The 121,896-nt window shown below is 44.3% G+C and overlaps 4 protein-coding genes across 14 annotated transcripts; 1 reads left to right on the top strand and 3 right to left on the bottom strand.

The window, feature by feature from the left end:
- Positions 1–606: 606 nt before the first annotated feature.
- PRPH2 (peripherin 2) lies at positions 607–10,152 on the bottom strand (the record flags this gene model as incomplete). The annotated part of the gene is made up of 3 exons (XM_080615853.1): positions 607–843; positions 6,401–6,647; positions 9,572–10,152. 3 exons carry the CDS (start codon positions 10,150–10,152, stop codon positions 607–609), a joined length of 1,065 nt encoding a protein of 354 aa, XP_080471979.1.
- A 7,838-nt stretch (positions 10,153–17,990) lies between these two features.
- TBCC (tubulin folding cofactor C) lies at positions 17,991–22,113 on the bottom strand. The gene has a single exon (XM_080615663.1). The coding sequence runs from the start codon at positions 20,901–20,903 to the stop codon at positions 19,575–19,577; it is 1,329 nt and encodes a 442-aa protein (XP_080471789.1). The 5' UTR covers positions 20,904–22,113; the 3' UTR covers positions 17,991–19,574.
- BICRAL (BICRA like chromatin remodeling complex associated protein) lies at positions 20,737–76,687 on the top strand. 8 transcript variants are annotated; one of them, XR_013956614.1, is made up of 17 exons: positions 44,955–45,061; positions 48,646–48,769; positions 49,495–49,705; positions 53,767–53,815; positions 56,786–56,834; positions 56,925–56,993; positions 60,391–62,091; positions 63,640–63,739; positions 65,187–65,284; positions 67,022–67,083; positions 67,208–67,353; positions 67,506–67,600; positions 69,081–69,183; positions 69,974–70,431; positions 72,840–74,458; positions 75,020–75,230; positions 76,544–76,685. XR_013956614.1 is itself a non-coding variant. In XM_080615659.1 (14 exons), exons 4-14 carry the CDS (start codon positions 53,772–53,774, stop codon positions 70,774–70,776), a joined length of 3,270 nt encoding a protein of 1,089 aa, XP_080471785.1. In that variant the 5' UTR covers positions 38,542–38,638; positions 48,646–48,769; positions 49,495–49,705; positions 53,767–53,771; the 3' UTR covers positions 70,777–71,999. The 8 variants fall into 8 exon arrangements, 6 of the variants coding, with proteins under 6 accessions (XP_080471787.1, XP_080471784.1, XP_080471786.1 ...); XR_013956613.1 differs by having other exon boundaries at positions 72,840–75,230; positions 76,544–76,687; XM_080615659.1 differs by lacking the exons at positions 44,955–45,061; positions 72,840–74,458; positions 75,020–75,230; positions 76,544–76,685 and adding an exon at positions 38,542–38,638 and having other exon boundaries at positions 69,974–71,999.
- On the bottom strand, positions 29,746–37,498 carry LOC308219985 (uncharacterized protein; the record flags this gene model as incomplete). Of its 4 annotated transcripts, XM_080615664.1 has the most annotated exons (3): positions 29,746–32,718; positions 36,626–36,722; positions 37,146–37,298. In XM_080615664.1, 3 exons carry the CDS (start codon positions 37,296–37,298, stop codon positions 32,585–32,587), a joined length of 384 nt encoding a protein of 127 aa, XP_080471790.1. In that variant the 3' UTR covers positions 29,746–32,584. The 4 variants fall into 4 exon arrangements, 1 of the variants encoding a protein (XP_080471790.1); XR_013956615.1 differs by lacking the exons at positions 36,626–36,722; positions 37,146–37,298 and adding an exon at positions 37,356–37,498; XR_013956616.1 differs by lacking the exon at positions 37,146–37,298 and adding an exon at positions 37,356–37,480 and having other exon boundaries at positions 29,746–36,722.
- Positions 76,688–121,896: the final 45,209 nt, after the last annotated feature.

Raw genomic sequence — 121,896 nt, 5'->3', positions numbered from 1 at the left:
TAAGTTACAGTTTTTGCTTAGGACATGAAATCTCAGCGGAAGTTTGCATTTTGTTCTATGTACATCTTAAGAACACAGCAGGAAAAAATACCATGGCTTAGCACATTAACAAAAATTACATGAGATGAGAGGTTTGACAAAATACCTGTATCCTAAGTTATATACAGCTCTGGAAACCCTCTTTCCTTTGACTTCTAACACGGTACTCCCCAGACACCCAATCTGTCTGCTTTCTAAACTGAAGCACATAAAATACACTGATACACCAGCTTGAGCAAAGAAAAGACGAACTTTTCCAGTTCCACTTGTGATTTCAGAATCAGATGGGATGGGTCACTGTGGGGGTTTTAAACTAGCTGTCCCTGATGAGGAACACGTGAATCTTGCAAGTCCTAGTGGGGTCATTCCCCCAGTTAGATATGAAGATGGTGTATTCACACGGGGGATAAATGTGTTATCCCGAGGTGCACTATGGTGTATACTCCCATGTACAAAAAGCATGTGTAGAACTGTGTATTCTGATGGTTGATGCGTAGCTTGTAATGTAGGTATGCACAATTCTCAGTTTGTTTATCCTCTGATAACAAGTCCACCTCGGAGAGGAGCTCAACTGACCGTTGTGATGGCCGGTGTCTTCCCACCTTCCTCGCCTTCGGCCCCTTCTCCTTCTGCTTCCACCTGGTTGAACTTACCAAGCTTTTTCAAGCTCTCCAGCGCGGATTTCAGAGTGTCCTTCAGGCTGTTCTCCAGGATCCACCCTTCGCTTTCGCATTCAGGGTCTTCAGGGTTTGGGATGCTTTCCAGAGAGGTGTGCAGGAGGCGCAAGCCAGCCATCACGGACATCTGAGCCATGGGAAAACAGAGAGCGTCAGGCAAGCCTTCGTACCTCGGTCTGCATCTTCACTGTCCTCTGCTATCAACAGCCCTGGCTGGTGGGTGAACAGAATGCCAAAGGCACCCGGTACAGCTCAAGGGCTGCGGGGATGCTCCTTGTGAGAGCAGATCCCAAGCAGCTTCCCCTTTGAGGTGGCCAGGAGGGGTGAGGAGGAGCTGGCAGGGGGAAAGGGGAGGGTGGGGGTCTGCAATCAGTGGGCACCATGGAGAGGGTGGCACTTGGTAAGCAATGAGTGGATGCTCCAACTTAGGAAGGAACGGGGTGCTGGCTGCTGCGTGGCTTTGGGTGGCCATGGCACAGGGGCGTCCCATGTACCCCATGCCAGGGCCAGCACCTCCTGGGAGGTGTCAATGAGCCCTCTGCTCCTGTACAGGTGTCTCATATGTGACTGTTCATACGTGACTGTTCATATGTGACTGTTCATATGTGTCTGTTCATATGTGACTGTTCATACGTGTCTGTTCATACGTGACTGTTCATACGTGACTGTTCATACGTGTCTGTTCATATGTGTCTGTTCATATGTGACTGTTCATATGTGTCTGTTCATATGTGTCTGTTCATATGTGTCTGTTCATATGTGTCTGTTCATATGTGACTGTTCATATGTGTCTGTTCATATGTGTCTGTTCATATGTGACTGTTCATATGTTCACATGAAAGCTCTTCATATGTGCTCATACGTGAGCTGTTCATATGTGCAGCAGCCTCCTGGAGCGCCTGACACCATCTGCTTGCTTTTAACTCTCCGTATTTTTACCTTGACCTCAATACATCTGGCAAGTATATTAATGTGATCAGGGAGATATTAATGAATCAGCACATGTGCAGAAGAGAGCAGCATCAGGACCTGAGCAATTTGGTTTTAGATAGGGATGTGCAAATAAGGAAACTGAGGCAGCAGTGACCTGAGCTCTCACTGGCTCCATCTCAAATGAATCTCCACTTCTGATGCAGGATTGATCAGTCCCAGCAGCCCTAACTGAGACTATTCCTACTGTTTGAAGCTGGTGCAACACCCCAAACCTGCCTCCAGAGAGAAGGAATGTTCTTAGCCAGGCTCCTGCCTTCTAACACCATTCAGAATAATCTGGCTCCCACTGTTGTTGTACTTGGGAAGAAAAGGCATTGATCTGTGAAACAGCAATAAGGAAAAGGCAGTGCCCAGAAGAGGCAGCTCGATGAGGTGGTGAGGATGGGGCAGCAGTGAGGCTGGTTTAGTCCTTCAGGTGATGGGTAAAGCTGAGATTCGTCTGAGTCTGCTCCCAAGGAACAAGGGATGGAACAAGAGGAAACGGCCTCAAACGGCCTCATTCTATGATTGAGAGCACTTGTTGTTAATGACCTCATGGGGTGACTTGTTTAGTAAGGGAAGTACCACGCCTCTCTTATCCTATCCGAATTCCCAAGGAAGTGATTCCCTCTGGTGCTGTTAAACTCTAATAGAGGTTGCCATCCCTGCGTGTTGCTTACACAGCCGAGGCCTGCAGAGAGCTGCCCTGGACCTGCAAGGACCTGCTCTTTGTTGAGTTTTTGCCCTAGAGCTGGAGGGAGCTTGGAAGCTGCCATTCAGGATCACAGCACTGATCTGAGGCTGGCGCTCAGCCACGTAGTGGGCCACTGGCAAAATTCCTATGTGGCTTTTGGATTCATGGGCCTCCTCACGGATGCACTTCCATGGACCATTCATTATCCTGTCGGCCCTGGTCCTCCTGCTTGCGTATGACCAGTGCCTCCAGACTCTTGGGAGACTGAAGCTACCATTGCTTACTCTCAGATTTTGGGATGTTCGTGTTTCTTTGCCTTTACTCAGGACCAGAAAGGGAAAAGCATTGGTCAAAGACACAAGCTTCATCAAGTACTCCCATAGGCAAAGGCAAATTTTCATCCCGTTTAACATAGGAATGCACGATTCACACCACCTTGGTCCTCAAAGAAGTTTCTCTTGGCCCTGAGTCTGCAAATAGTCTCATTTTGCTGTGGGTCTTATGATGACTTAAATCAGCTCAAACCCTGTTCTATGAAAGTCACAGGAAGTGACAAATCTCATCACTCCAGTCTTGGGATTTAAAGCCTTTGACATCTTCCTTTCCATCTGCATCCCAGTTTTGCTGCTCTCTGCGATGGGTCTAATATCTTCCATATCAATGGCAGTTGCAAGCAAATATTTATAGGCTTGGACTCAACATTTGACCTCCACATTGCTCTCCACTTGTGCCGCCTCATTGCAGGTCAGCAGGAGCATTGCTGGTGACCGACTCACTAAGTCCCACTGTTTGACAGCAAAATCAGCCGCACTGCCAGGCTCCCTGGCTGGCTCTAAGGCACTGAGTATGGTTGTGCTTTATGAAAGGAAGGTGCTTTTGGGTCCCTGGGATGAGATTCCCTAAAAGCAGTGCAAAATGTCTGGAGTCTCATCACCTCCACTGACCAGGGCCTCGTTCTCTTCTGGATGAGAAGAGTCCAGGAGGCTGGAGACACCTATTAGTAACTCAGTCTGTCTCTTATATGATAGCACAGAGCCTTGGACCATCACTGCTGCTGAAGTCCTGAATGAACAACCCCATGCTGGGGGTGCCAGGCTGGAGGCAGCTTGGTAGTAAAGGGCCTTGAGGTCCTGATGGACACCAAGTTGAACACGGGCCAGCAAATGTACCCCTGAGGCAAGGAAATGGAATGGTGTCCTGGTCTGCATGGACAACGCACTGCCAGCAGGTTGAGGGGGGTAAGCCTTCCCTCTGCTCAGCACGGGTAGTGCTGGAGCAGTGTCCAGTGCTGGGTTTCCATGGACAAGAGAGATGTGGGGTGTAATGGGGGCTTCCAGCAAGGGGCCGCTGGGATGACGAAGGAGCTGGAGTGCATCTCCTGTGTGATCAGGCTGAGGGAGCTGGGAACGTTCAGCCTGGAGAAGGGAAGCTCCATGGGGACCTCGCCAATGTGTACAAATGCCTGAAGGGAGGATGCAGGCAAGACGGAGCCTTGTGCCCAGTGGCAGGACCAGAGGCCGTGGGCATGAACTGAAACACGGGAGGCTCTGTGGGAACACCAGGAGGGTGCCTGAGCACTGGCACAGGTTGCCTAGAAAAGTGTTGGAATCTCCCTCCTTGGGGATGCTCAAAAGCCATCCGGATATGGCCCTGGGCAAGCGGCTCGAGGTGGCCCTGCTTGAGCAGAAGGTTGTGGGCAAGATGATCTCCAGAGACCCTCTCAACCTCAACCGGTAGCCCTGTGCTTAATCACAACGCGCAGAGAAGGCTTGGGATGAGGGTCCCAAACCAGCCCAGTCTCACCGGGTGATGCTTTTCCCTGGCCAATAGACAAACCATCAGGAAAACTCTCGTCACTTCACAGCAGCTTTAGGATGGCAGCAAGAACAAGGTTTCTCCATGGGCAGGCTGGGCTGGGGCATCCCCCTGCCCCACAGCAGGCACAGCCCCTCCAGTTCTGGCCTGGAGGGTCCCTCTGGGCTGGTGGGGGGGGTTATTGGGAGTTCACCCCTATCAACACATCAGATTCACCCTCCAGTGCATGATGCACCTCCTGCTTGTGCCCCATCGCCCTCCTGGAGCTCAGTGCTGGGCTCCCCTGTGGCACCCATGTGGGATGGATCTCAGGGTCCTGGCCATTGCAGCAGCTGTAATTGACCGACAGCCCCGTGTTTATAGAGGTGAAGGACCTGGAGCACCTCGGGGACCAGCCTCTGCCTCCCCTCACTTGGGAAAAGCTCCATTGAGGGCACCCTTGAGCCCCCAATCTCCTCTTTGCTGGCTGAGGCAGGTCAAGAAGACATCGAGGCGCGCTCCGCTTGACCTTCTGCAGCGAAGCCCATCTGTTTACCAGGGTTTAGCCTGAGGCGGCTTAGCTAGAGCAGGGGTGATCTTTTTTTGTCACCCTCATGACCGGTTGTCACTCATGGGAAGCCTCCAGCTCCTGCTGGTACAGGCAGCGTGTGGGTGATAACAGATTGCCAGGAACGACAGCTGACTGCGTGGTTGGGCTCCGTTTGCAAACAGAGGTTTTGATGCTTCCAAATAGGTTTATTCTTCCTCGCACCTGATAGAGAAACACTAAACCTTCCCTGAGGGCCCTGCACCCGTTTGGCACATCAGGTTTCAAGTGAGGGCTAAAGCAATGTCTGCTCCCTGCTTTGGTTCCTCCCTTCAAAGGTTGGCTAAAAAGCAGAGGGAGTTCGAGACCCAAATCTAGACCCTTCATGGTGGAATATCAGCAGGGAATATCAGACATCAATATTCCAGAGGGCCCATCAATCCCAGGACTGGGATAGTTCTTTAAAGCTTTGCCCCAGGAGGCCTGGAAAATATCTCACCTTCTATTTCAAAAGAGATGAATAAAGACAAAAGAAGATCTCATTTCTCATAGTGCCACAGGTTGGGAAACCTCCTGGGTGCACTGTGGAGCATGGGGAATACAGTACTGCAGGTTTATTGTTCATGTTCATGTTAATGTTAACATTAGTGTATCATGGCCGTGACTGTCCCGTGAGCCAGCAGAGCTGTGTTACAGGGCTTCCTGCTCACTGTTTGTTGCAATATTAGCATTTCTGTGCATTTTCCCCCTGAGTTTTTGCATTCCTTTTGATTTCCACACACACCTGAAATTCCCCTCTCTTCAACACCTTTTCATTTGAACCTCGGCTAAGACACGAGCTCCTCTTTCTTTCCCAACTGGAATAATGGCACTGCAAGGAGGTTCTGCATCTATTGCCATGCAGAGGAGTTATGTTTAAAACCACACAATGTAAAGTAAGTTTTCTTTTCAGTTCATGGATTATTTGGGTGTTTCTTTCCTGAAAAGCATCTTTACTCCTGGCAGGTTGTAGCTCAGTGCTTCTATCAACACACAGCGCAGGGGCAGGACATGTTTTCCTCCCATGGAATGAACGCATTTGGGTTCTGGTGCCCACAGAACCTGCACCGGGCAGTACTGGCACCTCTTTACAGATACAATAAAACTAATCCATCTGCTTCACCTAAACCACTTCTTGTGACTGGAAACAGCGATGGAGCTCATGAAGGACCTTCAACCAAATGCTGCCCTGAAGCTGGGCACCACGCATGGCCCTGAGGCTTGTTTTCATCAGCACATAAACCCCTTAACTGCACTTTCTGTCCCACAAATCACTGCCATCTTGTCCTGATGCTCTGTGCCACTCGTGGTGACACATGTAAAATGAATGCATCTGCTCAGCCCAGCCCTCGCTGCTTAGCACCCTGCACTGGGCAGAAAACTGGTCCCTTTCCCTTTATGCTGTAGGATGCTCAAGGTTCTGGCCCCTCGCTGAAGTGGGGTCTGTAACCTCAAACCCACCCCATGCTTTCCAGCTGTGCCTTTGGCCATTCAGGCCTTCTGCAGTTGTTCACTATGGGATGCTCTCTCAGCCCCCCAACAGCGGCAGATGACGTCAAAGAGACCTAATCTGTAACCCCAAATGCTCCGGAGCCCCTCCAGAGCTGGTGCTGCAGCCAAGCAGGGTGGTGGGGTTACCTCGAAGAGCCAGACGAGGAGGACGACGGCGCCCATGGAGCTCATCATGCTGCTGTAGTAGTGCAAGAGGGCTTCCCGGCAGCCGCGGCGCCAGAGGTTGAGCTCCTCCGTTTGGTAGTCGTAGCTGTAGTGAGCGGAGTTGTTGGTGACCTGGTACTGGATGCAGGGTCTCGGCGAGCTGGGGTTGCAGCAGCTGAAAGGGACACCATCCACCAGGTACCTTCCGTCCACGTTGCTTTTGATCCGACTACGGGCAAGGGCAGAAGGGAGCGTGAACACACACACATCTAAAGCCAGACCGGGGCAAACGTGCACAAGAAAGGAAAGCAAAAGCAATGCGGATTTTCCACCGTGCCGTTTCTCCACAGTCCCTGTCCAAGTAGCACTGTTTGTCTCAGGTTTATTTTCCTCTCTGAAGTCCTTTCTGATGTCAAGGCTGCGCTGGGTCTGTAATGAACTCTGAGTGATGGAAACGCGCCCTCTCGGGTTGCTTTAAGGAAATGATGTTTTAAGGGTTCAAACTTAAACAGGGGAAGTTTAGATTGGATCTAAGGAAGAAATTCTTTACTGAGAGGGTGGTGAGGCACTGGAATGGGTTGCCCAGGGAGGTTGTGAATGCTCCATCCTTGGCGGTGTTCAAGGCCAGGTTGGACAGAGCCTTGGGTGGCATGGTTTAGTGTGAGGTGTCCCTGCCCATGGCAGGGGGGTTGGAACTGGATGATCTTAAGGTCCTTTCCAACCCGAACTATTCTGTGATTCTATTCTATGATTCTAAATGGCAGAGAATTTCCAGGAGGGGCAGTCAGAAAAGAGTGATCACAGCATAGAGTGGAAGGGAGCTGCTCGAGGTGACCTGAGCTTGGAAAAGGACCTACAGCAGCTTTAGGGCCCACCATATCCAGCTAGACCACTGATCCAGCAAACCTAATAGCTTCTCTCTGATAATAGCTCCAGAAAGGGGCTATGCATTTATTCTTGGCTTAAATACTGGCTACATTAGCAAGGTAGCCAGTATTTAAAACATGAAACATGCTTCTAAAGTCCTTGGAGTAGCTTCCCAACTATTGTTGACTTGAGACTGCGGCTGTTCTCCATAAACAACCATTTAGTCTGGTGCTTTAGGAGATGTTTAGATGAGAGCTACTTAGAAGGCAATTAGTTCCACTGGCACTGCAAAATAGACCATAGTAACAGGACTGCAACTCTAACAAATACCATTTTGCTTAGAAAATGACAGAATGGAGAGCCCCACTGACCTAGGAAGGTGAAAAGAGAATCTGAGTCACTTGTAGCTTTCTTTATGGGCATTTTAAAGCTGTGTCATAGAGACAGAGGTGATGGCAACGGCCTGGTGAAGCAACATTCCACTTTACAGCCATGACCTAAATATATCTAAACTCCAAATGCAGCTGAGGTTCTATCTCTGGATTTAAAGTATACTCTGAGTTGGGTCTAATTCGCATGGATGTGTCAATTCTCCACCACTTTCAGACAGATCGGGTCAGGTCTTTGCTCTACAAATAACACAACAATCATATTGCAGGGGATGGACTTTCCCTGGAATTAAGGAGATCTTTGCTATTGGCTTCAAAGGGGCCCGAGTATCCTACCAGGAATGTGAGCAGAGACCATGCACCACTGTGTAGCTCAAACCTTGACTTAACATCCATTTGTGGATTTTTAATGCCCTATTTCCTGCCTCAGTAGTACAAAGAAATTGCTGTGAGTCTCAGTCCCAAACAAGCCATCAGTTATTAAGGACGCTATAACCTTGTTTTCCCTCTGTGCTTTGCCCTTCCACTGCTGCTGGATTAAGTTACAGCCCTCAAATCTCCATATAATGCTGGCAAGGTGTTTTCAAGCAGTTATTTATACCCACAGGCATACCTTTGCAATGCAAATACTTCCTTATTAAACAGCAAATGTATTTGTTATGACTCCCCAGTGCCATAGGTTAGGTCTGGAACAGTTTTCACTCTAAAGTCCTGACTCCGGATGCAAAACCAACCAGACCACCCAAGCGAAAACAATATGCAGAGAGACACACAGCGAAATAGCATTTACACAGTCAGAGAGGGATCCCAAGAGAGACACAACATTTCTTCGGCCACTTTTAACATAGGCAGTACATTTAAAACGCAGATTGCTTCCAGCTCATGAGGCCCTTTGTGCAACCACATGGTATGAACGTTAGCGAATGATGGTCCCAAAGATCTTTGAATAAAGACCTCTTCCTCCAGTGCTGAATTCGCTAAAAGGTTGGGGGTATTTCTGCTCAATGCTCCTTTTTTCATTGCAAAAGTTCATCTGTTCTCATGCTTATTTTTTCCCTGCGCTTACTGCACCTAACCTGATTTGGAGATTACTGCCTCTTTGGGCACTGACATCAGAGCCATTAAGGTGTTTCTGCTCAACAATCTGTTCTGGTTTGCATAGAGGAAGCTAGTTTTCATGTCAGGTTTCACAAAAATAGGCACAAGGATACCCATAGAACATGGCTTTATAAAGGAGAGAACTTAAAACGCATTTGGCTCCAAGGGATGCTGCGTAAAGGTAGAACATCAACGGGTGTTGATGGTCAATCTCTTCACAGCAATCCATTGAGGGAATAGAAAAAGAAAACTCTACACCTTAAAGATTCAAAACACAGGAGTTATTGGCAAGGCATTACTGGTTCTATTGGTTTCCATGAGACTGATGGATTGCCAACATCTCAGTGGAGTTTTAAAAGTCGTATCAACAGAATATAGCCAGGAAAGCCTATTTTTAGAAACTTAATAAATTGCATTGAAATCTGCTTTAGGCTTAGAGAAGTTCTGACGCTTCCCGGTTGATGTGGGGAGTACGTATGTGTGGCTCAATGGAATGGCTTTATAAAGAGGTAAAAGACAGTAACAAATATGATTTTTAAGCCCATTTACATCACACTGAGAGCGAGAATTGCATTTTGGTGCTTTATGTTTTATGTCCTGGGGCAATCCGGTTGGACTTAATGCTCTTGAAGGTCTTTTCCAACCTAGTTGATTCTATGGTTCCATGAATTTGCAGGGGAGGAAGCAATCTCACCATTTTACACAAGACCCCTCCAGTCACTGCCCATTGGTACATTTCTTTAGCGTAGTATTTGTTCAACAACGCTACCAAAGGCACAAACCCCACTGAGTCACTTACTCTTTCACTTCTTTGGAGCTGAAGTCCAGGTATCTGTTGCTGATCCACTGGATTTCGAACCAGTCTTTGAAGCCATTGTTCCCACAGCACTTGAACTCAATTTGGAGCATGTCGATGGTCTTCTTCATGAAGCATCTTCCCGGGGTGTCCGTGTCCCGGTAGAACTTCATGCCGTTCTTGAGCCCCTGGGCCAGGGTGCTCTCCAGGGAGCCCCGCATGAGAAAGCAAATCAGAGCAACGAAGAAAATGAGGATGTTAAAGACGAAACAGAGAGCCAGGTAAGGTCTCAGCAAAGGCTTCCACTTGGCAAATTTAGCGGGATCCAGAGAGTCGTAACAGATTTTGCCAGCAAACCCATTGAAGGCGCAGGATAATATACCCATCAATATCAAAGAATTGGGCACAAAGTGGCTTTCAGAATTGTCCATCACTTCGCTTCGCTTCCGGAGCTCGATTTTGAGGAACAATCCCATGCTAAACACAAGGATCCCAGCAAACACCGAAAACCAGTTCATGAGCCATAGTCCCTGGGCTAATTTTACCCTTTTCTTCTGGTTGAATTTGACTTTTAGCAGTGCCATCTTTGTAATGGGAGACGTTGGAAGGTTTCACAGCCTGGACCCCTCTTCTCAGCGGAAGCTAATTGAGGAAAAACCATTCAGGCATTGGAAGAGACCCTGACCAGCTCAGCGGGAAGCAAACCACTGCATGGTCCTTCCATCCTGGGCTCCCCACGTTGGGGATTCAAGCAAGTAAAATACGCAAAGATCCCAATGAACAATTTCACATTAGTGAGAAAAACCAGGCAATCGGCACCTCCAGCTCTTGGTGGTGGTTCCTTCCAAGCAAAGGAGAAACTGTCCCAAGGTTTCAGATGATTTGCTCTGGATCTGCAAGACGTCACTCTAATGCCTTTAATCATTTGATCCAATTTGGAGAGATGTCTGTCAACAGATGAGTGGAAATAATCCCTCATTTTACTATTTAGTAGATTTGTGCTTCCTTATGATACGCTGCTGGGCACAATATGAAAACCCAGAGACATAAAAAGATCTTCTCAAAAGAAAAATCCTTTGAGGAAAAAGGAAGAGGACTTGACATTAAAAAAACAAAGGGTGTTTGAATATAGAAATACACTTCCCCTTCATGAAGCTGATCTATTCATATCTACAGTCAAAACCACCTTTTCAGCCCTTATCTTTCTGTGTTGATTGACTTGAGATGCCATCCCGTGGCTTATGTGTTCTGGAAGTAGATAAGCGTGTAGTTGACAGTGACCTAAAAACCCTAAGCTTGGCATTTTCTACTTATTCCCATGGCTTCAGTCATCTCCAGGGCCTTCATAGGAGGGAAGGAGAAAGGAAAAGTTCAGAGAAACTCAGTCAATGGCCCCTGGGCTGGAACCTAGAGAGCCCTTTATGAAAAGGGAGCTGATGTGAGCATGTGTAACCCCTGAGCCGGGAGGGAAGCAGCGCTGCCCAAAGGGACCCGGCAGCTGCAGCCAGGAAGGAACCCGACCCAGCGGCTGGGGAGGGACCCTCCGGTCATTGTCACTATGCAGTGCAAAGGAGGAACCCCTGGGGTCTGCTTTCACACTGTAGAGGGCAGGAAAAGGGAGACGGAACCCCCTCCTTTGGTGGTGACCTTCCTCCTTATGCCACCCAGCGTTCCGGGCGAGCACGGACGCTGGGGTGTTGCTCTTTGCAGTGCTTTAGGAGCTTTGCTTTGCTCCCCGGCAGAGGCACAGAGCGGTGGGGACAGCCCTGTGCTGGCTCAGTGCAATGAGAGTTAACCTCAGGCAACCCCAGGCAGTGCACAATCACCCTGCAGGTGTGTGAGGGTGTGAGAACACACTGCAGGTGAGAAAGGAGCAGCCTCAGGAGGGGAATGGGAGGCTCTGCCCAAGCCAGGCTGGGCTGGTGCTGCTGCCCAGTACCCTGGGGACATCCTCTTGTGGCTGCTGGCACATGGAGCACCAGCCCCGAGGGGAAAGTGAAGGGACCTGCCCAGGAGGAAGGCAAGTGTGAAAAGTGATAGCGGTTAAACACTAAGGCACTGAAAGCCAGCCCGCCGGCAGTGTGCTGCGGTGTGTTACCATGGATGCTGCTCAGTTCCCATTTGAGAATCGGGAGGTCCCTCCGGTAAGGACAAAGCTGTCGAGCTGCTGCTTTTTTGTGTGCTAAGAGGGGTTTTGTGATGGAGCTTTCGTGGCTGCCCAGGGCAGGGCTGCAGGCACCGTCCCTGCAATTGTTCACACACCCTGGAGACGAGGCCTCAGTGCCATGGGACAGTGGTGGCCTTGGCAGTGCTGCGGTAAAGGTTGGACTTGAGCTTAAAGGGCTTTGCCAACCTGGCTGATTCCATGATTGCAGTGACCTGGGGGGCAGCTTGTAGCTGGGATGTTCCTAAAGCAGGCCTGGCTGCTGGCATTGCTGCTGCCTTGCAGGCAGAGAGTGCGTAAGAGGAAAGGAGGAGGGCAATGGTCCATCAGGGACTGTTCCCTCTGCTTGCCATGAAGTGGGTGAAAAGTGCTGTTTTACAGGGTTTTGTGCAATAAGCTGTAATAACATCCCTCCTGGTTTCTTGCCAAAATATCCCCTAACCATGCAGTGCATGTTACTGTATTTCACTGACTCCTCCGGGGTTCAGCTAGGAAACACGAGGTAGTTTGGAGGGTGCATTTTACCTGACAGCCTGAAGTCAGTTCTAGATAAATGAACTTAAAACTATTTCCTTTCCGATCAGTGATGACAGAGTGAAGCTTTAGTTACAGTGAAAAAGAACTTTCCATCGGGACCACAGGGATACGCAGTGAATGATGTCCTGCGGTGCAGTTAGTAGGACAAGAAATGGTAACCCTGCCCACAGCAGATGTAAGCCTGGTGCTGCTCTGGATATGGGGAAGTCTGTGTTCAGGAGCACAGATGAGTCTGAATACCTCAGTAATTTAACATTCAGATGTCCATGATGAATCTGGTGCAGCAAACCCATGTTACTGTGTGCACGAGGGTGTTTCCTGTTCAATCAGGAGTAAAATAGGGAAAGAGAACATGTAGCATAAGCTTCAGGGCTCATTGATCCATTCAAATTCACTCTTCTACTTAAGCCAAGGTAACAGGAGGGGATCTAATAAATCACTTCTCAATGCCAGTGTTTCCTGGGGGATGATCAGTGAAGGACCCCATGCTCGGGAGGGAACACCCAGGTATCAATTAGCCCTTTCAGACTTCAGGTGGCACCTTTAAAGTCGTCACAGAGAGGGATCAGCACAGCCAACCCAACCCAGATCTGGAAAGGTGTTGCTTATTGAGGTAGTTTCAACAGTCTGATAGCAGTGGGGGACATAGAGTCATGGAATGGTTTGGGTTGGATGGGACCTACAGTGACAAAACGTCCCTACCTCTCAAGTTAGCTCTCAGCATGCTGGGAAGCTTTAAGGGGGATTGGTGGCAGTAGTAAATCACACGCTCTGCTCTGAGGCTTCCTTTGAAGGTGAAGTTAACACGTTCCAAAGAGGGGAGTTAATGCTTCCCGCTTATTCCAGCCAGGTTTTGCCTGGATGTGCTTTGCCTTGCACATCTTTACCTTGGCTGGGATTCACCTTTAATCCGCAGACTTACTATAGCTTCCTACCTCAAGTAGGAAATACTGAAGCTGATCCATAGCAGAGAAACTAATTGCTGCGAGGATGCTTGAGTTAATGGTCTCCTTGGAGGCTGCCTAGTGAACACAGGTGTGTAATTAATTCATGTGCTATTCTGGAGAGAAAAGTGTTAGCATAAAATACTGAAAATACTGCTTTGAACTCACCATGAATGTGTTCCAATCCACAATATTGCTGAAATATCATCATTTTTATGGATAACAATACCGTATTGATAGTTTTCCAGAAAAGCTATACCTGCTAACCTAAATATAAGCCATAAACCTAGCACTTAATGCCATGAGAGAGGAAAAAGTTGGGTTTAATGCAGACAATTCCAGCTGGTATTTGCCATAGAGTCTGCTGCCCCGTCCTGGACCAACTGTTATTGGGAATATGCGGTATAAAAGGCAAACTCCCTTTATACAGGTATGTCCTATGTACTTATACTATGGAAGTGCTATTAGTTGGTAACAAAATAAAACCCTGGCCGCACTTTTCTTTCCTGCTGCTCTGTGATATGAAAAGTGTGGCTTTCTTGGGTTCTTTTCTGTTTCCTTTCCTCAGAAGTGGTCAGGTTTCATGGCAAGAGTGAAGATGTCTGGGTTTACCTGTGATAGGAAGTTACTGTGTAGGATAGGAGTGGGTTTTGTGCCCTGTATCTTGTGGTTTTGCTCACATTTGTAACCGTGTGCTGTGTACAGGGACGTTCCTCAGGAACAACGCGATAAGATGCTGTATCACGTTGTATAATTAAACAAGTCTTATTGATGGCTTCTTTTTTCCTCCTATGTACACCACTAAGTAGGAAGGCTGCTGTGCCTGCAGGTCTTGAGGCTGGAAACAGAGGCAAGTTGCTAAATTCACTGCCGGGGCTGTTGGGCACATGGGAAAGTTGACTTGACCCGGCTCGTGTGGCTCCTAAACTACACCATGGCACATGGGGAGACAGCATTGCATGGTTTTGCTCTGGGTAGCTCCCAGCATTTCAACCATCCTTATCCACAGTGTAACATGTTCAGAAAGCACCTTTATTTTACCCTCTTGATGGTCACTGTGAGTATTTATTTGTATATTATTATACTACTGCTATTATACTATTATGAGTACGTATGATTGTGATGCCTAGGGTGTAGTGTTCCCTGCTGAAACAAAAGGGAACAGGGAAAGTTATAAATCAATGTTTGTGCTTGTAGAAACAGGAAAGAAGTATGTTGGGAATTGAAAGAAGCTCACAAAAGGCTCACAATAGTCATTACTGCTGGAAAACAGCTCAACAGATCCTCCAGTGAGAGAAATCAGATCGTGATGTGAATGGAAATGCTGAGATTCTGCAAGTTGCACAGTTTGGGTTTTTTCTTGCTATTTGTATCTTTCCTGGCTTTTTACAACATGGGCACAAGGTCTCTTGAGCAGATCCAGCGGCTGCAGTGGGAAAGCTATGTGGAAAAATAGGCTGGAGACATGAGAGGTGGGGAGTGCCTGATGGAAAGGGGGCAGAGCTGAGGTGCGAAAGGATGATGCATAAAGGAGGTAAGGAAAGGTACTTGTCTGTAGACAGTTCTCAAATGCAACAAGTCTGCCCTCAGATAGCACCCCTATATACTGGGAGAAATCCACCTGGATAAAAGTAGGATGCATGTGAAGGGTGGGTATGCATGCACAAAAACTCCTTCCATGGGAGAACGTCTATTTGGTAACACTTGAATCAGTTCCAGTTGAAGCCACTGAGGTTTGATCCTTGTCTATGTATAGCTATTGCTTACATAGGAAGAAACTTTAAAGGACACCCCAAAAACCCCACACAAAACCCCAAACCAATGCCTAAATTTAAATAATAATAATCCAAGCCCTCAAAAATATAATGCAGACAAATGTGCATGGAACTGTGCTCTTCATGTAGTTCTTACGTGTGTTTTCACACAACTGGTATGGCTAGAGCCCACAGCAGAATCTATTTAAATGAAATAGGGAGAGAATGCAAGTAACTCCATTTTAATTCCTTGTATTCGGAGAAGCAGGGGCAGGCAGAGGGAGGAAATGCCTGGGCTCTATTTGGAACCTGTTGTGATGGATGTCTGGGTAGGATGGTGGCCTCGCTGCATGCAGCAGCAAAGCTCTCTGCTGCTTCTCTGGAGACAAGCTCTGGTCCGTGCGACCTCTCACAGCCACCGCCAGTGCCGACACTCCAAGCTCTGTGTGGTGCTGGGGAATGGGCACAGTTTTCTGCTGTAGGTTCCTTGTGTATTTTCTTGCACAGACGGACTTGCAGCACTGTGTGCAGTGCTGGTGTCCTCAGTATAAGAAGGACATGAAGCTGTTGGAGCAAGTCCAGAGGAGGCCACGAGGATGCTCAGGGGCTGCAGCACCTCCTGTATGGAGCCAGGCTGAGAACATCGGGGCTGTTCAGCCTGGAGAAGAGAAGCTGTTTGAGGAGTTACTGTCCCTGAACACGCTCATTCAATGGGCTCCTCTGAATAGTTTTCTCCCTTGCAGCATGTTTTTAGTCCTCCCTCCCTGCAGCACACTCTGGGTCTGCAGGGAAGGGGACTTTTGCAAGCTCTCCCAAGCAGGTTAGACACAAAAGAGCCCTGGCTCCTGGCCTAGAAGAGGCTGCCAGGCGTTTTCTTGGTGTCAGCATTGCTTATTGCCCTGAGGGAAGACACCCAGCTTGTGCCGCCCTCCCTTCTCCAAGCTGAGATTAGCAAAGACAAAGCAGCCCTGACCAGGCTGCACCGAGTCTCCTTGACCCAGGGGAACAGAGACAGCCGGGCTCGTCTCCTCAAACCAGCTGAGCACAAACTCCGGCCAAGCTTCCCTCTGGGTATTCCTTAGCTGCAAACTTCCGGAAGGGAATTCAGGAGCCGGCAGCTTGCTGCTGGCAGCGTAGGGTATGTCATGGCACTCTCCTTTACTGCCTCTGGAGGAGGCTTCCTTCAGCAAGAGGTTTCATCATCTAGAGACAAGATAGCACGGAATTCCTCACTTGTTGAAACCGGATGCTCTCAGTAAAACTATATAATCACTTTCATAGTTAAGATACGGTTTTTGAGCTCTTGAACAAAGAGCTTAAGGCTCACATGCAGACAGGAAGCAGTTTCTTCTGATGCCTTGTCAGTAGAGGCAAAAGGTACAATATGAAGCTACAAATCTGTGGATTAAACTTCCACTCTGTCCATGTTTAGCCTTTACTTTCCGTGGTTCCAGTGAAATAATCAGACAACTTTTATAGTCCAGACCTGCCGAAGGATCCCAAACATTTCATTTCCAAAACATTAATTTTGGAAATCATGTCAACATGAAAAGAATTCTTTTTCCATCTAGAAAAAGATGCTAAAACATTAAAGAAAGCGCTGAGATTTTAAATTATCACAGATTTACAAATCTGTAATTTAAGTTACAGATTATATATCTGTAACTACCCTGAAGAACATTTATGGATACAGAAACTTACTCCTACCATGTGTTTAAATACTTCTGTATAGATTTGATGAGTACATCATAATTCTCCATTCACCTGAGCTATCACTTCCCACTAGATCTGACTGGAAAATGGACTCTCAGATGAGTGACTGCACTTATGGGGTACCAGCTGATACTCTCTCACTCACACGGCATTTTACTTTCTTCCTACCTGCAAGGGCTTGCAGAATGCCAGGGCTGTAACACAGGTGAGTAACACATGAGCTGTCTGCACTGGTGATGTCAGGAGGGAGTGTTCAGGGTCACAGATGGCAGCCTGCCTGTGCTGATACTGATTGTGACTTCCTTTTCCATTTGGATTTTTGATGAAAGAATACTGTAGTGCTGTTGAAATAACCTGATGGAAATGCTGAGGTGAATCTCTTTATAACAGAACTTACTATGTTGCAATTGTTAGACTGCTAGAGGCTACGGACATGCTAGTAAACCTTTTCTAGTGTGTAACTTGTGTTCACATCTGTTTCAAAATAGTTTTGACTTTCTCCTAGTATGATTCTCCAATAGGAAATTAACGTGTGCGTGTGTGTTCAGAGCTATAAATCACACATAAGCATTTGCTTGACCACACTTTTTCAGGTTTGCTGCTCTCAAATAGAGTTTTCTTGTTTCATGTCATGCTTGAGACCAAGATTCAGTTACTGGTTTTGCATTACAAAAGTAATGGTAAATCTTTAAGTGCAAGTAATTGTCTGGAACATCTTTAGCAGCCTCCTCTAAGTCATGCTCCTGAAGAGTATTACCTGATGATTTTGGTTTGACAAAGTACTCTGAGGAAAGAAAGGAACTGGGATGTCAGTAACTGACCTCTGACAGCTGGCACGAAGGAAGCGTTTTTGGGCTGAAACTGAAGTCTAAATTCCCTTGTTTTGAGTCACGCTCTGTTTATTCAGGCAGTACTGCATGCTGTGACCAACAGCTAATAGTTACGTGCCAGTTGGAAGTGTATGGAACAGCACACATCTCTGATACCTGCAGCAGTCTCTCCATTTCTAGACTTGCCAGTGTCTACCAACATGGAAAGTCAACTTACATGTTCATAGCTTTTGGCTGGCAGAACAAAGGCATTTCTGTAATTCTTACAGGCTGCACAATTTGCAATCCCAGGACTAGAGGATGCCAAGGGGATTGATTTGTCACTACCAGGGTATGTGGAGAAAGATTAACCTCAAAGTTCTGATCACGTTCCTTAACAAGACATTAAAAATTACATACATGAAAGCAAGACTAAGGGTTTTATTTAAATCATTTTATGACCTTGTCAATGCAAAGAAGACTCATTAGTGAAGAGACAACTGAAGTAAGAGCAAATATATTTGAAATGCAAAATTCAATTCAGTCAAAAAGTATACATTAACAGAAGTAAATAAAAAGGTATGAAAGGATATACAAAAGTTCCCTTCTTTTTCCTCCCCCTTTAAATTAAATATGCTGAAAACTCCTTAGTTTCTCTACTCAAACCCAGGCACGTCCTCAAGCGAAGTTTCAAGTACTTCTGATGGCAGTAATGCAGTTTTGATAGTTCAGCCAGTGTTAATTTTGTTAGAGGCACGTATATGACATACATACAGCATAAATATTTTGGGGTTTTAAAACACAACTCTAAGCTGATTCTTGCAATATGTCACAAGTTAAGGAGTGGTTCTGGAAACCTAAAACTACTACGTATGCTTTAGGTGTGGAGAGTGGTCACTTCACCATCACTAACAGGGCACTGTAAAAACTCTGCATTCTATGCTGCTGCTACTTTTTTATTTAGCAGGAGTGAAGAAATGGGACTTAAGTCACATTGCACTTTATGCAAGATAGCATGCAGTGTGGGAACTGAAATATAGCACCTCAACTTCCCATTTTAGTGACTCTCTGTCTGTCAACACTGCACCTACACAGTAGCAGTGTGCTGCAAATTAATCACAGCACCAAAGCCTAATGTCTGGTAGACAGATGAAAGTACAAGGATGTCCCTGAACACCTCTTCTGAAGTTTGACTGCAGCAGAGCAGTTCACCTAGCTTCTGTAATGTTAATCAGCACTTGCTGTATACCCCTGAAAATACACTCATTTTCATCCATCCCAGGTTAAAACTGCTTACAGAAGGAGCATCCTTTCACAAACTCTTTTCAGATTGTGCAAGTTCAGTATTTATACAGCCTATTTATAATAAACCTGTAGGTTTATTAATTTCAAGCAATCAGTGTATAAGGAGAGCATGAAATGTTCATTAGGAGATTTTTCTACCTTTAGGCTTCTCTCATTTGAAATAAAAGCCTAAAGAAAACTTTCAGATTCCACCCCTATCAGCTGAACCTGGCTCATAAATACAACATAGGCTTAGGATTTATCTAAAGTCTGCTTCACTGTTCAGCTACAAAAACTCCTTTAAATTAATCTTTTGTCCCATTACTCCCCAAATGTCCCCTCCTGTGCTTCTCATAGCATACTGCTGCCTGCAACTTGAGAACCACTGAAATATGAAAAACTTGGAATTTGATCTTTTCATTCCAGTACATGTTATACCATTTGCTTCTAATTCAGGCCCTGGATGAGTGAAAGCAGCATAACAGCTTTGAGAGGCTCATTTGTTTGGGTATCAGTGCTCCCTGTTCCACCTTAATTAGGCAAAAGGTCTGCAATTAGGTACTGCAGCAGTGGGGAAATTCCATAGTGATACAGAAAGATTATAGCAGCATCTAGTGCAGGACAGTAAACTCCATTTGACTGGCATTCTTCAGCTAAAAACAAATCCAGTCACACCTTGCAATTTGCAATCTAAATACTGAATGCAATCATTTAATAGCATAATATGGGGTGAAGTCCCACAGCTTTGATTCAACGCATTTACACCAGGATTTCTTGCTCAGTACTAAGCTGCCCCTGCAGTCATTCCCAGCAACTGATTCTTTCCTGCTCAGGGATCAGGCTCCAGTTCGGTGAAGGCCTGTCTGTCGCCAGCCAGTCAAAGTCATCCACCAGGTTCCAGTTGTTTCTGTCCCTGTCCAGCCCAGACGACTCGAAATCTCTCTCAATGCCAGGGTAGCTCCAGGTGTAGGGGGCAAAGGAGACCTTGGCGCAGTCTTCGATGACGGCTCGGCTGGTCACCTGCACGTAGAAGCGGCTGCTGCGGGTGCGATGGGTGCGGAGCTGCTGGCAGGCCAGCGCCAGGAGGCAATCGCTGCAGCCGTCCACCACCACGGAGGTGGACACGGGCCCGCAGAGCACGGTGCAGCCGCGGCAGTCGCGCACCCGCAGCGTGTTGGCGTTGCCGCGGAGCCGCACCCGGCAGCCGCGCAGCTCGGACAGCAGCACATCGCGCTGCAGCAGCTCAGCGGGGCCGAGCTCCAGCTCCTCATCCTCGACGCCACTGAACCCGCACAGCGGCGGCCCGCCCGGCTCCCCTTCGGCGGGCCCGTAGCCGGGAGCGGGCGCAGCGGAGGCGGTCGGGGCCCGGGAGGGCTCAGCAGGGCGCGGCTCGCAGCTCGGAGCCGCTTCCTTCTTGACCATCCGGAAGGCGAATTTCTTCTTAGGCTGCAGCTGCTGGCGCCGCGCCGCCAGGTCGCTCTGGAGCCGCGCCACGGTCTCCTGCCCCTGCCGCACCTCGTAGGGCGCCAGGAACCGCACGCTCTCGGTCAGCAGCTTCTGCAGCCCCTGCAGACTGGCAGCCGCCTCCTCCAGCAGCCCCGCCGCCAGCAGCTCCTCCAAGGCCTCCCGCTCCCGGGTGAAGGCGGCGATGAAGAACTCGCTCTTCTCCTCTTTCACCACCTGCGCCTCCTTCTTCTGCCGCTGCCGCTCCACGCCCTGCTGCCGCTCCGCTTCCCGCCGCTGCAGCCGCTCGGGCAGCAGCACGGCGGCCGCCCTCAGCTCCTCACGAGGCGCCACAGCCTCCCTCGCCGTCTCCATCTTTCCTCCTCGCCTCTCCTCCCGGTCACTAAGCGGCTCGCCGATTGGTTGCCGGCAGCCTCGGTTGCGCCGGCGCCGCCGATTGGCGGGCAGTGCGCGGCCCGGTGGGAGGGGAGGGAGGGGTGCGCGGTGGTTTAAAGGGGCCGGCGCCCGGCTGCGGGATGGGGTGAGTGTTGGCGGCAGGTGCCGCGCTGCGCGGGGCGCGGAGCCGGGGCCCGAGTTAGCAGCCGGGATATAAATAACCCCCGCCTTCTTCCTTCCTTTCTGCGCGCGCAGCTGCCTGCTGCTTTCCATTCTCTTTCTTCGCTTCATCTCACAGGCCGCGGGGGTACCCCGGCTGCCAGCGCACCCATCCGCGCTCCTCCCGTACCGCGGCTCGCCCGGGCCGTCTCTTCTCTCTGCCGCGGGGCTCTGGGGGTGGAAGGGTGCGGGTGAAGCCGCAGCGCGCGGTGGCGCTTCCCTTTGCCTTTAGCCCGGGGCCGTGTGGTACTGGGCGGGCGCGGAGCCCCGGCTCTGGGCCCGGCGTTTCTGGGCGGCTCTGTACGTTGGTGCGGTCGCAAACCGTCCCCGCTGGTTCCTTGAGTGGAGTGGGTGCGGAGCGGGTGTTACGCGCTCGCAGGTAGCAGTGGAGGTGCTGTCGAGTGGGCTGGGTTGGTTCTTGGCTGCCTGGTTGGTTTATGGAGTGTTCGGTGCCCAAAGAGAGCTCGGTGGCTGAGGGAGAGCTGAGAGCTGTGCCTGTGGTTACTGTGCCCTAGGGAGAAGGCCGTGAGAGATTCTCACAGGCCTGCGAGCAATCATGGTGAGGAGGGCTCTCTTCACGTGGTTAGTTTTCGCAATTAGGAAACATGTTTTAAGTACAAAGTGGAAAAGTGACTGTTTATGATGTGTTTTGAGAACTGTGCTTCTATGCCACGGAATGTTGATTTTTGCAGTGAAAGTTAACACAAAGCACTCTTTTAAGACAAATAAATCCCATCCAGTTCTACAAATACCATCTCCCATCCCTTTGCATTTCAAAGTATCCTACGGTAAATTAGCATCGGACCTAAACCTATCAGTGGAAGAGAAAAGGTGGTAAACTGAAAGCAGATGCTCCAAATTTACTGTCTTCTAATTGGGTGGTAGCATTGATGGTTTTTGGTCTAATTTTCCTGTTGGGAAATACAGATTGTCATGCTACTGAAGGTTAGCATTTGAAAGTGGCCTTAGCTTGAAAGTAGCAAGTGTTTTCTGTTTCCTGAGAAATATGGTATTAGACATAACATTGTTGAGAGTTAGTAGGGAGTACCTGAATCTTCTATGTAGTAATGCCAGCACAGTTAGGATGATGAAAGGAGGACAGTGAAATACCTTTAATCCTCATAATGCACGAAGTACTCGCACTAAAACAGAGAATATTTCTTCCTTATAAAGGTTACAGGATGAAATAGAAGGGTTTTCATGGGGTTGTTGTGTAACAGCTCCTGTTGTGCAGGAGCAGGTTGGATGGGGGCAGCAGGATGGGTGATGTCCTGGTTAATGCATTACGGCTCTGAACTGTCACAATGCTGCATGGTTCATGTGGCCAGAATTTTGTTCCTGAAGATAATAGCTTTCTGAGTCTTAAAAATCAAAACCCTGGAGAAAGGGAGAATACTCAATCATGAACAAGGAAGGATATCTTGAAATATTCTCACTTAAGTGGTTGGGTTTTTTACTACCACTTTGTGTAAATGATGCATTAAGTATGTCTTAGGCATTTTTGCTAGTAAGTAATAAAATCCACTTCTGCAGCAATTGCAGTAATGTTACCTCATGTGAGAATATGGTGCTGTTAATTCACTGCAAGAAAAAAAGAAATCCTTACTTCCATGTTGTTTCCTAAGAAATAGGTTTGAGTTCTGTTTTACAAAGCAGGCTTCTTTGCCTTACACTCCCACCACTATAGGTAATAGTGTTTACCCCATACATGAGAATATGGACAGAAAAAGGCTTTTGCTGTTTTTCAGCATGCACAAATGTTACTGGCTTTGGTGGTGTCACACTGATGTGGCCTGAGAGATGAACTGCAGTGAGTAAAACGACTTTATACCTGAAAAGATTACAGTAAAACAGTAATGTACACAGCCTAAATTAAACGTTAAGTGTTTTATGCTGCAGTATAATGATAACTTTTTATTACATTTGGGCACTTAGAAAGCTTTGGAAAGTATTTTGTATTGGTTTTAAATTAATGAGGCCCAAATACACTTGTGAATAGGAGCTTTTGTGAGAGACCGGAATCTTTTCACCTTGCTAATGTGCACAAATAACCCCAGATACAAGAAGGTGAAGTGTACTGAAAAATTAAGAAGGGAGCAGCAAAATTCTGCCAACTGTCTCATCTTGATGTTCCAAAATTATTTCCTACATCTACAGTTTGAGGTTTTGGTATGATTGATATTGGTGTATATTTATCTTTCTGTGGTAATATAAATACTGATAATATTTTTCCTGTCTTTGCTGGCAGCAGCTTTTAAGGATCTTTAGCATGCTCTGTTATAAGCCATGGAGAACAGAGGATTTACAACTTCCCAAACAGTAACCACCTGAATAACATGTAAGCCTTCTAGCTCAGGTTTGGACTCATGTTGGTAAGCTGTAACAAGCAGTTTAGCTGTCTGAGGCTCTTAGATAAAAGTAAAGTTCCAATGTTTTCCTGCCTCCTGTTCTCCCCCCTCACTCCCTACTTTAGCTCCTCTCTGGTTTGAAGGGAGATAGTCATTTTACAAAGACGTTTTGCCATTGCTTGGACTGTACAGGGTCATTTGTTTTCCAGAAGCTGCAGGTTGCACTTGCTAACTTGGATCTAGTGCTGTGAAACTCCAGAGCATAAGCTCCGTTACGCGTGCTTCCATGCTTAAATCTGTATCCCACAGTGATGGCTCTCGAATGCTTTCTATCTGAAATATTTTGTACTGACTTAAACTGGCTCAACAGCATTAACTTATAACCTTTGGAAGTGAGATGTATTGCATAGTTCAGGTGAGGGGTCAAGATTCTGTCTCATTCCATCCTTATTTTAAGAAAAGTGGGGAGTAACAGCAAGCTCCACAGAGGCAACTGGCTTTCCAGCCTCATAGCAATGGATTCTTAAACCTTAGGTTCCTGAGCTTGCAAAGTCAAGAACCTCATAGTTGTGGCACTATCTTGAGATGCAGATTTGTGCTCTCTCAAGCAAAGGGAGGAAGTAGATGCAGTTATCCCTTATCATCAGTCTGTCTTCCCAGCACTGACGTTCTTAGTTCCAAAGGGTGTAATTGCATGTACCTTGCACCCTCACACACAAAATGCTGGTTTGCCTTTTAGCTGTGTTTTCAAGAAAAGCAGCAGCCCTTTGTCTTGCATAGAGCTCTTTCTTATCTGATAGATGGGATCTCTGCAGTTACACTGAGTTTCTCCAGAAGAGATTAGCACATGAACATAATTACTTCTGGCTACAAAGGAGGTACTTCAGTGGCTTGTATAACTGTCATGGCATTCTACTGCTGGTTTTAGCAAGGGCTTTTTGAACTCCTCTGGCTCTGTGATCAGGCATTAAAGATGTAAGCTGTAGCATGATCCATTTAAGATACTGTGCACTACATTTTTCATGGTGGAATGGGGCTGCAATAAAAGTGACTGTCAAGTCACTGTATTGCTGTTCTCCTGGAAAAAAAAAGATAAGTTTCTTTACCATTACGTTTGGCATACTGGTTGTTTTTTAAAAAGCTTTTGTTTGGACTAAAATGTAGTGCTTTATGTATTTGGGCATATGGAAAGGCAAGACAATGTAAAATGTGTGTGGTTTAAATCACTAATTAGAGAGTTAGAGCTACAACTGTGAAACTTACTCCGTGCATCTTAATTGCTGTGAGTAATGCAAAAGCTTTGAAATGTAATCCTTGGGAATGCTTAAGATACTAATTATATTCCAACCAGGCAAGGTGCACTTGTTAGGAAACGAGTCTGAGCTGGTCCCTTGGAGAACGTGGTATTCCCAATGCCAAAGGCGGAGAAACAAACTCATTTCTAGGAAAATGAGCTACCCTCCAAAAGCAGGGACAGACTTCAAAGCGTAACCTTTTATGAGAAGGGGCACCTCAAGACGAACAAATCAAGACACAAATACACAGAGCACAAAAGCTCAAGAGCAGAAGAGCACTTAGGTTTGGCCCAGGCCTTGTTGTAATGGGTATTTAGAATCCTAAACTTGCTAATTGACAGTTAAATTGTGAAAACCAAGTATGTAAGCTGCAGATGCTGTCTTATGTACTCTCCCTTTGAAGTAGTAATTCTATTAGTCCTGGAGCTCCTAAGAGAATTTCCCATTTTGGACTTGTGGATCTTAGTTGCAAATATATTCCATTTTTTTTTCTGAATAATTTATATAGAAATAACTTGAAGTCATTATATCCAAGTTTCCTGATTTTCTGTTAGCTCTCCTGTAGTGTATATGTTAGTTAACCAAGCTAAGAATACTAAGAAACTTACTCTGCCTTTTATTCATCTCGTGAACAAAATGTGTCAGCTCTCATTGTGAAGGAGGACTGCCTCCTCCTGTTATTAGCATTTATTCTTCAGTCTCAGTCTGAGAATAAATTCCATTCATGGCAATACACTTTCTAGTGATAATATTAAGACTTATCTTTCAGCAATTTTTATTCATATCCAAATCTTATCCAGCCAGTTTCTAGTAGGGTCCCAGAAATACCCAAGTAAAACCATTCTTTCTCAAAAGTTGGGACTTAGATGGTGCTTCATTCATAATGTCCATTTTGTCTTGTCTTGTCCTTCTACAAGTACAGCTTAGCATGTTTGTGTTATTAATGTTTTTGGCGTAACTTATTATTCCAGTGTTTCTGTTTCCCCTCTAGTGCCTCATTTCATGTTTTAGGTCTCCATTTTTTGTTTCAGTTCCTTCTGTTTTTATTTACTGTTTCTTAAATCACCCGCAGCACCTCGGTTGTATTAGGAATGGTCCTTTTGTTAGTTTCAAGGCCCACCTGCTGGTTTGAATTACTACTACTTTAAAAAACAAACACAGCAAACCCTTGTGTCCATCTGCTCATTACATACCCATGTATTTCTGTATCCTTACTTACCTGGGTCTTCTTTCCCATTCATCTATGAATATTATAGAGGCTTTTCCCAATTTCTGCCATCATTTTTAGTTTAAATTGCTTATATAAATCTTGGCGGTGTAAGTTGTTGAAGATTATCTCTCCAGACACCGCAGTAAGGTTCTATCTGCAGAGGTGTTTTTTCCCCAATACATTTCAGTGGCTTACTATCTTAAAACTATTCTAAATTGGAAGTGAGTGCTGTTCATCTTTCAAACTTAATTCTCCTTTTTAATGTACTCTAAGAATACGACTCTATTTAAATAACCTAGAGCATGAAAGAGTTATTTTTGATCTGTTTCAGTAATAATTTTGCACTGTCTTTTGTTTTGATGTGAGGCCCAGTCACCACATTTTCTCTGGTTTTACTTGTCTTCCATATGTCAGATCCACACCTCACGGAAGCACAGTTCTCCAAAACCTGTTCTTCAGATTCGTCACAGAACAGCCCTGTTGGCATTCACACAACCTCCAGTCACAGAAACCTGTCTGTCTCCTGGTACTGGTGTAAATCTCTTGTTCTGAGGCTCACTCTTTGTTACCTCTTCTTACTACCTGTATCATAACCAACCATCCCTTAAGATATGTATTGGTTAGATAGTCACGTGTTTGGTATGATGATTGATACTGGAGTCATACAGCTTTGGAAGTTACATCATGCAATCATGAGCCTGGTTTTGTAAGTAGTTTTGTGCAAGCTGAAATTTGTCATGTTTAGGAAATTCTTACTGAGAGGGTCCTGATATTGATATCTGTATCGATACTGATATAGTATCGAACTGAATTTTTCATGTGGTATGTTGCATTTATATTCCAAATTCAAGTCTGTGTCTCCCTTCATGCCACTGTATTTGAGTGCCCTACCTTTTAAGTGTTGTGACTCCTTCCTTTCTATTGCTGCTGCCTTTCAATGATGACCTATTTGTGCCTTCAAGCTTAGAGTTATTTATTCTAATCTAAATTAGTAATTTAGATTAGTGTGTGTTTGTAGCACTGTGTAGTTGGATAAATAGTGTGTCTGGTGATGAGCTGACATTTAAAACAGGTTAAGTGATGGAGAGATAAAGAAGTGCCATCCATAGAGCTGAAGCACTCAGTCTGAGGAAGCAAGGCAGCAGTAAACAGCTTTCTTTTCCATCTGATCCTCAGAGAGGGTGCAGTGAATTGAGGTTACAAAGCAACTGTTCAAGCAGAATCTTGGGATGACTGTGGAATTTATTCCTTTAATGCAAATAGGTTAATCCGTAAATTCTATTTTATGAATCTGCTGTCCTTGATCTTTTGGAGTACTAATTTATGATTGCACAAGGATTGGAATGCTTGTGATACAAACCTGGAGAAATGGGCTGAGTAATAATAAAGTCACTTGATCTGAGAGAAACCTGGAGATAGAATGAAAGAAGAGGGTGTGTAATACCCCCTTATTTTCTCTCTCTCAATACCTAAGCCTAGTTTTTACTTCTGCACAATCTTCTGTCATTTCATGGCCATGTATTTCAGCTCGCTCCAAATGTCACTTGGTGTCTTTGCACACCTATGAGAGTGGTAGTTGTTAAACAGCATGGTCACAGTTTGACAGCTGATGTCAAAATACAGCACAGTGGTTTATTGTGTGCTGGGTGCACATGATGTTCCCGGTAGCTTCACTTGAGAATTATTATGCCAATGGCTGTTTTCTAAAGGTTTCTCCTACTCCTTTTTGACATTGGTCTGGCCTTTCTTCTCATGCTTATTTCCCCTTACTCCTTCTGAAGCATCTACGGGAAAATGAATGAGGAAACAAATTAATGGGATTGAGGAAGCCAAAGAGAGACAGGAACTGAATGTGCATTGTACACAATTCAGAGAACACGACTTTGGCTGAGGACAGCAGCTCTGGGCAGGTGACCTGGGGGTAGAAGAATTTTGATGGGTTAGGGTTTTTGTGTTAATGCTGTTAGGCAGTGAAAAGAGGGGCAACCTCTGGGGGAGTGACACTCACTTCAGAAACACCATGTGATCCCCTTTAAAAAAAAGCATGAGAACCTCATAGTAAAAAGCAGTATTTCTTTATAAATGTGGTCTGGAAAATTCTGTAGTACATCAGAAAGTGGTAACACCACAACTGAAGACTGCAGCCACCCTTTTTAGTATTGAAGGTAATGTTAAGTGCGTGCTTCAGTCTGACCTATAAAGTCACATCCACCCATTTCTACCTGAGCCAGTTCTGTTTCTGAAACAATATAGCAAAGATAGAAATATATGCATATTCTGCAGAGAGTACAGTGTGTTCTGGCGTTGTTTTGTTCACTCAATGGCAATTTAAAGGGTTTTCATTCTTAAACTCACCCTTTTGTGTAGATCTGGAGAAATCTAGTGCTGTCAGGGCACTTCACTGTATTAGATGTTAGCTCTCCTTCCCTTTTTGTACTGTCCCTGCTTAGCAAGGTTATTGCCAATGCTGCTTCAAAACATCCTTCAGGGAAAGTAAGTATAAATTATGGTACAGTCATGGACAATTTAGGTAGGCTTGCTCATGTTCCTTTATAGGAAGGGAAGCTACTGAAAATCACTTGTCTTCTTTCCTCCTATTCCTCCTTGGTCTTGCTTACTTCCCATTGTGGATTTTGTAGGACTGGGAGACTAATAATAATACACTAATCAGATGTTCTGCCTCATAACCTCTGAAACAAAGTTCCTTCCTGTTAACCTAATCATAACGCTTGTGGTGGCCCTGCAGCTCACAAGTTCCTGCTTTAGCAACGTTCTCTAATTCTCAGCCAGTGATGCTGAGTAAGCTTTAATTCAGGGCAGCGTTTGGTCCCCTGAAGCATTTGCTGAAGTTAGGGACCTTTAAGTGTGGCCTTTTCCATTTTCTAATGCTACTGTTGGGAGTATTATGGGCTGTAAGAGTCATTAGGATGTGGAGCTCTTTGGCATGTGGTGTTTCTGTCCATGTTGTTGGCTAAGTCAGGTTCATACTGTATTTATGAGAAGTGAAGTTAGTATTTCAGCTGATGGGGTAGGCAGCACCATGCTTGTGTTTGCTATGTCTGGGCTGCACTAAGGATCTATTGTGCTCATGCTAAAGCCCAATCCTTCCATTTAGGGAGTGATTTGAAAGTTTATGGTGGGAATGAATACATGTAAACAACAACTGCAGGTCTTGGCAAAGGTTTGGAATCAGGCTTTTAACCTTTGTTTCCCATATAATAATGTGAGTTGGTTGATTACTTCAGTATTGTAACCGGATCCTAACTGAAAACAATGCTGAGGTGCTGACTTGTTTTAAACACAGAAAATCTGGTCCACTCCTTTAGGAAGGTCCACTTAGTACATTGCCTGTAACCGTTTGGTTGTCTTTTAAAACTCAAAACCTCAAGTGCTTTTTGAGCTGTAAAGCTAATGAAGCGTGCGCTACTACATAGAGGCTTCAAATCCTGGTCTCTAGGGAGTTTTTTGAGTTACTTTTTGCAAAAACCAGAGCAGGTTGCTGTGCAGAAGTCCTTGGGAATTACTATTACTAGAAGAAAAAGGTCTCAAAGAGATTTCTTGTTTTAAAAGCATTACTATATATATATCTACATGCTAGAAATCTCTGTTTTCAATCAAAATGTTGTTCAAGAAACTAGGCTTGTCTGAATCAGCTGAACAAAGACTGTTTTAGTTATATTTTCAATGAATATTTTGAGTTAGTTTTGTAGAACCCAAAAGCTTTGACCAAAATTCTCGTATCAACGCATTTAGATGCACTAAATTGTAGAATTGTATTAACGAACTCGCAGTGCTGTGAGCTTTGCCTCCAAGTGAGCACTTTAACCTAAACCGCTCATTTTGCAAAGGAGCATTTCAGGTTACCCCCAGCTCTTTTTAAGCAGCTGAAACTGGTGTCATCTTGTTTCCATGCAGCGGTAAGAATGTATCTAAAACCATCCAAAATACGGCAACTTGTAAAAGGGTCAGATCTGACTTTTCTTTCAAGGTGACCTTGCATTTTTGTGTCCCCCCCTGCTCCAAGCCTGTCATGGTTTATCTTATAGACGAGTGAGCCACTCTCGTTTTAAAACACAAATCTTATTGAATTGAGCAAGCGATAGCAGATAAAAAAAACAGCGCTGGGTGCTCCAGGGAGTCTCTGCTTTGACCAAGAAGCACACCAGGTCTTTGGGAGGTTGTCCTTTATCCTTCTCGGTTCGGGACTTCAGCCAATCCTGTTGTTTCTTTCGCCCGGATGTTGATGTGGCTCTTCTCCGTTGCTTCCCTTTGTTGCTGGGGATCTCATCGTCGAGAGGTTCCGAGAAGTTCCCAGAAGTTTCGAGAAGCGTCCGTTACCAGCCTAATCATTATCGCAACCTCCATCCCTTGTATGTTGCATCAAGATATAACTTCGAACTACCTAACCCCCTCTTTTCCTTCTCATAATCTTTTGTAATAATACAATTAACTCCCCCTTCATAATGCACGAAGTACAATAGTTACAAAAAAGGAATATGGTTCCACATAGTGACAGTTACAGAGAGTTTCTTAGAGTGCAGCAATATTTCCCTTTAAACCTTTTGATGAACAAACCCCACACATTACAATTTCCCCCTTTTTCTTTTTCATCATTTTTGTTCATCAAATCGTCGTAACACATCTTGGCTTAACAGCAATGAACTTTCTTTTTCTATAGCTTCATATTTAGTTCCTATCAGCATTAGGTGAGCTGCTTCAAGTCTATTTTGTGCAATTTCTAATATTTTATTAAAAATACATGGTCCAAATGTTAATCCCAATATGATCAATATTAGGGGACCTGCTATTGTTGACAGCAAGGTTGTAAGCCAGGGAGATTGACTAAACCAAGATTTATACCAACTGCGTTGTGCCTCTCGTTCGTCTTTTTTCCACGCCTTCTCGTAATTTGGTCATAGTATCCCGTACAACCCCCGTGTGATCTGCATATATACAACACTCTTCCTTAAGTGCTGCACATACCCCTCCTTGTTGTAAGTACATTAAATCTAGTCCTCTTCAGTTTTGTAATACCACTTCTGACAGCGATCTAACAGATTTTTCTAAAGCAGTTATTGATTGTTCAACTCTTACCAGGTCCTCGTCTACTGCTATCCTTAGTGCTTTAAATTCTTGGCTTTGTTGTATCAATGAGGTTACTCCTGTGCCTACTCCCACGCCCCCTAAGATTATTGAAGTGGCTGTTGTTAATGCCGTAAATGGTTCTCGTTTAGTCAGGTGGTGTTCCTGAGTAATGTATGAATCGTAAACAAAGTTTTCAGGGTGATAAAAGATTTTAGGGACTATTGTTACTTGGACACAAAAGTCTGAGGATTCATTAAAGTGTTTTAATGCCAGGCAAGGTGTAACTCCTATAGCGGAGCAAACCCACTTGGTGTTATTAGCTGGTAATAACCATTGTGCAGGTCTTTCGCGTTTTTTCGGCCCCTTCCTATCAGTATTGGCACGATAACTGCCTTTTGTGTTCTGGAATTTTTCCTATACACAAGCCTTTTCCCGTCACTTGGGTTAATGTAATTCCTGGTTTTTCTGTGTCCCCGGGTTAGTACCATTTACGCGTCTAGGTTTCCTAGTTACTCCCACAGCCTCATAAAAGGGTGGTTTCACCCCATAACACAACCAACAGTGTTCCGTAAGATTTGGATTAGTTTTGTTCAACACCAGGTAACTAGTGTGCATCAACTTTCAAAGGGGGTTATTCTCAAGGGTTTCATCAGGAGTTTGGGTGATTTGAGTAATCTTCATTTCAGGAGTTATTGTTATATTGTTTATCTTAGGAATTCTCGTTGTACTGTCCGTTGTTTCCCCGGCCAAATCATCAGTTAATACCTGGTTAGGGCCTACTGGCAGTGGATCATTTGGGACTACTTCCTTCTTTATGAGAATTAAACCGCCTTTATCTGTCCCTGGTTCCGTATACCTCACTCCCCACACTCTTCCGATTATCCATCCTACGTCTTCGGGGTTGGTGACATTTAAGAAGAGGTATTTACAGTTTCCACGTCCTCCCCACCCTTGTGGTGGTCTACACCCATATGGACCCCACTGAACTTTTAGGTATTCGTCTATACCACTACCCGGTATCCAACCAGGGGCTATGGTCTCACAACCCCAATAACTGCAGTAATATTGATTAGGGTGGTTACAATATCCCTTTCCAGGATTCGAACTAGGGCACATATAAAATCCCAGGTACTCCCAGCATCGGGATCTCGGGACAAGCTGACATAGAGTAGCATTAAAGCTTGGTCCTCCTGGTGTTATTTGGGTTGTGATAACCTGTTGATCTTCAAATCGGAGTAGGGTCCACTTAAAAGGTTGGTGGGGTTGGTAGTTCATTCCCTTAGCCCATGTTTGTGGTAGACATATTATAAGTAGTATAAGCAGTGTGTCTAGGATGTGCCGAAAAGGGTGGAATCCTTTCCATTTCCCTGTTGTTAATAGTTTTGGGTTAATTGTACTAGTATTATCCCTCCATTTAGAACCTTGGGTATATTTTCCGTAGGGGATTTTCAAGTCCCTTTGAGTATTGAGGTGGTTCTTCCAGTACTCCTGTGTAGCTCCAATGACAGGAGTCAGTTCTCTGCAGTATTTTACCTCTCTACCTTGCTTGTCGACTCGGTTGCTTCGAGCCACGAGGGATAACATCTTCTCGGTAGCAGGGGTAGTCTTCAGGAGAGGGAGTACTATTTCGGGTGTTTGCCTCCGTTTATATAGCTCCCTTACCCAGTTCCTTTTTTGGAGTAACATTTTGATATATTTATATAACCCAATGTATTCTATTACCACCGTTCTCAGCACTCCTGTAGACAACTGATTTCACACCAATCTCAAAATGTTATTGTTGTTATTACGTATCCTAGTCCCCTCTATGTCCATTTAAACCTTCTTGAGGGTGACCTTCAGGTCTCCAGGTGGGCTCACAACTTCCCAAGACTGGTCCGAGTCTCTGATGGGTCCTTTTACACGGCTTGCATGAGTCCAACCCTTCTCTGCCGTCCGGATGGCGGTTTCTGTGGTGAGTAAAACAAGATAGGGTCCTTCCCAGTGAGGGATTAATGGGGATTCCTTCCAAGTTTTAATTAATACCCTATCCCCTGGTTTTATAGAATGAATGTGCATATTTAAAGGAGGTTGTTGAAGTATCATACCTCGTTTATGTAACTCCTCTCTTCGTTTGGTTAGATGAATTAGATATGGTTTTAACATTACGTCTTCAATTATTGGATGTTCAACTGGCATTTCCATATTATAAGGCATACCATATAACATCTCAAAGGGAGAAACTCCCAAGTCGGACCTGGGTTGTGTTCTGATATTTAACAAAGCTAATGGTAGACATTTAGTCCAAGAGAGTTTTGTTTCTATCATGATTTTAGTTAACTGTTTCTTAATTTCTCCATTAATTCTTTCCACTTGCCCTGAGCTTTGGGGATGCCACGGGGTGTGGTACTCCCATTTTATGCCCAGCTGATTCATTGTTTCCTTAATTACTTTTGAAGTAAAATGTGGGCCTTTGTCTGAGTCTATAACTTCAACAATTCCATATCTTGGAATTATAAGTTCTAAAAGAATTTTTACCACAGTTCGTGTCATTGCCCGGGAGGTGGGAAATGCCTCTACAAAATGGGTTAGATGATCTATGATCACTAAGAGGTATTTGTAGTTACCAATCTTAGGCATTTCAGTAAAATCAATCTGTATCCGTGAAAAGGGTCTTACAGCTAACTCGTGACCTCCTGGAATTGTTTTTCATTGATGTTGTTTGTTTACCTTTTGACAAGTTAAACAAGATCTTACTATTTCCTTTGCTATATCATATATTCCTATACACATATACTGCAGGGTAAATTGGTCGACAAGGGCTTGGCTTCCTCAATGTGTTTTTTCATGTATTCTCATCATAATTTGGCGAGCTAAGGTCTTTGGGACAACTTGTCTCCCATCTTCTAGTTTCCATTTTCCTTGTTGTTCTTCCAGACCCATTTTAGCCAATTTTTCTTTTTCTACTTGAGTAAACTTATGTGCATCGTTTATTTTCTCAGACTCCATAGGAAAGTTCTGCATTATTTTTATGACCTCTAGAGCTGCCCGTTTTGCCTCCATGTCTGCTAAATTATTTCCTCTTATTTCGAATGTTGTTCCTTTTTGATGTCCTTTTATATGGACTACCGCAATGCTTTCAGGTTCTCTCAGGGCCTGGAGGATTTGAATTATTAGCTCTTCATGGATTAGGCCTTTTCCTTGAGAATTTATCGATCCTCTTTCCTTCCAAATTTTTCCAAAAGTATGTATTACACCATATGCATATTTGGAGTCTGTATATATCGTGCCCCGTCTATTCTTTAATAGATTCAAGGCCTGTAATACTGCATATAGCTCACATGCCTGCGTGGACCAGCTGGGGTTCAGGGTCCCGATTGCACAACGCTAAAGTTTCTCCCATCTATAATGGCATATCCTGACTTCCTTCTCCCTTCTATCATTCTTGAAGAACCATCTACAAAGAGTTTTTCGCCCCCTATTAATTATTCTTCCTCCAAATCTGGGCGTATTTTTACTTGTTCCTCTATATTATGTATACAATCATGTGATAATTCTTGAGTCGGTTCCCCATAGAAAAATTGGGCGGGGTTTTGAAGGCTCGTGCTTTCTAATTCCAATTTAGGAGAAGAAATTAGAATTCCTTCATATTTGAGGAGCCTAGTATCAGTAATCCATTTGTCGGCCTTTTGTTGTAGTATTCCCCGAATATCTCTTAGTAGTCGGGGCTTTTAGAGATAATATACCAGTGACTCTTTCTGGATCTAATTTTTTGTTCCTTTGCTGAGCCAGTGTCCCAGATATTTTACTTCCTCCTCCACAAACTGTAACTTCGATTCAGATACTTTCAATCCTTGTAAACTTAAAAAAATTAATAATCTAATACTTTTTCACTGAACATCCTCCTCTTGTGCCCCCGCTAATAACAGATCATCAACATATTGTATTAATGTCACATTACTCCCTTTTTCGTATTTTTGTAATATCTGCTCTAAGGCTTGTCCAAATAGGTTAGGGGATTCTGTGAAGCCCTGAGGGAGAACTGTCCACCTTAATTGCTGCTTCCAATGTGTCTCAGGGTCTTCCCATTCAAAAGCAAAGAAATCCCTACAGTCCTCTTGTAAAGGACAGGCCCAAAACGCATCTTTTAAATCTATTACACTATACCAACAATCTTTGGGATTTATTTTGCTCAGGATTGTATATGGATTTGCTACTACAGGGAATCTAGAAACAGTTCTTTTATTTATTTCTCTCAAGTCGTGGACCAACCTGTATTTTCCATCTGCTTTTTTCACAGGTAAGATTGGAGTATTGAAAGGGGACATACAGGGCTCCAACCGTCCCTTTTTAAGTAAACAATCTACTTCAGGTTTTAATCCCCACCGTCCCTCTTCCGAGAGAGGATATTGTTTGATCCTGACAGGTTTATCTGGGTCTCTAATTGTTATTGAAAAGGGTTTGATGTCCAATTTTCCTATTGTGTCAGGATTATGCCATACTTCCGGATTTATCTTTTCCCATTCTACTAATCGAAGGGGACATAATTTTACTTGCAGTTCCTCATTTTGAACTTCTAAACTAATTCCTAATTCTATCATTAGATCTCTTCCCAAAAGATTGTAGTCTGCCTCAGGTATGAGTAGCAGCGACCCTACCCCAATTTTAGAACTTGTTTCAAACATCACATCTTTAATTACAGGCACCCCAAAGGGTTCCCCTTTTGCCCCTATAACTTGTACAATTCCTGAAGATTTTTTACAGCCCCAAGGAAGTCTTTGAATGGTCGATCGCTCCACCCCTGAGTCCATGAGGAACTCGATTTCTTGTTGCCAGGGACCCACTTTAAGTTTTATCAAGGGCTCTTTGGTCTCTCGAGTCCCCAGCAAATAGAGCCCCTGACCCCCTCAGTCCTCCCTCCACATTTTCTCATCAGCTATACACTTCCTACATTCACGTCTCATGTGGCCTTTGCCCCCACAATAGAAACGTATCAGTTGTTCCCTCTCTCTTTCCCTGGGAGGGCCTTTAAATCCTCGATCCTGCTTATATTCAGGCTTTCTCCTGGATATTCCCCTTCCCAATTCCTTTTGTCCCTCTCTAACAGCCGCCACTAACATTCGTGTTTGTCTCCTATGACTTTCTTCTAACACTCTGGCCTGTCTCTTATTTGTTTCTTCTTCTCATCTTACATATAGCTTCTGAGCTTCTCTCAATAATTCATCAAGCCCTCTAGCCTGCCAGTCATCCAGTTTTTCCAATTTCTTTCTCGTATCTATCCATGAACTAGCTACAAATTGGGCCTTAATCAATGCTTGTCCAACAGGCGTGTTGGGGTCCACTCCTGAATACAGCTGGAAACTCTTTCGCAAGCGCTCCAGCCATTCTGTGGGAGTTTCGTCCTTTTTCTGATGTTCACTAAAAGCCTTATTGATATTCTGGCCTCTGGGGACTGAGTCTCTTATACCTTGGATTATTTTAGTCCTCAGATCTTGCATATGACCCCCCTGTGTATTTCGTTTTGGTTATTCCAATTAGGTCTCTGTAGAGGCCCTTTTGTATCAGCTGCAGGACCCTGCTGGTGTTGGTGGTCCCATATTCTCATACCAGCTTTCCTAATCATATCCCTCTCTTCGGCCGTAAACAAAATTCCCAGTATAGCCTGCAACTCTTCCCAAGTATATATATTAGGTCCTAGGAATTGATCTACTCTCTCCGCGACCCCCAAGGGATCTTCCAACAAAGTCCCCATTTCCTTCTTGAATTCCCTAGCATCTGCTGAATTTAAGGGTACTGAAACATATCCCATTTCTGGATGTGCCCCTCCCACTGATATTTCCCTTAAAGGATATAGCGGGGCTTCAGTCTGTTTCTTACTTTTGCTTCGTGTGACTGGTCCCTCGGTCTCAAGAGTATCAGGGGGTGCCTCTGGGTCCCTCGGAACGTTAGAAGGATTCTCGGGTGGAGGTGAAGGCTGAGGTGGAGGAGGAAGAGGTATATACGGTGGGGGCGACATAGGAACCTCCTCCTCTGTCCTAGTCTTTTTTCATCCCCCTTTTTCTTTGAAGGGGTATAGATTGGCCCTAGTCTCTGATCCTGTCCACAATTGGGCATATTCACTTTCTTCCAAATCAAAAGGCTCTTTCGAATTGACATATATATTCAGGGCCTGACATATCCAATTTTCAAAAGACCCATATACTGGCCAATATAGGTGATCAGTCCTAATCTGTTTACCTCCCCATACTTCCATACAATAATGTATCATTTTTGCCCTATCTTTCCCTTTCCTGGAGGGATAATCATTCTAATACTTAATCATTAAACCTAAAGGACTATCTGGAGGTATCTGAGGTAACTTTAACCTCTCCTTAGAACCTCCCATGGGATCATAAACCTTGCTCTTTTTTCTGTCCCATCTTCCGGTGTGCTTTGTTTCACGCAGTCTTTCGTATGCCCTCTCCTCGTGGCCCAGTCCCTGGAAGGAGATGGGAACCGCACTACTAAGAGGTCCACGCTCCCTTCGTCTGTACCAGGACGTCTCACTCATGCACACACCAGGATTCCAACCCCAACCGAGCGGATCTCAGTTTCGCAATATACTCACGTCCTCGTTTCTGTCCTCTTCGTTCGGGCTTCGTGCACAAAAATTAAAGGGTTGCCGGCTTCACCTTTTATCTGCTACTGAACTTTAGGTTCGTCGGTGGAGAAACTGGCGGACTGAATCACAAACAGGGGGCCACTCCTGTGAGTGCGGCTCCCCCCCCAGGATGTGAGTCCCGTCAGAATTTCTCCATCCGAGTCACGGCACTGATTTGTTATAGACGAGTGAGCCAATCTCATTTTAAAACACAAATCTTATTGAATTGAGCAAGCAATAGCAGATAAAAAAAAACAGTGCTGGGTGCTCCAGGGAGTCTCTGCTTTGCCCAAGAAGCACACCGGGTCTTTGGGAGGTTGTCCTTTATCCTTCTCGGTTCGGGACTTCAGCCAATCCTGTTGTTTCTTTCGCCCGGATGTTGATGTGGCTCTTCTCCGTTGCTTCCCTTTGTTGCTGGGGGTCTCATAGTCGAGAAGTTCCGAGAAGTTCCCAGAAGTTTCGAGAAGCGTCCGTTACCAGCCTAATCATTATCGCAACCTCCATCCCTTGTATGTTGCACCAAGATATAACTTCGAACTACCTAACCCCCTCTTTTCCTTCTCATAATCTTTTGTAATAATACAACTGACTCCCCCTTTATAATGCACGAAGTACAATAGTTACAAAAAAGGAATATGGTTCCACATAGTGACAGTTACAGAGAGTTTCTTAGAGTGTAGCAAGCAATATTTCCCTTTAAACCTTTTGATGAACAAACCTCACACATTACAGTTTACAACTTTAATATGAAGGAAATCAGCCAGGTTGTTAGAATTAATGCTTTTTTTAGTGGGGGAAAGAAAAGGAAAAAGCTGGTTATTTTCTTACTTTTCTAACCCAACCCCCCCCAATTTTTAACCGAAAGTAAACCGCTCTGCCGTGTCTACAGTGCCAGCTGTACGGCTTTCTCAAAGGGGGGGGTAAAAAAGGGAGAAAACACAAAAAAGGAGCTAAACTTTGTTAAAGGGACTGACTGTGGCGACCGCGCTGGAGCCGGGGCTCACGGTGCCGAGGCCGCGGCGGCAGTGTGTCCCGCCGGTGCGGAGCGGAGCGGAGCGGTGCCGCGCTGTGCCGTGCCGCGGTGCCGCGCCGTGGTGTGCTGTGGTGCCGCGCCGCGCTCTCCTCCCGCTCTCTTTCTCTTCCCCCCTCCCTCCCTCGCTCTCCCGCTCTCCCTCTCTCTCTCTTACACTGCCAGCCCCTGATGTGATGGCGAAGAAACCCCGTTGACAAGGCACTGCTTTTTCATGACGGTGAGTTTCCCTTTGAGTGTATTATAATTTTGTGATAAAAATTTCAAGGAAAAAAAAACCCACACAACCTCCTTCCTCCCTTCCTTCGGGGAGGGAAAAGAGAAGGGGGGGTGGGGGGGAGAGGAAAATCTATCTCCAGACAGACAGAAAAGAAAGAGGAGCAAATTAACAACCAGGAGTTGCCAAAACCAGGATATTAGGTTTCAGCCCAGAGAGCTATTGGCTCTGGGGCTATGTATATAAATATATATCCAGAGAGAGAGAGAGAGCGAGCGAGAGGGGAGACGAGGAGGAAGAAGAGGGTTATTTTGTGGGTGGCTGTTGTTTGGGCAGATGTGGCTTCACATGGAAATGAACTATATATCTATATATATTTATTCTTCCGCGAGGTTGGTGGTGGTGGCTGCTGAGGGCACGTAAAAAAAAAGTTGTTTCTTAAAATAAAGGCGGAGGGGTGTGTGTGTCTGTGTGTAGAAAGGAGAGATAAGGTTTCAGGTCCAGGCTGATAGCTGCAGAGAGGGGAGAGGTTTGGGGTGGGTTGTGTGGGTTTTTTTTCCCCCTTCTTGCTGATGCCATGCAAATTGAGGAGAGGAGGGAAGGAAAAAAAATCTCTTTTAATGACTCATTGATTGAGCCGGTTTAAAATTAGTTGTTGTTGTTGTCTTCTTTTTTTTTTCCCCCTCTCTCTATTTTCCGCCCCCTTGACGGCCATCAAGAGAGGGATGGAAAGAGGAGAGGAGGGAGTGTGTGTGTGTGTGTGTCTATGTGTGAGTGCGAGAGAGTGAGAGAGGGGGATAGAGAGAGTGTGTGAGGGAGAAAGAAAAATAATCTTTTCAAATCTCCTCCCTCTTTTTTTTCCCCCCTCGTTCCTTTGCTTTTCCTCTAAAGCTCTGTGGTCTGTGAAACACTCTTTCATCCTCCTCGTCGGGAAAATGGAGACACTCCGTCCCTCTCCCGGCCGCGCGCCTGGGAAGGATTTTTCTTGCCTTTTTCCCCTTTTTTCACTGCCGGCTCGATTTTCGCCCCTTTCCCCCGGCCGCTCGCCACCACCCTCACCTTGCCGTTTCTTTCTCACATGCCTGCCTTCTGGGGATCTATTTCTTCGCTTTTCCTCGTTTTCGGTGCCGCCGATTAAGATTTCGATGCGATTCGTTTGAGCCTTTTATTTGCCGTTTCCTCGGGATCGCTCCGTGCCGCCCGCTTCTAACCGAGCGATGGAAGCGGTGCTGCTTTTTGTGGGTGCGCGGTAGGTTTGGGGCTAATGCGCTTTTTTCCCCCTCCTTTTCGGCAATAATTTTTCCGCCTTTTTGTTTTTTCTTCGTTTTTACATATTTTTTTTTTTCCTTCTTTTGGAGATGTATTTTTATTGTAACGCCTTTTTAAACCATACCAATAAACCGTCTTTTTCTGGAGTAACCCGCTTGGCTTTGCTGTGGAGTGGATGTGAATCCTTTGTGCTGCTGGGATGATTTTCCGCACAAGAAACGTTGCTTTATAAATAGTTATTTTTATTTGGGTTTTAAACCAGGAGGTAGTTGTGGAGGGGATTTTTCCGAATTCCTCACAGTTTATCGGGTTATCTGGGGCGTTAGCGCTTTAAATTGTAATTTTTGCTATTAATTGCAAAATTCATGGCTGAAAGGGGATGTAACGTTAAGACTTGGGTAGAATTAAACGATTTATAAAGGGCACGTTTGTGTTTACCCAGACCTTGTTCTTAATCCCTGGGAGCCGGGACGGGACGCGGAGGCCTTCGCTTTTCCGCTCTGCTCCGCTCCCCGGGGCTCGGCACAACCCGGGTGAGGAGGAGCAGAGGAGCCGTGCTCCGGCCGTGCCCGGCTCGGCGGCCGCTGAGTGCGAGCGGGGGAGCAGGGGAAGATGGCGCTGTCTGGCTCCCCGCCAGCGTTTGTTGCGCAGTTTCGCTCCATCTCTCCTCCCCCACGGGCGCCATTTTAGGGTCCTTTCAGCTGTCGCCGCGCGGGGCGTTGCCGTCGCGCCCCGTTCGGGCCGTTTGTGTGTCTCGGGAGCGTTTTCTCTGTCGGGCCTTGAAAGCGTCTCCCCGAAATAACTCGCTTTTCTCCCCACTGCTTCCTTCTCTGTTTGCCGTGAGGGGTTAATGGGGGTGTGCTCTGGGGAGAGAAGGATTCCTGGCTGTGGGTTGGTTTGGGATGGGTCTGTTGGGAACGGGCCCGTCGCCCCGAATCGCTGCCTACTTATGCTTCCCCCCCATCTCTTCGGTAGTGTGGGTCTTGGTCCTGTGAAGGGTTAAACTGGCTTGGCTCAGAAAGGCCTGTGGTCCCGGCTTAAACCGTGTAAACGTCACCTGAGAGCTTGTGGTGTTTTCCTGTGGTGTATTTCATGTATGTTTCTTGACATGAGATGCGTTCAGAGTGTGGGAAGTAAAAGGACTTGAAAGAACATCATCTTCCGTGAAAAATACAGTGTCATTCAAAAAAGACAAAATGCTCGTTAAAAAATGCTGTAATGGAGCAGATAGGGCAAAGTAGTGGTGGTTACAGAGCTTCCAGTGCCCTTAGAAGTGCTTGCAAAAATAAAGGTGTAAGAACCTTTGGTGGGTGGATAAATAGCTGATTTTGTTGCTGTTACTTTCTCATTGTTTCAAGGTTTTCTCACTCGTTTATGTCATAAAAATGTCATATGCTTCATAGGAAGCAGTGCTTTTTCCAAATAATTCCAGTTTGGCAGCTCCACTGATGTGCTTTGTAAGCTTGGTTTTGGTGCTGGCTTTTAGGGAGAGTGTTGAAATCTCCTGTTTTGTGATCAAAACTGCCCCTTTTTTGTTTGGTTTCTCCGTTTGTGTGTAATCTGATCAATGCTCATGAGGCCCGAGTTTCATCTCAACAACATCTGCATTGAGGAGCAGCCAGTATGCCGCCAGACCAAGTCACGCTGCGCCCACTGAGGAGTGGGGGATGCTCGTGCGGTTCCTCCTCCTATGCTTGTGATGGATGAGAGCAGGGATTCCCCATGCCCTGTGCTCATTCCTGAAGGAAGCAGGAGGCTTTCTCAAATTCGGGATTAATTCTGAGACCCTTTAAATCCTTTGCCTGTTGGAGCTGAAGGGTTTTCAATGACTTCTTGTGAAATACACACTTTTATTGCTTGTTTGGATCCAAACTGGCTTTTCGAAAGACTTTAATGGGGACAACCTCGTTAACATTGTAGGGGGTTAAACAATACATCTGCTAAAGCTTCAATTGTTACAGATCCATTGAGTGTGGAGCAGAGTATTTGTTCACACACTTCCTAAAGCTTATTACAAGGAATTTGCTCCTTCTTGTAGTGATTGTTTTGCGTATTTGTTAACAGTAGTCTTGGGATCAAGATAGTGGTTTTTTAGTGGTGCTGTAGTTTTATACAGTAAAATTATTATGCACTAATGGCCGGCAGAACATGGATTTTTTTATTAATTCATGAAAATAATGAAGACATGACAAAAATGTGATAAACCGTACCAGTTTATGTTCTCCCAGGGCTTAATACTTGCCAAATGATTGTGTATCCTTTCTGAGCTGCTTGCATTAAAGCAAACCGTATTCTCCTCTTGAGCTGAGATATTTGATGGGTAGTATTTAAATGCACTAGATCTTTTTAGACTTAGTTCTTTGGCCATTGTCTGAGTTTAAAGGTTTCTGTGGTTGCAGCTAGTCCTTTGCATTTCGCATAGCTGGTTTGTGGTGTTGGAGTGCAGAAGCTCAAGGTGTTGATACACTAGTCTAGTTGCACTTCCATTGGTGCACCTTGTCTTATTCACTAGTATGATACTCATGTAGTTTTAAGCGTGTTCTTTGTTAATACTCTGAACACTTGCCGTGTATATTATACCTGTATTATTGAGTTGATAACACTCTTGGGATATGTGTGGCCTCCATAAAGTTTGACGACAGAGATTTAAGTCCATAGTCTACAGCTGAAGAGCTTTGCAGACTCAGATGCGTTGATCCGCTCCTTGGGCATTCATTGTACTCTTAGGTGTATTTTCAGAGTTCCCAGCAAAGTTCATCTGCAAATGTGTCTGTAATGGACAACGATTGTGCCTTTTCATGCTGTTAGGCTTGCGAGAAGTCTAATGGCTGGTGCTTTTTAGCATATGTATAAGCAGTGAGAGTGTGAAAGTGTGTCAAGCCTAAGTAACAGATGCAGTCCAGGCAGAAGAGCCTCTTTGATAATGTAGTTTATCCTGCTCAGAAAGCTGGCATCATTTCTTCCAGGAATAAGCTGCATCTGTGCTTGAAAGGTTTTGGTTTTTATGGTTATGTTTCTGGTCCAGCGTAGACATGGGAGCTGTCTACAAAACCAAGTGTGTTTTGCTTTCTTCTAGCAGAGAAAAGCAGCAAGATCATAAACTGCCCTAACACTGGTTGTGACCTGCAGCTGTTGTAGTTTGAAAGTTGCAGTATGTAGTATTGGTGAAGCCCTTGTTGCATCAACATAAATGCATAAACACCAGCCTGAACTGATGGGGTTTTTTTTCAACATCATCATGTAGATAAATGATGCTTTAAAATGTTCACTTGCCCCTGCTGTCATTGTTGGAAAAACAACTACTGGGTCTGTGCTGATTTTGCTTTGAGAATCACTGAGATTTTACACAAAATAAAAACTGACATGATTAACAGATAAGGGGTTTTTATTGCTTTCTTTTTCTTGCACTACTATTAAAATGTTCTAGAGCTACTTCTGATGTTACTTTGAGTAAGGGAATGCTTAACAAGAGGAAGAGCAAGTAAGTAAGTGAGCAAATCACTGTCAAAGCTTAATAGAATAGCCTTTCCTTCATCAAAGGTGTTAAGAAATGGCAGTGAAGAGAGGGGAGTCCAGGGAGAAAGCTTTAACTTCATTGCAAGGAACAGTAATTCGTGTAAGGCTGATCTTGTCTCAGGTGGAGCTTGAAATAGTTTTGCTGTGAACTTAATCCAAGTGCAGATTTCCAAGGTTGGATGCTGAAGGTGTCAGCTACAGAAAAAATCTTGGCTCCCAGGGAAGCAGGTGGCAGTATCTCCTTTGGCTTCAACAAGGATGAGATTGGCAGTGGGGAGGATTTTCAGCCTGGTTTTGGGGTCATTAATCCGGACTGCACTGCTGAATTAGTTACACGTGTGTCAATTCATTGTATTCAAATTCCGGTTGATTTCCCAAACATAGTAACCAAAAGGAGTATAAATCTCTGTTCAGCTTTCCTTACTGGCAGCTGTTAGCTGATACTAGCTTGGGGGAACCATAACTGTGGCAAGGTAACCTTTTTTATTGCCATTTTATTTTTAATTTAAACTAGTATGGATTAGAGTGGCAATGAAAAGGTATTAGTTGGGCATTGGTTCATAATTCATTGAGAAATGATTATAAGTTCATAAGGCAGTTATGTTCTGGGACTGCATAAGTGAGTTTTCAGGATCTTTGGAACTGATCTGCACAGGACGAGAAGCACCATAACACAGGTACTCACTAATAGGATCATCTGAAGAACTCGGATGACTCAACATTTCTTGAATTGACTCAACATTTGTTGAAGATTCTGGTGCACAAATGACATCTGCTAATATGTTACTGCATACGGTAGTTACTAGAAATACTTCAGAGCATCTAACTTCCTTCGGGCAGGCAAGTATTTCTCTCCTAAGGAGCTCTTGAGATTATGCCTCCTCCTTTTCCTCTTTTGGGATGAAACCAGGACCTGGTTTATGAATACTGAGATTCCTGAAGAATTTTGGTGTATGCAGTGGAGGTGCTTAGAAGACGGAGCCAAAGATAGGCCGTAAGCATAGCAGTGAGGATAGTCCCTGCTGGGAAAATTGACCAAGCCGTGTGAATCCCATGCGGTAGGTAAGCATCCTGACTTCCAGGCTGCCAGTTTCATTGTGTGCTTTAAAGAGTTCTGTTCCCAGGTGAAAGTCTGGTCAAAGTACAGGTGTTACCAAGAAGGGCTCTAGGTGCAGTAGGAAGAAAAATGGCATTAAGTAACTTAGAAATCTGATTCTGAATATATGTGTCTGATGGAAACTTAGAGAGCTGCGCTGTGGGTCTACCCATGCACTTGGTGTGCTTGACTGTAGCTGGATTAACCTTTCCTATTGTAGATACTGTGAACAATTCAACTGCACATTGCCATTTTTTCCTTAATATATTAAAATCTCAGTGTAGTTTTTGGGAGTTACTGAAGTTTCTGCTAACTTTCCATGTTTGCCGAACTCAAAGAATGCTTTTTCTTTAGATGGTATACTAAGAGTTGTTGGTTGTTACAACTACTACAAATACAACTAACTGTTGTAGGTTCTCTGTGCTTTAGCGTATGATTTTTATTTGCCCTTCGGTATGTGAAGCTGGTCCTCTTCGGTGTTCATCTCCTGCCAGATCTTGGAAACCATGAAGATGTGCAATGCTGCGCCTGGCAGTTCATGAGAGGTAGCACTTTGGTGTTTCTTTTCTTGCTGCTGTTTTTTGACTCCTCAATAGTTGCCATTTTTTGAGTAGTTTTTCTTAGAAAGGTTTTGCATCACTCTTCTGGATATTTGAAATTCCTTCTTTTACTCTGTTACATACAGATGGCTTTGAAATAGTGGGGATTAAATTCAGTTCCACAGGCATGTTCCGACGTTGTAAATGCATCTTCAAAAGTACTACTCATCTGTAGAATCTTGGGATGAAAACACGTTTTCATACGTACAGAAAGCTCACACTTGCATATTGCACTCTGTTATGTGTTACTAGATTGGAATCCCAAATTTCTTACTTGTTTAGCTCTTTTTTAGAGTGCAATTCCTGCTAGGTTTTGCAACAGTATAGTAGTTGCTTTTTGTGGATCTGTCTGGAAGAGAAAATATTCATATGGAGTAATCACACATTGTAGAATATGAGCATAACATGCTTTAAAAGTGAGTAGTTAAATCCTTACGTTTCACAAAGTATACTTTTAAAATGAATTTTGCTTCCTTACCCCTGTTGCCCTGAAATGACAACCCGTTGATAATTATGCCTTTGGTATTTTTTGCCTGAGTGACAATGGAGAGCGAGGTTTTAACTTGCGATCAAGTTTTTCAGTACTTGCCTCTCTTCCACTGAATACCATGTCATCATCCCACAGCACATAATTTTTGGTGATGGAAGAAGTGGAAATACCTTTTAATACTAGGTTTTTATGTTCCATCTGTGTAAAAATCAGTTTCTTGAAGGTAAAGGGCTTGAGGGGATGAGCAGCTCTAAAGTTGGTCATAAAATACATGCTTGCTTAGTTAGAAGAATCTGAAATTGACCACTTCGCGAGATACTGGATTGTTCAAAAGCAGAATGGACTTGAACACAATATATGGTAGTTAGGGTCTGAGTTTGTATTCCTTTCATACTCTTCTGTGTGACAGAGAATGCAAATGGGGTCTAATTGTTCCTGTGTAGGTGAGGTTCCTTCAATGAACCCAAGGCTGCTGCTTTTTTAGGAGCCTGAGACGTAAGTGCCAGTGTAAGGCAGTAGTTAACAGCACCGTAGCAACTGGAAGTGTGTACTGCTTAAGTTACATGTGTTATCTAATACGTGGTAGAATAGCCTTTTTTTTTTTTTTTATTCCCTTAGTTCAGAAGCACACTGAACAAAATGTTAGCACTGCGAAAATGAATGGGAGTCGTGGTGGCAATGTGTGTGAGGGAAGGAGTTCACTGGGCATTGTGCCCCTGCAGTCTGTGGAATCGCTTGACATTGCTGTGATCCTTTGGTGTAATTGAACAAGGGATGGGTGCTTGTGTTGTGTTAATATTGAGTTCTCTTACATCTGCATTGAAGAAGGATGTAAAGGATAAAAATGGCATGTTTGATGTAGCACTCTGTTCACCAAAGTTCCATTCTCTACAGTGACTCTTACAGTAACTTTCTTCCGTTTTTGTTGTTCTGATAATTACTGGTACAATGCCAGTGTCAGATATTCTGCAGTGGGGCTCCTGTTAATGTTGGGATCATAGATGAAAATTCTAGAGAATGATGTAGAGCAGCCGAGGTACAGAAGATGTGATGGCTCATATCCATTACAAAGAGTCCCAACTGACTGGATGTGTACAGTGTCTCACTGAACTCCTGAGGGTTAGTGGGCATCTCTTTGCTCATAAACAGTAGTTGCTTCAAGTGCTGTATATGCTACTGTGTGCAGGTTTGATTATCTCCCACTGTAAAGCTGTAATGGCAGCAGTCATTTCCTTGCTTTAAGGCACTGATTTCCAAAGGTCAGTGTTCACTCTCCGAAGTCATGCTGCCACTCAGGAGTTGATCCCGTGCAGTTTCATGGAAGTTACGAGTCTAGATTTTCCCAGTTTTGCAGATAAATGTACTTACTTGTGGCTTCCCAAGCTTTCACATTGATCATATCACACTTCTGGGAATGATGGCTCTAAATGTTGCTTTTCTAAACTAGCTTCTTTCTTAGGCTTTTTACAGAAGGCAGAAATGATACTTCATTGTATCTGAAGTTATGTATTAAGGTTGTATGAAATTATAAATGAGAAAGGGAAGTAATTCTTTTGTGGCAAGCTTGAATAGAATTTGTATTTAAAATCCAGGATTTACAGTGGTTTTGAATACTCCAATTTTTTTTTAAGTTATAAAAATCACATTCAGTGTATGAATAGCTGGATTGTGTCTGGACAAATCTGGTTGTGATGACTGTGCAGGTGACCCTACATGTGTTGCATGATACTGTGGACTGTATAGCATAGTGGTTAAAAACGCAGGCTGGTAAGGATTGCTGGAGGTTATCTGGCCCTGCTCTAAGCGGAACTAGCTTTGAAGTCGGGTTTGTCAGCACCATTTGGTACTGACACCGTATGGTGATTCCACCCTCTTGCTTGAGCATTCTTCTTTGTGAACTTCTTTTTTCCTTCTATGTGGTTGGGATTTTCTGGGCTACATGTTCTGGCTGTTGCCTTGTGTCTTGCTTCGCGTTGATGGGAAGAGGCTCTGTTCATCTCAGTACCCGTTTTAGCTAGCGACAGACTGCAGGTAGTACCTGGGTTAGCTGCTTTTTGTCCAGCCTGAAGAAATGAGGTTTCCTCAGACTTTAAGAACTCAGTGTCATGTACTTGCAGGATTTTACTGGTACTCTTCTGAACTCTCAGGTTTTCCTGTATTTCTTTTGAGGGTGTGTCTGTGTGTGGCAAAACCAGACCCAGTATGTCAGATGGGAGCTCACCAGTGCTGAGTACATGGGAGTAATTGCTACCGTCAACCTGCTGCCTGCACAGCAGCTAACGTGAGCTGTACATATGCAACTATAGTCTGACAGCTGCTTTAAGCTGCCTGAAGCACTGCTGCTTCCCTTCTACTTAATCACCCAGTTCCCTCATTCCTACTCCCTCTATTGTGCTGGTACTAGCAGCACTCTTGTAGCCTCATGGCAGGCCAGCACCACACGAGGAAGCTAATGCCAGTTGAAACAGATAAATGTATTTTGTCAAATCAGTTTTCTGTGCCGGGTGACTGTTCAAAGCCTCAAGCTGACTCAGGGATCGTCGATGAAGGGAGCACAGCACTGCTCCCTTCTTCTTTTGTTGGTCACTGTATAGTAGTTGAGAGTGTTGTAAGGGAAGCAGAGGCTTTAAGGCCAGGTAATAACAGTCCCCCAGAGGACTGGCCTGCAGGGCTGGGATTTCCTTGTCACTGTGACTACTTTCACCTTTTCTTATATTCTGTTTGGGAGCATGTGATAAAGGGCATTCTGGCCTTTCCCCGGAAAGGACAAGCAGTGCTGCTTCCACACACACACGTGTGCTCCAAGCTGAAGTATATCCTGACTTCACCAGTGTAGTAGCAGGGGTATGAAATAAAAGGGTAGAGGCCTTGCTAATAACAAGTAACAGGGAATATTCGTGCTGGGCTGTGACTGATGAGTAAGGATTGCCCTTTGTAAAGTAATGGGATGCACCAGCGGGGCTGAGTGTGGCCTACTTAGGAGAATGTGGTTACACTGTAGGATACTATTGATGGTAACTAGATACTTGCTTTCCCTCAGCTGTTCCTAGTGTGGGCTTGTGGCAGGCCCCTGGCTGCGGGGATGGGTCCTCATGTCTGGGACAGACCTCACCAACACCTCTTCCAATGGACTGAAGGCCCTGTTAGCTGATCTGCATGCAGAAGTGAGTCAGTCTTCAAGAGTCTAGGCCAGTGGTCTCCAAGTGGTTTTGATTGCACATCCCTAGTACTAAAAGTTTTTTGGGTGTACATCCCTGCTATATGTGTATTTATTTCCCAATTACATGTGTGTACTACTGAAGTTCTGGGATTTTCTTCCCTCACCCCAATATTGGCTTGTCTTGCACGCTTTTAGACCACTGGTCTAGGCTGTGTAACTAATCCTTTAATTCCATGCACTGTTTTGAGTTGTGTATTCAAACTGTCTTGGCTTTAATATGGTTTATATCCATTTTATACATCAGTCATTGATTTGGCTGACTCTATATTAACAGTGAGGAGGACAGAATTTGTATAACCTCGGTATAGAAAACCTGAAGAGACAGTCAGCAAGAAAAGCAGCAACCTCCTCTGGCAGTTACGCTCTAGGAAATGTGTTAGGGATCATCTCTGTCAACATCTCGTGTTGCTAGAGTTTCTTTTCTAAACAGACTGAAGGAGTTGTTGCTTCTGGGTGTGTGCGGATTCGGTCTGATTGTGCACCTCTGTTGCTGTTCTGAAGTTGGCAGGACAAGTCCTCACTGAAAATTGGGATCAGTTAAAAGATTGCCCTGGTTTCGGGTGGGACACGGTTAATTTTGCTTAAGAGTATCTGGCGCAGTGCTGTGTTTTGGCTTTAGTCTGAGGTTAATGCTGATAACACACCCATGTTTCACTTGTTGCTGAGCAGAGCTTATACAGCGGCAAGGACAACCCATCTCTCACCCCACCCCAGCAGCGTGGAGGCTGAGGGTGCACTGGAAGCCGGGAGGGGACACGGTCGGAATAGGGGACCCCAGGAGTGTTCCATGCCATGTGATGTCATGCTGAGCAGTGAAGCTGGGGCAGTTGCCCGGGGAACGGCCTGCTGCTTGGAGACTGGCTGGGCATTGCAGAGAGTGGTGAGCAATGGTGTAGTGCATCACTTGTGTTATGTATTCTCTCATGATTATTACTATTTTCCCCTCCTTTTCTGTCCTCTTAAAGTGTCTTTATCTCAACCCACGAGTTTTACCTTTATTTCTTACTCCCCATTCCACTGAGGGTGGGGGAAGTGAGCGAATGGCTGTGTGATGTTCAGCTGCCTGCTGGGTTGAACCACCATGCAGTCGTGTGGTTATCACAGAATGGTTGGTGTTGGATGGGCCCTCTGGAGATCATCCACTCCAACCCCTGCCAAGGCAGGGCCGCCCAGAGCAGGGCACACAGGAACGTGTCCAGGTGGGTTTGGGATGGCTCCAGAGAGGGAGACTCCACAACCCCCCTGGGCAGCCTGTGCCAGGGCTGTGCCACCCTCACGTAAAGAAGTTCTTCCTTGTGTTGAGGTGACGCTTGGTGTGGTTCAGTTTATGGCCATTAGCTTTTTACGTAGATCTTCGGTATGTGTGGAGGGATAGGAACAGAGTTTAGTTTAAATAGGTATGTTGGTGGCTTGGCTGTGATCTTCAGTGCTCTTTCACAGGCCACATACCCCTGTGCGTGCTGTTTAGATCGCGTGTTGGTCCTGTGGTGTTTCACAACAGCACTGCCATGCAGCATCACCTTAATGTAGTGTTGCCATGGCAGTGACTTGTCTGTGCTTTGCTTGTAGTTTTCAAGGTGCAGAAGCATGTATGCTTCTACACCTTTTTCTGTTTGTGCCTCTGTGATGGCTCAGCTGTAGGAGAACTTGGTGATGGTTTTACAGAGGTGAGCTCTTTGGTAAACCAGCATTAAAAAAAAAAAAGCTGGCATAATTGCTTTTTTGTGTGTGTTTAGAATCCTGCTAGCGATGGCAAGAATGTTGCTAAAGCTGTGGGAAGATGCACTCCTGGAGGGGACTGGCTGTGATTCTTGGTGTGTGTTTTGTTTGGGTTTTATTATCTGTTGTAAATCTGGTAGGCGCTTGCAGTGTGCTGAGTAGTTTTGTCTTGTGTCATGTTTGTGAAATGGTAAGACCCAACAAATGATTTTGCTTGTAGTAAAGCCAACTGCACATTCAGCTGAAGGGCTGAGGAGTGAAGGTTATGTGGTACCATCAAGGCTGTCCCTTCTTGGTGTGTTCATGCAGTTTATTTTCTGTTGCATGCAGGTTTTATAGAGTTTAGTGAATGTACCAAATGTGTCTACTTGGAGTTGGTAGTTTTAATACCCACATGAGTAGTGATGGAGCAAAATCCTGTTTACTCACTTTGCCTAATGTTGAACCCTTATTGTCGTATAATCACAGAGAATATTTGGTTTGGTAAAGCAAAGATGTGTTAATTTTGAGTCATAATGTTAGTACTGCCATAGACACATGGGATGGGATTTTCAACAGCAGGCTTGCAGCATGAGAACGAAGATCATGTTCACTTTCTATAGAGCTGGTTTTTACTTCTGGTTAGGTTGGAGTCTGTAACCTTGCTCTGGAGGTGGGTGTGCTGCTTAGCTGTTAGAGGAGATCGCAGCTTTCTGTAAGCTGTGCTAACAGTGCAGTTAAAGCAGAGTGCTCACTGCTTAATGCTAAGCACTTACTCATTTCTTCTTACTGTCACACATTTAGATTTTGTGACATAGAATGTTGTTACTTGCTTAGCGTGAGGCTGTAAGATCGGTGCTCATGCTGGTGGCTCTATCCAGCTGTGAGCAGATGTAATACTGAATCATGGGAGAATAATTTCCTTGGGATGTTTTATCACCTCCCGAATGCTGATTTTGTTAAGATCTCAGGCAGTTCTCTGTAGCTGTGCTTTATGTTCCTGTTTTCCCAGAGAGGTCATACTGAGGGATCCTTGCAGTGATGTATGCTCCGGTTCTGCTTCACCCTTACTGTAAACTAGAGCACAGAAGGTGGAAGGAAAACAGCTGAATGAGGCTATGCAGTGTGGAGGACAGGGTACCCTCCGCTAGGCTGAAGTATAAACTAGCTTCAGAATCAGTGGAGTACAGAAAAGCTTCAGGAAAGAGGTTAGAAAATCACAGGACAGCTGAGGTGGGGAGGTCTGGACATCACCTCATCCAGCATCGTGTTCCCAGCAGGCTTAGCCAGGGCTGCTGCTTAGGGCTGTGGTCCAGCTGGGTTCTGGGTATCAACAAGGAAGAAGACTCCCTAACTTTGCTGAAAAACCTGTGCCAGTATTTGACTACTCTGAGTTAAGGAGAAAACAAACCACAGATGTTTTCTCTTCTGTTAAAATATATGTTTTGTTGTTGTTTTGATTTGTGCATCTTGTTCATTCACTGGATACCACTGAGAAGAGTTTGGCTCAATGTTCTTTACGCTCTCCTACCAGGTATTTATTATACACACAGAGAATAATTCCCCCATAGCCTGCTGTTCCCCAGGCAGAGCAGCCCTGATGCTCTCAGCCTCTTGTATAACTGATGCTCAAGTCCCTTCATTGTCTTAATCATACTGGAGATGTGTATGAGGGAGAACCTGGAGAATGGCTCTTGTAGATCTGGTCAGGGAGATTAAGTTTCTGTTTGGCAAGAAGTAAGAGATGGTACAGAATGAATTAAAGCTCAAACTATGTTAGTAAGTTTAAGGGATAAATATGATAGCAGACTGTTAAAGGGAAATTGAGGAAAAACCCAAGCATGGAATGCACAGCGGCCGATTTTATGTGATTAGAAGATACTCTGAAGATGAAATCGGATAACTAAATAGAAAACAGGGTACCAAGAGGTTTAGGAAATGCTAGCAGCAGTTGTTAATTGAACTGGTGGGTTAGATGGGATCTTTACAGAGAGAATAAGGGGGGATAAAGGGTTCCTGAGAGTTACTGACAGAGAAATCGACAGTTATTGATAAGAGAAAAGGGAGAAAGTAGAGTCTCAGATGACATTGTTAGAGTGAATGGGAGAACCAGGATATGCAAATGGACGCTTTGAAAGAACAGTGATGGAATGTGTTTGCACAGGCAGCACCTGATGGAGCATGCAGTGCATCAAAGTGTTGGTTTTCATGCTGCTGTGAGGCTAAAAATGCTCTGCACCCAGTGAATGGCTGCTTATGTTCAGCTTGGCTAATGCAGATGAAGCCCACCGTTGGTAAAAGGGTTTAAAACTCTCTACTATTAATCACAAGTTCACTTCTGAGTGTTGTTGAGAAGAAACGTCCTAGAATCAGAATCAACGAGGTTGGGAAGCACCTTGGAAAAGATCATCGAGCCCAGCTATGACCCAGCACTGCCAAGGCCACCACTGACCCATGGCATTGAGGCCTCGTCTCCACGGGGTGTGAACGCTTGCAGGGACGGTGACTGCGGCTCTGCCCTGGGCAGCCTGTTCCAATGCCTGAGCACCCTCTGGGGCAGGAATTGTTCCTCAGCTTCATCTAAACCTGCCCTGGTGCAGCTTGAGGCCGTTTCTTCTTGTCCTGGCACTTGTTCGTAGTGGTCCTGTTGTCACTAGCAATAGCTAGGAAAGGTCTGCTGGGATTAGTGCTCATTTGAATGCTTTGTAATGGCTTGGCTGTAGTTCTGGTTCTACCCTGTACCATTTAGGTCATGATGCTGACCTAAGTTTGTTCACCTTTTTGGCTGGTCAGTATTGTAGCCGTTCATTTGCAACTGTCTTTGTAGGTTCTGTAGTGTTTGATTATTCCTTCACTGGGATTAGCTGGGAGTACCTTCCTGTAGGAGTATTTTGGCTGGAGTCTTGAGATGACATTCAGTGTTGATTATTTTACTACTTTTCTTTAAGTCACAGAAGCTCTGTTTAACCAGTAGGGTTTAAGAATTTGTCTTTCTCCGGTTTAAAATCTGAAAATACCCCTCAATGGTAAAGCATTGCATGGGATTTTGTGCATCATTCCTTGAATTTGACTTTGAGATTCATCAGTGCACCTCTGCAGAAGGTTTAAGAACTTTGCCAGCAGTAGACACCTGTCAACTTAAGAAATAGTGTAATAAATACTTCATCTGAACTGGTTTTATTGCTGAAGGTGGTCTTTTGTCTGATACGTATCAAATATCCCTCCTCTCCCTTCTTGTTCTAGTTGTCATGGATGATGACGACGATGAATCCTGTCTCCTTGATCTTATTGGGTAAGTTTTCCGTAAGCAATTCTTTCAAAAAAGTTGGGAAAAGCAGAAGGTGATTCTGTCTCCGTATTGTCTCAGGAGTGGGTGTCTTGCAAATGAAATAAGCAGCTACGCTTTGTCTCCATGTGGAGATGTGTATATTGCGCAGCCTTCAATCCCAGTTCTGTATTACTAGCTGACAGTCCGCTTGCAGGCATTCTCCTGAGGAGGGGCTAGGGAATGAGCATGGAGGTTGGATTTATCAGCAGCTTGCTCAAAGAGACTTTATTAAAATCAAGGTAGGGATTTTAAGTGGTCCTGTGTGTGTTTGTTGTTTCGTTATTTCCAGAACAGATTTACTTAGAGGTTTTTAATTCCATATGGGAACCTCAAAAATGATGAGGATAGCTAAAATGTGAGCAAAATATTTGTGAATTATGTGTGACAAGTTCCCTTCCTTTGGCTAACATTGGTGTCAATATTCAAGAGCAGATAATATGCTATAATGCATTAAAAACATCAGGAGAAAATTGAACAATTCATGTATGGTACTTTATTCAGGCTCTGCCAGAAATGAGTTTGACATCAGTCTTGGAGCAGCTGCTAACAGATCATCTTGGTTTCATATAAGCATATTTTACAGTCTTAAAAGTAGTAAATAGATAGGCGTTTACCTTCCTCATGCACTTAAAGCTTCCTGCAAAACCAGAGAGAGCTTTCACTTCAGAAAACCCCAAGTATCACCACAGTGGCTGCTGTCATATGGGGGTTGCTCAGCAGATGCTGTTTGCAAAGCCTTGCCAGTTATGGCTCACAGTTCTATTCTCTGAGGTGGACTGTGCAAGATCACTGATTGTAGCTGTGTGAAAACCACATCCTGCTTGGAACATAAAGGTGATAATTGACTGCATGGGACAATGAAGTGCTCCTCCATGAACATGAATCATGAGGATCCTGGTACAAGTTCGCAGGTGGTCCAGAAAATTAAGTGCTGTCTATACAGATGAGTGTGCGAGAAATTACAGTGTTCTTCCTGCTGCTGGCAGCAGTTACTGTCTTAAGTACCTAGAGAAATGGAAACCAGCATTTTTTTTATACCTGGTCTTTGATTTTGGTAAGTGCCTTCTAAAATTCCTTCCTTACTAAAGACAGTATTTAAGGTGGAGAGATGTTCTTCAGTTTTAATTGCAGTTTTCATTATCTAAAGCCAGTGAGTGTGATTAATATTAAACAGCCTGGTTATTTTATTGATAAAGCTTGTAAGCATAGAATCATAGAATCCCAGACTGTTTTGTGTTGGAAGGGACCTTAAAGCTCATCCAGTTCCAACCCTTGCCACAGGCAGGGACACCTTCCACTAGGGCAGCTTGCTCCAAGCTGGCCTTGAATGCTGCCAGGGATGGAGCAGCCACAGCTTCTCTGGGCACCCTGTGCCAGTGCCTCGGCACCCTCACAGGGAAGAGCTTCTGCCTTAGATCTAACTTGAATCTCCCCTGGTTAAGTTTAAAGCCATGAAGCATAAGCATGATAGACCCTATATGAGATCAAGTTCTAGCTTCCTTTTTTCTTGAAGTTCAGTGTCATCTACAATGAAAATGACATTTTCATTTGCAAATACGTCTAACCACTTCTATGTTGTAAGTGTGATTGTACCAGAAAGGCGCTGCCAAGTACTGTCTTAACACATCTTTTGTAAACACATGAATGCAGCTTGTTTATAAAATAAGTAAAAGAGGAATAGAGGTGTATTTATGCTTTCAGAAGACTGGTTGTAAACCTGAAATATCTTTAACTTGTTCCATCTTTATTTCCTAGGCTCTTGAAGAGAGTAGAGAATGATTTAAACTCATACTTTATTTACATGAGACTCATAGAACTACAGAATAGTTTGGATTTGAAAGGACCTTCAAAGCTCATCTAGTTCCAACCCCCTGCAATGAGCAGGGGCATCTTCATCTAGATCAGGTTGCCCAGAACCACATCCAGCCTGGCCTGGAATGTCTCCAGGGATTGTGCATCCAGCACCTCTCTGGGCAGCCTGTGCCAGTGTTTCACCACCCTCAGTGTAAAGAAATTTTTCCTTGCATCCAGCCTGAATCTCCCCTCTTTTAGTTTAAAACCCTCACCCCTTGTCCTGCTGCAAGGTAATGAGTATCTCCTGCTTCTCAAAAATGTTTAGTGTTACTTGTTAATCAATAAGGATGTTTTAAAATAAAGAAAATCCATGTAATTTTACCCTTCATGCTGATGGACATGTTGGAAACTGCTGTATTACTGTTGTATTAAAATAATCCCATGTAACACAACCTTTCAATGTTTTTTGGTTTGGTTTGTATGTGCAGTTACGTTAATGTCTTTTTGATTGGATTTCCAAGACTCATTCCATCAGACCACATCCTAAAGCTGAGTTTTGTTCACTGATAGTGCTAAGTTAATGGAATACCCTGAAATTGTATTTCCCAATATTTAGTCAGTTATTTTTGTGGCTGATTTAAACTTGTGAACTTATGTTGACGGTGGCAGAAAACGTGTTCAAGAGTCAGGTCTGTAAATACCCTGTTGACTTAGACGCTATCTAAAAAGGCTTTATGGTTCATCTCTGTAGAAGAGAAGGTGCCTGGTTTAGTTCTCATGTTATTTGGTGGTAGTATTTTCCTTACATTTTGTGCTCTGTGCACTCATACTGGGTGTTTGAAGAGAACATGAGTAATACCCTCATAGAGGGAAGTAAAGTAGAAAGCAACTAAACTGTTGTGATGAACATAGTTTATTGCTTGAAATACAAATCAGGTCAGCATCTGACAACTGTGCTGATAGGGAAACACAGATCCTCCCATGATACAAACTTTCAGCTTTGTGTTGCAGTCAGTGCATGGTGTTTTTACCATAAACCTGATCTATCTGAATACAGTATCTTAGTTAAATTAGCCTCACTCCTAGAAAGAGCTTCCTAAAAGTGGTAACTTTTATGTTTTGTTTTTTTCTTCCTTTAAGGGACCCACAGGCACTGAATTACTTTCTCCATGGGCCTAGCAGTAAATCTGTAAGTAGCATTCCTGTGTGTTAGACATAAATAAGCTTTGGTGAGTATGTGACTTTTAACCATGATTTTTGTCTTTTGTTTTTTTACCAGAGCAGTGAAGACTTGCCTAATGCAGAATATTCTGTAGCCAACTCAAATTCAATTTTTGCCAACTCCAATGTAAGTGCTCAGGAGATAAGTAATACTTGTATTGAGATTGCAGGTTTCTGGTATGGCTTTCCTTGGCTTTTAGAAAACTGAATGAATTACATGTGGATTTTGACCTTTTTCATATGTAAATTCTGAATTCTACCATAGAACCATCTCCTGCTGTTGATGTTGAAGTATTTCATTGGGTTTTCAGTGGGGAATTAATTGAAAGATGCTGTGTTATTGGGCCCTGTCAGTCTGTAAAGCAGCTTGCTGAGCAGTGAAAATACTCGCAGGTATAACTCTGTGCAGAAGGTGAAGTTGCTGCTGACTGAAGGACAAGAAGGCATTGTCCACTCTTCCTCCTTTGCCCTAATCTCAGCCATCTCAAACTGAGCGATTGTTTACCTCCTCTAGTGATTCCAGGTTTGTTTCCTTGAGCAGTTGTCAGTCTCTGTTATAAGCCTCATGAGAGGCTTCCATAGCCATTGCCCTGTTACCGAGCTGTACTTCGTGACTGCTTCCACCTTCCTAATGTAGTAGTACAGGTTAAAAGAGCAGAGTATGGAGTCAGCACAAATAAAACTCTTCTTGGTAAGCAGGTACGTGAAGTTGCAGAGGCACTCATTTCTTGTTGAAACGAGTCTGGTGTTGTGGGTGGCTGTTGTGAATCTGGGCAGCAGTGATACAGATCAAACTTGGAAGGTCCCTGCTTCCAGCTAGTGCACATAAAATTGGTTTTGGATGTTAAACAGTCCTGGGAGCAGGGAGTGAAATGTGGGGTTCGTCATTCCAGTGGGAGAGTTTCAAACTATTAATCTTGATTGCATGTAATCCTATTTATTATTACAGTGACTGTTAGTAGTAATAGTTGTATTGTCGGTACTATCTGGAATAGTGGTAAATGGAACCCACTAAATTACACACTTGCGAAAGATTCCAGATTGGTCATTGTCACTGATTTGTCACTGTCACTTATCACTTGATGTCACTTGAAATCACTGATTTGTCATTGTCACTTGGAGACAAGTTACAGATGCAGTAGGGAGTTCTGCGCAGGAACCTGACAGCTCTAGTGAGTGATTTCTTTTTACTCTGCCTGATGGTAGCTAGGGACAGTTGAGAACCTAATCTGTAATTTTGGTTGTTCACGTGCAGACATTGGGACCTTTCAGTTCCAGTTTTAATTCCTTCTGTTAACAAAAATGTAAAAAGTCTTATTGTATTTTTTAATTACATTTCGAAAATATTTAATTTGAAGAAGTGTATCTTAACAATTTAAAATGTGAGCGAAGTTTCATTTAAAAATACATAGGATGATTCCGAAACAGATTGGGGTAAAATACTGAATAAATATGCTTGGAGAACTGAAAGCAGGGGGATGTTATTGCATGTGATGATTACAGCTTGCAGCATCTTCACACTGTTTGTATGAGGGGAAAAAGGTAATGGTCTTAAACTGACAGAGGGTGGATACAGATGAGCTCTTAGGCAGAAGCTCTTCCCTGTGAGGGTGCTGAGGCGCTGGCCCAGGGTGCCCAGAGAAGCTGTGGCTGCCCCATCCCTGGCAGTGTTCAAGACCAGGTTGGACACACGGGCCTGGAGCAACCTGCTCTAGTGGAAGGGGTCCCTGCCTGTGAGGTTGGAACTGGGTGAGCTTTAAGGTCCTTTCCAACCCAAACTGTTCTGTGAATCTATAAAACATCCATGACCTTCAAGCAGTGAAGGGCTGGAGTATGAATGTGACAGATAATTTCACATCCACATTTTGCATTTATCCTGATCTAAAAAGAAACTATATGTTTTTTACTAATCACTACATGATTTTGCAGTTTAAAAAGGTGTTCTTAGTCTAACTCAAAACTATTGCCACTAGTATTACACATCTAAATTCATTATGTCACCTGTAGAAACCTGATACTTGTGTAGAGTTTCTGGGCATAGATTTTTAGGAAAATTTCACTGAAAATAGACCAGAATAATGTGGCCTGGTTCTGATTTTCTGTAGCACAGTGTTTACAGATGTAGGTTTGGTGCCACTACAGTACTAGCTGTAGTTTCAGTGCTTATAGTTGTCTGCAGTTTTTTACTGGCATAAACTACCAAGTCTGTAGCAGTGTTTTTCTCACTGCTTTGTTCCTAAGATTTTTCTAAACAAAGAATTAGCATAATTCCTTAACTTCATGAAAAGATGACCAGTTTGCACTGCGTGACTAGAAATCATAGAATCACAGAATAGTTTGGGTTGGAAAGAACCTAAAGATCATCCATTTCCAGCCCCCTGCCACAGGCAGGGACACCTTCCACTAGAGCAGCTTGCTCCAAGCCCCTGTGTCCAACCTGGCCTTGAACACTGCCAGGGATGGGGCAGCCACAGCTTCTCTGGGCACCCTGTGCCAGCGCCTCAGCACCCTCACAGGGAAGAGCTTCTGCCTTAGAACTAATCTGAACTTGCCCTGTTTCAGTTTGAACCCATCACCCCTTGTCCTGTCGCTACAGTCCCTGATGAAGAGTCCCTCTCCAGCATCCTTGTAGCCCCCTTCAGACACTGGAAGCTGCTCTGAGATCTCCACGCAGCTTCTCTTCTCCAGGCTGAACAGCCCCAATGTTCTCAGCCTGTCTCCATATGGGAGGTGCTGCAGCCCCTGATCATTCTCGTGGCCTCCTCTGGACTTGCTCTAGCAGCTCTATGTCCTTCTTATGCTGAGGACACCAGCCCTGCATACAGTGCTGCAAGTGGGGTCTCATAAGAGCTAAGCACAGGGACGGGATCATCTCCTTTGACCTGCTGATCACACTCCTTTTGATGCAGCCCAGCACACGGGTGGTTTCTGGGCTCGAGCGCACACTGAAGTGGCTCACGTTCACTTTGTCATCAACCAGCACGCCCAAGTCTTCTGCAGGGCTCCTCTGAATCAGTTTTCCACCCAACCTGTAGCTGTGCCTGGGATTGCCCCAGATACTGGTAGCATTTAGGAGATGGATGTCATATGACAGGGAAAGATGGTGAAGAGCAGCTTTCTCCTGACTTTATTCTGCTACTACTGAAACCTTGCCCCAAATCGAATTACAGTGGAGGTCTTCTCCTTCCTGCTTTCTTTTACCATTTTGTCCATACACTGCTCAGCTTGAGGAAGCATAAATGGCACTTGAGGAGCATATCGTACCCTCTTGAAACAGTGCAGCTGCAGAGCTGAATGCTGTGGAGATGGGGGGAAGTGGAAAGAGTGTAGTGTCTCCAGCAGTCTGATATAAGGGCATGGGTGGGATGTGACACACATGGTTGTGCTGGCCCAGTGCCTAGGATGAACTTCACCTTGTGTACATACTACGCAAAGAAAAAAGTTTGTATGAGAAGAAGCTTAATGGGGAAACAAGGTAGAGCTTGGGGTTTCTGCAATGATGTGTTTCTTGTTTTACATTTCAGAACACTGATCCTAAGTCGTCTGTGAAAGGTGTAAGCAGTCAGCTTGGAGAGGGGCCTAGTGATGGACTGCAGCTGTCCAGTAGCCTTCAGTTTCTTGAAGATGAACTTGTGTCTTCTCCTTTACCTGATCTTACTGAGGATCAGCCATTTGATATTCTTCAGAAGTCCTTGCAGGAGGCCAATATTACTGAACAGACTTTGGCAGAAGAGGCATATTTGGATGCCAGTGTAGGTTCTAGCCAACAGTTTGCACAAGCTCAGCTTCATCCTTCTTCATCAGCATCCTTTACTCAGGCTTCTAATGTTTCTAATTACTCAGGTCAGACGTTGCAACCTATAGGAGTTACTCAAGTGGTACAGCAACCTGTTGGAGCATCTTTTGCAAGCAATACAGTTGGTGTGCAACATGGCTTTATGCAACATGTCGGAATTAGTGTTCCCAGCCAGCATTTGTCTAATAGCAGCCAGATCAGTGGTTCTGGGCAGATCCAGCTAATTGGTTCATTCAGTAATCAGCCTTCCATGATGACCATTAATAACCTTGATGGATCTCAGATCATACTGAAAGGCAATGGTCAACAAACACCTGCGAACATGAGTAGTGGCCTCTTGGTTCATAGACAAACCCCAAATGGTAATTCGCTGTTTGGTAACTCAAATTCAAGTCCAGTAGCACAACCTGTAACTGTTCCGTTTAACAGCACAAATTTTCAGACATCGTTGCCTGTCCATAATATCATCATTCAAAGGGGTTTGGCACCAAACTCTAACAAAGTACCTGTTAATATCCAACCAAAGCCTGTCCAAATGGGTCAGCAGACTGCTTACAATGTGAATAACTTGGGAATACAGCAGCATCACGTACAGCAAGGGATTCCGTTTGCTTCTGCAAACTCACCTCAGAGTTCAGTAGTTGGTCCTCATATGTCCGTTAATATTGTTAACCAACAGAACACAAGGAAATCAGTTACACCTCAGACAGTCAGCAATGCTGGAGGTAGTATTGTTATCCATTCTCCTATGGGACAGCCTCATGCACCTCAGAACCAGTTTCTCATACCTACAAGTTTGTCTGTTAATTCTAATTCAGTTCATCACGTCCAGGCCATAAATGGACAACTTCTTCAGACTCAGCCTTCCCAGCTGGTTCCTAGCCAAGTGTCTGCTGAGCATGTAATGCTCAACAGGAACTCTACAAACATGCTAAGAGCCAACCAGTCATATTCAGGGCAGATACTGAATAATCAGAACACGGCTGTTCAGCTTGTTTCCGGCCAGACATTCACAGCTCCTGGAAACCAAGTCATAGTCAATCACGGAACCTCACAGATTGTGGGTGGACAGGTACCCCTGCAGCAGGCGTCACCAACCGTGTTGCATTTGTCACCCAGTCAAGCTAATGTTTCTCAAGGTAGATCGAGTTTTACCACGATGTCCCCCGGGCAGTCTGCAGTCTCCAACCTGTCAGCTTCGAACCGATTTGGTGTTGCAAGTTCTTCTGGGTCAGTACATCCTAACTTGGGACCATCAGTTCAGTCTGTCGCATCAGGAGGAAACTTCACTGGAGATCAGCTCACACAGAACAGAACTCAAGTTCCCATCAGTGCATCGCATCGTCTTCCAGCATCCTCTTCCAAATCTGTCAGCACCTTCAGTCACACGTCGGTGGGAGTAACACAACAGCAGTTTGCTTTTGGTCAGGTAGGAAAGCGGCTTGAGAATGTCGTTAAAGCAATGCTTCTAAGCTGTGCTAAAACCTGGTGAACAAAGGATTGAGGCTGGTATTAACACAGGGAACCTGAATTTTGCTAGTTTGTGGTGTTACTGTGGAACTGCTGAACATTACTGTGAGCCAGAGACATGATTTCACTCAGTATTTCCTAAAGTCACTGAGTGAATGAGTCTGTCGCTTCCATTAGTGCAGAAGGTTTTGCTGGTGATTTATAGTCATATTTTCAGAACTGCATAGCACTGATCTATTTCTGCTTCCATTTAAAGGATGCTCTAACGTTACACTGTGAGCTCCCCTGAAAATCTTAACTGGAGAGCTAGATGTGAAGGCTTGAGTACATTCTGAGCGCTTAGAAGTCTTTTGGCCTCATTAAAAACTGTGGGTTTTAAGATTTGTTCCTTAGAATCCCTAAAAGGAAATACCTTTTAAAGCAGTTTGTAAAAGCGTAACAGTTAAAAAGTACTTCCTCTAAGAAGAGGTTTACTTAATAATGGACAAAGCTTCATGAATTTACTCTAAAGGTGAGAACTGGGCTATTTTCCTCCAGTGGATGCAGCTGTATGTTCAGCCCAGGTTGTCTGCTTTCAGAAGTGAACTTCCAAACTCTGCCAGTGTTTTAACTTCGTGACTTATCACACAGTTACTCCATTTCTGTCCTTTTCCTGCCTTTCCCCCCCCTCATTGTCAGTATAAAATACTGATAAGAACTGTCTCAGAATGCATTTGCACTGATTATCTTGGGGTTTTCTGTTTTCCCAAAGGTCTAATGGATTTTTTTAACCAAGACCAAAATGGGCAGTGAAATAACGTGTCTTAGAAAATAAAGTGTATTTAGAACATGTTGTAGAACCACACTTTTATTCTTGGCCCAAACTGCTAGTGCAAGTTGTAATGTTTTGTTTGCACATGAGTTATTTCAGGCCCATCTGACTTTATCCTCATGTGTCTGCATCTTCCTGTCTGTAGGGTATGTCCTGGGTCAGTGAGTTCCAGCAGTTACAAAAGCAAACTATTTCTTACTGCTGTAAAAGATGACCTGAAAATGAGAACCAGAGTACAGTTTCTGCTGTTAACCAGAATCATTTTAGTCTGTTTGTACTTGCATTTTAAATGTTATACTGTATTGTACATAAGCCATGTATCATTCAGTCCCTAAACGCTGGATAGCTCGTGTCACTGTGTATTTTTAGTTGTGCGACAGGTTATTTAGTCATCTTGCAGGTCTGAGAATCTCAAAAGCTGAGCTTTTACCAACTTGAAGTGGTAATTCATGGATCTTCTGGGATAGAACTGGTGTAGATCTGTCCTTTCAGTGGCATTTATATTCCTCCGATTTAGTTCATCAAATTCTTGAACATAAAAGGAAATGGGATGCCTGAAATGTCACCACTTAGGAGTCCGAGGTTGCAAAAGCATGTGTAGAGCTGAAGTTGCCTTTTTTGCCATTTCCTCTCTTTGTTAAAGCTTTCAGTAAATATCTGACTTCTTTTTTTTCCTCCCTAATGTATGTGGCACAGAAGAAATCTCTGAACCAGACGTCACCAGTTTCTGCCTCGAAGACACAAGATAATTTGAGACAGCCTCAGCTAACAAGTCTCCTGAGCAACACACTATCAGGTCAACTAAGGTCTTTTTAAAATCATTTTCTTTAATCTTCCCCAGCAACAGAAATAGGTGGTTCTTCAGTGTGTCAGACTTGCATTGCTGGCTCGTGCTGGCAGGGTCCTAGAGGTTATCCCAAACTTCCTTTTTAGACTACATTTCCTTTTTAAACTACATTTTTCAGTATTGAATGTGTGCTTTTCTTTTTCCCAACCAGGGCCCTTCATTTTGTAGAGTAAAAGGTTGAATTTCTATCAGCAATCATTTTCCCCTCTGTCAAATCCCAAATTGCACCTTCTTTCATTTTTCTTACTTTTTTCAGCATAGGAAAACAGAAATCATTAGTTTCCAAAGTCTGGACATCTGCTTAAAAATGCTCTGAAACTCCTAGAGCCTCTCTTGTGATGGCTGCTTCAGATACAGAGGAAAAGCCAAGCAGGATTGCAAGGTTCTGCGCAGCCTTGTCATCACTTGATTTGTTACTGACTGGGTCACATTCAGTTAGGCTTGTTTAGTGCTTTGTTCATGGCAAAATGCTGGCCTTTTCAAGCAGTACCATGTGTAAAATCACAGAATCATAGAATGGTTTGGGTTGTTAGGAACCTTAAAGCCCATCCAGTTCCAACCCCCTGCCACGGGCAGGGGACACCTTCCACTGGAGCAGATTTCTCCAAGTCCTGTCCAACCTGGCCTTGAACACTGCCAAGGATGGGGCAGCCACAGCTTCTCGGGGCACCCTGTGCCAGGGACTTCTTCCTTCTATCTAACCTACACAAAATCAGTATGCTAAAAGTAAGCAGAAGAATGCAGTAATTTTCATCTTCTGTTTGTATATAAGTAACCCTTTTGAGTAAGGTCTCAATTAAAAATAAAGGTCTCAATTAAAAATAAGGTCTCTTATTTTGTACTGCTTGTATAAGCTGTCCAGGCAGTTCTCTACAATCAGCACAGTATGGGGTTTTTGGGGAAAGAAATGTTTGTGTTGGTTGTGACATGGCATGGCTGGTAAGACGCTGTTTGAATTCCCAGGTAAGGCAATTGGAGGAAGTCTGGCCATCTAGAAGATCTAGAGGAAATAAAACCAACCACCCAGAAAGCTTTAGAAAAACTGGGTTTATATGCTTGAGGGAGGGTTAGTATTGAAAAGCTTGATGAAATGCACTGTATGATATTCAGTAAATCATTGGGATGCTCTACTTATGGTACTTGAATTGCTTCTTACATTGCAGTACTGTGGATGGAGATGATTTATATGTGAAGTTTTTTTGTAGTTTGCAGCAGGAAATACCAGTCCTGTTTCATTTTTATGAGCCAGTTTCTCTCCAGGGTAGTTGCACTTATTCTTTTAAGCTCAAGACATGTCTCTTTCTCCTAAAACTCAAGTAAAATGATCAGGATAGGTACGTGAAATTACTGTGTTCCTGCTTGGGATGACAGAGTCTTTTTAACATATCTTTTATAGGACAGGACTCTGGAGGAAAAATCGTGCAGCAGCCTCTAGGAACAGCACAGCCGCAAGAAAAAGTAATAGGATCATCATCAGTTCAACAGAGCATACAGGTAGAGAATACTTCTATTTATATGCTTTCCTTTGCCTTAAAACTCTACTGCTGTTAGGGATGTTTCAGGTCCATCTAGGAGTCCTTGCAGTTGTTGTTCAGAGTATCTGAAGTCACCCAAGCTTGTCACATTCTCCCTTGATCTAATGAACATTGAGCATTCTGCAGATTGACACTCTGCATACTGCTTTGAGATGTAATTCAGTCAGTGAATTCTGACTGCCTTCTGCTTCCTGAAGAGATGTTTGTATGCTGGAGTAATTCTTCATTAAGTTGGACAGAAGTTAGACCTGCTCTTATGACTTCTTACAACATGGTTGTTCTCTAGCTGTTGGGAAGGGGTGGGTTGTGAGAAGTAGCAGGAAAATTCCATCTGGTCTTGTCAGTTTTACTTTTTACTTCATTGTCATCTTTTTCACCACCACAAGTTCTCCTGTATGTGGCACTTCCATACAAAAATGAAATGCTGCAGTTGGGGTTTCAGGGTGGAAGGGGAGGCAGGCCTTTTAGAGAGGGAATACAGGAACTTCGGGAGGGAAGAGAGTTGTTACATTCATGGACTGAGTAGGATTTGATGTAGGCTTGAAAATGTGGGATTTGTGGTGGGTGGAACTACAAAATCATGGAAGAAAATGAGGATCTGATTTAGAATTTTTGTTCCTTGCTATAAATATCTTGGTCAATGGAGTCTGAAATGAATGTTTTCCTTTTCTTGTTAGCAAACAAGTAGGGCAGAAAATAAGAGTAATACTCAGTTATGAGTTCAGCCTGGTTTGTAATTGTTAGTTAGATGTTCATTCTCCTGTGGTAGTGAATATGTTTTACACTCTGAAGCTCGAGGCTTTTGGACCAGCAAGTACCATCACAGTGTGTCTGCTTCATGCTATCCTGCTTTGCTAGGAAGGATGCTCTGTGCCACAACGCTTTTTTGTTGCTTCTGACCGTGTTCAAAAGAGCTTCCATGCAGTCGTCTTTTAAATCCTAAGTAGCTCTGTGACCAATTTCATTGGTAAGACTAGCTTTGACTAAAACAACTCCTGACAACTTTGTATTAGCCAAAGACTCTTTGTTCCAGAATGGCAACTTTGGGAAAATACTTGGATAGCAGTAATGCCTCTCATACAGTAGGAACATGAGCCTTTGCCATATTAGAGAGCCTCACCTCTTAGGACAGTGTTCCTTTGAAAAACCTTGGCTTCATAAATGTCTGAGGAAAGGAGAAAATGATACAGGTCTACCTGATAGGTATATCTATAGCATTGACACTGGAGCAGAATTCCTAGAACCACTTTCACCCCTACCCAGGCTTGTGAGAATTCAGGTTCACAGCCTTAGCATGCTTTCCTGACAGGTACTCTAATCCATCAAAACTAGGCAAGAGAAATCAACTGAGAAATGCAGAGACAGTTCTGGAGAGCAGATTTCTTTGGAGAAGTTCTTAGTTGTACCTTTTCACCTGCTCAATTTGATAACCAGCCTGTTCCGTAGTGAAGCATGTACATACACTGCTGTGGATTTTGCCTACAAACAACATTACAGACTTCTGGTTTGTGGAAGAGAAGTGACTTCCCTATTTCATTGATACAGTGCCTTAGCAAAATAGGAGAGAGTTGAAGGTGTTTATACTTCCGTGGTGGTTACAGTTTGTTATTGGTGATCCTCGGCAGAAATCAGTGCTGAAACTTGGGCTTTGCAAAGGAGGGGATACATTGTAATTTGTCTCCTATTTTGAATTCAGGTGGACGGTCATTTAGTTGGACAGAAGAGGCCTGCTGCTAAGCAGTTAACTAAAGGAGCTTTGTAAGTCATCCTTCTTTAGTAATTTTATTGCAGATGTTTCTTCTAACCTTCATTTCTTGTTTTGTCAATGTATAGGCTTCTGTTAGAGTATGTGTTAATTATGTATCATTAATTTTCCTTCTAGTATCCTCCAGCAGTTACAGAAGGATCAGATGCATGCTGTGACACCAGATAAAAGCCAGTTCAGATCATTAAATGATGCAGTTCAGAGACTCCTTTCATACCATGTGTGCCAGGGATCGCTGCCAACAGAGGAAGACTTGAGAAAAGGTAATTTTTCCCTCTGAAAATAGGTGCTAAGTTTGTGATCGGTCTGGGGAGAGAATTGTTTGTGTAAGTTGAAGGAATCCGAAAGGGCACATGTTGAATTTTGTGCATGCTGCTGAAGAGCAGTGTTTGAAAGTATATTCTTGTCTTTCTAGTGGACAGTGAGTTTGAAACTGTAGCTACACAGCTTCTGAAGAGGACACAGGCTATGCTGAACAAGTACAGGTGTTTGCTTATAGAAGATGCAATGGTAAGTGGTGTAGCCCAGGTACTATAGAGTGTGACTGAGTTTCTTAAAAAGAATGCATCTAAAGGAAGGTGAGAGCTAGCATTACAATTCATGTTGTTGATACTATTTGTTAGCTTAGGAAGGTGATGAATATGCAGAAAGGTTTTAGACACACACACACACACACATATATATCTCTCTATCTCCAGTGTACTTGTTATTGCACCAGCAATCTCAGTGGCCAAGCTGCATTTTAAAGTGTGTGAACACATCTTAAAATCAGTGAAATGGGTTGAGTTTGTATTTCACATGTTGCCCTAGGATGGGTGCTGTTTATATAAGTTCTGTAGATGTTGAAGTGACATAAACTTCTTGGTTGCTTACCCTTTCCTCTTGCGCTTAACAGCTTGTGGTAGTCAGGCAGGTGATTTCTCTATATTTCTCTAGATGACAGAACCTGAAAGAATGTTGAAAATCTCCATTCAGATGCCTGCAGCCATATTCTAATTGGAGCTAAAGCATATTACAATTTAGGCAGTCATTACTTCTCCTTAGAAGCTAGGTGGAGCCTACATTTTTCATAAGGAACTCATCTGGTTTAAAGTACTTTCACAATCCCACGCATGAGGTAAAAACAAAACTGACAGAAGTTACTTTAAGAATATATTTTCAAGGATCAGGAAATACCATTGTGGCTTTAGACATGTTAGTTTTCGAGCCTGGAACATGTTTGAATTAGCTTATAATAGACATTTAAATCACTCTGCATCTTAGAGACAGGAGTATGTAATACAAGTGTTGGAATTGACATCTGTTCGGAATCCAGCAGTGCCATTAAAAGATACTAACCATTAAATACTTGCAAGTAGTTTCAGGTGTAAAGCAGGGATGGAGGGTAAAATCTGTTCTTTTAGCATCTGGTATCTTGTATGGTAAATCCCATTCAGTCATTTTGAAGAGGTTCTTTCACAGTGTGTTCAGGTTTGGATCTAGTTGCCTGAGTTCATAGCCAGTGAACTTTGTGAGGGATGGGTTCACTTGTTTTGAAGGCAAAATGCAACTCAGTACCAGCTAGTTAAAAGGATGGAAGAAAAAGTGCAGAGAAGAAACAGAATGATAGACTGGTCCCATTGCAAGATTTTCTCTGGTTTTCTCTCTAAAAGAGAAAGATGCTGTATGGTGTAAGAAACTGTGGTGCTCAGTGGTGAGCATACTTGGTCCTGAAAAGGTACAGTTCTTAAAACTGGAACAATAATTCCCTGTTTTACAGTCTTTCAACAAATACGGTGTACCATGAAATGGGAATAGTCATTTACGGTTGAGTTTCAGTAGTGGCTGGGGTCACAGTCAGGGTTGTTGAGGATGCTGTGGAATTGTGAACTTTCTGCTCATCTCTTTAATGATAGAGCATTTCTTTTTCTCTGAAGAAGTAACTGAACTATAAATGTTTTGATTTGGTACTGACGTATGACTGACTACAGATTTATCCCCTTCTCTGCAGCGGATAAATCCCTCTGCAGAAATGGTTATGATTGACAGGATGTTTAACCAGGAAGAAAGGGCATCTCTGACCCGGGATAAGCGTCTTGCACTTGTGGATCCTGGTAAGTAATGGTTCACTTCTGAACCATACAAAAGCAGCCTGAGTATGGCGTGCTTACAAGTAGTTGTGGCCACAGTGAGGCACTGATTGCTAGGGATTCCAGTAGCTGGAATACTGCATAAGCAGTTGCAAGTGAAATTTTAACAGCTCCCTAATTCAACAGTTTAGAGACACTGTAAGGCTGAAGGAAGTTATTTGGGGAAAAAGCGTTTTTGGTCTGTTCAGGAGAGAACTATTTCTGAGTTTCTTTTGCCAATGATCATGACTCCTGCATGGTCTCAGTTTGAGTAAGGAAGAAGCTGTGCGTTTGCTGGCAGGCAGAAAGAACACCCCTGTCTGAAGCATGAATACTCTTGCTCATCTTAACAGTGTTGCTTTTAGAATGGCATGGCCACTTAAATGGCAGCATTTTGAACCAGACTGTTGTTGAACGTAGCAACCAGAAACACATTATTTGTGTAAGATAACATTTATTTAAATGTTCTGCATATTCTGCATATTTTAAAAGCTATTCAGAGGGTGGATTAAAGAAAGTATTAGTCTTCCAGATACCATATTTGGATGTTTAAAATGCAGGGAAGTGCCCTTAGTCTGGTTTTATGTGCTCAGTGTGCTGATTAATTTGGTGATAGTGTCCACTGGATGCAGTAGAACACTTAAGCATGTGTACATCTCTTAAAGGCATGAATCTGTAGGTCCTGGGTGTTACTTGAGTTTAATACTTAGAAGCTACATTGGAGTGCCTGTTATTTTGATGTATAGGTAATTTAATGTTGCTACTTACTTTTCAGATGGTTACCAGGCTGATTTTTGTTGTTCTGCCAAACAATTTGATAAAGCAGTTGAAGAAGCACAGTCCAGTAAAAGTGACCATCAGCCTAGCAAAACATTACCTTCTCGAAGTCAGACTACCAAAACCCAAGCCAGAGACAGACCAAAATCCAGCTCAGCAGAGTCCACAAATCACAGTAAACTTCCTCTAGTGCCTAACAACGTTGTGACACCCCAAGAAGGAGTAGCTTCTACTAAGAAATTGGAGAGCCTCACTAAAGCTTTAAAGTTTGAGAAAGCTAATTGTTCTTCTGAGAGCCAGTACGTGGCCCTCTCTGAAGAGAAGCTGGCTGGGAAGGATCTTGCCAAGTCCACTGAGAATTCTTTGAGTTCTGAAGACTTGTCCAAAACCGTGTCACGAGCCGGTCCTGGAACACACAACAAAGTAACAAGGAACACAGTTCAGCCTTTCTCAAAGGTAACGTGTAATAATTCCCTCCAAGACAAAACTCTGAGGAGCTCTCCAAAGAATGAGGTTTTACATCCTGACAACAGGAAAGGCTCTGGTGAACCCCAGCAAGACTTACTGCTCAGTAAGAGTTTAGAAACTACATTTAAAAACATCTTGGAACTTAAAAGAGGTGGGAGACAGCCACAGAACGAGGCGACAAGTAGTGGCTCAGTTGAATTAGAATTCCCCAATTTTTCACCTATTGCTTCACAGGAAAACTGCCTGGAAAAGTTTATTCCAGACCACAGTGAAGGTGTTGTAGAAACTGACTCTATTTTAGAAGCCGCTGTAAATAGTATCTTAGAGTGTTAATAGTTCCAGTACCATGGACAAGTGATGTTTCTCTTAGCAGAAGCAAATGTGAATGACACCACAAGTACAGCCTGACATGCATTTAAGGTTAACCTTTCTAAACTAGATTCTGTTTGGTGTTTGAGAGCAATACTCATTGTGGTTACAGTGAGAGATCCAAGTAAAGTTAATCCTTGGTAGAATGCAGTCTGTTAGGGCCTTACTATTTCAAGTATTATTACGCTAGTGCTTTTGGTAATCGTGCAGTACTGCAACATCAGAAGGTTGCAGATTGTTCGGCCCTATGTAACACGGTAGTATACTGACAATCACAGTCATTTGAAAGGATATATTTATTAAGAAAGTGTTTTTAAAAGGTGATGGAAGCAACAATTCTCCCCTACCCTTCTCTTCCACATGTGATCCAGTTTTTAGTTATTCTGGGAAACCCACTGTACCTCTCTTCAGAAGATTTGCTTTGTTGATGAATCTGTGTTAAAGGATTCTTCAATTGGAAGGGTATCATCAGTCTGTTTACAAGGCTTCATAAGTTAAAGTGCTTTTCTATTGCTTTCTGAGCAGAAACTAGTACTTGATATATTTGTAGTAGGTAACTTTAGTCTGTGGGATGGTATTATATGATCTTAGTCACAGTGGCATGATATGAAGTAATAAATGCTTGACTAAGGAAGGTAGAATGGAAGCCAGGCAATGGCAAAATGTACAGGATGAGGCCATGCTAGAGCCATGAATTTATATATATAATACATATATATGTTAACTCTTGGGGAAAAGATTTTGCTTTTTATAATTGGATGTAGTCAGCCTCGAGTCTTTCTGAAGTGGTATAACTGTTCTTTTTTATTTGTTGTTTTTTTTATTTTAGACCAAGTGTCAAAAGCACTTTTCTTTGAGAACTGTTCTGATATTTGTAGCTTCTGTTTGAAGAGGACATTAGCCTTACTCTGATTCAATTTGAAGGCCAGTGTTTTGTTTTTCTGCTTTTTTGCTGTCAGAGAATGTTAAACCATCCACCGTAGCAGTCATCATGATCAAGAGCTGTACAGACCAAAGTCCATCAGCAATCCCAGTGTTGAAACATATCGCCGAGTGTATAATGATTCACTCAGATTTGTAGAGCCAAGGGAGACCATTGCATGGTTTGGATTTGGCTTGCTGTCATGTTGTTAAGATAGAATCTTACTATTTTATTTATTTATTTTAATCTATGACTTTTTGCTGCCCATGCTGCTTTTTCCTCGTTTACTTTGATCGCGAGTGCTTTTGTGCACTGACACTTGTCACGTGCGTGTAATACATGTGTCTGCTCAGGAGGATCTAGCTTTTATGGTTTCTAAGGTATGCTCACGTTCTCCCCCCAGACTGCCTCCACAGTTTCCTAGAAGAATTCCCAGCCATTTTCCAGACTTGCTGAGCACAACGTTCCTGTTAGAGAGGCTCATTGACAAGCTGTGGTTGTCAGTCAGATTGCCAGGAAAGAAAACAAAAAGGTTTCGCTGTTGTGTGATTCAGTCCAGCTGAATAGCACGGAAGAAAGCAGGATTAGATCCTTGTGACAGGAGAAGATTACAGTGCAACTCAGTATTGAGCTGCACTCCACTGTCAGACCACTAAAGGAAACCAAATCTGGAAAGCAATGTGAGAAAGATGAACTTCTTTAAAATTCATTTGCCCTTCAGCGTGAATGGAAATACTGGGTTTGTGTGTTACTAATTGCCATTTAAAAAGGAAATGTGCCAATTTTTAAGTACCTGTTTTTAAAACCCGACATTCCCAAGTGTTGTATGAACTATTCAAGGTAACGATAAGTATTGCCAGTTTTAAATTTTTAGTTAGGTGTCCATAGAATAGGCTCTGGGGCATTGAGTTGTTTTCTTATTGGCAAAACTGACAATAGAAGTCTCACCTATTGCCTTTTTAGTTTTAACAATATGCTCATGGCTGTGTATCCTAATACGTGTTTTATTTGGTCATTCTGGAAGCTGAACCATTCTCAAGTGTCTAGGTAAGCAAGCAGGAGGTTACACAGCTCTGTGTGAACTAGTTCCAGTTTTCTTTTACAGGGAAAAGGCAAAAAAGAGTCAAGTTGCACATGGATTGATCCACTTGCTTTTTGTACCACCTCCAAATTGGGTACATGGGGTTTCCAGCCTCTCGGCAGCAAATACGTAATTGAAGTCTCAGGCTATGTGTCTTCTGTTGGATCTCATTTGGGGATGGGGGACAATGTCAAATTCCAAGAAGTAATTATGGTTGATTTGGTCAGACACATTTCTCTGAACTACTTCTGAGAGGAACCCATTGAACAGTCCGAGCAAGATTCATGTTAGATTTGTTAGTGTGCTGTTGTTCACTCCTTTGAATTCAATTCTAAAGGAATTCCGGTACGTGGTGAAGCAGTAAATGAAAGAAGTGTATTTTTGTGGTGCTTTAAAAAAGGAAAATATGAATTTATAAATCATATGGGCTCACGTCCAGCAAAGTCTTGTGAATGTGCATGACTTTCCAACATGTTTTCATTATTTTGCTGGATCCGCATTGTGATTTCCATGGTATTTAATACTGCCTAATAGTAAAACAAATTTTCAACTGGCAATTAAGAAAACTATGTTCATTTTGAAGATTTTTAGGATAATTTATCTGTTAGATTAGGGAGGCCTTACAGACTGACTTCACTTAAAGAGGATGTGTCACTTATTGTCAGTGTGGTATGGACTTTATTTGCTTAAATACCTTCATTTGTAAAGTATGTCTCACTTGAAATTGCTTTGTATACATTTTGTAAAAATATTTATAAAATGTTTTGTAAAAAAAGAAGTATAACAAATTGCAGTTTATTTTGTTATGTTGGATAAATACTGTTAAAAGACACAAGTCAGTAAATATATTGTTAATCCATGGATAGGAAATGTTTAGTTGGAGATTACAAATTGAAACAACCATTGCAATACAGCCAAAGATTTGGGAAAAACATGTCTATCTGTGGTTGTCTTGATTTAACCAAGTTGAATATTTACATGTCCAAACGAGGATTGTTCTCAGTTGAATTCATACGGTTGCAAACTATTCTTCCTTTTGTGCTTTTTCTAATGCAGCCCTGTTATAAAATACTGAATAGGCCAACTTCTCGTACTATTTGTGAATCTCTCTGATCATACCCTCTTAGGATTTGGTTCACATGGTGGTGTAACTACATCTAGTAACGTTGATCTCCAGATCACAAGATTGCCGATGATCCTGCTCCGTTGCCATTAGGGATCTTGCCATGGGGAGGTTGCTGTGACACACTCTCCTCCTCTAGCATGCTTCCATGAGGTACAGGCATCACTTTCCTGATACCCTGGGGAGATGGAAGAGGGGTTGTGTTAGTCACCGAGCCACCTTATCCGTGCTGCAGCTTTCAGAGCTGTGCCGTTTGTATTTGGTTGCAAGATTGCCCATTCCTGCCTTGTTTGGCTGTGAGAGGAGATGACAATTGCTGGGGACATAATGCCGCTTCCTGCTTCTGAGGGGTGATGAACCTTTTCTTGCTGTGATTGAATTTTTCAGAAGGCATGCAGAGGTTCTGCTGTAGGAAAGCTCTTATGCCCGGAACATCAACATTTTACTTTTGGAGGCTATGAGAATGAAGGATTGAAGTGCACTGCCTCTCCACTGGGATTAGGGCCTGCAGTGTTGAAAGGTAGAAAACTTCATGGTTAGTATTAGTTACTTTGTCAGTGAGACAAAATAAACATGCCTTTCGAATACTTCCCACACGGATTCAGACAGTAACACAATAAAAGCAGTCCTGTATTATTCTGATCTCTGTTTGGGTTAGGATGGCTAAACAGCTTGGATTGGTTTTTCTCTTTCTCATATACCTGTAGAATTACCAGGCAAACTTTCTGGGTTGGGAAACATTTGATGTACAGTTTACCATGCAGCTGTCTTCACTTTAGAGTGTCATTCCAATGCAAGAAAATGGTGTGTTACTTTTAATTGCCTTTCAATAGCATTTTGATGGTCGGGATTGTTAGGTTTATTCCAACATTCAGCACAGGATTTCTGAAGATGTGGGCATGCCTGTTAAGGCGTAGCTTATTTCAGAAAGTCAGAACCCCTTTTGTTTTGAGGATTGGTCCACATGAACTGCCAGAATAATTTTGGCCCAAGGAAAGGTACGCAAGGGATTTGAAGCCTTCGAAGTTTCTCTCCTCTTCAGGAATTGTTTTCTTTATGAGCCTTTGAATTTTTCCTTTAGAATTGTACACACTTTTCCCTGGAATCCTCACAAGGATGAGTTTGTTGGCGTCAAGACTTGCAAGAAGTTCTCTTCGTGACTTTGGGGGTCTGCTGTCACTTTGGTCAAGAAAAGTCACTGCAGAAAATGAGCATGGTGTGGTGATGGTCTGAAAAGCAGCACGCTCTGGGGCATGTACAATCCACTGTACGCAGATGTCAGTGCAGGAGGGGTGGGTATTCTGAATGGCTTGTTCGGAATGGATGGATTGGTGTTTGTGCTCCTGGTCTTGCAGCCAGTCATTGTACTGGAAATTGTAATAAAATCATCCATAATAATGTGTTGCAGCAAGCAGGGAGCTTTTTGTTACCTATCACAACACATGATTATGGATAATAATAATAAGCAAGCAGAAGCTTGCTGTACTAGGGAAGAGAAAGGAAAAAGGACACAATGTGGCCAGCTGAATCAGTGTTTCTGGTGTACAAGTAGAAGCCTCTGAAGTTGCCCTCTTGTGTGCTGAGCATAAAACCCTGCTTTTTCCTGCTTTCTGGAACATAGTGCTCAGTCTTAATCGCTGCTTTTGCTTTGCAGGGGTTTGTTGAGGATTTTTTTCCAATTCTGATTGTTTTCTTGGGAATCATAGAATCATTATGTTTGGAAAAGACCCTTGAGATCATTGAGTCCAACTGTTAGGCTGCAGAGTCAAATGAGGTATTCTTACTTGAGGTAAATTATCTTAGGGTCATAGAATAGTTTGGGTTGGAAAAGACCTTAAAGCTCATCCAGTTCCAAACCCCTGCCACGGGCAGGGACACCTCACACTAGAGCAGGTTGATCCAAGCCCCTGTGTCCAACCTGGCCTTGAACTCTGCCAGGGATGGGGCAGCCACAGCTTCTCTGGGCACCCTGTGCCAGCGCCTCAGCACCCTCACAGGGAAGAGCTTCTGCCTTAGATCTAACCTGAACTTGCCCTGGTTCAGTTTGAACCCATCACCCCTTGTCCTATCGCTGCAGTCCCTGATGAAGAGTCCCTCTCCAGCATCCTTGTAGCCCCCTTCAGACACTGGAAGCTGCTCTGAGGTCTCCACGCAGCTTCTCTTCTCCAGGCTGAACAGCCCCAATGTTCTCAGCCTGTCTCCATACGGGAGGTGCTCCAGCCCCTGAGCATCCTCGTGGCCTCCTCTGGACTTGCTCCAACAGCTTCATGTCCCAGCTACATTAAACACTAAGTTTTAGACCTCAGTGCTTTGAAGGGGGCAGCAAGTTTAGTTACTCCATGCTGACAGATCCAGACAGCTCTTAATGCTTCAATTACCTTTTGTGTCAACACAGCTTTTTGTTACATAGCACAGTCATACCAGAAGCCACATTTTCAACATTATCCTGAACCCTTGGCTCTGGGAGTTCCTCACTGTCACACACTTATTACATGTTTCATTCTGATTAATTTACCCAAACAGGCTTGCCCTGATGGAGCTTCACAGTCTCTGCTCACCACTGAAGTAGAAGCAACACAGACCTAACTCTGATGTTCTTTTCTAGACATGTGGCAGATAGGGCCTGTTCCCCAGTCTGTTGAATGAGTGGGAAGATAATTTCAATTCAGGATGATGGTGGTCATACTTCTCTGTAAAAGATGGAGTTTAAAAAAGCATGAAACTGAATTGATGCAGTACCCTTGGGTGGAAGGCGATGCAAGGACTCAAATTGGCCAGCATCTTGGCCCTTAGGTAAGGTAGCAGCGTTGAGTTAATGATGTTACCTGGGGTGGTGATGGAATAAAATGATTTCATACAAGCAGGCTGCTGGTTTATTTTTCCCTCTAAGCATTATAAACCCCTGACAATTCCTGCTCAGTTCTGAGAATTCAAAGCTTTATTCTCTTCTGAGCACTTTGACGCCAAGTGTTCATACTGAGATGCGGAGCTGTGCACAAATTCTGGTGAGAAATACAATGTTAGGAAGTGGTACAGTGAGGTGAAATAGTTGACATTGACATGAGGTTTAAGTTCTGTTTGGGTTCCTGTGATCAAGGCTGAAGTTCAGCAGCTGAAATGAAATGTAGAAATTAGCAGTTGTGAAGTTCAGTTGGAGAAGTACAAGGTTGAAATCATTCAAGCAACGCGTGTCATTCCTGAGCTGAGATTCTCCTTGACGTCAAGCTTTGGGAATGAATTCAGAGGTAGTTAAGCCTGACAGCTTTTTGCAGCTACCAGATGGCACATAAAGGACACTGGGAAAAGGTGCTTGGTTTTTAAGCCTGTAACTTCTATGGATGGAATCACAACTTAAGCTATGATTTGGGGGAGTGAGTTCCATCTGCTGACGAGTCAGGCAGCTCATAGGCTTCGAGAGAGCTGCGTGCACCATGTACTTGTCTGCATAGAGAAGACCTCAAAATCTGGCTTCAGTGTTTATTGTTGGAAGTCAAGGGACTAAAAGTAATTGAGATGCCTTTCTTACATAGTAGCATTCAGCCACTGGGCCAGCAGCAACAAAATACATTTATAAATGTCTGCTTTGTTCCCTTTAGAGTGCTTTAACTGATGTGAACAAGAATATTGCTGCACTATTACTGAATTTGATGGTTATTTAAACAAGTTCTGTTCCATTTGAAGGTGATTTCATCTCAGATCAGAACTTCCAAAGCTTCATTCCAGAATACAGTCCCCAGAAACTCTGTGTTGGTTTTTAAATCCCTGGATAGATCTTTCAGGCTCTGTAGATGGTGTGTGTGTGATGTGTATCCTGCGAGCAGCAGCACCAACACTGTTGGATACCTGCTGTGGTTCATTTCACAGTGTGATTCTGCTGTGTGTGCCGGAGGCTGACAAATGGCGAACAGAAGAGACACACATGTGGTTACTATTGCTGGGGTCAAACAACTTGGTTTCACCTTGCCTTCAAGGTGAAATTAATCAGGTGTTTGGAAGGCCCCTATTAACAGGGGCAAATAACAGGCTTGTCTGGTGTGTGCGAGAAAGGTTTGGTGTGGAATGCTCAGGAACAGGCTTGGAAACCATTGTGTGTGGAGCAGGGAATGCAGACGAAGCTGAAGGAGTCAAGGCTCCAGGCTGTGGGAGGCATGAGCAGGTAGGTAGGCATGTGTGGGATGGGTTTTGTGGGGACCTTTGAGATTTGAATGACTAAACTTGATTTTAAAGGCATGGGATGTATTTAAACACAGGAAGTTGCATGTATCCATTTCTGTATTAGATCCTTAAACATACTGTGTTTTTTCCCCATTGCACCTCTGTGAAAATAGATGATACTGGGGGAAGAATGAATTTAGCCTGGTGAATATTAGACTTGCATGTATATTTGTGTGTCTTACTGCTGCAAGGGTGGGCTCAACACACAGCTTGAAAGCTGGATGTGAAAGCAGAAACCTAACGTGCAAGGTCTGGTGTTAAACTGAGCAAGAACGTGACTAAAAATTGTGGGTGGAATCCAAAATACTGTGGAATGATGGAGTGTTTTCATGATGCTGAATGGGCATCACTGGCCACACAGTCTTTACCAAGAGGTGAGGAACGTGTGGAATCTGTTTGCTACTCTGCTAGTGTTTTCCCTGTGGTTATATTTTCCTCATTGCTAGAATAGGTCTGGAGTATTCAGTGAAAATGCATACAACCTCCAGACACCTGCAGTGGTTAAGGAGGGCAATGTTAATTCTGTTGCAGCCAGTCTGAGAGTTACATCTTGAGTTCCCAAGGAGTTAATACCTGCTTTTTTGAAGTTGAATTACAACACGTTTGATTTGTCAAAGCTAAGAGTGGTTTAAAGAGGGGAGATTTGGGTTAGTTCTAAGGCAGAAGCTCTTCCCTGTGAGGGTGCTGAGGCGATGACACAGGGTGGCCAGAGGAGCTGTGGCTGCCCCATCCCTGGCAGTGTCCAACTTCTGTCTTAGATCTAACCTGAACTTGCCCTCTTTCAGTTTGAACCCATCACCCCTTGTCCTATCGCTGCAGTCCCTGATGAAGAGTCCCTCTCCAGCATCCTTGTAGCCCCCTTCAGACACTGGAAGCTGCTCTGAGGTCTCCCCGCAGCTTCTCTTCTCCAGGCTGAACAGCCCCAATGTTCTCAGCCTGTCTCCATATGGGAGGTGCTGCAGCCCCTGAGCATCCTCGTGGCCTTCTTGAGAGCAGTGAGCTCAAGATCCCCTGGGTTCTCTCAGTACCAGTCTGTGAAGCCAGAATAGCAACTGGCAGTGAAGTGTCACCTTTGGCAGAGCTGTCTCTTGAGTATTCACTGACCACCTCTGGTCCTCTGTTGGGCAGCCTGCTGTCTGCTGCAGCTTGTGCGTAACTCCAGGCAGGCATTCCCAAAGCATTTGTGGATGGAGCGAGTGCTCTTCGTTTAACAGGCCTTGCCTGTTTTCAATGTTGAAAGTGTTTGATGTCCAACCTCACCCACAGCCTCTGTTATCTAGTCTGTTATCCACTAACTGCAGTAGCTGTCAGCTTCCCCTTGAGAACAGTCTGGATCTCTTCCTTCAGCCCCTGGTGAAAGCGATGCTGGCAACTGCTCTCCAAGCACAGATGGCAAGCTTGGAAATGTCCGGACATTTGAGCCTCTGCTTTTTGTGCATTCAGTCTCTGTGATCAAAACGCATTATTTATTTAGTGCCTTTGAGCTGTAATGGATCCAGGCAGAGAGCAATCTGCCATCCAGCTGGTGAGGCACTTACCAGCCACAGCAGGCACCAGGGTAAACCCAATCAGAGAGCTGCTGCCTGTAGAGGTGGTAGTGAAATCCTTACCGAGCCCTGCTAATGGGAACAGTTCTGTGCAGCTGCACATACAGACTCTTGCAAAACACCGTGTTCAGGACTGCACACTGCTGTTCCCTCTTCTGCATGCAGCAAAATACCAACCTTCCAGGGTCAGGGTCCTTGCAGCCCTTGTTGGAGCCTGCCTTGCTTTGGGATGCAGACTGCACAGAGCCTGGTTAGTGCAGACAAGAGCAGAGTGAGGGGGGATCCCATCAATGCAGATCTCAAAGGAGGTGCCAGGAGGATGGTGCCAGACTCTTTCCAGTGGTGCCCAGCGACAGGACGAGGAGCAATGGCCATAAACTGAACCACACCAAGCGTCACCTCAACACGAGGAAGAACTTCTTTACGTGAGGGTGGCACTGCCCTGGCACAGGCTGCCCAGGGGGGCTGTGGAGTCTCCCTCTCTGGAGCCATCCCAAACCCACCTGGACACGTTCCTGTGTGCCCTGCTCTGGGCGGCCCTGCCTTGGCAGGGGTTGGACTGGATGATCTCCAGAGGGCCCTTCCAGCACTGATGGTGCTGGGATGCAGGCTCAGCCCTCCTGTACCCTCAGACAGGGGAGTGCGGTTAGGGACCCCTTCCACTGGAGCAGCTTGCTCCAAGCCCCTGTGTCCAACCTGGCCTTGAACACTGCCAGGGATGGGGCAGCCACAGCTTCTCTGGGCACTTCTTTTTCCTTCATTTTGACTTCTCTTTGGAAGGAAACCCGCTCGTGTGAATGTTGTGAGCACACAGACACAATAGCTGCAAAGTGTGAATTTCTCCCAGCTGCCTTAATGGAGTGTTGATTTTAAAACCTAATTTCCCTGCTGCTTGCTGTGCAATTAACACCCAGTTAATACGTTTGGTTAGTTCAGCTGTGTGGTACCGTGCTTAGTGTCAGGCTGCGTGTCAATATGGACGCTTCAATCAAAACATCCCTTTCAGATACGTGGGTAGTCAAAGAACAAATTCTGGGGCTATGGAAGCAGGAATAAGCCAAGAAAAGCCGGTGATCTTGTTCTTCTGGATAAATTAATTGTAATGAATTGTGTTAATTTCTGTTTTGCTGAAAAAAAACCATAGCAAAGAGAGTTGAGAGAGGGGTAATTGGAAAATGTTTCTTTGCATTTACAAAGGTATCAAGTGAAAGGGAACCTGACAAAACAGAGGCTGACACAGATGGTGCATCAGAGAGGTCCATGTAAACTTGAATTACAGGGAAACAGGACAGCTAAAGAAGCAACGATAGTGAGGTCAAACCCCTTTTATTAAGCATATAACTGAATAGGAACAAATAGCACTTCCTGCCATGTGTGACAGCAATGGCCTTTGCTGGTACAAGGGTTTGAAACCCGGAGTGCAGTGAGATGGAAAAGCAAGCCCAACACCCTGCCTGAGGGCACTTGTTAATGACAAAATAACTTGTAAAAGCTGTACCTTTCAAGCTACTTCAGGACCCAACAAATCCTTCCTAAGCGGCTTCCCTGAATCTCCAGTAAATTTCACAATGTTCTGTCCTAATGAAACAAATCAGGGCTTTTGACCACTCGGCTCAGGAGGAGCAGGAGGCGATTTCCAACCCTTCTGGAGCTCTCCGGGCTGGGCACGGGGCATTTCCCTGCATTGAGAACACCCGTGTTCGATCAGCTCTTGCATTCAGACCATCCCTGCATTCGGAACACCCGTGTTCGATCAGCTCTTGCATTCAGAACACCCGTGTTCGATCAGCTCTTGCATTCACAACATCCCTGCATTGAGAACACCCGTGTTCGATCAGCTCTTGCATTCACAACATCCCTGCATTCAGAACACCCGTGTTCGATCAGCTCTTGCATTCACAACATCCCTGCATTGAGAACACCCGTGTTCGATCAGCTCTTGCATTCAGAACACCCGTGTTCGATCAGCTCTTGGTGCCTGCGCTTTGCGCATCAGTTTCGTGGCTCTCCACGAGGTGGAGGAAGCAGCTTAGGTTCGCCTTGCGCCTGGGGCTGCGCAGGGCTCCTGTTCCCGCCGCGTGTCTGCCCGCCTGGGAGGAGGCTGCAGGAGCAGGTACTGAGGCTTTCTCGCTGCTTGAGAAGTGATAAAGCGGGTTTCAGTATCCGGGCTCCTCCGTGATCCCAGCGGCTTTTCCATAGGAGGAGCTTCATCCCATAGCGAAGTGCGCGGTGGGTGGCTGGGCTGGCGGAAACCCCCGGTTCTCTGTGCTGCGGGGTGTTCACCCTTGGGGACCAAGGTCGCTGTAAACCCGGTGTTCTTTATGGATAGAATACAAGCAGGACAAATAGAGGCTGGTGCCTGGAGTTAACAGTGTAATTTACACTGAGCTCCAGGCTCTCTGTGGGCTGTGGTGGGGTTTGGAAGGACTTCACCTTGCACAGTCAGCCCCAGGCTTGTGTGTCTGCAGCTTGTGTTTTCAGTCCTTGCAGCTAAAACCAGCCCCCAGGGAACGTGCGATTTCCTTCCCTTGCCTTAAACCCCATCGTCCAATTGGTTTTGGTTTTTGCCTGCATGCAATGTGTCACAGCCTGAAGTGCTGGGTAGTTTTAATATTCAATTCAGCTGATTTCTGCTGGAAAGAAAAGAGGTTGCTGTGCCTGCTCATCTGCACATGGCAGAACCCTGCTTCTCTTCTTATGGTCATCTTGTGGCAGCTCATGTGAGTTGTTTTTCAGGGCATTCGTGTGTTTGCAGGGATGCTAAAGTGGTTTCTGAGTTGCACAGGGCTAACTTGGTTGTGTCAAGATAAAGTGCCTTTGGAATAGGGTATTATAAGGTCATTTACAATGAGCGGACAATGATATTATAAGGCCATTTAGAGTGAGCGGACACAGGGGTAGAACTGAAGGCTGATAGTAAACTGCTTGGAAAGGCTGGAAAGGAGTGTTGAGGAGCAGTTGCATCTTTGCTAAGCGATGCACTGTGCCTGTGTTGTTCTTGGCAGGATTTGGTCTGTGAGTTTACACAAAAGGGTAATTCTATGAGCTGCTTGTTGCTGTGTCCCATGAGCACCACGAAGTATGGAAGAAGTGGGAGGTGAGGAAGGTGCAGATTTGACAAACAAGGGAAATCAGGGAAAATATCCATGAGCCTCTTTTTAAATGGACAAAGGAGGGTGTTCCATAGTGCCCCAAAGCCTTTATTTCTGGGGTAAGGGCAGATGGGGGGTAAGTTTAGGTGATGCTTTCTCTCTGTTGATTTTCCCCTTTACTTGCATTACTTGTGCCAGTTCCTTAATATACAAGTTATTTTTGCCACAGTACATGGGGGCTTCCTCTAGCATAGCCTTGCCAGTTAGGGCTGTAATTCCTTCTTGATTCAGGTTGCTGTTACCTATGATGTAACTCATCCAGCTCATGGCCAAGACTGAAGTTCCTAGCAGCTTGGATATGGGATCTCTACTTCAGGTGAGATTTGGTCTCTGTTCCCTTGCATGCGTTCACTTGTGACTCTCTAAATAACGTTAACATAAACCACATTGCAAGAGGTTTCCAGGAGTCAAGCTTTGCTCGCTTCTGTGACAGCTGAAAGAATTGGGTTTGTTACTGAAGACTCAGTTGATTAATGGCCATGTATGTTAGTGTGGTAAATCAGTCCCATGGCCAAGCCCCAATTCCTCTCTAGAGGCTTAAACTACAGGTGACTGTAGTTATAATTAATAGAATCTTAGCTTCATTCTGCTCCAGTAATAGGGAGATTCAACAGTAATGCCTTTTTTCTGGGCGGAGGGGTAGCTGTATGAGAGCAGACTCCAAACTGCTTGAAGAGAAATGCATTTATCCATATATATATCTATCTATCTATCTATATCCATATATACATATCCACAGCTGTGGCCAGAGATACCTGATCTCTGGGGCTGTGCCCAATCATGTGAGTTATCTGTCCCAGCTGAGCCTCAACTGACTGCCAGAGGCCTGAGAAGTGGTGTTGGCTTTGCTGTTTCACTACTGGCACAGGACTCAAGTTGAGCAATGCTCCCATGTACTCTACATGGGGGGTAGGTCGCATTGAGCAGCATGGGACAGCAGCTGCCTTAAAGCTTCACCCTATTTTCTCTCCGGGTGAGAAGGGGAAGAACTGCCTCAAATTCTCCAACAACAGCAGGTTTAGGGTGAAAACCGAAGGAGAGCTGCAGAGAAAGCTCTGGTGGCTTCTCTACAGGACTGGGACTCTTCATCAGGGGCTGCAGCGATAGGACAAGGGGTGATGGGTTCAAACTGAAAGAGGGCAAGTTCAGGTTAGATCTAAGGCAGAAGCTCTTCCCTGTGAGGGTGCTGAGGCGCTGGCACAGGGCGCCCAGAGAAGCTGTGGCTGCCCCATCCCTGGCAGTGTTCAAGGCCAGGTTGGACACAGGCGCTTGGAGCAAGCTGCTCTAGTGGAAGGTGTCCCTGCCTGTGGCAGGGGTTGGAACTGGATGAGCTTAAGGTCCTTTCCAACCCAAACCATTCTGTGAGGATGTGAACACTATCTCCTCCTTTTGGAGTGATGGCTTTGGTGGCTCAGACTGGGACCATCCTCCTGCTGCAGGAAGATCTGTGTCTCAAAGCTTGCAACAGCATTGTTTGCCCTGTATAATTCATTATCCCGATTGCTGGTTGCCTTCATCACGAAGATGCCGTCATCTCCAATAGTTTCTAAATCTCTGTCAAGCCTTCTTCTGTTTGCTGGTGGCTCAGGGTGGCTGAAAAAAACCCCCCAGATAAATCTATGAAACATGTGGTGAAGTGAAAAATACACCAAAGCTTCCCTGCAGTGCTCTGGCCAAATCCATCTCCTGGGAGCTGCCGCTCTCGCCTGCTCTGTGCTGCAGAGCCATTTGTCTCATCTTCAGTTGCACTGCAGAGCCGTGCTTCCCCCTCTGCTGCGGCCAAACACATCCAGAGGAGGAGGTGCTGGCTTTGCCAAGCGTGCAGCTGATGACACGTGTATTTATGCTCCCTGGCAAACCGAGTTAAACAAGCAGGGACGGGGCTGGGCGCACGCTGGAGGAGGTGATGCTTCACTAGAACCGCGCTGCGAGCGGCTGTTCTCCTTCCCAATTATGGCATCCCTGCGCATCGCTCTCCCAAGAGGGAAGTGTTTGGGGGGAAGAATTCCTGCATGGGAAGGCTGGGAAGGGCCGTGGCTGTACAGTAGGGCACAGTAGCTGGAATGCCGGCTCTGAGCCCATGTACATCTGTCTCGTTCTGTTAAAAGCGTGGTTGTTTCTACCTCAGCTATTAAACTGGTAAATGAATTCCTGAAACCTCAGCGACTGGGTTCGCAGTGGGCCTGAGTTCAAGCTGCGCTTCAGTAACATCAGGTTCTGTGCAAATAAACAGCGGGGTTCAACTGTCTGCTGCTAATTATCACCCAAATCTGATTTAACGCTCTTCAAAGGGCCTCGTATCTTTCCATTTAGTTATTTGTTTCAGTGCAATGAATCTTTAATTCAAACCAAACGTGGGTCAGTTTCCAAGTGGAACAAGAAAATGTGAGGAATGTGTTTATCCGCGGTCCCATTGGTGCCTCCTTTGGGCTTTCTGTACGCGGTGTCGCTCTGTGAGTTGGCTTTGCCCATTTGGTTGCTTTGGAAAGGGCTTGGCCAGTTGTAGGAGGGCTGAAATAATTCCTTAGAGTTCCTAATGGGATGGTTCTGGGCTTTGCAGTAAGGAGTGCGAGTCGTGAAGTTACACAGGCACAGGGAGAACCTGGTAGGCTTCAGTTCCCATCCTAGCTGTAAGAAGATGGCTTTAGGATGAGATGGAGAGATGGGATAACGCACCCCAGACTCTGCTGCATTGAATCTCAGCTCCACCATGTGCAGGCCCTGTTTTCTTGCGGGCTCCGTGGTTGTCACTGTGCCTGTGCCATGTGCACAGCCAGGCCGTTTCCTTCACAGAGCTGCAGGAATCCTTTCTCTTTGTGAAATAAACAGAAAGCACCAAACGCAGGCGAGAGGCTGGGGCAGGAAGAAAATTTCACCCTAATAAATCCCACGTGCGGCCACGATTTACGAAGCACTCAGTAAAGAGCAAGTTAAAAAGAGAAATCCTTCTATTCCCTTTCATGTGGCCAAGGGCAGCCTCGTTTCTGGCTGTCTTTACTGGAGATTCATGCCAAGGTTTAACACCCGCCTCTGTTTTCCCTTCTCCTGGAAGCTCGGAGGAGGATGCTTTATTAACTCGCTCTTCTTTAGATTCATATCTGACCTCTCTTTTCTTTTCATGTGGAGGTAGTTTGGGATTCTTTCCTTAGTGAACACTTTGAGGAGCTTTCCGTGCTGTGATGTAGCATTTCCTGCACTTAGTTATTGTTTCTAGTGGCTGGAGTAAATGGACCTTTTTTTGTATGGAAGTCCTTGAATACTAAAACCCCCTCCTCAAACTCCGTGTGTTGTCTTTGGAGGCTTTGAAGAGCAGTTAATTTAGTGTCTCCACAGAAGAACCCATTTGGGTTTGGTGCCCAAACAGTCTGAACTGGTGACCTAATGTAAAATGTTTACTGCTGTCAGTGGAGGCAAGATGCCAACTTCATGGCAAGTATTTCTTACACTTCACTGCTTTGGGTTTCTTTCAGTCACAGTTAAAAGCAGGGTCCTTCTGCAGTGGAGCTGTACTTACAACATGAATCTTGTGTGCGTTTCTGTTGCGGCTGTATCTATAAGGTGCATCTCAACAGGGTTTGATGCAGGGAGTTCTTTCGTGAATGGAAGCTTTCTCTTTGTGTGGATCAGTGTTTCTTTCACTGTAAGGGTGGTGAGGCACTGGAATGGGTTGCCCAGGGAAGTTGTGAATGCTCCATCCCTGGCGGTGTTCAAGGCCAGGTTGCATGAAGCCTTGGGTGGGATGGTTTAGTGTGAGGTTGGAACTGGATGATCTTAAGGTCCTTTCCAACCCTAACTATTCTACGATTCTATGATTCCAGTGTTGTGGGGCTGCTTAATCTCCAGAGTATTTTTACAGTGTATTTTCAGTCCTGCCAAATCCAATCCAAACAGTTGTATGTTCTGTGAGTCTATGTTTTCCTCCTACAATGAAGGCAGAGTATGTGCTGGTAGAACTGGTACAGCTTACACATTAGGACGTATAGGTTTTGTGTTTGGATTGTCTCAGTGTTTGTTGATGAAGGCAGAGGATTTTACTTATTTAAATAAACCAAAAGTAATAATTGACTCAGGAACAAGCACTTGCCTGTCAGGATAGGAGTGGGATAAATCTTATGGTAAGGATATTCAGATTCATAGATGCATTTAGTGTAAATTCCATGGGTGTTTTGTATGGTTTGGTTGTGGTGTATGAAGGCACCTCTTCTTTCCTAATATCTATGGCTGTTCTGCTTAGGTGATGAACAGCAACAGGAGAAAGACTTTGCATTTCTACATGCTCAGGGCCTTCAGATAATATCCAAAATGGTTTGTCTCTTATTGGAGTGAAGGCCTAAAGGAACAGTCACCTCTGTGCAGTTGAGAATGGGTGATTGTGAGCTCTGTTAGGTTCTTCAGTGATTTAGCCATAATCTTCATTGTAATTGGAGCTCTCTTTAGTAAAACCTTCACCTTTAGTAAAAACATTCTTCTCTTTAAGGATCTTCTGCCTGCAGGTTGGCTGCCTGGAGCGATGTTTATACCATAGGAAGCATGACACCACTGCTAAAATACCTTGGAATCACGCTGTTTTGTGGGAGGGTCTCTGTTCCATCATCTTGTTCCATCAAAACTTGAATTGAGACTCTGGGAACTTGTGGATGTGATGGGTACAGTTTGAAACCACCAGTTCTGAATGAACACATGGGCTTTCTCTTGAGTCATTGAGTAGCAATAATCGGCATCCTTCAGGGTTGCATTGCACATGCTTGTTCACAGTTCTCTGTAGTCTGGAGTTGCTCTTTGAGTTGAAAATTTGGAGAAAATGAGGGCTTGAAGGTGGGCTCCAGTGGGAAAAGAGAAGGGAGAGCCCCCTGATCTCTTTTCTGACTTCCAGGTGATCTCCTTGTTGTGATTCAGGTCTAAGTGCAACCATTTCTGCAGGAATGATTCTGAACTCTGGCCCTTCATTGTGCTTCCTTCCAAGAGGAGGAGAATGACCTCAAGTTCTCTTCTAGCCACGTGGTACAGAGTAAATGGGTTTTAAAACAGAGATACGTTTTTGAGGATACGTTTGCTTTAAAATCCTTTTGCTTCAGAAACGCGTCCTTTAGTTTTGTACCAGACTGCTCCAATTCTCCTTCATGGCCCTGGTTGTGATATTGTGGAGGAGGAAACTTTCCCTCTCAGGATCTTTCACTCCCTCCTTCTGTCAGTCTGTCTCCTCTGACCCCTTTCTCTTAGAAAGCTTCTTATCTGAAGTGCTCTTTTGATGCCTGTTTTTGTAGCCAGCTTTGTTACTTTGGCCCTATGTTGTTGACTCATCACTTACGAAGAAGATACTGAACTGCAACTACCCGATGCATTCTTGGTAACTCAACACATAGCCTCTTAATTACATGGATCAAGTTCAGTCATAGAGGAAATCCAATGGTTTTCCAGACTGGAGAATAAACTAAAATCATCCTTTGCTATCTGTTAACTTCAGTTCATTGACTAGTTTGCTCTTGAATAATCTGCATCCCTGCTGCATATTATTGCCCATAAATCAGTAACACAGTCTGCGTGTGCCAGAGCTTGTGTCGCCAACTTTGTGCTGGGCATTTGGACTATCTGAGACTCAGATTGCTTTTACATATGGAGGAATCTCCAGTATTTGTTCATGTCTGCTTTTGGTCTAGTGAATCTGTTAGAGCAGGATGAGGCCTTACGTTGGATTCTTCTCTGATCCTGAAGTAGTTTGAATTGTTTGTTTAATTGCAGCCAGAAATAAAGTATCAAAAGAAGAAGTGTGGAGAAATTCAGCTCAGCTGTATGTGATTTTAAATAGGTTTTCCAACCTCTGTACAGCTCGGTCCTGAATTGGGAACAGGGAAGAGTGAATTGGCCTCCATAAGCCTTCAATGGGGCATGGCCCAAACAAGCTCAGGACATTTTATCCACTGAAATTCCTCCGTAGATCCTAGGTAATCTTCCCACACGAGGAGTGTTGGGGCTGGTGGGACCCCCCACGCTGCTTTCACACCTGGGTGACTTCATTTCATCAGGGTGAGGTCAGGGAACTCTCAAAGCTCAGTGCACATCCATAACCGAGCCTTTATAAGGGCTCCACCATTAGTGGTGTCCAGGGCATAAAAACATGCTGAGGAAAACCTTCGACAACATATCCATGACTTTCCTCCCTTGTGTTGCCATTTCTGCCCAATGGAGGAGCCCTGTGGCAGTTATCCATGCCTTTGACACCTTGGTGCTGTGTTATGTTCTGGCCATGCGCTCCATATGGGACTGTGTGCTGAGACCCTTGGAAACTGGAGCTGGTGCACAATGTGGAGCTTCGTGCCAAGAACGCCTTAGATCAGCTCTGCTGGTTGTTAATAAGTTCCTGGGCAGAATTCAAGGTGTTAGTTTGAACCTATAAAGCCCCAAATGGTTACCCAGGGGGCTGCTTCCCTTCCTACAGCCCTTGGAACTGGGATCAACCAGAGACTCTTGACCTCGGCTTTGGAATTCACATCCCAAATCCATCCACCTGGGCTGGGCTCTGTCAAAAGCCAGTGTGTGCTGGAAGCTCAGCTCCCTGCCTGATGAGCTGGTTGGGGATGGTGTGAGGTCTGCTTTCTGCTCGTGGTGCGGTGTGATTTTACCTCCTGGTGAGTGGGGTGGCTTTTCCTTTCTCTTTACGGTAGGGAGAACACTATTGCTTTTGAAATGATACCGCAGCTACAACGTGTGGCTGGAACCAAGGCATTGCCAGCTGCATGTTAATTGCATTTCTGAGTCCATTGAAACCAGTGGGAATACTCAACTCATTCCTTGGAACTAGGTTTTATTCCCCTGAGCAAAGCTTTTGCCATCAGATAAGAATCTATAAGGAAGTTCTGTGTAAAGATGGATGAGGTCGGGAAGCTCTGATAACAGGACTTGACATGCCAATATAGGGTAGAAATGTTAGCTAGAGAGAACAAAGACAAACAATAGTATAAAGGGAGGCAAAACCCATGCTGAAGGTTGTCATGCAGTCTGTTTTATTCTTACCTCCTTGGATGAGGTGCAGAAGGGGGGAAGCTGCAAAAGGGTGGGATGTGCTTGACCGTGATTTCTGCTGGAGAGAGTGAGGATGGGATGTTTAGTTACAGTTCTGCCCTCAGAACACACAGGCTGGGCTGACTGTTGTGCAGGGCAGACTGCATGAGGTGCCGTGGTGTGGTCTCACAGGGCGCATCAAGGAAGTTGAACCTGAAAGACCAGAGCTGGGATATTTGAGCATCTCAGTGGTTTTGATTGGCTTTGCTGTGCTCTTTAGGAAAGTGCCTGTAAAACTATTTGGGGTTTGGAATAGTGCATTCCATGAACAGGAAGAAATGGTGACGAACGAATTTGTTGTGTTTAACAATAGAAATAAATAATAAGGCCTGGCTGTTTCAAATGGGAAGCCTTGGAGAAGTCTAGTGGCTTGATGAGAGAAAGAGCTGTTGCTTCTCTGTTTCACCTGGAACTGTCAGGAGAGGGAGGGTAAGGTCTTATAAAGCTGAGAGTATATATACATCCCAAGGCTGGAGGATTTTATTCACTTGTGGCTCATCCCTGATGTTGTTTGGCCACAGCCCAAGGTTCCTGTCTGATAAGACAGGATGTAGAGCTGTGGGTAATCCATCCACCGAACAGCACGAGCCGGTTTTCCTTGGTTTTGCGGGTATGAACAGCTTGTCCCTGCATTTTTATTCCCATTTATTTAGACAGATCCCACTTCAGGTGTTGCTCCGTGTGCACTACATCCACAGCAGAGAGGCACTGAACCCCCAGGGAACTGCAGGGGCCCCCCAAAGCACCAGACCCCATTGCAGCACATTCCTTCATAGAGAAGATACGGCAGATGCTCCGTCAGCCCGAACTGAATGTTCTGCTGTGTTTGCAGCTATGGGGCTGTAACTGATTTAGGCAACCTGGAAAACTGCCTCTCCTTAAAGCCCTTCTACATTCACACAGTGAGCAAACCCCCCAGGTCTGTCAGGACGGAAGGAAGAGCCACCCTCAGGTACTCATGGGCTTTCGAAGCTGTGTCTCTGTTGCCACTTAAAGAGCTCTGTTTTCCCTTAGGAAAACGCACGTCCCGGCTCTAATCAGTTTATTTGTAAGTCTGATTGACGTATGATGGGCCAAAGTCAGACTGACAGTGATGTGCAATTTTACACCCTATCTGGACACAGTATGTACTTGGTTTATGATCCAGCGGGGCATGCTTGCTAGTTATTGTTGAGGTCAATCAAAGTGTAATTGTAACATAGGGAAAGACGGTCCCAGGGCTACAAAGATTTGTTTCCAACAGCTGCTATTCATTATTCATTAAACTCTCCCTTCTGTTTGTGAAATTAATAACCCTTGGCCTCCTAACATGGCATCAGGCTTGAGGAATAGAGTTTGAAATCAAGGATGCACTGGTTTCATCCCCAAACAAGTGAGAGCACAAAGCACTTCAGCCAGTAAGAGCACTTGGCTGCAGAACTTAGTATTTCTGCTTGTGCAAAACCAGATGTGAGTTAATTAACCTGAAATTTATGGGCACTCTGTGCTGGATGTGAGAGGACTGACGGGTGCACAATAAAGCCCAAGCTTATGGAAGTCAGGGGGAGCACTCGAAAATTCAGTTAAGGAAGTTTTCATCAGAATTGAAGGCAAAAGTACAGTATCACAAGTCAACAATAGGGGAATATCAGATTAACCACAGTATATTCAAATTGGCACTTGCACCTCCGTTAACTGCAAGGTTTTCCAACTCCAACATCCCTTTGCTATTGTTTGTTGGAAGTATAGCACAGCCTTTGGCTCAGGATGATGGTGGAAGGAGGCTCGTGATGTGTTTCTATCCCATGAATCCCAGTCCTGTGTCCTTGTGAATGGTGCTGCACTGAGACGGGACATGGGAAAGGTCTCGGGACAGCTTTGGAGTGTGGCTGGGGACAGGGACTGGTTGGCTGCAGAGCTCCCGTGCAGCTCTGGTGCTGCTGAAGAGCAGCCACAGAGGGACCCAGGCACTGGATGCAGCTTCACTGAGCCCATTGGACAAACAGTGCTGCTCTGGGAGTGCTTCTGTAGCCGGGTGAGGGATGTGGCTTTGATTCCATGAACCACACAAAGGGAACTGTGGTGGCTGTGGTTTGTTGGGATGAGAGCTCTGATTGCTGAATTGCAATGGCAGTTGTCTTGTCCATGCAAGTTTCTAACCTCTGCAGCAGTGAGTGCCTGCTGCTTCAACTGGCCTCGGAACAAAGTGGTCAGAGCAGCTTCCAGTGTCTGAAGGGGGCTACAAGGATGCTGGAGAGGGACTCTTCATCAGGGACTGCAGCGACAGGACAAGGGGTAACGGGTTCAAACTGAAAGAGGGCAAGTTCAGGTTAGATCTAAGGCAGAAGCTCTTCCCTGTGAGGGTGCTGAGGCGCTGGCCCAGGGTGCCCAGAGAAGCTGTGGCTGCCCCATCCCTGGCAGTGTTCAAGGCCAGGTTGGATGCAGGGGCTTGGAGCAACCTGCTCTAGTGGAAGGTGTCCCTGCTTTCAGCCTCCCTGTGGTGTCAGTTTGAGCATGGGATGCAGCGCTCTAAAAGCAATCTGATGAGGAGAAGATACTCACTTTGAATTCTACCCAGCCAAACCTCCACCAGAATAGCCAAATGTAGAGGTTGCGACTGGAGAGCATCATCTGTGGTGACATTCCCACTGTTGTGAGATATCCACTGAAGAGCAGTGCCCTGAACATCCTACCTGAATGTAGGATACACCACCTTGGTGGTGGGTGGCTGTGGGTAGGACCCATTGCTCTCTCTGAGACCTCCTGCCTTCCAGATGTCTTGGGCACACTCACTGAATAGTGGAGCTTCAAATCCTGTGTATGGGAATGGGCCCTATGTCTCTTTCTCCAGTGCATTGGGCTGTTCTGTATTGGCATGAAAAACTTGCAACGTTTGCCAATTCCCCTCCAACTCTTAATACAAGTTATAACAAAACTTAATAGCAGGCACCTAAAATTGTGCTCACGATTCTTCTGCGGTTTTATGTTAAAGTCAGTGGAAAACTGTAAGTTTTCTTGTTGAAAGTTGACTTGTAAGTCAACTTCAGTTGACTTGAGAGGATGTTGGGTTCAGCCCAGGCAAATCTTCCCTGTTTCATCACTTGGTGATCAATACAGGGGCTAAAATATGTACAGGATGTTGTGCTGAGGCTGGGTGTCTCGGTCTCTATGGGAAATACGATTACATTAACTGTGATGTGTGATCATAAGACCAGTAACTATGGTGATATATCCTCAAGTTAATTAAAATTGGTCTGATAGCATTAACACAGCAATCTCTCTACTCTCTGACCCAGTCTCTCATATCCTTTCCTGTGTAAATTCCACTGCTTATTCACATGGGTGAATTAATTATTATTAATTATTTATATAATTAAATATATAATATAATAAAATAATATATTATAATATATATTATATAACAGTATAATATATAATAATATATAATAATAGAATAATATAATTATATAATTAATTATTATTAATTTCACATTAAACCATCACTAAATGTTACAAGTATGACACGTTTCTAAGCAAACACTGGGATATCCATTGCCCATGAGCATGTTTCCTCAGCTCTGCCAGCTTTGTTGGGCAGCTTATCTCCTGTTCTCCCTAAGTCTGACCTTTCATGTTTAGGTAGTTTGAAGACACTAGAAAACCAGCTCTCTTCTCAATTGTAGCTTGGGGGTAAGGTTAAAATACCATGTAGCTGCCGTATGTTTGACATTATACAGCCACAAAACTGATAAGCCAATATTTTCTTTCTCAATACCCAGTCCGTTCTGCAAAAGGACATATAAGAAGCGTTCTCATTCTTTGTGCTGCAGAAGGCCTGGTGGTGTTCAATACAGAGGGTTGCCACTGGTGTTTATCTTACTAAATCTGTTCACATCAATTGGTTCTGCCTACCCCATATTTCAAAGCAAAATGATGGGGAAAGGTCATGTAGATTGCCCTTCCCTTCTGTTCTTGGCTTAAGGGTGTCCTGTTTGTAATTAAGGAACAATTTCTGTGGTGACTGTAGTCAAGAAATCTGTCTTTCCCTCTTTCTCTTCATGCAATATTTGGAAAGGGATGTGGAAGGCAGGGACCAGCTAATGCAGGTGGGAAATGTGTTGCTACAGAGCTGATTTGGTTTATGTTTTTGAGAAAGGCTGCTTCTGTGTTGTGTATTCCGGTTCCAGTCCATCCGCTATCGGCACTGGATTTGGAGGTGGAGGGCTGGATGTGGAGGCTTTGTTTGCAGTGCCATGTGGCCTTACAGTGAGAAACGTTCCTCGGTGCTTTGGAGCAACCTAAACCACATTGCTCAGTAGGTGCTGACTCCAATGAAATGGAGCCATCTCGGTGCAGGTTTGTTGTCTGAGTGTCGAGGAGGCTGTGGGAAAAGCAGCTATTTCTGTACTGATGAAGAGGCTGTGGCGGAGAATCATGATTCTAAGGGTAAAAGGCAAAGTGGAATGCCTGGCATGTGGAATATTTTACCATTGTAACTCTTTTATTGTAACTTCTAGCGGGATTCATGCAAAATGGTCCCTTTTAGAAGAGCAGAAAGAGATAATGAATGTATTGTTGCTGCAGTCTGGTCCCAGAGAGACACTAAAGAAAGATGAAATCTGTTTTCCATCACAAAGCAGTCCGAGAGCATTTGGGCAATACAGAGATACAGTGTACTTCTAGAGGCTGGTATTGGGTTGATCTCCAGAAGCCTGAGCTTTCAGCCTTCTGTGGAACAGGGTTTGTTTTCCTGCTTTTCTTCAAGCCCCTGTGCTGTGTTTGCTCGCAGGCTGCGCTGCTTGGATGGATCCGAAGGGATTAGCGATGGGATGTAAGGGCTTTTCTATCTAGGTCAGGTTGGATTTAGCACTGACTGAAAATGACCCCGGTTGTTTAGGACTCTGGATCAGATGTTCACAGCGGTCTGGGGCATCTGGGGTCGTAGTGCAGCTCAAGTTGAGAAAGCAGCTAAAGCTGGAGCACCATTGTCAAACTGCTAAGCAGCCGAGGACAGCACTGACTGTTCCCACACAAGGTTTCATTCGGATGCGCTTTCTCTTCCTTTTTGAGGCTGAATGCTTTAATCCTAGGTGCTGCATGTAATGCATTTACGAGCTGGGAAAGCATGCATCAGGCCAGGCATCAACCTGATGAATTGGGTTTAGTTTGAATTCTGGAGTCTGGATTGCCTTGTCACTACTTTGAATCAAGAGACTGTTTCTGAGGCTGTCAGCAGGTTCAGAGCGTTCTCCTTTAGAATTGGAAGGGAGGAAAATCTTCTTTACCTTTGCACTTTGTGCAAGATTTATTTCAAAACTAAAATAATCAGGAAGGAGAAGTCTAAATGTCCTATTAAAAATGTGCATATGGAGAGAGCCTTTACATTATAACACCTTTAATTCAGTGGGTTACAGGCTGAGAACATTGGGGCTGTTCAGCCTGGAGAAGAGAAGCTGCGGGGAGACCTCAGAGCAGCTTCCGGTGTCTGAAGGGGGCTACAGGGATGCTGGAGAGGGACTCTTCATCAGGGACTGCAGCGATAGGACAAGGGGTGATGGGTTCAAACTGAAACAGGGCAAGTTCAGGTTAGATCTAAGGCAGAAGCTCTTCCCTGTGAGGGTGCTGAGGCGCTGGCACAGGGTGCCCAAGGGTGTTGTGAATTCTCCATCCCTGGATCTCAAGGTCCTTTCCAACTCTGACTATTCTGTGATTCTGTTCAACCAGTTTCAGGGACTTTGCAGTTGCAGACACCCTGAGCTGTGCTGGTGGAGTGTTCCCTGGTTTGGGCAGACAAGGTGCTGTAAATCTTCATTCTCTCTGTGATAAATTGTGTGCTAATGAAGACAGAACTTGCTTTGATGTGAAACCAGGTTAAAAGAAGAATTCTTCTGATGAGAGAACCCCAGAGATAATGAAAATAGCAAATTAAGGGGAAATGATGGATCCTGAGGAGGAATTTTTGTGTGGACAATGACAAATTCTGTACAGCTGTACCTGAATATTTGTAGCATTTGAGTTAAGATCCAAGGGGTGCATTTAAAACTACTGGTACAGGTAATCACTGAAAAATATGGTGCTGCATTTTGGGCGTAAGATGGGTTTCAGTGTAAGCACACCTCCTCCATTCCCGTAAATCACAGCCTGTGTCTGTATGTACAGCCTGTGTTGCCTTACTCCACAGAAAGGGGCTGCGAGTGAGTAACTAAAAGGTAGAAGGGATGATTCACCCCAAATCCTGTCTGTGGGGATCACTTTGATGCTGTCACCAGGCTCATGTGCAGTGTGCCAGAAAGGGAGCCCTCATGTTAGTTGGTTTCTGTGCCCTCGGTTTGGCTCAGTGCTGCATCACCCCAGTTTTATATCCATGTAACACTATGGGGTGACCTCCAGGCTTTTTACTTCTGTATCTCACTGAGGCATTTACTGAGCATCCTTTTAACTGAGTGCCTTTCAGTCCTGTGCATAAGGCCGGCGACTCTGACAAGGGTAGAGCATGTGTTGCTGTTGTCTGTCCACTGCAGCTTCAGGACCAGATCATTCAGAGCCTGGTGGTATACGGAAAATCTCTTGATACCTGCAGAGTGGTCGCATATGTCCTAGCCTAAAGCCCACTGAAATAACCAGGGGCTTTACTACAGATTGAAAGGTCACCTTTAATAACAATTATTCCCTTTTTACAGTTCGCCTTCAGTCATAATCAGGCTGCATGTTTTTATGTGTTGCTTTCATTTCTCCCACTGATATTGGATGTTTTAAGGAGGTAAACCTGGCCTCATTTGTCATTCTGTCAAATGCTGAACATCAGACCTGTACTTGAATTATCAGTCGCATGTGGATTATGTTACCTGTCTCTGTTCTGATCTGTTTCTGGTTTCCATATGATACAGCTGGTGTTGGGGTTTTTTATCAGAGAAAAGCTATAACCTGGAAGAACCAACATTAATTTCCTCTGGAGCCTTATGAAAAGTATCAAGGGTGCGCCTGACTTGTGGTGACAGAGCTTTTCAGCATGCTCTGAGAAAGAACTGCTTCTGGGCACACATGGCAGCCAGATAGAACTCACACAGCAGCAAACGTATAGTACTAGTTCGTTAACTTTCCCTTCATGGATCTGCTAAGCAGTTACTTTACTAGCACTTTTAATGTACCATCACATGTCTGGGGTCAGGTACCAGTAATACCCAGCTGCAGATGAGGCTGAGTTTCCATCAGACCTCAAACAATAGTGATTAGTTGGAAGTTTCATACCTTCAGAGTCTTATAAACTCTGTCTTCTATGTTACATCAGGCATTCATGAAAGGGAAGACAGAATGAATTAGTCAATGTAAAATGTATCTGGAAGCCTAAGATAATCCTGTAATTCCCAGTGTTATCCCTAATAACGTGACTCCAAAACCAGCGATGAGACAAAGCAACAGGGTCAGTGCATGCCAGGCTTCAGATAAGATCTTCTGTGCATTCTTTCCTTCAAGATCTAACCAAAGAAGTTGAAAGTGGTTTGACAAACCTTTTGATAGTCTTTAGTCTGAAAGGATTAGGAGCCTGCAGATGAATATGGTGCTCCTCAATCTTCCTGATGAAAAAGCTCTGCTGAGGCAGCCTCAAATCACTGCAAAGAAATCACTGTAATTCAGGAACCTGGGCTCTGTTTTATCAGTTCCCAGACGCAATGCAGCAGATATTGGGTATGAGATATCGCAGAATCATAAAATTGGGGTTGGAAAGGACCTTAAAGCTCATCCAGTTCCAACCCTCTGCCATGGGCAGGGACACCTTCCACTAGACCATGTCACCCAAGGCCCTGTCCAACCTGCTGCAAGGGTACTTTAAATGGACCCTCAATGGGCAGCTGATGGAAGAAGGAAACGGGAGGAGTGGTTGATGTGAAGCCTCAGCTGATGTTCACCTGGTCCCATGCCCATGGCTGGGTGTGGAGGAGGTGGGTGCCTGTGGCCTTCTGGCTCTTGAGACATTGACATGACTGTAAAGGAGAGGCCAGCAGCTGGGACAACAGTGGTCTGCTGGGCAGGACACCAGAAGGGCAGAGGCACCGAGAGGGGAGCCTCACACCAAGGAAAACTTGGGATTTGTTTTCTCTCTGCAGACCAAAGACAAGAAGCAGCAGAATGCAACCGATCCCAAGGTATCTGCTTATCAGTTAGTGGTGCTGTGATGTCTGGGCCTTAGTGCTGTGTAGCCCTCCTTGAAACCACTCCCTGTTTGTTCTTCCCATTGGATCCTAGGAGAAAGGCTAAGCCAGAGTTTCTAGCTCCCACTGGAACAGACTGTGAACGCAGGAGGGTTTGCTGTGATTTTCTCTGGGAAGGAGCTGTGGTTGGGACATATGGTCTTTTAATTTGGAAAAATCTTACGTTTTCCAGGGTGCTTGCCATGATCCAGGGAGAGTTTGGGTTCACGGCAAAGATGGGGGGTGGAAAAGCTGCTTTATGGGTGGGGGGTTTTACGTGTTAGCTATTGTATTTCTCCAGCTGGGGCTCTGCCACACAATGTTTTTCACTCTGTTTTTGGAGATTTTGCCACTAAAACCTTGGGAAGAAAGGAACCTTCTTCCCCTTTGCAAGGCTGGTATTGTTTGGGATGCCCTGCTGGGCTTCTGAAGGCAAGTGATGACAGACACCCTGTGACAGACATAAAAACCAGCTCTGGAAGCTGAACAGCAAATCGAGCATGTGAGCAAAAGCTCCACTGACTTGTGCGTGTCTCCATCACTGCCTGCCAGTTTCAACACAGGCTATGTCAGTTATAGCACTTCTCATGCTTCTTGGAAGGGTTGGCTGCTTTGAATAACTGAAGAGAAAAGAGAAAGGTACCTTAAGGCTATGAAGTGTGTAATAGTGCAGTTTCTGGAGAAGCAGTGCGATACAGGGATGTGGAGATGTGAGCTGCAAGAACCTGTAAGTCAGATAAAACCCCATGAATTCACTTGTACCATAGTGAGAAGATTCCCAGTCCTCAGGTCAGGGGTGAGACCTCGATGCCCAATCAGAAAGAGCTGAGCCCCTTAGACACGCATTATTATATCATTGAAGTTAAATGTGTGGCTGTACCATTAACTTTATGGTGGAGCACAAGAGTCAGATGATGTGCTATTCCCACCCTGTGATTCCTATGGATCATGGGCATCGCCGCAGTGAACAGCACAGTTCTCATGTGAACGGATGTGGTTTCAAAATCACTGCTGTGAACTAAACACACGAGTCTCAGGCAAGTGAGCTCCAGTCCAGTTTGGTTTGATGGCAGCTTCCTACCTGGAAGCATTTGCAGTGCTGTTGTGGCCCTAGGGAACATTGTGCTCTGACCTTGACTCACCTGGAAGCAAAAGGATGAAGACGGATGGGCAATGGAAGAGTAGGAGCAGAGAAACAGCATAGGTGTAATGTGGTTAACCCAGGCTTGGTTAATCAAGGGCTGCCTGGGGTATAGAGAGATAGCCATGAGGCAGGGAGGAATGGCAGGAGCAGCTTTTGCTCCCCATAAGAGAGGGTTGTGTCCTCTAGGTCTACTCATACTGAAGGAAGAGGAACTTCAGGCTGGTATACCTCATCAGATCCGACAGTGGCATTCCTCACTGAGCACACCTCAAAATGCTTGTCAGAATCTTCTTTTGCTGTTCTCCTGTCTCTAGCTTCCTAACCAAATACACTTGCGTACTTCCAAGTTCTACAGGGGTTAATTCACTGGGACTACCTTGGGGATAGAAATATTTGGAAGCACTGGAATTCCTGTTTCTGCAAGTGTGAGTGGATGTTATCTGTTCATGTCCGGCTGTGTCTTTGATATCCTCAGATGGAAGGTGATGGTGACGCCCCAAGCCGTTTCATGCCAGCCATATATCACCATTCTGGCACCAGTCCTTTGACATCTGACCCGAGTACTATCAGTTGCAGTGCATTCAGTTGCCTACAAAAGCCAGCTTTTTGCTGTAGGGAATAATATTTCCTGTAGCTCCTGGTAGACCCAAGGGGCCAGAGAACTCAGAGGGCTGGGCTCTCCCCTTGAGACTGTGTGAGATGCCTGTTTCCACTGCAGAAGAGGCCCTCTTTGCTCATGTGTAGCTTGCACCTTTGAGGGCAGCTCAGCCTTGCACAGGATGGATAGCACTCCCTGAATGAATGAACAGTTATTTGGCATCTCACTTCATTATTCCATGTTTTCTTCCCAGCTTTTGGGCCCTGTATGTTTCCAGGGTATCCTTTATATGTAAGGGTCTCTCTTTTTGTAGACTTTTCTATGGTGATGATCATGAAGTTACCTGAGACTTCTAAATCAATGCGCTCAGTTTTACTTTTACCCTGTGAGGTGAGGAAATGGACCAAACCAGTGGCAGAGGGGATTAAGACTGCCTCAGGGATATTGAGAGTCTTCAATAATTTCATCTGGCTTTATTATTAACTGATTATTAGCTTATTTCAGCTGGTGGTAGCATTATTATTAATAGTAACATTATGACTATTTAAATAGCATTATTATTAGTACTATTTAGATAGCATTATTAATATTACTATTTAAATAGCATTATTATTATTATTATTACTACTATTTATATATCACTTCAGCCAAATCTGCTTCAGATAAGGAGCTGGGAGTACCTGAGCTGCCCAGAGCCACCTGAAAGCCTTGCCCATCTGCAAAGGTAAGCTTGAATGACTGAGAGCAGCATTCATGTCCTGGAGCCATGACAATGGCTCTCCCTGCGCTCACTTTGCATGTTCAAGTCTTCCCAGCAAAAAGGCAGAATGAGGAAGAAAACAACAGTCATGTAAAACCTGGATGGTAAATGCATGGTTCAGCTCTGTGGGATGTTTGAAAATCCCCCCCAAGGGCATCAGTGTTCAAATAAAAGGGTTTTATTCTGCCCCACTGTTGATCCTACAAGGGATTTTTCTTTTCCTCACTGTCTTCAGCTGGAGCTTTGTCCAAATTACTGGCCAAATCCAGGTCATTTTGTGCACCAAAACACTGAGAGCCTTAATTCTCTGGCTGTTCAATTTTCCTTTAATAGAATCTTTGTAGTGTGATTCCTGGGGAGCTTTGCACAAAACCCTTCTCCCAAAGCATTCCTGAGGTAGGCTCCCTTGCTGTCAGTCAACAGGTCTGCACTGGTAATGCCAAGCACAAGCTTGACCCATGAGGCAACGTGTTCTCAGGGTAAAGATGCCAGAGTCTTCCTGAAAACCTTCCCCAAGGAAGGGACTCCCTACGAACACCAACTCATAACTCAAATCAGCACAGGAGATCCCATCCTCACAACCACAGCGGTGGCTGGAAAGTTCATTTTGCCAATGGGCTTCCCAGTGAAATACAAACAGAGTGGTTTGGGTTGGAAAGGATCATCCAGTTCCAACCCCTGCCACGGGCAGGAACACCTCACACTAGAGCAGGTTGCTCCAAGCCCTGTCCAACCTGGCCTTGAGCACTGCCAGTGGTGATTCCTGCCTCGTGATTCCTGACTGAGCTTTAATGGCTTACAAGAGTGGGATATTTCGTTTGGCAAGGCTTGTGAAAGAACTTCTGCCAGTTGTTATCACCTGGACCACTGGAGTTTTTGCCTTCCATTTCAAAATTAGCTAGAATTAATTTAAAATTCACTAGAGGTTTGTTCTTTTTGGGAATTGCAGAATTAGTCTTTTTTTTTGTCATTGTTCAGACTGAGGAATAGAAAAACATGAGGAAAAGCTTTGCTTTTCCTCCAGCCCCCATTATTTGCACAAGCAGTTCTGTCCCTCTGAGAACGGCGCTTCCAGTGAGGCGCAGTAACTAAGTTCTGACTTTGCTTTTAAGCCAGATTTCATCTAATATTGGGAGGGATCGGACTTCTCTGCTCCTTTATAGCTAGAGTTCATAAAGGAGAAAGATCAAGCTTCTCTTGCTGACAGAGTCCATTGGAAATTTAGGTTTTGAGGTTTATATTGTTGCTATTAGAATCCCATGGAAATAAATAGATAGTCAGGACTTTTTACATGGGAAGGAATGGCAAAGGCAGGGTGAGAGCGAGGTCCAGCTCTGCGCCTGGCAACAGCAGTCTCTTGCAAGCAGCACTGCGGTGGGCAGTCCCAGTGCAGTGATTTGTTTGATCTGTTCTAAAGCCCTCTCTACCAGCGTGTCGCTACCACCCACTTGTATTTATTGTGCACTTTTATTTTTGCTTGGTAATATTTTTCGGGTGTTTATTTTAAAAGGTCTGCATTTTGTGGTGACAGTCTCCCATTTTCGGAATTAACTGCTAGCAGATGTTGCTGTGTGGTGTGAAGCACACGCAGCAGCTCAAACCGCCCGGGTCTGGATACCGGCTTAGGGAAAAGAATCTTTGTGTTATTCCAGCAAGTTTCAGGAGTGTCCATAAAGTGCTTATGTGGAATCTTATTCAGAAAATAAATGACTGTTGTTTTTATGGCTTTTAGGTCGTTTTAGTGTTGGGAATTACTACTGAAACCTTACAAGTCCGTACCGTGCCTTGAGAAATGAAATATCATTTGAGCGGTGGTATTTAGGAAAGAATTAGCTTCTAATATGTTATATACAGGCAAATGCAGGTAAGTTGTACTTAGAAGCTACAACTGCCTAGTATTGTCCCTTATAAAATCCCTGGTACCGTTGCACACATCTGCTAAACCTTAGCTTTTGGAGCTAAAAGCTTCTGTGTTAGCAGAGCACTTTGATTAGGCTGTTTGTGAAACCGTGGCTGCAAATGTGATTGGGAAACGGGGAGCTGTGCTTTTCCTGTTGGAACAAGGTATTGCGGTTTGGCTGGGGCATTGGCCTGTTGCCAGGGATGTGCTTTTCCTGCTGCATCTATGAAATCTCACCCAGTTTTGGACAGACCATGCTGAGGTTGCATGTGTTGCACAGTGACTTGCTAGGCAGGTAACTAACCTGTCCAGACCATCTATGTGCCATGCTACAATTGCTTATCCGAGTAACTAGGTGAGTTTTAAGCACCCGCTGTTCTCTATGCCTGTTGTCAGCAGGACAAGAAGGGGAAAGAAAGGGTGTTACAATGCAGCAAGCGATTCACCAACCTGTGGCTGGATTGCTCAGGAGGAAGCTGTGGCCCCATCACAGAAGACTGTTAAGATCCATTTTTGCTAGTGTTTGTTGGGAACGACACAGGCATAGTTGGTTCTGCATTACAGCAGGGACATAGACTTAGAAAGCCTTTAAAGTTTCCTTTTAAATCTACCAATCTCTGTTTGAACCTCCCTCAAAGGAATAGGAAAGTTACCTGGGTTTGCCCCATGGGATGCACCACTGGAGAAGAGCTGTCCACTAGATGTCAGTGGCACTTCACTGAAACAAGGTTTAAAAAGCCTTTTCTGGTAGCTCCTTGTATGTATGGTCCAGGTATATATGTATATATACGGGTGTATCATCCCTACCAGAGAGGATACACAGGTATACAGGCGAGCATCATCACTTGGGCCTGCATCCCTCAGTGCCGCTCCTGTTCTATGGCTTGTCCTGCCTCTCCTCAGACGCCCCACGTTGGCCTGTCCCCTGGTTAAGACCAGAAAATGAGCCTGTGTTCCACGTTAAGGTTTTGAAGAGTCTGTGGGTTGGTGCAGTAATCTTTTTTGGGTTAGCACCATGCAAGCACATGAGAGCAAATGCCTCTCTTGTGCAGGGATTTCAACAGGATTGCTGAGGATGTTATTTCCTTCTCTTCCAAACGCAGCAGCTAATTCTGTGTTTTATTCTGGGACAAAACTCCCTGCTCATAGGGGACATGCAGCCGTTTGTATGCTTCTTCCCTTTTAAAGATCTGTGATATGCCCAATAATCTTGTTAAAGATGGGTTATGATGAAGATGGCAGATAAACAGAAGCTGGTTTTCACCACTGGTTTTTAATGCATAAGTTGGACAAATGATATCTGTTTTATTTTGCTAGACCTACTAGAGGTCCCTCCCGTTACATCACCTGTAGTTGGCTCATAGTTGCCCTTTTGTTCACTTATTTAATCATCTGCCTGGCTTTCAGAGCAGGCTATGAGCATTCAGACTCAAATCAGTCCTCGGAAAGGTCCTGTCATTAGGCAGTAAGGCTCAGAGCTGATAATCTGCCCGTCACATAACGTGAGCGCAGATGACAATCACTTACCTCTTTTATGTCATGATATAAGGCTGAAATTGCCTCAGATGAGGAAGAAAGCCATTATTTAATCAATGGAATTGCGTCAATTGAGTAAAATTTGTCTCTAGTGTAAACAAATGGAATGTCTTTGCACTCTGTGAAAACAAGAAGAAATTACTTGCAGATCTCGCAGATAGAAACCCATAGGAAGTGGACTTGTGGGCTGACACATTCAGGGCTTCAGAGCATGCATTTAAAATGATTATCCTGCTTACACTGGATTACTTAATGTATTTTTCTGCATCGTGTGTACGCACTTCTATTTTTGAACCAATACAAGTGGTATTAGTTGCCTCTTCAGTCATGTTTCATTAGTTGAGAAATGCCTTAGAACAATGTGGGATTATTCCTCATAAATGCACTAGATAAATAAGAAAATGTCAAAAAGCAGTTTTGCCCTTTGAAGGTGAAGTTTTGAAGCGTGTCCTAGAACAGTGGAGGTTTTGGTACATGTACATATAAGAGACTTGATGTGAGAGAATCATAGACTCATAGAATCAACAGGGTTGGAAAAGACCTTCAAGATCATCAAGTTCAACTAAAAATAATAAAACCCCCCAAGTTTCCTCCTTGTAGCCCCATACATATAGAAATAACAGGACACAATAAAGAATACAGCATTTCTGGATTCATGCTTTTACCCAATTACCCAGTTTTTAGTACTATGAACATTTAATATTTAGTGGCTACCTCCTGAAGAACAATCTGTGTGTGTAAAAAGCAGAAGGTGCGTGGCCTATTTGGGATATCAGCCTGCAGTTATTTTACATGTCCTGAACTTTTCCAAAGACCCAATGGAAGAAGATTTGAATGTGTTAAAGATGTATGTTTCTAATCTATAAACACTATAATTGTGTACTTATTCAAGTGAATTTTGTTTGCATTTTTGTAACTGGTCTAAAGTGACCAGCTGAGTTAAGATCAGTCAGAACTAGATGCTTCTGAGCATCCTGATCTAGTTGAAGATGTCCCCGGTGTTGCAGGGGGATTGGACTAGATGAGCTTTGAAGATCCCTTCCAACCCAAAGTATTCTATGATGCTATGTGCTTGGCCTGACGCCTCCAGAATGCAAGATATGCCTGTGTAAGTCTCCGTTAGCGAATCAGAAATTGGGATTGCTCCACGGATAAATCTGTAGGAAGCAGCTAGTCCGGAAACCAGGTATTTAATCTTTTATTATGACTTTTCTTACTTTTAAAGCTTCTTTATAGCCTTTTTGAGGTAATGTTGGATGATGGAAAGCAACACTGCTTGAAGGGCAATAAACCATGGGTTTAACGTGTAGATCTTGCTTCAAGAGGTGTCCAGGACAGCCCCTTTACTCTCTGAATGCCTGAAGAACCAAGTTGAATGACATTTGATAATCTCAGCACTTTGTAGGACTGGTCCTTCACTGTGACACCTGATAGTAAAAGGTAGAGGGGGGCGAAATTTCAGCACCCAAGATCACAGGAAAGGTATAGTCAATATGCAACACATTTGTCCTTTCCTTGCACTTCTTTGAGTTGTCTGGAGTTGTGGTTAGGCAGTGATTTTGAAGGAGTAGAGTCCACAGCAGGGAAGGAGCTATTAACTGGAATAATCCACACCTCTCTGCTGTGGTGTCCTGTTCTGCCATGATCTGTGCCAGGCTCTGACCTGAGGAAGCTTTTACACTGGCTTTTACAGTGCTTTTTACAGGGCTTTTACCCCTGCTTTTACACTGGCTGTGTGCAGAACAAGGTAGGTCTGATTGCCTAGTGTCTTTGTCATTTGTCAAGCTAATACCACATGGAAGAGAGCATTTGAGAGATGCTGGAATGCATATTTTGCCTAATTGCGGGTAGGTGTTTTCTTCTCAGATTTGTTTTCTGGAAGATAAAATGAGAAAGAAATGGCATCTTGGTGGAGCTGGAGGTTGAAGTTGGAGCTCTTGGTTCTGTCCTTTACCCTGCCAATGAGGGATCTGCAAATGGTGAACCAAAGTTACAAATGAAATGGGGGTTCCTTGCTGCCCCAAAGTGTTTGGTCTGGATTTCTGACAGTGCACAAGAGTGTCCTCTATAGCCATTTATCCACAGGAGCCAGAGAATGTGTATTTCCATGGTGGCAACTTCCACTGGACCAGTCTCAGACTCTGCAGGTGGCCTCTTGCAGCGAGATGTGTTTCCCATTTTATGGTGGTGGCATAAACTAGGGGGTCCTGTCTGCAGGCAGAGATTATGGAGAGCAGAAATGGTTTGTCCAGCTGAAAACAGAGTGGAAGGGTGTGAGTGGAGAGGCTGTGGGTAGCAGGGTCTGTAAATCCTGTGGGACAGCTCATATTATTCTGCTTATTGGGAAATCAGCAGGAAGGTGACTGCCAGCTCTGGTTTCATGAGGGTGATGCTCCCTGAAGCACCCTTGGCACCGGCTTTGTTTACAGGTCAGTGTAATAATAAAGTTCACTTCCTTCCACTGGTGGGGTTGCTTTGGCTGTCTGAATGTATTCATTCAGGAATGCCAGACGCGGTAGCTGGTAAAGGAAACACTGCTAGGTTTTCATAAAATAAAGATATCTAACAGCCAATGATCAGAGTGGCATCGCTGTATTTGTCTGAGAATCTGATTCTTACCACTTCTGATTTCATGCTCTAGAGACTTGTTTCTCTTCTTTTGTTATTTAGGATAATTTGTTACCTTTTAACTAAATTAAAAGAAATGCCATTTATTGTTATGCTGTGCATAGCAAAGCAGACTTAAGCAGCAAGGTAAAGGAATCTGCACCTTGAGAGAGTATCGTGTTGTACTGAGACTTCTGAGAGATTAGCTTTTGAAGAACCTCTTTGTTTTTGTTCTGAATATGATCTAGTCCTGGGAATTTAATTTTCTTCTCCAGATCATTCTGTTTGCGTGTTTCCTTATCAAAGCAGGAATAAGTTTAGGGTATGAGCCTGTAAATCTCTTTTCACATAATTTATTACGAGTCACATGGTGCTGGTGCCATTGAAGGGAAAGATGCTGTTTATCTTCTAATCTCACAGTGACATTTAGTCCTTTCAACACGGTTTTCATCTTTAGGGCTCAGTGTGTTATTCTGGTTTCCCACACTACGGTTGTCCAGGGATTGGCAGGTCTATGAATAAAACTCAGGGCAATTTTGCCGCTCTCCCTTCTGCATCTCCTTATCTGCCCATCATCCAACAAAGTCAAGTTGCTTTCAATAATGCAGGGTCGGCTCTTCTCTGGATAGCCTTGGTTGGGCAGAGAAGCAGAAGTTTAGCATCTGCTTCTAAGCTGCGTGGGTTTTCTCTCAAGCCAGCCAGCTTTCTCTGTTCAGAGCTCAGATAATTATCCTTTTGTTCAAAAGGCCATTCTTGTCCATTTTCCACAGAGAAATCCACCCATTTCCACAAAGAGTTTCTTGTTTAGTGCGATCCGTACCAGTTGCTGAGGTTTGTGAATGACCGTTTCTATTGCTTATGGAAATGCTGTGCAATACTTTGTGGGATTTGGAGAAAAAAGTTTCTGCTTTCCTCCTCCTTTCTTCCATTAGCGCTCTGAATATCACAGCCTGTAAGAAATGATGGTGTGCTGGTGGGTCACTGCAGCCAGGCACAATGGGACCACTTTTGGCTTTGGAGAGGGGAAGAACAGGACCAAAGTCAGTTTTGAAGGTAGATTTGAAAGCTGTGTCTAGTTCATTTAGATTCCCTTTTTATTGAGAGTTCAGGCTTTAAGGTACGAAAAGTGGAGCAATCCCTTAAGGTCTTCAGCTTCCATGTGCAGTCTCCTGTTGATGTTAATGGGGAATGGGCTCACAAGACAAAAATGGTAAACGTGGCCTCCAAGGATGAGTATAGTTGTGATTTCCCAAGGCTTTGGATCCTACAGGGAAACCTTCAGACAAAAAGCTTCCTATGACCAAATGTTCAAATACTGTATTTAAAAGGAGCTTCCTCTGGGTTTCTTAAGGGAGCTTTGTGCAGACAACACAATATGCTTCCCAGGCACCCAAATTAAGTTGCTTTCCCGAAGCAGCAGCATGGCTGAGTGCTAGCCTGTGCTTCTCTTTGGATGAGCAGCTCTCAGCAGGCAGCTGCTCTCTAGACTCTACTTGGTTTTAGGTTAGCTTAGCATAAAGAGTGGGATTTCATGATAACTGTGGGGAAGAAGGTGCCAAGGATTTTTGAGTGCTTGTGACACTAAGTTGTACATTCAGTTGCAGCGGGCGCCAAACACTGAGAAATATTATGCCTGTTGCTGCAGGAGATGGAGCTGTTGTTTGATATTGTCTTCTCAGCTCTGACATAAGCATGCCAATATCTTGCTTGGAGCAGAGGAGGTGTGAGCCAAAGACAGCTTTTGGGCTGGGTGTGAAACCCTAATTTCATAGATTGGAAGGAGTCACAGTTCCTGCTGGAGTCGACAGGAGATGCAGGTGGCAATATTGCTGAATAGCAGGACTTGATTAGGGTTGGATACTCTTGGTTTCAAGTGGGTGGTTGAAAATGCTGCTTCTAGTGTCTCTGCATGTCTCTTGAAGATACGGGATACTGTCAGGCTTAGCTGACTGATATTTGCCAGTGTTTTTAAGATCCCCCAGATGTTTAAACAACTGTACATTGCTGCTGTTGTTAACAATCATAAGGTACATATCTTACTATAACTTGGGCAGTATTTCACTCAGAGCAGCACAATCCATCTTCTAGCGTCTGTGAGTTATGGTTTGGTTCCTTGCCGGTCACTTCTCCAGTACCTTGGTGCTCTGGATTTTGCTTCACTCAGTGGGAGAGCCTGAGCTCTTCTGGCCTTGGGAGCAGTGAATGGGACCATGCGACACTGCATCCCACAAATGGCATCACATTTACAGCGCAAGGGTCTGGTTCACCTTGGTGTTTCAGTTCATGTTGCCATAGTCCCATTTATTTCAACACAGCTGATCTGGAATAATACAGGCGATAGTCAGAAACACAAGCTGCGGCTTAGAATCTACTGCCAAGAGAACAAAATGTTGCTTTATTTCAGTTTTTTCCCCTCATACTTTCAGTTTCTGATGAGTCCTGTTGTTTCTGTATGAATAAACCTGGCTGCATGTCCATAGAATCATAGAGTAGTTAGAGTTGGAAAGGACCTTAAGATCATCTAGTTCCAAGCCCCCTGCCTTAATTTCTGCTGATCTCGTTTCCTGCTGAGCCTCTTCACAGTTGTTACAGACACAAGTCAAGATTCCTTATTTCATTTCCTGGTTTCTTTTCAGAACAGAATAGGGATGACGATTCATTACTTGCATTACGTTAGGCCTCAGAGCCTGGGCTCTTCCTCAGTTGTACCAGGAGCTATATAAAACCAGAACAAAGGCAATGTGTGTGCATATTCCATACCTTTTGACTGGTTGTTCTGGAAAGGCAGGAATTTTCCTTAAGAGTGAGACAAATTCTCTTCTGCTCAACTCCATTAGCTGTATATTGGGATTGAAAAGTCTGACCATTATCATTTAACAATAGATGTTCTCCGTGCTGGCCTTGATAACCTCATTGATGAGAGCAAATGAAATGAGAGCTTGCCTGTTGCAACCGGTTGCATTTCGGAGGATAACCTGATAATCAATTTTTCCTGAAAAGGACATTATGTGTTAGTGACTATTTCCCTTGTGGGAAATTCTAGTCCATCCAAGTCTGCTCTGCTGCGTAGGTAAATCCAGGTTTCACATGAGAATGAAAGACCGGACACTGGGCTGTCACAAGAAGATTTTGCAGGGGCTTAATGTAACGTGAGCCAATTTAGCAGATGTGATCTGGATTTCTTTTTAACATCTAGCTTTCTAAGGCAGAACTGATTGTTAGTCTAACCTGGTTCTGGCCGCTCTTGCTTGTAGAGACCTTTCCATGTATTTGGAAGCTTTTTCTACTGGTAATCTTTATGCTGATAAATAAAACCAAATATTAGAAGGCAGCAGAGCTCCTAGAGAGTCATCTTGCTTATATAGCTGTTCCTTCCCTGGGTATCTGCCACCGCCTCCAGGGAGCAGGATGCAATGAAACCATAGACGCTCCTTTGAGGGATTCTCACTGAGCTGTTGACAAGTTCTTCATGGGCTGTGGACAATCTACCACGACGCACTTGTGTCACACCACAGGGCCTCCCATTGACGCTTATCCTTTTCGTTTGGCCTCTGACCTCTGCTGCTTGCCACTTAGTGAAGCGGCAGTTCAGAAAAGAAAGCAAAAGTCAGGCCAAAGTAGCTTTCATGTGCCTTGCATAGCCTGGCTTGTGCTTCTGGCTAGTTGTCAAATTACTACTAATTAATACAGATCCTAAAGGTTTTTTACCCGTTTTGAAATAAAGCCCATTCTTGAGTGTAAAGGGGCAAACCAGCATTGTCTCCCTCCTACCCAGATGTGTGTGTTTTCACCCTGACATCATGATTTTCCTTCTGTTTTCTTTATTCAGAGGTAATGCAGAACTAACCCCAGAGAGTTAAAAAAAAGCACAAATGCCAATTTACAGGTTTGGTCCCTCTGTAGTTTCTGACTTTCACACATGTTTGTGATCTATGCTTGGGCTTACCGAACTGAAAGTGAAATGTGTGTTTAAGAACGGTTTAGACAATGCATGCAGCAATGATTTTGAGTGCGATCATCTCATTCATTTGGGTAATAAAACACTCATTGCAATTGTTCAGTGTATAAACGCCAATCTTTGACACCTGCAATGGAAATAATCGTACTACTCTGGATGTGTGACTGTAGAGCTTCAGCACCCCAACTTGTCACATAGTGATGCCCAAGGAAAACCCCAGTGGCCTCCGAGTCTGTTAATTGAATTCCTGCATCACAGGAGTGCTGAAAACCTCCTGTCTCTAACCAGGATTCTGTGCTGTCAGGGTGTTGTACAAAATCAGAATGAAGAATCACCTCTTGTGACACGTGGGCTGGAGAATAACCCAAGGAGCCTTCTTCATTCCTCTGCTTGACCCCCTGTAGCGGTTGAACGCTACCCCTCCTCCCTCTGGTATGGAAGTGGTCATCAAATGACAGGGTAGAGCTGGAGGGGGGAAGATGCTGATTTAATTAGAGAGCTAAGGGGTCATTTTTTCTCCTCAGCATGTAGTGCTGTTGTAAGTCAGCACCTATTGATGTGTGATGGTTACAGACAGCCAAGAAGCTGGCCTGTAGGTCCACCCCCCTGGACTTACGATGGCAGAGACAGGACCCTTTGCTTTTAAGAATGAGCACTTTGCCTAGTTCATTTACAGTCAAGCTGATGCAGTGAAGAGTCATTGAAAATGAAACGAGATGAAATATATAGGAAGGAGAGCTGGAAAAGCAAAGCAAATGTTAAAGTTTGACAGTGTCTTTTACAAAACAGGCAAAGCTCTGCGAATATGCTCGAGAGATTCAGGAGCGTAAGTTTCCTGGAAAGTCAGCAGGATTTGTGTTCTAAACCCAAAATAGAGGTTTGAGTCTTTTTTCTGGTATTTGTACTTCAGTTTAGCAGGAAGAAAATTGATTTGGAATGTTTAGTTTTGAAGTGTAAGGTGCAGAACGTTGGGAAATGACTAATTTAGCTTGAAAGGTGTTCATGGTTTACGTCTTCAGTTGTGATCAGAGGTTTCCTGATTTTACCTAGGGCTGCTGAGATCGGAGTATTACTTGAGAAACTATGCTTTCACTCCAGAAGGAAAATAAGGTTCTGACTCTGCACTGGCTGGAAGAGCTCATGATTTGAAAAGCTGACTTGTATATGGGGGCTGGAGGGGTGTCTGAGCTGTGATTTTAGTATTAATACTGGCTTTTGGCAGGAGTGTGATAAAAAGCGACAATCGGAACAAAAGTTCCTTACTGATGATTAAACATCAAGGCACTAGTGGTGAAAGGAAGCTGCTGGATATCCTAACTACTTAAGCTAATGCTGTAATCAGGTTACCTTCATTGCTCCTTTCTTTCATTAGGGTAAATGAAATCGTGGACCACAGTGAGCACTTAATCCTTTTGCGTGCCTCTCCATGAACGAAGAAGGTGGTCCTTGCTTCAAATGGATAGACAATGATCAGACCACGAAGGCAGCCAGCTGTAGCTTCATTCACACTGGTGCTCAGTGTTTGCAGGATCAGGGCCAGTATTTGTAACTGCAATCTACTGCATAGCACTTTCTTGGTTCTTGATTCTTAACAGGTGCTCTGCAGACTGTGAAAGCAATTGAAGGTATTACGGTTAGACACATCATGGAGATTAACTTGATAAATGATCAATTCTGGCCTCATGCTGGAGATCTAAGTCAGTTGTCTGGCTAAAATGTGTAAATCTCTGCATAAGAGAGATTTATCTCTTTCCAGACTTCTCAGTGCTCTGCACAAGATGAAAGCAAGCAAGTGCATAATCTTTTCTGGAGGCGATGCTGTATTTTTGCTTCCACTAGGAATAATTTCCTAGGATGTGGTGTCCAGCTGTGTGCATGCAGTGGGTGTCCACAAGAAGTCAATGCAGGTACTTTGCCGAGCGTTTCCACTGGTGAAGCTCTGAATAGCCTAGGATCTGATAGACATCCTGGGTAGGCAATGGAATCTGCCAAGCATTCCCACCACTATCCTGCAGGTCACATCCCTATGCTTGGGGCTTGCCCCTGACAAAAGTGATGGAAGTATTTATTCTCCCTAATAGCCTGCAGGAATTCTGCTGCATATGCTTTTGTGGGAATATTCTCTTTTCCTCTTTCCCTTCCTCTTTCTCCTGACTCCAGCTTCTCCCTGTCTCTTACCTCTGCTGGAACAATTGTACGTTTTCCAAGTTTAAAGCTTGCTTATTTTCCCATTGTCCCTAAGTGGCACAGCTGAAGCATTACAGACCAGCCGTCAAAGCACCTTTAAAGCAGGGAATTGTCAGGAACTCACATGTGTGTGAAAGACTTGTCTTTGCACAGCAATTTCCATGGGTTATCAGGGCAAAATATGACTCGCTTTGACAGTGGTCCCATCATAAGCTCTTACCTCCAGGAATTCAACCTCCTACTTTTACAACCTATTCATAGTCCCTTTGGAAATTTAAAACGCAGCATGTTAGGATGTTGGTTAACAGCAAATAAACCCGTGCTCTGACCTGCCCATGTGCTAATAATAAGTCATGAGTCTGCTTTTTAAGAAACTCTGTCACAAACGGTGGTTACAAAAATAAATGAACGCCTGAATTCCTACAGATCAGACCATCCAGATGGGACTGCTGGGGGGTAGGTTAATGAGTTGGCCCTGTGGCCTTGACAGTCTTCCTTCAAAAACAGGGGCACATGTTGCTCAGAGTAGCCCATGGCCTCTCTGTTTGTCCAAAGGTGAAATTTAGCATGGAGTGAAGGGCCAGCGAGAGGTCTCTGCCTGAGGCTCGCATGGGGCTTGACTGATAGGTAAGGTTTGTGCTAGCAAAGCCCGTTTTTAGGGATTAAACTAGCCCTTTTGGTGAGCTCCTGAAGAGCAATGAAGTCTAGGCATGAACATTCTGTACAGGCTTTTGCTATACGCCTGGTCCTTAAGGATTTGCAAAGAGGCATTTCTGGGTTAGATAGGGGATGTATGATAATCTTGTTTATACCTTTTGCTGAGTGTGCATAAAGTGTGTATGTGGGATATATGCCATCGGGTGTTTTTGCAAGAGTTGGATGGCTTTCATTTCTAGAGCTGTTTTGTTTGTTATATCACTCTAGTAATTAGTTCCACTTTTCCATAATACCAATCAGTTCAGCGTTTTCTGTAAGGACTTTTTTGTACTGCAGAAATTACTTCCATTTGAGTGCAATGCTGGATTTGCTTAAATAAGAAATGAGGTTTGGCCAGTAGACACACCAGATCTTAAGTACCTTCTCTGGGCGGTGGGAGCTGCTATAGAAGAACACCAATAGAAACAACAGCAATATACAGCTATCACCTCTATTGCACGAGGATTTTGGTTTCTATGTGTACATAGTGACTCTGTTGCTTTATTCCTTGGACAAAAGCATAGCACGGATAAGGACAACTAAACTCCTTGGTCTTGGGAATTGCTTCCTCTTTTGGCTGATACACAATTTACAGAGTTAGTTCCATGATTTCTGGTGTCTCAGGAGTGCATTAGAGTTTCACAGCAGGAGATTTGTAAAAGGGAAAGGAATGGTGTACAGGGAATTAAAAGGTCTGTAAAACTAGAGGCTCGCTCTCCTGTGAGGAGTGATCTTGTCTAAATCAATAAACGTCCATGGGCTGTGTTTTTCAGCTGTGAGTATTAGGACTGTGTTCAGTCAGTGTGTTCTGAGCAGAGCCAATATCGGCTAAATGATACCCAAGAATGAATTTACAGCTATTTGTCCAAATTCTGAATAGCTTTTGTTCCTTTTGTTCTCTGTCTCTTGCTATTCCCAAACCATAATGCAAACAGGTTTTGGCTCTGAGTCCAGTGAAGTATTTCTAAGCATGCTTAACTCCAGGCACATGACTACTCCACTTAACATTTGTAAGGCTTTCTACTGGCTTAAAGGTAAGCACATGCTTGAATGGTTTGTTAACTTGGAGTCTCATTTTTCCTGAGTCTTTAGGAGAACGTTGTTTTTAATGACTACACCAGGCACAATAAGAGATGGTTTTGAGTAAAGATCGTTATTGTTCATTTCCCATTGTTCTGTACTTGGTGTTACCCCTGCTCCTGCTAAACTGTTTTGAGTTAAAACCTGCAGTCAAGGGGCATCAATGAAAAGTTGCATTTTGATGTAGCAAATAGTCAAAGGCAATGACTGAGCAAAAATCTTTAAAGTCCAAATTTGGTTTTGGGAGATGCTTTGTGAACACTTGGAAAAATGAAATATAGCTAAAGAATAAGGAAACAGTAAAAAAAGCCTGATTTCTGCCAAGCCTTACCCTGCAAGGGCCTACAGGCATTACGGGTTTCTACCACTCGGTAGCTACGTAGGCTTAACTCTCTTGCACTCAGCAGTGACTGACTTTGCCTACTCTGATCTCTTAGAACAACTCTAGTGCTTAGCTTCTGCTGAGTGGGGTGGCTAACATTTAATACTGTAAAGTTATGTATCTACCATAGCAAAACCAGAGTAATATTGGCAGCGAAGGGAAACCCTGTTTTCATTTACAGTAATTATTAAATCGGTTCTAATTCCAGGGTAGCAGTTAAAGAAATGAAATTCACAGGTATTGGGCAACGATACAGTCACAGCTGAATTCTTAAAAGTAGGACCATGAAACAGAAAACCAACTAGCTGGTTACGAGGAGGACATGTTGTTTATGAGCTGTTGGGTTACGTATTCTGCTGATCCATCTGCACTTGGAAATCCCTTGCCATCCCTTGAAGACTAAAATGTCATTCTGAAGATAGAGGCAGGATTCAAGCAGTACCATTCCCCTCAGATATCTTCTGATGAGGTGTCAGCTTCCTTTTGGCAGAGTCTGGAGGGTAGATAAGGGGCTGTGGTTACAGGCACAAAGGGCTTTTATGACAAGGTGAGAAAGAGAAAGTTTCAGATTAGCAGGAATTCGTATCTTTATTGTGCTTTTAACTTCAGTTTCCAATCTTTAAACAGATTTTTGCTGGTACATGAACTCAGTGAACTAATGTCCTATTGCATTTTAATTTAACCACTCTGACTTCAAAGCCTGCTCTAAGTCTAGAGAAGAGTTCACAATCCGCTCGATTTGGCTACAGAAAAGTGGGTTTGTTGTTTGTGGTCCCAAAACAGGGAGAGCTCTTGAAATAGATCAGCCAAGAATAAAAAAGATCCATTGTATTTGTACCTGGGTAAAGAATAATTTCAACTAGCTCTTCACTGTTAAAGCGAGGACTACTGGTTTTTAAGGAAACAAGCAGAAGAAGCCTCCAGGTTAAGTGTTTAGACTAAATGGAAACTGAGTAAATCAGTAGAAGAAATACAAACCCCTGCAGGATGTATTTCTTTCCTCTCCCTAACTCTCCCATAGTTATTTTATTCTCTTTTGTTCATCCCAAAGAAATTGTAGATTTGAAAATCTGCACGTTCAAGTTTTAAACAAGCTTTAAAATTGTGGCCCATCAAAGTTCACTCTAAGCCTGAGGGATATATCACATTCCATGACAGTGTTAAAGCTGCCTATCAGATCAGATGGAAATGTAGTGAAATGCAGTAGTATCTCACCACACTCAGCATTTTGGGTGGGCATCCTTTGAGAGAAAAGCCACTGGTGTGTGAATTCCGTTATTTCACATACATCAAACTTTCCAAATCACTCCTGTGTAGCCATGTTTTAGGTGTACCTATCCCTGTTATGGTACTTCAGGGAGTGTCAGCTGTGCTTTGATCTTTTGGGAAAGGAGATCAAAAGAAACCAGGTTTGGTTCATTGGAAAAGGAGAGTTAAAGGGAAGTAATAAGCCTGGTGCAGATGCTGTTCCTGTGGTGGTCCATCATATCTGTCAGTGCATCCTCATTTACAGTGGGGCTCTCTGTACAGTAGCAATAATTCATCCTTTGGTGCTTTGGGACAACTTCTATAATGAGATAAGTAGTGGCCAATACTGAACAACACCTGAAGTCTGGTCTTGGATGTGCATATTAGTCCACAACCCCATCTCTGTCAATCTGCAAAGCTGGATCAGTGGTTCAGTGATGAAAAATGACACTTGTCTTTGTGGTCCAGGGATACTACTGGAAACTAAAATGGTTTCCAAGGCAGGACATGAGAAAACATAAAAAGATGCGGTGCCTGAACGTCAGGAGTTTACTTCAAAAGTCTTGGTAGTCCTTTTTTGGGCAAAGCAGTTATCAGCTTCCTCAGAGTTTTCATAGAATCGTGGAATCAACCAGGTTGGCAAAGCCCTTTAAGCTCATCCAGTCCAACCCTTTCCCAGCACTGCCAAGGCCACCACTGACCCATGGCACTGAGGCCTCGTCTCCACGGTGTGTGAACACTTGCAGGGACGGTGACTGCAGCCCTGCCCTGGGCAGCCTGTTCCAATGCCTGAGCACCCTCTGCGGAAGGAATTGTTCCTCAGCTCCATCTAAACCTGCCCTGGTGCAGCTTGAGGCCGTTCCATCTTGTCCCATCCCTTGTTCCTTGGGAGCAGAGATCAGTCCCCTCTCGCTTCATCATGATGTGAGAGCTGCTGAATAGGCATCTGGCTATTTTTTTTGTTTACTCAAAAGCAATATGTTTATTTCTGCTGTGTCTTAGTGTATAATATTAGCATTCAATGGCAGATGAATAGATAAACATGTGAGGTTGGTGTAAACCAGCAGTATCCATAAAGAGTTTGGCCCTATGTGCTCACTTGCATTATCTGGATGTCTCTAGCTTCTTCTGTGCCGTGTACTACGTGAAGTCTCTGCTCCTCTCATATCTGTGCAAGGAGATTTATTTGGTAGTAAAAATGTCCACTTAAATTGAAAGTTCAGTTATTTACTTTATGAATGTGAATAGCCTTCAATAAATCAGTCTTTCTCTCTCTTTGCTATTATTATTTATTGTTTACATTACTGTAACAGACGTGGCTCCTATAAAGCCTTTCAGCTTTAATCCACCAAAGGGGGGAAACATGGGATGTTGAAGTACAGTTGAAGCAAAGGAGCAGCCAAACTTCTGAAGCTTATTCCCCACTGATGGTGAGGGCCTGCTCCCTGTGTTGTCATTCAGCATCGGGAATAAGACATTTTCACTTGCTTTTTGCAGCAGCAATTATTGCCTGTTTAAAGGGGTTTCTTGGGGGCCTGGAAGAGAAAGACAAGGGTCTCCTGGAGGGATGCGTGGCTGCTGCCATAGAGGGAATGGCAGAAAGTAGGCAATGTGCTGCAGTAAAAGCTCCGTATAAACCTCCTACACAGTTAGGGATACCTTGTGTAAAAACCCAGATGCCCATCTGTTGTAACCCTGGACACCTCTGGGTTTTAAAAACGTGACTCTGGAAGTGTCTTCTGGGGGAGGATTTAGGTCCTTGGTGACAGCTGAACCCCTGTCCCTCAGAGTGCTCTGGCGCGGTGTGGGGATGGTGGATCCCATGTACCCAATAAAGAGTTGTTGCCCCTAGGTAGAACATCAATTATATTGATTTTGTGTGCTTTCTGAGAGGGTAACTCTGCACCAACAGGGACATTTATTATATGATTTAGGTGTATTAACCCCGTTGGTGTCTTGAGTGCCTTCATCCTTTCTGTAGATGTTTCACCTCTTTGTCTACTTCTTGTACTGCTGAAAATCATTTGAGTGCACCACAATTGAAAGAACCGGACTAAATGTGTTCTAAGGAAAAGCAGGACAAGTGTGTAAAGTTGGTTGCAAAATGTACTGATGGGCGTATGTTGTGGTATGGGATGTACTCCGTGGCAAGAATCCCTGCTCGGTCCCTACAGCTCTTCCTTAAGCTGAAACTGCTTTCAACCCTGATGTTATTTCTGTCCGTGTTTTTGGCAGCGGGGCGAGCGAGTGTAGATTTTGAAAGGTGGGGAATGAGAGAGATACCGAACTGCTTGGTGAAGGGGTCAGAAAGGACAGGCTAGCTGAAAGCAGTCGGGACTGCTAATGCATTCCTCTTCTGTCTCCTCATGGGGCGGAGGAAGGTGAAATCCTACATGGAGCTCAGAGGTCCCTTTCCCCCTCTTTCATCTCTCCCACCCTATAAGCTTCGTGTCAAAGCCAACCTCTTCCTGCTGGAGGATGAGTGGATGTGATTCCTTTCAGAGGCTGTCAGCGCTTCTCCCATAACTGCCCTGTGGAGATGCTGTTGAGTGACATGAAACACTTTTTCTCCTCACAGGATTAGCGAGCCGTCTCTCCACACTGCCCAGCTTCCCCCTTTGCCTCCGCTAGCTCTCTGTATGTGGCCAAAGAGGCACACTTGGGTCTCGGATAGCAAAATAGCACTGGGTCGTTTCTCCCTTGTTTGTTGCTGACAGAGGAACTGCTTTATTAGAGGAAGTTTTCACTCTTCACGCAGCAAATTAACCCATTTTTGGAGCAGTAACAGGATTGTGCATCTATGGCCATTTCTCTTGTGCCTCTCCATTTATATCTTGTGAAGCGTAGGGATTATCTGGTGTTATTCCCACTTGGCTGTCTTTCCACTTGAGTTCCTGCTCTGACCACAAGCTCATCAGGTGTTCTGTAGGAAGGAGATGACAGTGGTGGTTAGCCTGTCCCAGCAGAAATGCCGTCATCTCTGATAATGGAAAACTTCCCTCTTTCTGGGAAGATGTATGATAAAATCTTGCCAATGGGACTCCCAGAATCAGGGGTTTTATCTGGGGTATTCATTTTCACTCCCGGAATAACAGTGTAAGATGGACAGAGAGATGGTTTTTAGGCTCTCTCGTGGGTGGTCAGGCTAGCAACTTGCTGGAGGAAATCAAGCAATTGATACTAACCTGTTTCTCCCCTGTGCCAGTGTTGATAATCGGTTATCCCGTCCCTCTCTCCATTGTCCCCTTGATCAGTTTGTACTCTCCATTATTATTTAGCTATATTGGGTGACTCAAGCAGGTCTTGCCTTTCATTTGGCTCCTTTCCATTCACCCCAAAGTCACTGACTGTGCCTTTTTTTCAATGAATGCCTTGCCTGTGCTTCTGTTAACTTAAAGCATGCCTGCCACGTCTTCAAAGACCAATTATCTTGCCTTGCATTTAAATGCATACTTTTCTCATTGCCCAAATATAGATGAAAATATGCATAAAAACTACAGTTATTGCATGACTATGTAAAATGACTAGAAAAAAGGAGCATAAATTGTTTTCATTGCATACATAGCGGGGTTAGGATTTATTCAGCCAAGTCTGTGTTCAGGCTATTCGTTCAGTTTGAAGTATGTGCATTGAAATCAGCGTTGGGCCTGCTTAGGGGGTGAATCTGGCTCTGCAAACATACAATATTAGGTTACTACATTACAATATGCTGTCATGTTCAAAACTTTGAATTTATTAAGCAGGATGTAATATGCCAAATCTTTACAAATTACTCATTGTTTTGGTACTGGATGCTGGCAGTATTATCATTAACATAGCAAGCCAAATGACCCTTGCGCTAGATTTTCTAAGCAGATGTCAATGCAAGAAACTAATCTCAGTTTATCTCCAATTATTGTACTTTCAGATGGTAATTCAATCTGTGAAGTATGGGATGGTCCATATTCACGTTATCCCAAGGGAAGTCCTTTGAAAGAACTGTGACCTCTCTGCCTTTGAAGGTTAGAGGAAAGCGTTTTCTTCCAACTCTTTACAACTCTGCTTCCATGTGCTGCCAACTCCACTGATCTTTTTGCCAGGGAGAAAAAGTCCTTTCCTTTCTGTCCTATTCCACCCTTGATTTGTCATGTTCAGGCTTATTTCTGGAGAAGAGGACCTGTTTCTTCTCTGAAGCAATCTTTTCTTGCAACAACCACTCAAGCGCTGTGGTCTCACCATGGCTTGACCCTTTTGGAAACACTGAAATGTGAAAAAGGGCACTTAGATCCCATGGTGATGAGCAGGCTTAAAACCACTTAGGTAGATCAAAAAGGCTGAGTTGCTGAGTTTTGTGGCTTCTGTTTGGATTTTTTGTTTCATTTAACCTGCAGTGTCAACAGAGCCAAAACTCTGAAACCAGACAGGAAAAGCCAGTTGGGAAATGACCTGAAACTGCTGTTGGCACCGCACTTTAAAAGCGAGCCTTTTCATTGTCTGCAAAGAGGGGCTGCAGCTCACTCTCCTTGTGTTGTTATTAGCTGGTGCGGTGCTTGAGGATATCTCTGAACAGTGGCATTCCGTGTCCGAAAAGAAAAACTCAAGAAAACTCTCATTTCAGAGCTGAGGTTGTGATTTTTCCCTATGGCAGCAATTCTTCATCTGATTTTGAAGCCAAGGAAAAGTTGTGTTGCAGGACCTGACTTTTCATCAGACACTTGAACTCAATTACGAGGCATGCTAGAATGACTTCAAGAGTGCTTCAGAGAGTCCTATTTTCCTGACACTGACTTCCTATGTTGTCTAACTGGCATCACCGAGAGACAAAATGGTTGTCTATACAACAGTTATGCCATAAAAAGAAAATAAAGAAGGGAGAAAGGCAAAGGCATTATAAACCTACAAGGGAAACCCAGTATAGAGTGACCTCCCTTGCTCTTCACTATCAAGGCAACAAGTATGTGTTTCTTAATGTCCAATTCTAGCTAAATTTAATCTCTACTCTGTCTACTGTGTTCCCTCAAGGGAATGCAACGCCAAACGAGCACACAGTGTTCTCGCATTAAAACCTTCCATCAGCATTGCTGTGGGGGATATTAAGTGGGCCCGTCCCCTTGCTGCCCTAGCCTGAAGAAGAGGCCAAAGTTCAGCAGTTTCATTAATTCATTCAGGAAGAGAGGAAAGTAAAAACAAACCAAGTATTTGTTTTCATTGATTGTCCGGGTTTCCTTGATTGTCCAGACAACCAACTCACTTGGTTGCCTTTTTCTTTCTCTCCTTTCCCCTTTTTCCCCCTTGTAGAAATCAAGGGGTTATGGAATTTTAATGCCAGCAAGAAGGATAGTGAAGACACTTAAAACAAATCGTTCCATCATAGTCAAGTTTTCACTGAAAATATTTGGTTTTGCTTTAAACTTCCTTCACTTCAATAGTTAATTTTATCAGGCTGATTGATAGTGATTTCTAAGCATAAGCTCTTTATTTGGCTCTTTATCCAATGGATGTTCTCTCATTTTCTTTCCCTACTCGTCACAGAACAGAGTTTCAAGAATGCTGCCTGGTTTGCAGAGCTCTGGCTGTATGAGATAGCTCCTTCTCTCTCTGAAAATGCAGCCTCACGTAGCATAGAGCAATTAAACTGTTGGGAAATTTGAGAAACCCTGTGGTCACAGGAGATGCAATCCTACATTGGCTGCAAAACTGCCTGCCAGATGAAATAAAAATAGCTATTAATTTCACCATGTT

The sequence above is a fragment of the Psittacula echo genome (assembly GCF_963264785.1).
Source record: "Psittacula echo genome assembly, chromosome: 4".
Classification (NCBI taxonomy): Eukaryota; Metazoa; Chordata; class Aves; order Psittaciformes; family Psittacidae; genus Psittacula; species Psittacula echo.
The sequence above is the reverse complement of the archived record's forward strand: the minus strand, read 5'-3'. Positions and strand labels throughout refer to the sequence as shown.

What these genes read in the sequence shown, in the direction of transcription:
- TBCC (XM_080615663.1), bottom strand. Translation starts at nt 20,903, where the DNA reads ATGAAGCGAAGAAAGAGAATGGAAAGCAGCAGGCAGCTGCGCGCGCAG.
- BICRAL (XM_080615661.1), top strand. Translation starts at nt 53,772, where the DNA reads ATGGATGATGACGACGATGAATCCTGTCTCCTTGATCTTATTGG. An exon ending in CAGTTCAACAGAGCATACAG is followed by an intron (nt 65,285 to 67,021) that starts GTAGAGAATACT and finishes TTTTGAATTCAG; the next exon opens with GTGGACGGTCATTTAGTTGG. An exon ending in AGAGGAAGACTTGAGAAAAG is followed by an intron (nt 67,354 to 67,505) that starts GTAATTTTTCCC and finishes TTGTCTTTCTAG; the next exon opens with TGGACAGTGAGTTTGAAACT.